Source organism: Dipodomys spectabilis, unplaced genomic scaffold (genome assembly GCF_019054845.1).
Source record: "Dipodomys spectabilis isolate Male_0828 unplaced genomic scaffold, ASM1905484v1 ptg000365l, whole genome shotgun sequence".
Lineage (NCBI taxonomy): Eukaryota > Metazoa > Chordata > Mammalia > Rodentia > Heteromyidae > Dipodomys > Dipodomys spectabilis.
Window position 1 is genome coordinate 4,050,870 of NW_024871042.1, and position 117,689 is coordinate 4,168,558.

The 117,689-nt window shown below is 41.6% G+C and overlaps 3 protein-coding genes, 1 non-coding gene and 1 pseudogene across 4 annotated transcripts; 3 read left to right on the plus strand and 2 right to left on the minus strand.

The window, feature by feature from the left end:
* Positions 1–25,189: 25,189 nt before the first annotated feature.
* On the plus strand, positions 25,190–36,369 carry Znf133 (zinc finger protein 133). The gene is made up of 6 exons (XM_042666558.1): positions 25,190–25,270; positions 26,372–26,518; positions 28,594–28,720; positions 31,318–31,413; positions 34,343–35,131; positions 35,549–36,369. Exons 3-6 carry the CDS (start codon positions 28,600–28,602, stop codon positions 36,100–36,102), a joined length of 1,560 nt encoding a protein of 519 aa, XP_042522492.1. The 5' UTR covers positions 25,190–25,270; positions 26,372–26,518; positions 28,594–28,599; the 3' UTR covers positions 36,103–36,369.
* A 6,797-nt stretch (positions 36,370–43,166) lies between these two features.
* LOC122096098 lies at positions 43,167–44,881 on the plus strand (annotated as a pseudogene).
* A 326-nt stretch (positions 44,882–45,207) lies between these two features.
* On the minus strand, positions 45,208–99,302 carry Dzank1 (double zinc ribbon and ankyrin repeat domains 1). Its single transcript, XM_042666530.1, has 20 exons — positions 99,249–99,302; positions 97,571–97,687; positions 95,475–95,628; positions 93,829–93,943; positions 92,070–92,166; positions 88,729–88,853; positions 82,870–82,955; positions 77,633–77,750; positions 74,396–74,509; positions 73,778–73,870; positions 66,179–66,343; positions 63,649–63,850; positions 57,198–57,301; positions 56,274–56,348; positions 55,140–55,236; positions 54,573–54,673; positions 50,279–50,359; positions 49,744–49,871; positions 46,549–46,617; positions 45,208–46,107 (listed from the first exon to the last, which is right to left on the minus strand). The coding sequence occupies exons 2-20, from the start codon at positions 97,677–97,679 to the stop codon at positions 45,936–45,938; spliced, it is 2,205 nt and encodes a 734-aa protein (XP_042522464.1). The 5' UTR covers positions 97,680–97,687; positions 99,249–99,302; the 3' UTR covers positions 45,208–45,935.
* A 355-nt stretch (positions 99,303–99,657) lies between these two features.
* Positions 99,658–113,848, plus strand: Polr3f (RNA polymerase III subunit F). The gene is made up of 9 exons (XM_042666531.1): positions 99,658–99,784; positions 100,523–100,640; positions 102,256–102,323; positions 103,254–103,321; positions 108,097–108,209; positions 110,246–110,389; positions 111,029–111,136; positions 112,289–112,480; positions 113,766–113,848. Exons 1-9 carry the CDS (start codon positions 99,723–99,725, stop codon positions 113,841–113,843), a joined length of 951 nt encoding a protein of 316 aa, XP_042522465.1. The 5' UTR covers positions 99,658–99,722; the 3' UTR covers positions 113,844–113,848.
* Positions 110,031–110,155, minus strand: LOC122096161. Its single transcript, XR_006145256.1, has one exon. It is a non-coding gene; the product is annotated as a small nucleolar RNA SNORA67 (small nucleolar RNA).
* Positions 113,849–117,689: the final 3,841 nt, after the last annotated feature.

Genomic DNA, 117,689 nt, shown 5'->3' on the forward strand with positions numbered 1-117,689 from the left:
TTTTTGCCAGTCTTGAACTCTGGGCCTGAACACTGTCCCTGAGCTTTTTGTTTAAGACAAGTGCTCTACCACTTGAGACACAGCACCACTTGGCTTTTTTTTTCCTGCCCAGGATGCTTTGAACTGCAATCCTTAGGTCTTAGCCTCCTGAGTAGGATTCCAGGTGTGAGCCACCATTGCCCAGCTTGTTGTCTACTTCTTATTTGCTTGTTTGTTTTACCAGTCATGGGGCCTGAACTCTGGGCCTGGGCGCTGTCCCTCAGCTCTTCAGCTCAAGGCTAGTACTCTACCACTTGAGCCACAGTGCCACTTCTGGTTTTTTTTTCCCTGCTTATTTGGTGCTAAGGAATCGAACCCAGGGCCTGGTGCATGTGAGGCAAGTACTCTACCACTGAGCCACCTTCCCAGCCCTGTTGTCTACTTCTTAAAGATCTTTGTTGGCAAAAAGAAGTATTAGCCCCATGAAATAAAATTGAGGAAGCAACATTTTCCAAGCCTGGAAACCAGCATGTAACTTGTATGTAAATGAACAGATCTGTTCTTTAGAAGGGCACCTCAAGGAGGTGTCACCATAACTTCCTGGGGCTAAAGGAACTTGGACTACTGTTAACTCTTTTTTTTTTTTTTCTTGGTGTCAATACTGGCGCTTGAATTTGGGGCTTTGAGTTCGTAATCAACTTTTTTGCTAACAGCCTGCCATACCTGTACTTCTGGCTTTTTGCTGGTTAATTGGAGATGAGTTTCTCAAGTTTGTCTCCCCTGGCTGGCTTCAAACCTTTATTCTTAGATCTCACCCTCCTGAATGGCTAGGATTGCAGACGAGCCATTGACACTTGGCTAAGGTGGGTATTTCTGATGATGGTGTATATTTTCTTATATCACATCAGTGCTTATTGTTAGTCCTCTAACAAAACAAACCCATTTGGGGGTTTATCTTACAATCAACCTGAGGTCAGACCTGGATTGTCTACAGTTTGGGCACTTATATAGAGTTATCAATTATCTCTTTTAGTCCCTTCACAGAAACCACATCTGAAGTACTCTGGAGTGCCCTACTTAGTAGGTTTTCTGTTTTGGACAAGGTCAAAGGTAGACTTGACCTTATCTTTTCACAAGAAGCATGGGAAAAGCTGGTTTTTTTTTTTCCCAAGCCAGCCCTGCTTTTACATTAGGGTAGGCTTGTTTGGCAGTTCCAATGCCTTTCCCCAAGATAGCATTATTTAAAAAATAATTTTTAATGTAAATAGTAAATTTAAGCCGAGCACCGGTAGTTCACACCTGTAATCCTAGCTACTCAGGAGGCTGAGATCTGAGGATCATGGTTCAAAGCCAGTGCAGGTAGAAAAGTCCCTGTGAGACTCATCACCAATTAACCACTCAAAAATCAGAAGTGGCCCTGTGGCTCAAGTGGTAAAGCTCCAGCCTTGAGCACAAAGAGGCTCAGGGACAGCTCCCAACCCCTGAGTTCAAGCCCTGAAACTGACAAAAAAAAGAAAAAAGGCACAAAAAGTAAGTTTATTTGGAAATGAGAGTAGTGAAGCTCTCCATTGCTCTCCATCTGGAGATGGGACTCAAAGAGGAGTACAATGGAGTCTTCTCGGAGGGTGGTTTTATAGTGTAAGGCTCTTCCCCTGGGCTTTGCACAGATTACTCAATGGCTCCTTTCATTAGTTCATCAGGAACCCAGATCATTATGAAAAGTGTTTGAGCAGGAACACACAGCATTATGAGAGGTAGCATTGGAGCAGGAGCCCCAGGCAGTATGGGAACAAGAAACTCCATGATGGGTTACATGTTATCTGCCATAAGTTACGTCTACCACTTTTTATTCCTATCTACCACTAGCATCCTGTTCTTTCGTTTCTTATCAGGGATGGAAACCCTAACTGCTGTTAGGGAACAGGGGCAATGAATGCCCCAGGCTACTTCAAGCTAAGAGGAGGCAGTAGGGAATGTTAGTCTGGATTCTCCAAGAAGGATCTTTTAGGCAGATGGAACATGGTTTGTGTGTTGTTACAATAGATCACGGTAAAACTCTAAAAGGATAGTTTATATGAGGCTCTTTTTGATGGCTATTTGTATCTTTGTGGACTCCAGTCTAGAAGAAACAAACAATAAGCAGGTTGAGAAAGCAGTGACTAAATGTTACTAGAATTACTATACCAGATAGATGTCTCAGGAAAGGTAGCAGTTGAGACAATCAGGACCAGATGTCTCCTTATGAGAGCCATCCTTGGGTTGCTTGCTGTCTATTGAGAGGCCTTGTGGCTAAATGTGTGGCTGTTAGTTTGAACTTGCTCTGATCTGTTCATTTAAAAACACAGTTTTGCTAGATGTAGCTCAGCAGCAAAGCACTTGCCTATTGCCTAGCAAGTGCAATATCTGGGTTCAATCCCCAGTACCAAAAAATGAAGTACAGTTAAAAACAAAATCTATCATGACACAGCTCCCCTTGCTTCCCCGCCTGAGCATATCTAAACTTTTATTTTGTAAAACCACAGCTGCTAGGGGGTCCCTGTAGATTTCTATGGATCTGGGCTATGTGCCTAAGTTGTTGGCTATACGCAGCAACAAATCTTCACAGACAAAAGCAGGAATAATATTTCCTATTCCTGACTGCTTGATGTGATTTCAGGATTACCAGCAGGAGTATAAGTTAGGTAGCCCCTAGTTCTGGAAAGCTGTTTATGCCCATATGTGGGAAGGGGCATCTGCTTTTTTCTGGCACTATAGAAATACATAACAGAAAAACAAGAGTGCGGTTGGGAATGCATTAAGCCCTGGGTTTGATTCCTCAGTACCACGTAAACAGAAAAAGCCAGAAGTGGTGCTGTGGCTCAAGTGGTAGAGTGCTAGCCTTCAGCAAAAGAAGCTCAGAGACAGTGCCCAGGCCCTGAGTTCAAGCCCCAGGACTGACAAAAACAAACAACAACAAAAAAGGGTACAAGTTCCTATCTAATAGGGAAGGTAGACAGGCATGAGCATCAAGTAGCTATGCTTATGAACTGTACCTTTTTGAGATTGTTTCATGTGTAGGTAGCTTCAGGTGCTTGAATTCACTAAGTAGCTCAAGCTGGACTTAGTCTTTGGAGTCCAGTGGACTCCACTGGACTCAGTGATTGCAGGAAGATACCACCATATCCAAAAAAAAATTTTTTTGAGACAGGTTTGTGAAGGCTAACCTTGAACTCAAGTGATCCTCCTATCTCAGCCTCCCAAGTTCTAGGTTTATAGGCATGTGCTACCATGTTCAGTTCCTTTTTTTTCCCTTTCATTTAGTGTGTGTGTGTGTGTGTGTGTGTGTGGTGTGTGTGTGTGTGTGTGTGATAGGGATTGAACTTTGGGTCTGGGTGCTACCCCTGAGCTCTTCAGCTCAAGGCTGGTGCTCTACTGCTTGAGCGTGTGTGTGTGTGTGTGTGTGTGTGTGTGTGTGTGTGTGTGTGTGTGTGTGTGTGTGTGTGTGTGTGTGTGTGTGATAGGGATTGAACTTTGGGTCTGGGTGCTACCCCTGAGCTCTTCAGCTCAAGGCTGGTGCTCTACTGCTTGAGCCACAGCACCACTTCCAGTTTTGGTGGTGAATTGGAGATAAGAGTTTAACAGACATTCTTGCCCAGGCTGGCTTTGAACCATGGTCCTCAGATCTCAGCCTCCTGAGTAGCTAGGATTACAGGCGTGAGCCACCTGCACCCAGCCCATGTTCAGTTTCTAATAAAGCTTTAACTAGTCCTCTAAAATGATTCTCCACAATGTAAGAGGTAGAGATTTGGAAGAACATTCTCAAATTACCATGCTTTTGTATATTTGAAATGTTAATTTATTTTGAAATTTCAAATAAGGGGGCAGGATATATTTTGGTTATTTTTTCTGTGCTTGGCATTACTCCCTTTTGCAGCTTAGGCTGGCTTATGGGAAGGGACTCTCAGTCTTCATGTATTTTCTTCTTTGCTTTGCTTGTTGGTGCTCAGCACTGGCTGGCTTCATATAGCTTTTCTGCCCTGATAGGAAAGGCAGGCAGAACTGCAGGCTTAGACATTTGTGGACTGAGTCCACACCCACCTCTCACTTCTTCACCCTGCCTGCAAAGAAAGCAAACTGTTGAGCCAAAATGGTTGCAAGTTCCAGTTATGTGATGTTTCTTGAATCATATATGTTTTTCTTGGCTGGCTGCCTAGGATGAATTATCCAGAGAAAACTGGCTTTGTGTGCTCTGTCACCTTGTTCACTCTCCTCATGATCTAACAGTCAAGCAGATCAAAGGACGCAGTAGCAATGGCCTCCAAATGGAAAATGTGCTGTTGAAATGCATTCGCTGGGACAGTAGGCTTGGTGGTTCTCCAGAGGTGGTGACATTTTTTTTTTCTACCAGTCCTGGGGCTTGAACTTAGGGCCTGGGCACTGTCCCTGAGCTGCTTTTGCTCAAGGCTAGCACTCTACCACTTGATCCACAGTGCCACTTCCTGCTTTTTCTGTTTATGTGGTACTGAGGAATGGAACCCAGAGCTTCATGCATGCTAAGCAAGCATTCTACCACTAAGCCACATTCCTAGCCCTGTGGTGGTGACATTTTGACTCTTGTACTAATCTTCCCTGATATCTTCTAGCCTTTCCCATGGTAGGTTCTGCAGTTATGATTGGAATTAAGAGCTGCTCTGAGCCTAATAATCTAGGTGAGCAGAGAAGTGCTCCAACTATTTCTACCCTACCCTAAAAGAAGAAAAGAAGATGGGCGCTGGTGGCTCATGCCTGTAATCCTAGCTACTTGGGAGGCTGAGATCTGAGGATCACAGTTCAAAGCCAGCCCCAGCAGGAAAGTCAGTGAGACTCTTTTTTTGTAATTCGTAGCACCTGAACTCTGGGCCTGGGTGCTGTCCCTCAGCTCTTCAGCTCAAGGCTAGAGCTTTTCCACTTGAGCCACAGCACCACTTCCAGCTTTTTCTGCTTATATGGTACTGAGGAATTGAACCCAGGGCCTCATGCATGCAAGGCAAGCACCCTACCTCTGAGCCACCTTCCCAGCCTCAGTGAGACTTATTTCCAATAAACCACCAAAAAAACAGAAGTGGCGCTGTAGCTCAAGTAGTAGAGCCTCGCCTTAAGCTGAAGAGCTCAGGGAAAGCATCCAGGCCAGCATCCAGGCCCAGAGTGAAAGCCCCACAACCAAAAGAAGAAGAAAAGAAATCCGAACTTATTTTCATGGACTGTACTTCTTAGGCTAAGAAAGGAAAACATTAGCCTGGATCAGGTGTTCTCAGGGAAGTTATTGTCCTTTGTCAGTCTCTGATGGTTTTTCAATACTAGATCTCAACTGTTTTCTGGACTTAAGCAATATTGGTCACATAGCAGTCATCTATTGGACAAATATTTCTGAGCATCTATTATATGTCATGCACTTTTCCAGATTTTGTTTTTCTTTTGTCAGTCATGGGGCTTAAACTCTGGGGCTTGGGTGCTGTCCCTCAGCTCTTCAGCTCAAGGCTAGCGCTCTACCACTCGAGCCATGGCGCCACTTCCAGCTTTTTCTGCTTATGTGGTGCTGAGGAATCAAATCCAGGGCCTCATGCATATGAGGCAAGCACTCTACCATGAGCCACCTTCCCAGTCCTCCAGGTGTTTCTTAACTGAACAAAGAAGTAAAATAAAACCAAGTAAGCTAATTAGACTTTCTAGATGTTGATAATATAGATGTCTGCTACATTATTTTAGTTCTGTCAGGTATATATTAATAATTATACTTTTGTTAATTTATTAGACAATGATTTCATTTGGCCTGCTATTCTGAGGGTGTTATTCAGATTTGGATATGAAGCATTCCCCCAAAAGGCTCATGTGTTGAAGGCTTGGTCCCACCAGTGGTGTGATTTAAAGATGAATGCTAACTATTAATTAGTCTTACTGAATAGGGCTGTTAGGAGATGGGGTGTGATTGGAGGAAGTAAGGCTCTGGGGTGTATCTTGGAAGGATATATCTTACTGTGGCCCATTCCTGTCTTCTTTATCTATTTCCTGGTTACCTTGGAAAGGTCCATAATGATCTGTGTATATGAAGCTTGTGTTTATCTAAGGAATCTGTTTATCACAGATTCAGTGTATTCAAAAAAGAGAAAACCTGACCAGGAATAATAACAAAAAACAAATGTCAAGATGAATGAGACTTTTGTTCCTGATTCTTCTTGCTAACTGTATTACCAGGTTATTTTAGCTTTTAGTTTGTACAGGGGAATATTTAAGGCTTACTATTACAAATAATTACACTTCTTCACATGAGGTTAAGGACAAAGATCCAATTTCAGTTATAAGGGTAAATTTTTTATTATTAATTTACTTTATTGTTATTATAGAGGTGATGTACAGAGGGATTACAATTACATGAATCAGGTAATGAGTACATTTCCTTTCATACAGTGAAGGGTAAATTTTTATGTTATGTCAATAATAATATATATATTTTATTTATTTTTTTGTTGGTCGTGGGGTCTGAACTCTGGGCCTGGGTGCTGTCCCTCAGCTCTTCAGCTCAAGGCTAGCGCTCTGCCACTTGAGCCATAGCACCACTTTCAGCTTTTTTTGCTTATGTGGTGCTGAGGAATCGAACCCAGGGCCTCATGCATGCAAGGCAAGCGCTCTACCACTGAGCCACCTTCCCAGCCCCAAGAATATATTTTTTTAAAGGACAAGCTGGACACTGATGGCTTACACCTGTAATTGTAGCTCCTAAGGAGGCTGAAATCTGAGGATTGCAATTTGAAGCCAGCCTTGGCAGAAAAGTCTTTGAGACTCTTACCTCCAATTAACCACCAAAAAGCTGGAAGTGGAGTTATGCCTTAAGTATTAGAGTGATAACCTTGAGCATAAAAGCTTAGGGGTAGTGCCCTGTCCTGAGTTCAAACCTCAGGACCCTCTTCCCCCACCCCCCCCAAAAAATCATCAGACCATGCATGGGAAGGTTTATCTCTGGGCTCTCTATTCCTTTGCTCTATGTATCTTTTTTTTTCTTTCTTTATTCCAGTACCACATTATAGTAAGATAGCTTTGAAATAAGTCCTTTAGTTTGGTTTAGCTAGTAAATGTCTTTTGAGATTTCCATATAAAGCTAAGGATAGATTTTTTCCCCCTATTTGCTAAAAAAAAAAAAAAAAATCATTAGAACTGTATTGAGTCTGCACGTCTCTTTGGTAGTACTGATATCTTTGTCTTAAGTCAGCTGTGTCACTTGGCTTCATAGTACTATAACACAATGCCTGAGATTAACAACTAAGAGGAAAGGTTTATTTCAACTCAAAATTTTGGTGTTTTCAGTCCCTGGGTAATTGTCTCCCTTGCTTTGGAACTGTGGCAAGGCAGCTAGTTTTTTTGCAGGGAACACATTGTAAAGCAAACCTCATGGCTGGGGGGGGACCACAATTTCCTTGGAGAACATACTTCCCCAGGGATTTAAGACCTCCTGTCAGGCCCCACCACATGCTTCCACTGCCTCCCAGTATTGCCACAGGCTAGGGACTGACTGAGTCTTCATCACACGGACTTTTGGAGGATATTCCAGATATAAACTGTTCCAACATCTCAACAATATTAAATGTTGGATTCCATGAATTAAGGTTGTCTTTTATTTATTTAATTAATTTTTTCAGCAATGTGTTGTAGTTTTCATTGTACAAATCTTTCACCTTCTTAAGGTAGTTCCTAATTTACTATCTTTGAGGCTACTATAAATGTATTTTTTCTAAGTTTCAAATGTTCATTATTAGCATATAGAAACAACTGGTTTTTGGGGCTGGGAAGTTGGCTCAGTGGTAAAGCGCTTGCCTTGCAAGCCTGAGGCCCTGGGTTCGATTCTCAGCACCACATAAGCAAAAAAAAGCCGGAAGTGGCGCTGTGGCTCAAGTGGTAGAGCGCTAGCCTTGAGCTGAAGAGCTGAGGGACAGTGCCCAAGCCCAGAGTTCAGGCCCCACGACCGGACCCAAAAAAAAAAAAAAAAGAAACAACTGGTTTTTACATGTAGGGTTTGAATCCTGCTCTATGAAAATGTGTGAATTTGGATTTTTCTGTGCAATCAATATTTAAGCATACCTCATCATTTCCTGGATACCATTCCATGGTGTGAAGTTTCTGTTACAGCCCATGAACTAAATCCATCCATGTCTCTTTTCATTCTCTGTTGAACATGTTGTTTAACTTTGGAAGTTGTAGTATTTTGAGTAGCACCTAATACCCATTTACCTTTTGGCCCATAAAACTTAAAATATATACTACCAGTCCAGTTAAGATAAAATTTGCCAGTCCCCATTCTAGAACACACTATGCCAGTCTCTTATTGAAAAGCCACCTGAATTGTTTCACATCAAGCTGTTTTCAAACATTGAGAATACTTCAGCAATGTACATCTTTTTGGCAGTAGGGTCGGAACTCAGGACCTTAGCTTGCTAGGTAGGTGCTCTATCACTTGAGCCATCATCCCACCAGCCCTAACATCCTTTTTTTTTTTAGTCCTGGGGCTTGAACTTGTCTTGGGTGCTCTCCCTGCGCTTTTCAGCTCAAGGCAAGCACTCTACCACTTGAGCTGTAGCAACACTTCTGGTATTCTAGTGGTTTATTGGAAATAAGAGTCTCACAGACTTTCCTGCCAGGGCTGATTTTGAACTGTGGTCCTCAGATCACAGCATCTTGAGTAGCTAGGATTATAGGCATGAGCTACTGGTGGCTGGCAACATTCATTAATTTTAATGAATATTAGTAAATTTACATAATATAAGTTAATTGTTCAACTGAGTCTCATTGACTATTCATCCAGTTTTGCCTCAGGTATACCGGTAGGAGAAAAGAATGTCAGCTACATGCTGACAGCTTGGGATATAGATCTTTGTCTGCTTTTATCTTTTTTGCTATTAGAATTTCTATTTCTTTCATTATAGGCTTAGTTGAGCAACTTCTTTTTTGGGAGGAGTCTGTCGTGGGGCTTGAACTCTGGGCCTGGGACCTGTCCTGCAGTTCTTCAGCTCAAAGCTATCGCTCTACCACTTGAGCCACAGTGCCACTTCCGGTTTTGTGAGTGGTTTATTGGAGATAAGTGTCTCATGGACTTTTCTGCCTGTGCTGGCTTTGAACTGCAATCCTCAGATCTCAGCCTTCCTGAGTAGCTAGGTGGCATGAGCCACCAGCACCTGGCTCTTGAGCAACTTTTTATGTGTAAAATTCTTATTCCTGCCTTTTGCTCATTTTTCTTTTATATAATTAGATTATTAATATTTACTAGCTCTTATTTTTATAGTGCCTTATATATTAATGCAAATTGGATCTTGGTCACAAGAATGAATAATCTTTCTTTTCCAATTATAAAAAGTTGGGCTGGGAATGTGGCTTAGTGGTAGAGTGCTTGCCTCGCATGTATGAAGCCCCAGGTTTGATTCCTCAGTGCCACATAAACAGAAAAGGCCAGAAGTGACATTGTGGCTCAAGTGGTAAAGCACTGACCTTGAGCAAAGAAGCTCAGGGACAAAGCCTAGGCCCTGAATTCAAGCCTCAGGACTGACAAAAGAAAAACAAACAAACAAATAAAAAAAAACTTTAAAAGTAAGTATGTCACCTAAGTCAACTTCATATATTCAAGAATGTAGCTGGTTTTTTTTTTCCTTTATAGCTTCTGGGTTTTATGTCTTACATAAAAAGATCTCTATTTGGAGATGATTTTTTAAACTCTTGTTTTCTTCTGGTTCCTTTTATGTTTCTTAAAGTGCTTTACCATCTGGAAATGACTTTGGTCTAAGGAGTAAGGGATGGTTTCCAGCTGGTAGTCAGCTGTCCTAAAGCCACTTATTGAATAATCCATCCTTTTTTTTCATTACTTTGAAATGCCACTTTTCCATATGTATATTTGGATGTAATGTGCCATTGATCTAGCTGTGTATTCACATACGATTCCAAGCTTCCATAATTATATATCATTTATACCATTTATTATTTGTATATCTTCTGTAGAATTTTCTTGGCTCTTTTTGTGTCTTTTACTTTCTATTCAAACTTTAGAATGAGTTGTCTAATAAAAAGTTGAAATTTGAGATTCGAGCAAATATTTAGATAAATTCAGGGAGAAAACTATTACTTCTTTCTATTTAGAAGCCAGTCTTGCTTTCATTCCTTTTTTGAAAAAAAAATTTTTTTTTTGCTGTCTAGAACTCAGTTTTGTTTCCTTGAGATTTAAGGACTGCTTCAAAGCCTTCACCCAGAAGCGGGGTCTCTAATCAGGAATGAGATACAGATTCTGACTGGCTTTTCGGGAAACTTAGAGTTAACTCAAGAATTGGAAATCATCTTGACCCCAGCTTAGTGCAAGCAGAACCATACCACTCTTGACACCTATGTTACTCATCCTAGATGCTGGGATACCCACAGACTGCTCTCTCTGCCTCATGGCTGCCCCCACTGCTCTGCCACCTACCAACAGAAGGACTTTGTTCTGTTTTTTAACCAGACTGTTCCCTACCTCCTTGACTATAAATGCAAATGGGAATGTAATAGTACCCACTTCAAAGTATAGTTGTGAGCATTAAAGTTTTATTGGGAAGCTGATATGGGGTCAAGAACAAGTGATTTGGGACTCTCTACCTGCCCTCTCGTCATGATGAGATGCCTCCTATACCATAGTCCTAATTTCTTCAGTTTTTTTCCCAATTCAAAGATACACCAGCTGGCTGACAGTGGCTCATACTTGTAATCCAAACTATTCAGGGGGCTGAAATCTGAGGATCGTAGTTAAAGCCAGCCTGGGCAGAAAAGTCCGTGAGACTCTTTATTAACCACCAGAAAACCAGAAGTGGCACTGTGGTAGAGTGCTCACCTTGAGCTGAAGAGCCCAGGGACAGCGCCCAGGCCCAGAGTTCAAGCCCAGGTCTGTTGTATTCATTCCATTTTTTTATATCATATATTTTATCATTACAAAACTCTTAAAAAATCTTTATTAAATAGGGCCCTTTTTTTTTGGCCAGTCCTGAGGCTTGAACTCAGGGCCTGGGCACTGTCCCTGAACTTCTTTTGCTCAAGGCTAGCACTCTACCACTTGAGCCACAGCGCCACTTTTGGATTTTTCTGTTTGTCTGATACTGAGGAATCGAACCCAGGGCTTTATGCATGCTAGGCAAGCACTTTACCACTAAGCCACATTCCCAGCCCAAGACCTTTTACAGTTACATAAGCACATAGAAAAGTAACAATTGTAAGTGAGCAACACAATTGAATTTTTAATTTTTTGTTTGTTGGGTAGGTTGTTTGGCTTTTTTGAGACAGGCTCTCACTATGTCATCCAGACTGGTCTTGAACTGATTGTCCTGTTCAGACTCCTGAATACTGGGATTAGAAATGTAGTCACCATTAAATTTTTAGAGCAGTTTTATATTCACAGCAAACTAAGAATGGAGTATGAAGAGTTCCTGTATCCTTCTTACCCCAAAACATGCACAGTTTTCCCATTATCAACTTCTTGTACCAGAATGGTACATTTTACAATTAGTGAATCTACATTGACATACTATGATGGTCTCAAGTCCATAAGTATAGGCTGGGTATAGTGGCTCATGCATGTAATTCTAACTACTGAGGAGGTTGAAATCTGAACATCATAATTTGAAGTTAACGTGAGCAGGAAAGTCTGTGAGACTCTTATGTCCAATTAACTAGCAAAAAACAGCTGGTCAACGGCGGTTCATGCCTGTAATCCTAGCTACTCAGGAGGCTGAGATCTGAGAATCATGGTTCAAAGCCAGCCCAAGCAGAAAAATCCCTGGGACTCATCTCCAATAAACCTTTCCAAAACTGGAAGTGGCACTGTGGCTAAAGTGGTAGAGTGCTAGCCTTGAACAAAAGAAGTTCAGGGATAGTGCTGAGGCCCTGAGTTCAACTCCTAGGATTGGCAAAATAAACACTTAAAAGATTTTCAAGGTGACAAATGGGACTACCTTAAAATAAAAAGTTTCTGCACAGCTAAAGCTATAGCAACCAAGCTAGAAAGACAACCATCTAACTGGGAAAAAATATTTACCAGCAATATATCAGATAAGGGGTTAATATCCAGTATATACAGGGAACTCAAACTAACTCCTCCCAAACTTAACAAACCAATTACTAAATGAGCAAGGGAACTAAAGAGACACTTCTCAGAAGAAGAGATAAAAATGGCAAAGAAACACATGAAATGTTCACCATCCCTGGTTAGAAAGAAATGCAAATAAAGACAACCCTGAGATACCACTTTACCCCAGTCAGAATGGCCCGCATCCTAAAAGTCAGCCAACAACAAATGCTGGAGGGGATGCGGAGAAAGGGGAACCCTATTACACTGCTAGTGGGAATGTATACTTATACAACCACTTTGGAAAGCAGTCTGGAGGGTCCTCAGAAAGCTAAATATTGACCTCCCTTATGACTCAATCATACCACTTCTAGGCATCTATCCTGAACAACAGGAACCAGTATATAAGGACATGTACCTCCATGTTTATTGCAGCTAGGATATGGAAACAATCCAGATGTCCCACCACAGATGAATGGATCCAAAAATTGTGATATCTGTACACAATGGAATATTATACAGCCATTAGAAAGGACACAATAATGGCATTTGCAGGGAAATGGATGGAGCTAGAAGAAACCATGTTGAGCAAGGTGAGCCAAGTGCAAAGAGACAAATGGCACATGGTCTCCCTGATAAGTGGATGTTAAATCCAAAACATAAGGTGATACAACAAAATTAACAAGACTTAAGAAACAGGACTTCCACTCATCTGGTGGAATTACTACTAAATAACCTCTTGCTGCTGATCACATGTATGGTATATATGTGCACACCGGAGGGAAACCAGGAGGATGACAGAACTAGAGGGAATCAGGGAAAAACATACAACAGCGGGACCCATCAGCTGCACTGGACATTGACCAAAGTGAACTAAGCAACTCAATGGCAGCGATGGGAGGAAGGGAAAAAGTGGAAAAGAGGAAACAGCTGATGCTATACAAAACAAGAAATGTGGAAGAAATAACTATTGAAAAGCTCATAGAACTCAAATGTTATAGACCATGATAGACAATTTGCCCCATGAAAGTTAGAATGTGTTTGTGACTTTAAGCATCACTATCCCACAATACTGTGAAATTTGGGAAATTATGTAATCACAATAAAGAAGTTGAGAGCTGGGAAGTTGGCTCAGTGGTAGAGCTCTTGCCTTGCATGCATGAGGCCCTGGGTTCGATTCCACAGCACCACATAAGCAAAAAGAAAAAAGCTGGAAGTGGTGCTGTGGCTCAAGTGGTAGAGCGCTAGCCTTGAGCTGAAGAGCTGAGGGATAGCTCCCAGGCCCAGAGTTCAGGCCCCAGGACCAGACCCCCCAAAAAACAAAAGCAAAAACAAAAAAGAATTTGAAAAAAAAAGTTAATACCCACAAAGTGGGCCATTCTGGATCAAGAAAATATTATATATATATGAATATGAACATATATATATATATACATATATATGCATATATATACATATATATGTATATATATATATATATATATATGAATTCTAGGGCTGGGAAGGTGGCTCAGTAGTAGAGCGCTAGCCATGAGCTGAAGAGCTCAGGGACAGCTCCCAGGCCCAGAGTTCAGGCCCCAGGTCTGGACCCCCCCCCCCCCCAAAAAAAAAAAAAAAGAATTCTATGCTTCCATCAGAAAGAATGACACCAGCCATTTCTATGGAAATTGAAAGACTTGTAAAAAATCATATTAAGTGAAGTAAGCCAGACCCAAAGAAACATAGGTCCTATGGTTTCCCTCATTTGTAATAATTTAGTATATGTCTAGGACAATCCTAGCAGATGAGCAGAATAGCTCAATAGCTATATACATATAACCATATAAGCTGATGCTAAGCAAAATGAATTCCAAGACATGGACACGAAAGGTTTTTCTTTGTTGTTGTTTTTAATGTACTACATGATTTCTTTTTTCTTTTGTGTTTTTTCCCCTATGGTTTATCCCCTGCTGTCACTGTATTTGATTTTAGTACCTTGGGTATTGTATATATGTTTATTTGAATTAGGGAAGGGAAGGGGAGCAACAAAATGGTGAGACAAAGGACAAAGGGGGAACCAATGCGCCAGCGATACTCACAAGACAGTATGTTGGAAATGATCTGTACAACTGGAGGGGGAGGAGGTTAGGGGGAAGGAAAGTGGGAGAAAAATGGGGGAAGGGATCACAAGTTCAACAAGCAATGTAATCACTACCTTATGTAACTGTAACCCCTCTGTACATCACCTTGACAATAAATTTTTTTTAAAAAGTTAATACCCACAAAGTGGGCCCAGAAAAAAAGTTTCAAGGATTTTCCTGCCCAGGTTTAATTTTGAACCCTGATCCTCAGATCTCAGCTTCCTGAGTAGCGAGGATTACATGTGGGAGTCACTGGCACCTGGCTTGACCCCAAAATGCTAATATATGCACAAGGTTTAGAAGGGGGCTTGGCTTATATAGCAAGATCTCAATGCAGGTGTTCAATTAACTCAGCTATGCAGCTGCAAAATGATCAGACTGTGTCACAAAGAGCTGGAAGTTGTCTGTAATAATGTCTTATTGGCTAAACCCTTAATCGATCCTGACTACATCTAATCAATTTAGTTGGAAACTTGGAATTTCAAATATAGCCAAATAGATATTTAACCATTCCATGATTTTATATTTCAACCCCAGGGTACCACTGGTGTAAAGCTCCATTTTCCAACCCAGAGCAGAAATGGGCACATAGCTTCAAGGTGGAAGAAGGGACACACATTTCAATTATGTTATCTTTATAAGATTGGTAAACCAGGTGCAGGTGGCTCATACTTGTAATCCTAGCTACTCAGGAGGCTAAGATCTGAGGATCACGGTTCAAAGCCAGCTCAGGCAAGAAAGTTCAAGAGACTCATCTCCAATAAACCACTAGAGAGGCTGGGAAGGTGGCTCAGTGGTAGAGTGCTTGCCTTGCATGCCTGAGGCCCTGGGTTCGATTCCTCAGCACCACATAAGAAGAAAGAAAAAAGCAGGAGGTGGCGCTGTGGCTCAAGTGGTAGAGCATTAGCCTTGAGCTGAAGAGCTGAGGGACAGCGCCCAGGCCCAGAGTTCAGGCCCCACGATCGAACCAAAAAAAAATTAAAAAAAAAAAAAATAAACCACTAGAAAACTGGAAGTGCAGGGACAGCTTTCAGGCCCAGAGTTCAAGCCCCATGACCAACCAAAATAAATAAATAAATAAACCACTCAGAAAACTGAAAGTGGCACTGTGGCTCAAGTGGTAGAGCACTAGCCTTGAGCTGAAGAACTAAGGGACAGTGCCCAGGCCCAGAGTTCAAGCACCATGACTCACAAAAAACAAGCAAACAAACAAAAATCAAGATTAGTAAGTTGGGGGGAGGGGTCCTTAGGATGGTGGTTCCAGGGAATCTTCCCACGTTCCCTACTTGGCCCTTGACACATGTGCACTTCTCACAGTGGAAAATGGGATTCAGACAAGGAAGTTGCCACGCCCGTATTTCCAGATACTTAAGGTTCCAGGTCTGTCCTCTACATCTTGGTGCTCAGCCGAGGTTCCTGGGTCCTAGTTGCACACCATGGGAGAATGCTGCTCCCAGAGGGCATTGGCCAGTTGTACCCTAAAAAGCTTTCCACATATTCACTTAATGCAGTAACAATGGTTATGCACTGACAACGTCTTTACTTTTATTCTTTTTTTTTTTTTTTGTCAGTCGTGGGGCCTGAACTCTGGGCCTGGGCGCTGTCCCTCAGCTCTTTAGCTGAAGGCTAGCACTCTTATCACTTGAGAGTCAGCCCCACTTCTGGCTTTTTCTGCTTATGTGGTGCTGAGGAATCAAACCCAGGGCCTCATTCATGCAAGGCAAGCACTGTACACTGAGCCACCCTCCCAGCCCCTGACAACTTCTTTAGTATCTTGACTCTGGCCTCTCTGGAAAGCCTTATCAAGCAGCTGGCTGTTACTCAAAAGCAGTTTCAGGTAAAAAGACCATGCCAGAAATGTAGGTGAAGTCTACCCCACGTAGGCTGCTCTTCATTCAGAAAGGCCTGTGGCAGCCACTCCTGGAATGGAAGACTCAAGATGTCTCTTCTGATCATGCCTAAATTCTTGGCTGATTTATTAAGGCTTATTAGGAAAGACTCCTTTTTTTTTTTTTTTGTCGGTCCTGGGGCCTGAACTCTGGGCCTGGGCACTGTCCCTCAGCTCTTTAGCTCAAGGCTAGCGCTCTACCACTTGAGCCACGTGCACCACTTTTGGCTTTTTTCTGCTTATGTGGTGTTGAGGAATTTGAACCCAGGGCTTCATTCATGCAAGACAAGCACTCTACCACTGAGCCACCTTCCCAGCCCTGGAAAGGCTCCTTTTTATTATTTTCTTGACACATACTTTTTGACAGGTGTTCAGAGATGATTACAAGGAGTATATGGAAAAGTTAGATGTGGTCCTTAGAACTTATTCTGGCAGTTTTTAAAAGGTCTTGGGGTTTGGTGAGAAGTGTGTAGGGCCGGTCTAGGGTGCTTTATTGGCCAAAAGATGTAGACACAGACAAGATGTAATGCAGTGATGAACACTGGTTAGGAGTCACAAATTTGTGTCCCCCTTAGTCAGGCAACAGGGGGTGATGGGAATCCGTGGTGAACAGGAGGAGACTTGTCCCTACTAGATAACAGGCTCTACCTCATGGAAACAAAGGACCATCTTTTCAGATCTTAAGGAGAAGTCAGGAATTTGCAACTGTAAAATGTCTGGATTTCTTCATGTCAGTAACTAATTTAAAAACATTGTGTAAGCCGGGTGCCAGTGGTTCACACCTGTAATCCTAGTTACTCAGGAGGCTGAGATCTGAGAATCTCAGTTCAAAGTCAATCTCAGGCAGGAAAGTCTGTGAGGCTTTTTTTTTTTTTTGGGGGGGGTGGGGGGACAGTCCGGTCGTGGGGCCTGAACTTTGGGCCTGGGCGCTGTCCCTCAGCTCTTCAGCTCAAGGCTAGCGCTCTACCACTTGAGCCACAGTGCCACTTCCGGCTTTTTTTTCTGCTTATGTGCTGCTGAGGAATTGAGCCCAGGGTCTCATGCATGCAAGACAGGCACTATACCACTGAGCCACCTTCCCAGCCCTTCTGTGAGGCTTTTATGTCCAATTAACCACCACAAAACTGGAAGTAGCACTGTGGCTCAAGTGGTGGGTGGAGTGCTTGCCATGGGCTGAAAAGCTGAAGGACAGTGCCCAGGCCCAGAATTCAAGCCCTATGACCGACAAAAACAAAAAACAAAAAACATTGTGTAATCACAGGAAGAGATGTTCATCATCAATAATCTGGGAAATACAAATGAAAACTATAAAGAAATATCCTTTCATACCCACTAAGATGGCAATTATCAAAACCAGAAAATGACAAGTGTTGGTAACTATGTAGAGAAATTTGAATCCTGTGCACTGTTGGAAGGAAAGGGAAACATACCAATTTCCTTGAAAAACAGTAATATGATCACTATTAATCTGATACCTCTCATTGAACATCATTACCTTTAATATTTATGTGCCTTTGTATTTAATTCATTTCTTGTAGAAAGCATATAGTTGTATCTTTTTTTTTTTTTTTTTTGCCAATACTGGGGCTTGAACTCTGGGCTCATGTGCCATCCATCCCTCAGCTGTTCAGCTCATGGCTAGTGCTCTACCACTTGAGCCAGAGCGCCACTTCTGGCTTTTTCTATGTATGTGGTACTGAGGAATCCATCCCAGGGCTTCATACATCCTAGGCAAGCACTCTACCACTAAGCTACATTCCTAGCCCTGGATCATTTTTTAAATTTACTTTGTTATTATTTTTTTTTTGGGGGGGTCTGGTCGTGAGGCCTGAACTCTGGGTCTGGGCGCTGTCCCTCAGCTCTCAAGGCTAGTGCTCTACCACTTGAGCCACAGTGCCACTTTCCGGCTTTTTTCTTTTTGCTTATGTGGTACTGAGGAATCGAACCCAGGGCCTCAGGCATGCAAGGCAAGCACTCTACCACTGAGCCGCCTTCCCAGCCCCACTTTGTTATTCTTTTTAAAAATTCTCTCAATGTCATCATTCATACTTAAAATGACTATTGACATAGATTAATATATGCCATACTTAAAAGCATTTTCTATTCATTTCCCTTATTCTTCTTTTGTTTTTTTATCTTTTCTGGCTTTAATCAAGCATTTTATATTATTCCATTTTCTTTCATTTCTTCTCATGTTAATTACACTAATTTTATAAAAACATTGATTTCTGTCCTTGAGTACATTAAAATACTAAATCCACTTTCATGTTATAATATCAGCTGGATGTGGTGGTATATGCTTGTGATCTTAATAAAAATGGAAAGCCTAAAGCAAGTGGATAGTAACTTAGGACCATATTCTAAAAAATAACCTGTGAAGAATGGGGTTGGAGGTATGGTTCAGCAATGTTATGCTACTCTAGCAAGTGCAAGACCATGAATTCAAATGTCAGTATTTTTTTTTAAATTCCCTTTTTATTTCTAGTATAGATTTTTTTTTTTTTTTGGTCGTGGGGCTTGAACACTGGGCCTGGGCGCTGTCCCTGTGCTCTTCAGCTCAAGGTGAATGCTCTACTGCTTGAGCCAAGGCGCCACTTTAGGTTTTCTAGTGGTTTTATTGGAGATGAGTCTCATGGACTTTCCTGCCTAGGCTGGCTTTGAACTGTGATCCTCAGATCTCAGCCTTCTGAGTAGCTAGGATTACAGGCTTGAGCCACTGGTGCCCAGCTAGTATAGGTACCTTATAATACCTTTATACTACTCAGTGTTACTAGTTCCTAGTGTTTTGTCCTATGGATATACTTCTTTCCTCTACCATAAAAAGTATATGTATTCCTTTTTTTCACTTAATACATGGCATACAGAGAGTAATTTCCAATATGAAAATTCCTTTGACAGGTATTTATTTATTTGTTTATTTATTGGTCATGGGTCTTGAACTCTGGGCCTAGGCGCTGTCCCTCAGCTCTTTAGCACAAGGCAAGCACTCTACTACTTGAGCCACAGCGCCACTTCCAGTTTTCTGGTGGTTAATTGGGAGATGAGTCTCACAGACTTGCCTGGGCTGGCTTTGAACCTCGATCCTCAGATTTCAGCCTCCCAAGTAGCTAGGATTACAGGAATGAGCCACCGGTGCCAAGCTACTTCTCATTTTTTTTTTTTCCTGCTAAATTTGAACAGAATAAACAGATGACTAATGTGCAGGTACCAAAAAGCTTAAAATCTCAACTTGTTTGGCTTGTAGCCTGCTGTTAATTAAGAGTTAAATGATCTCATTGTGTTATGTTAGTATTCTTGAGTACCTATAAAAAGGCTTAATTAGAAACATTAAGGTAATTATATTACCTATCCCCTAGTTTCCCTTTCAATATCAGGACTATTAGGGCAGAACATCTCTTTGAGGGCATGATGAGCTATCAAAGTTAGATAACAATGCAAGATATATACCCAAATAAAGCTTACTATGCTCAGAAAGACAAATACTGCATGATTTCATGCATACATGGAATGTAAAAAAGTCAAACTCACAGAAGCAAAGAGTAGAATAGTGTTGCCAGACAAGGGGCAGGATGGGGAAGGGTGGCAGATAGTTGCCAAAGAATATGATGCTTTAGTTAGTTGGGATGAATAAATTCTGGAAATCTCTTGTACAGCATAGTGACTATAATTATTAATAACCTATTTAAGACCTTGAAAATTGCGATATACATCTTCAGTGTTCTCATCACACACAAGTAAGTATGTGAGTTGTTGGATATGCTTATTAGCTTGATTTAATCATTTCACAGTATAGAAATATGTCAAAACAGCCAGGCGCCGGTGGCTCACGCCTGTAATCCTAGCTACTTAGGAAGCTGAGATCTGAGGATCGCGGTTCAAAGCCAGCCCGGGCAGGAAAGTTCGTGAGACTCTTATCTCCAATAAACTGCTAGAAAACTGGAAGTGGTGCTGTGGCTCAAGCGGTAGAGCACTCGCCTTGAGCTGAAGAGCACAAGAACAGCGCCCAAACCCAGAGTTCAAGCCCCACGACCAACAAAAAAAAAAAAAAAGAAATATGTCAAAACAACATGTTTTACCTACCATATATAATTATTTATTGATTATATCTTGATAAAGTTGAAGGCATATTAAAATTAAACACCCAAATTATTAAATTTTAAGTTTCAAATTTAAGTTTTCATTCTTACCTTAAATTTCAGTTGGGGACCCAACACAATGCAGTTTAAAATGTAAGCCTTGTACATAAAGATTTTGAATCTGGGGCTGGGAAGGTGGCTCAGTGGTAGAGCGCTTGCCTTGCATGCATGAGGCCCTGGGTTCGATTCCTCAGCACCACATAAGCAGGGAAAAAAAAGCCAGAAGTGGTGCTGTGGCTTAAGTGGTAGAGTGCTAACCTTGAGCTGAAGAGCTGAGGGACAGGGCCCAGGCCCAGAGTTCAGGCCCCACAACCGGACCCCTCACCCCCAAAAAAAGACTTTGAATATGGGGCTGGGAAGGTGGCTCAGTGGTAAGAATACTTGCCTTGCATGGATGAGGCCCTGGGTTCGATTCCTCAGCACCACATAAGCAGAAAAAGCCAGAAGTGGCACTGTGTCTCAAGTGGTAGAATGTTAACCTTGAGCTGAAGAGCTTAGGGAGGGCGCCCAGACCGAGTTCAGGCCCAATGACTGACAAAAAAAAAAGACTTTGAATCTACTCTCAGTCCCAGTTACCAACTAGATCCCCTCTCCATACACGTTCCTTAACTGTGCAAAGGCTTCTTCTGCTATGGGTGGATTTCCTATGTTCATGATTGAAGTTTTGTGGGGTTTTTGTTTTTGTTTTTGCTGGTGAAGGTGGAAGAAAGAGCCCTAATTTGGAGTTTGGAATGTGTTTCCAGGACTTCCTGCTGAGCAGAGTCACAGCAGGCTCTACAGAACGCTTTGCCCCAGGGCACCAATATGGAAGATACAGCTTCCTGTAGACAGCATCAGTTTTTGTTAGGGAAGTGTGTGACATTATGATATAACAACTACTTATTTGATTGCATCCCAGTCATGACAAAAAGTTCCTAAATCTTTTGTACACATGGATATGGGAGAATCTTTTGTTCTAACCTGTGGCTGGGTTCCTGACACCCAGCTCCTGAAACCTTTGTAATTCCCTGAGTAATAACAACTGGCCCAGAGCTCCTAAATACCTTGGAATTTCCTGGGTGATAGGTGCAGCTTTTGTTCTAGAGAGCTGATTCTAGGTGGGCTCCTGGATAACCTCATGACAGGGGCACGTTGCCAGGGCAGCCAACCATGTGATAAGAGGGTGAAGACTTTCAGCCACCCCTTACCCCATCCCTGGGGAATGGCAAGAGCTAAAGGGTGAATTAACCACCATAGGCCAGTGATTTAACCAATCATGCCTAAGTTAAGAAGCTTCTGCAAAAACACAATGGACGGGGCTCTGGGAGCATCTCAGCAGCTGAACTTCACTTGTTCAGGTGCCTGAAGTGTAGTGCCCCTGGAGAAGGTGTGGGAAATTTACACTCCTTCCCATATGCCCTGTTCCACGTACCTGCCTGTTCTTCTATATCCTTTGTCAAATCCTTTATTAATAAATGAGTAAACTTAAGTGTTTACTTGAACCATGGGAACAGCTGTAGCAGACCCAGAGTGAATGGTGGAAACCACAAATCCCAACCTGAGCTGGTGGATGAGAACTGTAGATGACAACCTGTTTTCAACTGGTATCCAAAGTGAGGACAGTCTTTGGGCCTGAGCCCTCACTTATGGGATCCAACACAATCTCCAGGTAGAAGTTGAATTGAGGACCCCCAGCCGGTGCCTGCTTGTAAGGGCATTGGTGTGTGGGAACCCCTGCTCCACGTCTGAAGTGTTGTTTTGAATGGTGTGAGAAAGGAGGAGGAAATATTTTGTGTTTTTCCCCCTCACATTTCTATGAGAGTATTCTTGTATTTATTCCATTTACTTTCTTCTCCATTTCCTCAGTAAAACAAAAGAACAAAGTTCACCCATCATGGTGGCTGTGGTTAGTATCTGGTACACAGTAGGTGATTAGTGGTGTTCTTAATGGTTAAAGTTCTAACATGTACATTTTTCAGGGACACAGGGATCAGTGGGGTTGATTAAAGATGCTTGCTGAGGCACACATGCCCTTAACACATCTTTGGTCAAGACCCTCTCACGATGGGTTTCTCAAAAAAACAGGTCAAAGGCCGGGCACTGGCGGCTCACGCTTGTAATTCTACTCAAGAGACTGAAATCTGAGGATTGCAGTTCAAAGCCAGCCTGGGCAGGAAAGTCTGTGAGACTCTTCTCTCCAATAAACCACTAGAAAACTGAAAGTGGCACTGTGGCTCAAGTGGTAGAGCATTAGCCTTGAGCTGAAGAGCTTAGGGACAGCGCCCAGGCCCAGAGTTCAAGCCCCACAATTGACAAAAAAAAAAAGAAAGAAAGAAAAGCCAGGCCATAGGCAGAGGTATGTGTGTTACCAAGGGTCCTAGAACCTCAATCTATCTTCCAGACTTATTCATTGTAAATAGGTCTGTCTCACTTCTACATATATATGTGTAAACATTTGCTCTTTTGTTTTCTAATGATACCATGCTTGATAGATCTGTATATTGAAGTGTATTATTATGTATTCTTTCTTTGTAAATTACTTCTTTATACTATAGTCTGGAGTATACATATATGTGAGATAATTTTTCTATATAATGTATGTGTATGTATACGTAAGTAGACAATGTTATCAGCTAATTTTCATTTCTGGCATGCGTGAATCATCTTAGGGCTGTTGGGCATTCTAGAATGGAGTGCTCCTGACAAGAGGGTTCCACTGTAAATGAATCCACGTTAACAATAGCGCCTTTTTTCTGTCATCAGTGATAGCCTTGGCTAAAATATGATAAAACTTTGATTTCACAAATATATGAAAAGATAGAGGCCTCCTTGGGGGACCTAGCTGCTCAGACTGTCCAGGGAAGATGCTGGCTTGTGGACAGTCGAACCCTGAATATTGAACAGTCAGCCTGTTGGGGTTCTTTACAAATTAAGAAAAAGCAATAAGGAGAGGAAGGAATCACTGTGTGTAGGGTGCCCCCTGCTGTTGAGAGGGCAGATGCCACATACCCGTACTTAAATTCCTGTTCTTGACTGTACAAACAAAACACTCAGACCTTCACTGGGGGAATATGAAAAAAAAAAAAAAAAGTCTTTGTTTTCAAGTCTAAGCCTACTGTAAAGTGTAGGCATAACTCCCTTGTACAACCTTTTGAGGTACAAAAAAAATAAAACTAAAAGAAAATTTAGATAGCTTACTTGGTAGCTGTACCTTTTCACCATGAGAGGTTTAAGCTGCCTCAATGGATCTTATTTTAAGTGGTAAGAGAAGCCACCACAATGCAGTAAGATCATATTACAGTACTGTGGCTCGCCAACAACACATCTGGTTTGTTGTTGTTGTTTGATTTTCTTTCTTTTTTGCCAGTCCTGGGGCTTGGACCTGGGTGCTGTTCCTAAGCTTCTTTTGCTCAAATCTAGTGCTCTACCACTTGAGCCACAGTGCCACTTCCAGCTTTTTGAGTTTATTGGAGATGAGTCTCATTAACTTTTCTGCTGTGGCTGGCTTCTAACCATGATCCTCAGATCTCAGCCTCCTGAGTAGCTATGATGACAGACCTGAGCCACCTGCTCCCACCACATCACATCTCTTTACTGGTCCTTTTGAGCAGGTTCCTTCATCTTCACCTTTCCTAGATAAAATTCACAGCCACATTCCTGCAATGAAAATCTATTATGCCAAACACAGCTCTGTTCATTCTGCTGCCACCACGGTTCAAAATGTAGGAGCAAGAGGGTTGCTCTGGGAAAGATAAAATATCTAGATTTTTTAAAAATTGTAAATGTAGTGTGTAGATTACAAGATCATTAGTCCATGTCTCCATCTACTGTCTAGATTCTATTCAGGCCATGATGACATAAGAGGCTCCTGGGATTGGGGATTTAGCTGGGTGGAAGAGCACTACCTGGCAAATGCAAGGCCCTGAGTTGTATCCTCAGCTCTGGGAGAAAAAAAAAAAAAAAGTACTTCTTGTTAGCATTAAGCCCACCTTTGGTCCTCATCTACACACAGACCTGAGTTCCTCCCAACGCTTAACAGCTGGCCACTCCCTCTCTCTGCCCAGACCCACCTGAGCACACCTACCTCACTTCCTGCCCCAGACCCTCCTGCTATCTGGGTAGAGATGGATGCCACGTGCTCCCTCTCCTGGGAAAATATGGCCCCTCAAACCTTATAATCTTTCTCCTGTGTCTGCTTGCCTCCGGGTCCCCTAGGATGGACGTGAAGGATCTTTTCACTTGTTACCTGACTTATGAAATGGCAACCCCTCTGTATATCATCTTCATAATAAAACTGAAAAACCACTTTTAAATGTGAGGCTCTTGCCCCAGAAAACGAGTTTGCTCGCAGCTATGTAGAGTCCAGTACGAGGGAACAGTGTAAAGGCTCGGGCAGGGTGGTGCCTGGACCGGGGCCGGGGACACAGAATCCAGGTTAACTTTGTCCTGGGTGTGAGGCCTTGGAGAGACCGGTGGGCCTCTCCATGGCCTACACCTAAGACTGAAAAGGTATGTGTGCCCGAAGGGATCGCGGCCACCCTGGCGCCCTTGGGACACAGGGGCAAGTTTCCAACTCCCACGCAGGACCCGAGAAAACGTAGAGTCTAAGTAAGACGTTCACATGGCCCGCCATAAGCCTGGACTGACACCAGACTGAAAGAAGCGCCTAGGAGACGTCATTTCCGCTTGGCGGGGGTGGGGCGAACGTCCATGCAGGAAGCGGAAGTTCTCGCAAGTGTCACTGGGAAGTGTAGTCCTTGAGGGAGTGGCGCTGAACTAGAGGGTCACGGCCGGCTGAGGAGCTTCACCCGGGAGCCTCTACATGGTGTATGACGAGGGGCGGGGGAGCTCAGGTGCCGCGGTGGCCGTTCTCCAGCTGGCCAGAGGCATGTTATCCAGAAACGAGCCCGTCGGAGGCCAATGGGAGCCGCGGGCCGTCGGCGCGAGGCCAATGGCAGCGAGCCGAGGCGCGCCGAGCATCCTGGGAGGTGTGGTTTCTGCGTCCCGCGCGGAACTTTGGGTGGTGTAGTCCCGGCGCCCAGCTGGAGCTGGGGGCCGGAGCGACCCCCCTTGTCCTTCGGTGGCTCTGGTGAGTGATGCTCCCCTGGGGGCCCTTGTGGCAGCCAGACCCCCTCCTGCCCGGGAAGGAAGGCTGCTCTGTGGCCTAAGTCTGTGGACCCTGAGGGCAGCGCTGGAGTGACTGGGCGCGTCCTCTCCCCGAGGTCTGGTTTTGGGGGTGTGGGCGTCCCTCTCCCAGGGAGTGGGGTGAACCTCAGCGGTGAAACCGGGTTGGTAGGTGGCTGTAGCACACCCAGGCCTTCTCTCCTAGGGTTCTTGTGGGTGGGGACAAGTTCAGCCTCTCTGAAATCGCTTTCTTGAGAGACGAAGTCTCTAGTCGCTAGGTTTGTGATGGCTTGAGTAAGGAGCATTGTTGGACTCTTCTATTTACTATGTAGTTGGGGTGAGACTGCACCAGGGGCCCTGGATCACCGGAGTTTTGGTTGCTTGGCAGCCGGTGGTCTTTGGGTCCAACTACATCTTGGCCTTATTGGAGTGGGGAAGGGAGGCAGCAGACTTAGTCAAATGAGTCCAGGTTTCTCAAGAGTGTAGGGTGGTTACATTGACGCAATCTTAGTGCCTGTTTTGTCGGCCATAGGTTAGGGCCTTGAAGAGGAGGTCAAACTGGGTAAGTTTTTCAAAGTAATATTACCACAAAAATCACAGAATTAAAAATTCCATTTGCATGTTTTATTATGGAAAACTTCCAGACAGCCTGAAACAGAACTCTGAAGACTTGTTGCCCAGATTCAACACTTTACCTTATAACTAATTTTGATTCATCTCAAAGTGGACACAGTGGCCATCTTTATAGTCCTTATCTCCACAGTCACAAGTTGGCACTTCATAGTCTTGTCATCTTGGTAAGAGGCTGCTATCAATCTGCCTCACTACTCATCTGTTAAATGATTGTAGCACCTGCTTCATTGAGATGCACAAATAGAAGGAGGTAAAATAGTCTCTGGTATATTCCAAGATTACCTTTCATTACAGCATAGGATCACTTGGTGCTCAGTGACCACAGCATGTCTGTCTGGGTAACCTGAATTGTGGGACTACTCCAGCTCTATAACTAGGAAGCCACCCCAAATTCTTGTTTTTTGTTTGTTTGTTTTCCTCCTTCTTCTGTTAGGTCCATTCCCAGTACTTTTGAGCCACAAGAGGTGTCATGTGATTGGAGCTTGCTGATTTCCAGTGACTTGAAAACCTTATTTGTTCTGTCTCCCATGATCCCTGGATGAGGAAAGGAGGACTCTTTGGGACCTGACCCCAGTTTCAGGTGAGTACCACTTAATTTTGCATTCATGATTGGGTTTCCTTTGCTTTGTTTTAATGTCTTATGTTCTGTAATGTCCCTTTGGGAATCAGTGCCCCAGCTGGTTCCTTCAGGAAAACAGGCTTGTTTCACAAGAAATATTCCAACCAAGTCCCCTTATTCATTACACTTTCATCCTTGCCCCTGCATTTTTTGTTTGGTTGTTTGGTTTTGAGGGGTCTTGAACTCAGGGCCTGGGCACTGTCCTTGAGATTTTTCGCTCAAGGTTATTGTCTACCACTTTGAGCGACAGTGCTACTTCCACCCCTGCATTTCTTTTCTCAGCATTTGTTCAGGTCTTGTCAAGTGCTGTGAAGTTATCATTCAGTTCTGTGTGCACTCACTTAACTTTTCCATGCTAAAGTAGTTTGCCGCAAATCTCAGTTATTTCATCTGCAAATACCTCAGTAGGCATGTCTATATATATATAAATTTTATTTTAATATAGGTCCAAATCCTACCTGTATGACTTTATTGTTAGACCCAATATTAATAATGTTACTATTATTGAATACCTAATCTATATTTAATTTTCTTTAGTTGTTTAAAAAGTAAAATTTTCATTGGGCGCTGGTGGTTCACACCTGTAATCCGAGCTATTCAGGAGGCTGAGATCTAAGGATCACAGTTTGAAGCCAGCCCAAGCAGGAAAATTCGTAAGACTCTTATATCCAATGAACCACCAGAAAACCGTAAGTAACACTGTGGCTCAAAGTGGTAGAGTGCTAGCCTTGAGTGAAGAAGCTCAGGGACAGTGCTCAGGCCCTGAATTCAAGCCCCATAACCAAACACAAAAAGTAAAAATTTCTTCCCAGACAGAATAGCATGGCCAGAAGCAGGAAAGAAGTATCTAAATTCAAAATGATGGTTTTCCCTGCCTCTGGCTTCCTGCTCCTGTTTCTCCTGATCTTACTGATCTGTGACCTGCTATAGCTTCTACTGCATGATACAAGAGCTATCTACTCTTAAGGTTTTAGATATCTGAGGTTCAGCCAAGATCTCTGCCTTTGGCTCTACTCCTTTGTCTCTGCTGTCGACTTCACATTTCTACTTGGATATCTTGCATGTATATCAAGCCTAGTATGTCCAACAGCAAATTCCATTCACCTCTTCCAAACAGACTTCATCCTAGTGAAGTACATATTGTTCTTTGAAAAGGAGGGATTGGAGGTGTGGCTTAGGTGGTAGAACATACACTAGCCAAGTGTTCTTTCCTAATTAGCCTATTTCAAAATCTCAAACTCCACCCTGTTTCTGTTACTACTTTTCTTCTTCCAAGCTTTCTTTTTCTTTTCTTATTTTTTTTGGGGGAGGGGTCATGGGGCCTGAACTCTGGGCCTGGGTGCTGTCCCTCAGCTCTTCAGCTCAAGGCTAGTGCTCTACCACTTGAACTACAGCACCACTTCCAGCTTTTTTTTTTCTTTTTGCTTATGTGGTACTGAGGAATCGAACTCAGGGCCTCAGGCATGCAAGGCAAGCGCTCTACCACTGAGCCACCTTCCCAGCCCAAGTCTGTTATTCTTTATTGTTGCTTAATTTATATATTTTATTTGAACTTCTGCCGGGATTTAAGGTTCTTAAAACTTTGAGACTCTTTTTTTTTTTTTTTTGTATACCAGTTTGAATATATAGGTTCACAAATGCTGCCAACTAATTATAGACTGGTTTAAAGGTCGTGAAACACATGGTATCAGGATGTTGATATTTACTGCCTCCCCCTGGGAAGCATTATAAGCCATGTATAAGGTTGGCTCCTGGGCAAACAGGGATGGTTGGTTTTTGGTTTTTGGTTTTTTGTTTTGGTCAGTCGTGGAGCTTGAACTCTGGGCCTGGGTGCTGTCCCTGAGCTCTTCAGCTCAAGACAAGTGCTCTACCTCTTGGGCCATAGCACCACTTCCGGTTTTCTGGTGGTTAATTGGAGATAAGAGTCTCTAGGCTGGCTTTGAACAGTGATCCTCCTATCTTAGCCTCTTGAGTAACTAGGATTACAAGTGTGAGATCCCAGTGCCTGGCTAACAGGGCTGTTTTTTATATTACAGGCACCTATGGCATTCAGGGATGTAGCTGTGGATTTCTCTGAGGAAGAGTGGAGCCTGCTAAGCCCTGCTCAGAGGACCCTTTACAGAGAAGTGATGCTGGAGAATTATAGCAACTTGGTCTCTCTGGGTAAGATATGGATATAGATATATAAGATATAGATGTACATCTTAGGACTTGCATTTGCACTACAAGAACTTTAGTTTTTGCTGTGCTTGAGACAGCCATCTTGCTTTCTGACTTGGCCTTTGGGAGGACCCCTTTTATTTTGTGTAGGATGATGCCACCTACATAACCCTGTTGTTAATTCTTTTTGGAAATACCCTCACAGACACACCAAAAGGTGTGCTTTACTGATCTCCTTCTCAACTCAGTCAAGGTGGCAAGCTTAACTGTCACAAATCTACGCTTTATCAACTTGACACCAACACAGCTCTTTTAACCTTTAACATTACAACCCCAAAAGGATCATGTACGTCTCATGAATGCATAAATGTTCAGTCCATTTTGAAGAGTCCTTATAGCCTTTATAATTCCAACATTGTTTAAAAGTCCATATCCAAAGCCTTCTGAAATCCAAGACAAACACTTAACTGTGAGCCCTGTAAGATTTTTTTTTTTGTCGTGGGGCTTGAACTATGGGTCTGGGCACTGTCCTTCAGCTCTTCAGCTCAAGGTGAGCACTCTACCACCTGAGCCATAGTGCCACTTCTGGCTTTTTCTGCTTATGTGGTGCTGAGGAATCGAACCCAGGGCCTCATGCATGCAAGGCAAGCACTCTAACACTGAGTCATCTTCCCAGCCCCACCCTGTAAGATTTTTAAAGCAGGTTTATTACTCCTAGAACACAGTGGCAAAGAATAAACGTTTTTGATTCCTAAAGAGGAATGGAGGTACAGAAGGGGTAGGAACAAAGCAAGAACAAATCCCAGAAAGGAAAACATTAAATCCTATAGAACCATCTCCTACATTTATTGCATATGGTGTCATGATGTGTGAGTGCCAACAGGCTTGGGCAGCCACACACCTATGGTCTTGTCATTTACAACCCGCATGACCTCTCTCTTGGGCTGACAGTGCTGTCTGTCTGAAGTTTTCTTGAGCAGATGTTCCATATTCTTAGCATCTCAAACTTCCTGCAGGTTTCCACTGTGACTTCAGCTTTACCCTCTCCGCTTTACATATTGCCCTTACCAGGGGCTACCTGCCATACACTGACCTAGCCTCTCGGGCCTTTGAAATCTGGGTGGAAGCCTCCATGACTCCAGAACTCTTTCATTCTGTGTGCCTGCACAATCATCGCCACATGCCAAAGCCAGAGTCTGCTGCCAAAACAGTAACTTGATCCACTTGGCCTATGAGCTGAAGTACCTCTGACTTTCTGGACTGTTGAATCTGAGGAAACACTTCCCTAGGCAACTCTGCAACTAGGGCACCCAGCAGCACTTTTCTCCAGAGAAAGTGTTTGCAGTTAGTGAACACTTTCACACCCTTGATCTTGTGATGGGTGGGGTCTCATTGATTTTTGAGATGTTGTGGCATCTTCCCTGTTAACCCAATGCAAAGTACTTGGCTTTTTAGTGACTCTAATCTCTTTAATACCCCAACTTTCCTTGTCCACAACTTTAAACATGCTTCTTTTCTTTGCCTAAGCTATTTTTTTTTCTCTCTACTATTTGCTCCTAGTTCTCACTATAAGCCTGGCTAAAAGCAGACAGCAGTAGACATTCCACAGCCTGAATGCTGGGTTGCCTTGTCGTTTCGTCATTCAATTTAATTAGTCCACCACCTTTAAACACAGCCTCTACCGTTTCAGGGAATGGACAAAATGTAGAAAAGTTCTTTGTCAGAATATGACACAAATTGCCTGTAGTCCAATTCCCAGTATAGTTCTTGTTCCCTCTGAAACCTAATGAGTCCGGTCTTTTGGTCTTCATTTATATTGGCATTCTGAAATCCTGCCAGAATTGCCCATTAAGGTCTGCTTTTAGCATTCTAGGTCTTCTTCTCTAAGCTGTCTTCAAATTTCCACATTCCTCTTGGAAACCAGTCCCTCTATGTCTTTAGAACTACATCATCAGGTAGCTACAGCAGTGACACCATTTCTCTGGTATAAATGCTCTGTGTTAGACTTTATTGCTGTGATGAATAAGCAAAACAGCTTAGAGGAAGGAAGCATTTATTTTGGCTCATGGTTTCCGAAGTTCCACTCCATTGTGGCTGGAAGAGAATGCAGAGCATCATGTCGTGACCAGGGAACAGGGTGCCGATGAGCAGGCCTGCACGTGCTACTGGCTTTCTCCTTTATTCCCTTTTATTCTATTCAGGCCTTTAACTTCTGGGATGGCGCTATCCATATTCAAGGCAGGTTTTTCAACACCCCATTTAGTTAACTCTCTGGAAACACCCTCACAAACATACACTGAACTATGCTTCACAAATCTCTTAGGTACTCCTTCACCCAATCAAGTTGATAGAGCTATGCTTCACAAATCTCTTAGGTACTCCTTCACCCAATCAAGTTGATAAATCACAACCATCAGAGAAGCGTACATCCACCCATCATGGAGTAGAAACCATGTGTTCCCATCCAAATTTACCTTCTGTACTATTTCAGGTCATTGTACTATCCTTTGAAGTTTCTCAACCAGTTTGGGTTCTGAAATCTTCAGTTGGCACCAGACCTGATAATCTACCACCATCTTACTTTCTTTTCCTACGAGCAGGAATTCCATTTTCAAAACCAAAACTCATCACTCAGCTGGAGCAAGGCAAAGAGACGTGGAAAGAGGAGAGAAAATGTCTACCAGCTCCCTGTCCAAGTGAGTGGGCAAATGTGGCATATAGATGTCAGCAGCCTAGAGGGTTGGGAGAGAGGATACATTGACCAGGGGCTGGGGAGGGAACCTGTCCACTTGATCTTACTTTACCTTAATAAAATGATCAGATACTAAATGGATGTATGAAGTGAAAAATGTGAAAACAGTGTATGCTTTTTGTATTCAGTAGTCCTCCTTGTTTAGTATAAATAAAGCCTGCTACTTTTTGGATAGCCACAAAATTAGTGTACATATTAGAGACCTGGATTCACCTAAGGATGGGTAAGGGTATTTCTTATATCAAAGTCAGCTTGCCAGCTTTTCAGGACACAGAAGTTCTTTCTGCTGGCAAAGGACCTACTTGCCCTGTATCTGTTACCTCCTATGGAGGAGAATATAGAAGGAGATAGTAGTAATTGTTTTCTTTATCCTTTTGAATAGGAAAAACAGCTAACAGAATTTAGCGTTACCTACTGTAGTCTCAGGGTGATTACTGGCCAGAAATAAATACAAAATCAGCTTCAAACAACCTATATTTTACAAAATGAACTTAGTGAGAACTCTGTGAAACAGGATTCAGTCTGGAGTGACTGGGTGGGAGAGATGGGTATCAGGCAAGACCAGTGGCTCCTGAGACTCGTGCTAGCTTAACGCAAAGACCGCTAAAGCTGCTGAAAGGAAGGAGTCGGGCTTAGATATTTGATAGGCATTGAAACAGGGAGGGGTAACTTTTTTTTTTTTAGTAGTTTACTGGCAGAAAGGAGGCAGGAATATATGTTTTTGATGATACTAGGGTTTGAACTTAGGGCCTCAGAATTGCTAGGCAGGTGCTCTACTGCTGAACCACACCTCCAGCCTCACCCACCCCTCAACTGATTTTTTTAAGATAAGATCTTGCTTTTTGCCCAGACCTGCAAGTGGACCACTGTCCTCCTATTTTAGGCTTTTCACAGCTTCTTTCTTCCCTTGAAATGGAGTCTCATAAACTCCTGGCCTGGAACTTTGTGATCTTCCTGATCTTGTTTCCTGAGAAACTACAGTTATATATGTGAGCCATGGTGCCTGGATTAAAAAGCAGGAATTTTTAAGTATTATGAAAGAGTGATTATACTAACTATAATTATTAGCTAATTATTACTGTGCTAACTAGGTAATTCAGTTATAATTGAAAAGCTTTATATATATGATGAAATAGTTCTGGCATGTAAATATGTCTACGGTTCTGATGCCTGATTATTCATTGGCAAGAAAAGTTTAGGCAGATATGGTAACATCTATACTAGTTTCTCAAAATGCCTGGTCTTTGATTCCTGTGAGCTGACTAGAACCAGTGGTGATGAAACAATATATTCAATGATAACATTTCTTTCTTTCTTTTTTTTTTTTTGGTCCAGTCGTGGGACCTGAACTCTGGGCCTGGGCGCTGTCCCTCAGCTCTTCAGCTCAAGGCTAGCACTCTACCACTTGAGCCACAGCGCCACTTCCGGCTTTTTTCTTTTTACTTGTGTGGTGCTGAGGAATCAAACCCAGGGCCTCATGCGTGCAAGGCAAGCGCTCTACCACTGAGCCACCTTCCCAGCCCAATGATAACATTTCTTATACTAGCAGTATAAGGTGGAATTTTTTTCTTTTCTTTTTTCTGTTTTCCTTTCAGGTTCTAGGGATCAAACCTAGGGCTTTATGAATGATAGGGAAGTGTTTTACTACTGAGCAATATCCTAAGCCTGAAAATTATCTTTTCTTTCTTTGTTTTTGGCCAGCTCTGGGCCTTGACCTCAGGGCCTGGGCACTGTCCCTGAGCCTCTTCTGCTCAAGGCTAGTACTCTACCACTTGAGCCACAGTGTCATTTCTGGCTTTTTCTGCTTATGTGGTACTAAGGAATTGAACCCAGGGCTTCATGCATGCCAGGCAAGTACTCTGCCATTAAGCCACATTCCCAGCCTGAAATTTTTCTTTTACACTGATTTCTGGGGGGAATTTTCATCTATACTAAATATGGCAGTTAACAAGGGCTTAGAGATAGCAAGGGGTACAAGGTGGGAGCACCTTTCACTCTTATGCAGCTTCTCACACTGGGCTGCTCCATCCAGTTCAAATGATTGTTCTCTCAATCTACCCCTTTGTCCTCATAAGGAAATTAGACCCCATGGTTAGCTAGCTCTTGGTCAAAGTAAAAACCAAACCAAATTAAAAAAAAATACTTGTAGACATAGTTCCTATCAGTGTGTGGTTCTTAGGCAATTTTAGTATAGTTGGCTTTAAATTTTTTGTTTTTTGTTTTTTTTTTTTTGGTCCGGTCGTGGGGCCTGAACTCTGGGCCTGGGCGCTGTTCCTCAGCTCTTCAGCTCAAGGCTAGTGCTCTACCACTTGAACCCAGCGCCACTTCCGGCTTTTTTCTTTTTGCTTATGTGGTGCTGAGGAATCAAACCCAGGGCCTCAGGCATGCAAGGCAAGTGCTCTACCACTGAGCCACCTTCCCAGCCCCGGCTTTAAATTTTTTGTAACCTTACTTAAGTTACCTGGATTGTAATAGGAGATGTAAGATAAAGTGATGGAAAGCAGGTCATGTAAAGAAGTGTTGGAAGCCATATGTTGGTGGCTCATGCCTCTACTCCTAGCTACTCAGGAGGCTGAGATCTGAGAATCCAGCACAGGCAGGAAAGCCCATGAGACTCTTAACTCCAATTAACCACCTGAAAACTGGAAGTCAGGCTATGGCTGAAAGTGGTACAGTGCTAGCCTTGAGCAAAAAAGCTCAGGACAGTGCCCAGGCCCTGAATTCATGTCTCAAAACTGACCCCCAAAAATTAAAAAATTAAAAAGATGAAGAAGCACCAGGTAGCCCTCTCAAATCCCACCATCAGATCAGGCACAGTTGTGGAGCTGCCCTACCAAGGCCTCCTGTGTTGACTCAGACCTTTCTCTCTGCAGCAGAACCAAAACCAGAAGTCTACCCCGATTCTTTCTGCCCTCCCGATTTTCCCAAGTGTAAGTTCCCCTTGCAACATATGCTACGTAATCATCCCCCCTGGATCTTCACATGCCTGTGCACAGAAAGTCAAGTTGAGCCAGGAGATCCACGCTCAAGGGTCTGGGAGAAGCAGCAGCAATCCTCTGATAGAATCTCCTGGAGAGATAAAGGTTTATCTCCTGGAGAGATAAAGCCCGAGAAAGGAGGCACCAAGCCTTCATTTGGCCAAACAGAGAAAAGCACTTTGGGAGCCTTCTCCAGACTGCCCCAGAGACAGGCAGTCAGCTCTCGGAATGGCATCCGAGTGGTGGAGAAGGAAGCCAGCCCAGCTCACACACAGAACCCCGAGGAAACAGACAGATTGCTGAAGAGGATAGAAGTCTTAGGATTTGGAACAGTCAACTGTGGAGAGTGCGGCCTGGGCTTCAGCAAGATGGCAAACCTGCTGAGCCATCAGAGGATCCACTCCGGAGAGAAGCCTTATGTGTGTGGGGTGTGTGAGAAAGGCTTCAGTCTGAAGAAAAGCCTGGCCAGACACCAGAAGGCACACACCGAGGAGAAGCCTATGGTGTGCAGGGAGTGTGGTCGAGGTTTTAACCGCAAGTCAACCCTCATTATTCACCAGAGGACACACTCGGGGGAGAAGCCTTACTCGTGCACTGAGTGCGGGCGAGGCTTCAGTCAGAAGTCCAACCTCATCATACACCAGAGGACACACTCTGGGGAGAAGCCGTATGTGTGCCGGGAGTGTGGGAAATGCTTTAGCCAGAAGTCAGCTGTGGTTAGACACCAAAGGACACACTTAGAGGAGAAGACCATTGTGTGCAGTGACTGTGGTCTCGGCTTCAGTGACAGGTCAAACCTTATCTCCCACCAGAGGACACACTCCGGAGAGAAGCCTTACGCCTGCAAGGAGTGTGGGCGGTGCTTCCGGCAGAGGACCACCCTCGTCAACCACCAGAGGACCCACTCAAAGGAGAAGCCTTACGTGTGTGGCATCTGTGGGCACAGCTTTAGCCAGAATTCAACCCTCATCTCTCACAGGAGGACCCACACCGGAGAGAAGCCATATGTGTGTGGGGTCTGCGGGAGAGGGTTTAGTCTCAAGTCACACCTCAACAGACACCAGAACATTCACTCCGGGGAGAAGCCAATTGTGTGCAAAGATTGTGGTCGTGGCTTCAGCCAACAATCAAATCTCATCAGACACCAGAGGACACACTCTGGGGAAAAGCCCATGGTGTGTGAGGTGTGCGGGCGAGGCTTCAGCCAGAAGTCAAACCTTATTGCACATCAGAGGACACACTCAGGGGAAAAGCCATATGTGTGCCGGGAGTGTGGGCGAGGCTTCAGCCACCAGGCAGGGCTGATCAGGCACAAGAGGAAACACTTACGGGAGAAGCCGTACGTGTGCACACAGTGTGGCCTGGGCTTCAGCAACAAGTCAGCTTTAATCACACACAAGCGGGGATGCTCAGAAGAGAAGCCTTGCACATGCAGAGACAGTGGCCCAGGCTTTTTCCACAAGTCCCACCTCACCTTCCCGCAGAGGGCACACAACGGGGAGAAGCCCTACATGTGCAAGGCCTGTGGGCAGAGCTTTCAGTGGAAGTCTCACTTCAGCAGACACAGGAAGATGAAGGGTATCCACCACAAGCAACTGCAGCCTGACTTGGAGGCCTACTTGGAGCAATCGTCTGACCCCTTGTATTCTCTTTAAAAAAAAAAAAAAGATGAGAGGACTGTCAAAAGTTTTTACACTTCCATAAAATAGAAAAATACATTCCATAAGGGATGATATAAGATACTTAGTTTGTTCCCTACTAAATCTTTTCCATGTTTCATGGCTTTTTGTTCTAATAAACTTTGCTTCTGTACAAATATGAGTTTGTTCTTTGGTTTGAGGCTAGAGTTTTTATTTTCTACGATCTGTTTTTGTTCCTTGTATTATGTTCTTTGAAAATATTGAACTTAGCCAGGTGCTGGTGGCTCACACCTGTAATCCTAGCTACTCAGGAGGCTGTCTGAAGATTGCGGTTTGAAGCCAGCCTGAGCAAGAAAGTCCATGAGACTTTTTGTTGTTGGTGGTGGTGGTGGTCATGCGGCTTGACTCTGGATCTGGGCGCTGTCCCTCAGATCTCCAGTTCAAGGCTCGTGCTCTACCACTTAAGCCACAGTGCCACTTCTGGTTTTCTGGTGGTTAATTGGAGAGAAGAGTCTAATGGCTTTTCCTGCCCTGGCTGTCTTTGAACCGTGGTCCCCAGATCTCAGCTTCTTGAGTAGCTAAGATTACAGGCAGGAGCCACGAGCATCTGGCTCATGAGACTCTTATCTCCAGATAACTACTAAGTAGAGCTGTGGCTCAAAGTGGCAGAGCACTAGCCTTAAGCAGAACAGTTCAAGGACTGTGCTCAAGCACTGTTCAAGTCCCATGACCCTCTCCCCCCCAAAAAATATCTGAACTCTTAGTTTATAGGACAGAATAGTAATTACCCAAGATTGTCTCCAGTTCTGAGTGTCTTACTGTTTTGTTTTATAACTTTCATTTTTAAGAAAATAGCATTCTTCCCATTGCTGTAAATAGCATAAAACTCAACCATTTAGGAGCTGGAAATCATTATATTAAATGAACTAAACTAGTTCCACAAAGACAAATGTTACACATTTTCTTTAATATGTGGAATCTGGAGGGAAACAAAATAACTAAGGCCATGAAAGTAGAGTGTACCAGGGAAGGAGAAAAGAAAAGGGGAGTAAGGAGGGGAGAAAGAAAAAAAAGTAATAGATGATGTGAATATTATCAGAGTAGTAATATATATATATATGTGTGTGTGTGTGTATATATATATATATGTATATATATATATATACATATATATATATATATGCATGGAAAATTTGTAGTTGGTCAGGGAACAGCAGAAACTTGACTGAGCCATTTGGGGTGGAGGTGGGGGACAGGAGTGAGTTGCTAGGACTGCAAGAATGCGGGGGGGAGCCAGGCCAGATGCTGGTGGCTCACACCTGTAATCCTACCTACTCAGAAGGCTGAGATCTAAGGATTGTTGTTCAAAGCCAGCCCAGGCTGGAAAGTCTATAAGATACTTATCTCCAGTTAACCACCAGGAAACCAGAAGTGGTGCTGTGGCTTAAAGTTAGCCTTGAGCAAAAGAGCTCTGGGACAATGCCCAGGTCCCAAGTGGACAAAAACAAAAACAGAAAGAAAGAAAGGAAAAATAATGTGGGCTACAGTCAGCTAGGCATGCTTACCTGGGTTGGAAACATGGCTCAGAGGTAAAGGAACTACCTAGGAAGCAGAAGATCCTTCATTTAAAGCCCAGGACCACCAAAAAATAAAAATAAAAAACAAAAAGGCAAAGACTTGCTTTTGAAGGTACCATGCTGAGATTCCTGATGCTGGGGCGCTAGTCACTAGTTAGGGACCCCTCTGTGCCCAGATTATAGCTAGAGGATATTCTACTGCCCCCAAGAGAATTGTGTTTCATACTACAATGTTTATGGTACGTATCCCAGTTTTATGGAACTTGAAATGCAGGATCCTCTAGGTCTTCCCACAGAAAGCAGGCTTCTATGACAGTAATGTATGGCTGTTCTAGAAACCCAACCACTGAGATTGCTGTTTTAAGCAAGAATCGATTGCTATTGTTTCACGTGGCTTAACGGATCTGTTTACACAAAGTGTATTTTAAAAATACTTTCTAAGCTGGGTGCCAGTGGCTTACTCCTGTCATTATAGCTACTCAGGAAACAGATCTGAGAATTATGGTTTGAAGCCAGCCCAGACAGGAAAATCTGTGAGACTCTTATCTCCAATAAGTTATCAAAAAAGCAAGCTGGAAGTAGCACTGTGGCTCAAAGTGATAGAGTGCTAGCCTTGAGTGAAAAAGCCCAGGGACAGAGCCCAGGACCCCTGAATTCAAGCCCCATAACCAAAAAAAAAAAAAAGTTTTCTACCCAATATCCCCATGCCATTTTCTTGTCATTTCACTAGAACAGCTTTGAGAGAAGAAACACCATATCAGAATGATGGTCTAACTTACTCCAGGCACTTTTTTTTTTTTTTTTTTTGAGGGGGGCGGTCATTATAAGATAGGATTCCTCTTTCCCTGGGTGGGGATATAACTCAGAGGTAGTGTTTGCTGAGCATGATTGAGGTTCTGGGTTCTATCCCAGCACCACTGAAAAATGATTGCCTTTCTCCATTTATTATTCCTCATATCATCCGTAAGTCCTCGAGAAAACTATTTAAAGCTTAATATGGCACACTACATTATTTACAAATGATAAAAGCAAGGAAATACACAACAGCGCTAGTGGCTGTCTTCCCAGAACTAAAACTGTGCCAACCACTATGAACTCCAATACTCGTTTCACACACAAGAAATCAGATGACCAAAAGAACTATTTTGGGAACATCTAATTAATACTTCATGGGTTTTTTTAAATTTTATATTTATAGCAAATCTGATACATATCTTGCTCCATTTAATTTATTTTTATTTTTTTTGCTGGTCGTGGGGCCTGAACTCTGGGCCTAGGCGCTGTCCCTCAGCTCTTCAGCTCAAGGCTAGCACTCTACCACTGGAGCCACAGCTCTACTTCCGGCTTTTTCTGCTTATGTGGTGCTGAGGAATTGAACCCAGGGCCTCATGCATGCAAGGCAAGCTCTCAACCACTGAGCCACCTTCCCAGCCCCATCTTGCTCCATTTAAATGGCTACCAGCTAAACCAACCTCAGATTTATCCTCCCAAATCAGACACTGGTGACTTCTGGAAACCAGGGAATAAATACGAGTTTGATGAGTTAAGGAATGATGACTTTGATTCCTCCTAGACCCGCTTTATTTTCCTTCTTTCTAGCTTGTGACCAGGTCTGTGTGATCAGAGCTAGGCAAAACTGTATGTTGTACACAACTAGAGGTTCTGAGTAGAGGGAGCTACAAGTCCTATGTTGGGCTGAGTGTAGTAGGGGAGTCCTGAAGCTCAGGAAAGACAAAGAACCTGGGTGAAGCACCTGCAGGCCTGCTGAGGAACTTGTTTCCCCCCCCCCCCCAACAAATGGAAGGAAAAGGATATTAAAAAGGTCATGTTCATGATCATGTTTTATAGACCCAAAGGCCTGGAGATGCGAAGAACAGGAATGGGAGGGTCCTGAGGGGTGGTGATTTGTTAAACCTGCAAGTCCCTATCCTTGGCTAAGCCAGTGGCTTCAGAAAGAAAAAGAGGAGACAATTTAGGAGATGAAACTTGCAGGGCTTTGTGGCTGGATGTAAATGGGAGCAAGAAGGAAGTATTATACTGCATCTTGAGGAGAAGTCTTGGGCATGTTGCTACTGAGACAGAAAACAAGGGACTCAATGTGAGGACTCACTCTGGTGACACAGCAGAGCAGGGTGTGTTGCTCAGCTTTTTGTTGTTGTGGAAAAAATACCTGGCTGGGGTGGGGGGAGCAGGGAGGGGTGAACCCAACAACTTAGAGGAAAGATTATTTTTTCCCTCATAGCTTCAAAGGCTTCAGTCCAAGGTTGGCGAGCTTCGTGAGTTGAAGCAGGTATCATGGCATCAGCAGTACATGGTATTGAAGGCTGCTCACCACAATAGGGACCAAGAAGCAGAGAGGGAGAATGGAAGAGGGCAAGACATGCCTCTCAAGGACAACCCCACTCAGTGACCTACTTCTTCTAGCTAGCCCCTACTTTCTAAAGTTTCTGCCATCTCCCAATAGTGCTACCATCTGGGAACCAAACTTTCAAAGCATGAGCTTTTGGGGGCCATTTCAAATCTCTAACAGGCTGAGCCTCCCTGTGGGGATTCTTCTCCCCCAAAGTGGTCAAAGGCTCTCTCTAGTTTCAAACTCACTATCTCAGTCTGTTCTGTTACTATAACAAAATATCTGAAACTGGGTAATTTATAAAGTAGACATTTACTTTGCTCATGTTTCTGGAAGCTGAGATGTTCAAGAGCATGGCACTGGCATCTGGTGAGGGCTTCCTGTCCCAATGTCCCCAATGTCTCCAATGTCACAGCAAATCCTCATGCCCAGAGGTCATTTCTTCCTCCTCCTCTTCCTCCTCCCCTCCCCTTCCTCCTCCTACCCCCCCTCCCCCGTCCTCCTCCTCCTCCTCCTCCTTCTTCTTTTTGTCAGGCATGGAGTTGTTTCTCTTTCTTTACTCCCAAAAGAATAAGCATACACTGGGGCTGGGAAGGTGGCTCAGTGGTAGAGCGCTTGCCTTCCGTGCATGAGGCCCTGGGTTCAATTCCTCAGCACCACATAAAGAAAAAAGTTGGAAGTGGCACTGTGGCTCAAGTGGTAGAGCGCTAGCCTTGAGCTGAAGAGCTGAGGGACAGCACCCAGGCCCAGAGTTTAGGCCCCATAACCGGACCCCCCCCCCCAAAAAAAAAAGAATAAGCATACACTGAATGCTTTCAGATAGAGTTCTTCTACTTCCTAGTAAAGCTAGTATTTGATTTAAAGGAATTCAAGGAAAAAAGAACACAGAAGAAGCAGATGAAGCTGGATGCCGCAGTATAAGCTGACAATCCCAGCCATTGGGAAGCTGGGGCTGGAGGATCACAAGCTCAAGGACAGCATGGGCCATGTAAGTGAGCTGGTGACAAGCTTGAACTTGAAAGAACTTGTCTCAATAAATCCCCCCTCACCCTTGAAAAAAAGAAGCAGGTAAGATGATTCCTTCTCTGACAGCACGATATATTTATTAATTATATATATAATTTTTATTCTTACAAGGAATGTGTATTTTAATATATTATTCAACAAAAATAACTGCACAGAGCCTATGAGAAAACTATCGGTGGATGGGATATTTCATTAGCTTTTCTTTATTTGAAGTTTCTGTATTGTTTTAATTTCTTACAATAAACATGAAATGTTTTATGAAAACAATTATTTGACAGGATAAATTGTACATGGCTTAGTCTGTCAAAGTTTGATGAGCCTAAGTGTCTATCTTGACTACAGTGGGTCCAAGAGGTACATCCTAGTAACAATTTTACTTATGTCACAACACATAAACCCACATAAGTGAGACATTATTTTAACTTTCAATATTTACTTAGGAGAGCTAACACCCAAATATTTTCTAGTTTACTAGTTTTCTAGTTTACTAGCAGATACGTTTTAGTCTAACAACTGTAGTTAAAAATGCTTTTCAAACTTGACAGCCAGGACATATCTGCTGCAAAACCTTCCTTTTGGTGCAAATATCATTTGTGTATTAAAAAAAATACCACACAGTGAATTTTTCTCAGCAAGATTCCTGAAAACTTACTGTGTGCTAGAACCTAAAATTAAGCATAGGGTATGATCTTGACTATGGGTGTATTAGGTTTCCATCACCAAAACAAAATACCAGAGACAATCAACTTACAAAAAGTTTCATTTTAGCCAGATGCCTGGTGGCTCACGCCTGTAATCCTAGCTACTCAGGAGGCTGAGATCTGAGGATCACGGTTCAAAGCCAGCTCTGGCAGGAAAGTCCATGAGACTCTTCTCTCCAATTAACCACCAGAAAACCAGAAGTGGTGTTGTGGCTTAAGTGATAGAGCACTAGCCTTCAGCTGAAGAGCTAGGGTCAGACCGACACACACAAAAAGTTTCATTTTGGCTCACAATTTTGGGGGTTTTAGTCAGTGATCAGTTGGCTATATTGCTTTTGACCTTTGATGAGAAAGCACATTGCGGCAAAAACAAACCACTCACTTCATCATTAGAAGGCAAAAGAATGTGTGCTTAGTGTGCTTGGGTGGAGGTAGGGCAGAGAGGCAGAATATCACTAGCTCCTTCAAAGGCATGCCTCAACTCTTCTCACTAGGCTCCACCTCTTAAAGTTTCTACCACCCTCAGCAGTGCCACCTTGGGGGGACTATCTTCTAATATCTTTTATTTTTATTTTATTTATTTATTTTTTTTTTGGTCCGGTTGTGGGGCCTGAACTCTGGGCCTGGGCGCTGTCCCTCAGCTCTTCAGCTCAAGGCTACCGCTCTACCACTTGGGCCACAGCGCCACTTCCGGCTTTTTTTCTTTTTGCTTATGTGGTGCTGAGGAATCGAACCCAGGGCCTCAGGCATGCAAGGCAAGCACTCTACCACTGAGCCATCTTCCCAGCCCTTCTAATATCTTTTAATACATGGGACTTTGAAGGATCTGAACTGTAGCAAACATGGGCTGCTGACTGCTGCTGTAAGTTAGATTAGAAGCTATTCTGGACATATAAAGGGAAGTGCCTGATTTGTTCTGTGGGGCAGGGTGATGGAGGAAGACGAGGCAGAGTAGCCACATGAGCAAAGATCAGGGCCAATGGTGTGTAGGCAGGTAACCTTCCAGCAACAGTCATAATAGCAAACAGTAAGAGAAGAGGTATTCCTCTATTTTTATCTGTCCTCATGAGTGAACTTTAGGATGTTCAAGTCACAGAGATCAAACCATTTCTAAATAATAAGAAACTTCCAGGACTTCTTCAGGAACATGACACAGAAACCCGTGGTATGGTCCCTGTTACTAAAGGGAAATAGACCAGTTATTCTTTTTTTCTTTTTCTTTTTTTGACAGTCTTGGGGCTTGAACTCAGAGCCTGGGCACTGTCCCTGAGCTTTTTTAGCTCAAGGCTAGCACTCTACCACTTGAGCCACAGAGCCACTTCTGGCTTTTTCTGTTTATGTGATATTGAAGAATTGAACCCAGGGCTTCATGCATGTTAGGCAAGCACTCTACCACCATGCCACATTTCCAGCCCAGCCCAGTTATTCTGACATAAGACATTGCATGCAGTCATAAATTCTGCTTCAATATGTTAAGTGAGGAAATGCAAGAGATCACTCAGCTCTTTGCTGTCTCCTGTAGATGTCCCAGGTCAGTAAGAAGGTGTAGCTTTGTTCCCGATAGGGTACTCTATCCCTGATGGATGAGTTAGCTGAAATGCTACTTCCTCACTTATATCTGAAAAGCATCATTGTGATTGGAGCTGGAGCTGAAGCCAACAATCTAAAACTTGTGAAAGGCCTGTGTTCATTGACATTAACCTGTGCCTGGGTTGTCTGAGCAACTTTCAAACCCTCAGGCTTGACAACCAATGATGTGGATATTATTTTGGCTCATTACTTTGGTAAACCTAAATCTGATTCAAATCTTGAGACTGTGTATTTCCCAAGATATCAACCAAGAAAACCTACAGTTCTTCCTGGGTGCCTATAATGCACACAGAAACCAGGAGAGTAAAAGATACATACTGAGCCACAATGAAAAAAAAAAAAAAACATCAAAGATTCTACTTTACTGGTGGTAGGGGACAGAATGCAGTTTTCACTTCAACCCTATAAATCCAACTTTGCTAAAGACTGAAGACTATGAAGTACTGACTGAACCCTTTGAGTTTCTTTTTGCAGGGCATATCCTATGCCAGATTTGTTTCCCCATTGTGAAACACTCAACCTGGATAAAATCAGCTCTGGAGAAAGTCACTTCAGTCAGTCTGTCATCAGCAGTCAGTCAGAACTCAAAGATCCTGTGAGCTCCCGGAAGTCCTAGACAGATTACAGAGGTGCCCTGCTGTACAGATGTCCATCTCCTGGGTTATGCAAGTCCATCCTTCACATGAACACTCTATAATAGAATATTTCATCTGTCAGTTGGCTTCCACTATCTTTCACTGATTGGATAGCCACTGAACATTTTTAGTAGCCCAAGTTTATCATTCTCTTCTTACACACCCTTCTTTTTATTTTCAAGAACCACATCCTTGCCATTATTATGCCATTCCCATGTCTTTAGCGGATCCAGTTTCCATAGCTTCTCTTGCGAGCTTTCCCTTCACTCCCCAACTATGTACCTAAGATTGATTCCCAACTCCATGTGAATGCAAGTGTATCTGTGTTTGTGTGTGCAAAGTTATGTAATTTTAGACATACTTTCTTGTAGTGCTTCAGCAAAAAACAGAAATGTGACTTTTTAGATTCTCAATAGTGTGTGTTTTTTAAGGGAATTTTGGAGAACAGATATTTAGGCAGTGTAGACCACTAGATTCTCTTTGGGCTCCAAATTGGTCAATACAATTTAAAGGGAGACAGCAGTTATGAGGAATGTAGAAAATCACACTACAGTTTGGATTATTGATAGATTCCGATTGACAGTAGAAGGGTTGCCTGTCACATAGACAAATAAACAGGTGGCAGCCACCTCCTTTGTGTCCAAATGGATTCATATTTGCTATTCTATAAACAAAAAGCAAGGCTATATCTCATTAGAAGCATATGAAGGATGAGAATCTCATCCAACATTAATTTTCTCCAAATAAATAATTCGACTACTAGACTCTTAGCAGACAAAAACTCAGACTAAAATGCCAGCTTCTACTTTGCAGACAAAAATTTCTGTCACTGTTGTATCTGCTAGCACTTGCCAGTCATCCACACATCTGTAGGACAACCCTCCCAGGTCTGTGATGGAGGGTGGTTCTCTATCCTTCAATCCAAAAATGAGAAAGGAAGAAAAAAATACAAAAAGGGGAGAGGTATGGCCTAAAAATGACACTGATGGCAAGTATGTGAGCCAGGAGAGGGGGAAAGGAGCAACCATTAACAAGATGTCACATGAAGTGAGTGTATGTACCCATGGCTCCAGAAGATTTCACTGAAGCTAAATTAAAGTAACATGGAACCCATTTCTAAGAAAAGGTCTTAATGCTATAATTCCCTTTTTGTAAGAGGGAATGGGCTGATCTGTAAGGCAGCTTTGCCCTGGTAGAATCTGTTTCAACCCCTCATGCATTGTAGGTGGGGAGGAGGCTGTCTCATCAGTCAGAAAGGCCACTGGACGAATGTGAAAGTATCAGAGGCCACGCATCAAGGGCATAAGTAGATGGTAAGAGCAGGAGATGTAACTTGGGGTTACCCAATTTCCAGTTTTAGAAAGACACTTCGCAGACATATTGTTTGCTCTTTGTTAAGATAAGGAAAGTATAACTGCCAGAATACAACTTTCAAAAAAAAAACCAAGTTATTAGAGCTACGTAAGTCTCATTGTTACTTGAAGATAAACAGGGGTAAAATATATGTGTGTGTGCTATGTATTTTTGTATAGCCCACGTGTACATGCACATATACATATATACATGCTATCTAATGCTATACCACCCCTGGAAAGATGGGGCCAGCCCTGGTGTCACTGGCACCGCTGAGAAAGGGAGTGGTGGCTGTCAAAGACAGGAAGAGACTGTTACCTAACACTGTATACCTTTCAGCTTTGAACCATGGGCAATTACTATTCATTGAAAAATAAAGTTAAAACGAAAGGCTACGTTAAAAAAATAGGAATTAACTATGAAAAAGCATACATGACATTAATCACAATCCAAGGTACGTTGGGAGCCATGCATATGGCATTAGAGATGTAACACTAACTAAAAAATAATCTAATGAATTCCTCTCAACCTCAACTCCTAATCTAAGTACACATTTCACAAATGAACAAAGAGCCAGAACAGGGTGATTTCCTCTTGGCAAAGCTCCATGGCTACCTCAGATCTTACAGTCACTCAAGCTGAGGTTCTTGGGTTGGGTGGGTTGGTCCTCAAGCCCTTGGCTGAACTTAGTGGCAAAGAGCTTGATGATGAGGTCATCCGCAATTTCCAGAGCCACATCGTATGCTGTCTGGCCTCTTGCATTCTTCTTTTGGATGCTTGCATTGCATCTGGAAGGAAATGGAGAAAAAGGAGCCCTGAAGTGCTCAGGCCCATGACCCCCAAGGCCCAACTCTTCCCTGACACAAAGGCCAGACTGTTACCTATTGGTCCTACCTCCTCAGACCTGTCCCTAAGAGGCCACCATGGCTCTAAGCTGTCAGTGGTGACTCTACTTGAGACCTTTTAAGATATTGTATGATTTCAAAATACTCAATTGTCAGTATAGCCATTGGTTCCAATTTACATCAAAGCTCTTCAACCAATGTTTAATGAGGGCAACATTTTTATTGTGCTTCAAAATCCCTGACTGGCAGAGGTCACAAGGCAGCATGGTGGCCCCTATTCACAAAGGTAGCAGTTTAGGAGCTGGGCTCCTCTAAAACGACCACGGGTAGGTAGAGAGATCACTCTGGCCCTCAGTAGTGCCCACCAGAGGCCAGGGAACTTACCCTAGTAACATGGCGACACTCTCCTCCAGGCCAAGCAGGGTTGCTTCATGAAGTGCTGTATTTCTGAACCTGTTTGTTGGGCAGGGGCAGGGGCAGGGTGTAAATCCTTAGTATCCTCAGGAATTGGACCAAAGGTTGGTGGTTTCACTCATTAACCTACTCACCTGGGAAATATCTGTCAATCTCTCTCTCTCTCTCTCTCTGACACACACACACACACACACACACACACACACACACACACACACACACATAGCTTTGTACTTGGTAACCAAGTACTCTACCACTTAAGTACACCTCCAGCCTGAACTTAGGAAAATCTCAAGTATCCCTCTGTGCCCCTTCCCTTGGAGGAATACTGTATACTGTGATGGAGAAGCTTTGATATCCCTTTGATATCCCTCCCTCCCTCCCTCCCTTCTTTCCTTCCTTCCTTTCCTCCTCCTCCTTCTTCTACTTTATGTTACTGAGTATTGAACCTGGAGCACATTGTACCTGCTGGGCAAGCACTCTGCCACTGAGCTACACCACAGCCCATCATCCTTTCTTTCCCCCTTTTTTTTCTTACCTACCCTTCCTCCCTCCCTCCCTGTGGAGAGCTGCGGGAGCCGACCAAAGATGGCGCGGCCGCATGGCATGGCCAAGCCAAAGATGGCGCTGGCCTCCGCCTTCCGCCTTCCCGATGGCGAGTGCTCTCTGTGAAAAACAACTCCTTATATGGCTATGGCTTGGCTACTGGCTTGCTTCCGTGTTTGCGACCCTATTGGTATATGCCACGTGGCACCTCGGGATTGGCCATCCAGGAGGCTTATAACCGGAGTGCGGGTGCGGGGCGAGAGAGAAGCTAACAATCAAGGTTCCTGAATAAACTGCTTTGAGAAGAATCCCAGGTCGTGTCTTCCTTGCTGGTCGAGGTGGATGCGACACCTCCCTTCCTCCCTTCCTTCCTTTCTTCCTTCCTTTTTTCTTTCTTTTCTTTTCTTTCTTCTCTCTTTCTCTCCTTATTTCTTCCCCATCTCTATTTTTTTGTGTGCTGGGCTTGAACTCAGAGCCTAGGCTTTGTCTTGAGCTTTTTTGCTCAAAGCTGGAGCTCTACCATTTTAGCCATAGCTCCACTTCTGGCTTTTTGTTGGTTAATTGGAGATAAGAATCTCGGGGGGGGGGAGGTTTGGGTGGGAGGGGAAGAGCGGAGGTGGGTAGGATGGGAAGGGATGGGAAGGGGAAACAAAGCAGCAGGCTACAATGCTTGATAAGAAATGTACTCATTATCTTGCCCATGTAATTGTAACCCCTCTGTACAGTATTTCCACAATAATAAAAAAAGAATCTCTGGGACTTTCCTGCCTAGACTGGCTTCAAATCTAAAACCTTTATCCTTACATCTTAGCCTCCTGTGTGGTTAAGATTGCAGGCATGAGCCACCAGTGCCTGGTCCAATCTTTTTTTTTTTTTTTTTGTCAGTTATGGGGCTTGAACTCTGGGCCTGGGTGCTGTCCCTGAGCTCTTCAGATCTCAGCCTCCTGGGTAGCTAGGATTACAGGCATGAGGCATTTGAAATCAGTTTTTTTGGTTGGTCATGGGGCTTGTACTCTGGGCTTGGGCACTGTCTCTCAGCTCTTCAGCTCAAGACTACCACTCTACCTCTTGAGCCACAGTGCCACTTCTGGTTTTCTGGTGGTTAATTGGAGATAAGAGTTTCAAGAACTTTCCTTGCCTGGGCTGGCTTTGAACTGTGATCCTCAGATTTCAGCCTCCTGAGCAGCTAAGATTAGAGGCTTGAGCCACCAGCATCTACCTTTCTTTTTCTTTTCTTTCTTTCTTTTTTTTTTTTTAATAATATGAGAACCCTGTAAGAATCTATTTTGGACTTCATTTAACAAATGCTAATTAACACTATTTTAGCAAATTTCCTGAAAAAGGTTTGAAATAAATTGGACATAGTGTCAACTTTGTAAAAGGTGAAAGATTTATGCAATCTGAAGACAAACCAAAGAGTACAATGTCAACTTTGGATTAGGTCTCTTGGATATTGTCTATATGGATCATTCTTCAGGCATGAAGCTCTTAATTTTCGATGCCAGTCCTGGGGCTTGAACTCAGAGCCTGTGTGTTATCCCTGAGCTTCTTTTTCCCCACAAAGCTAGTACCCTACCACTTTGAGCTACAACTCTACTTCCAGCTTTGGGGTGATTATCTGGAGATTAGTCTCATGAATTTTCCTACCTGGGTTAACTTTGAATCCAGATCATCATTTCATGTCCTTACCCAGGCTTTATTTTTCTCTGTAGCATGTAGTTTCTGAAATTACTTATTCATTTCTTTACATCTTTACTGTCTCCTCCACTAAACTGGAGCTCACCACTGTGAGTCTAGCAAGTAGAATGGACTAGCGGACTAGCATATACTAGGAACTCAGTACCCACTTGTAAAATGAGAATGTCAATGGAGTGAATGAACAAACTGAAGGAAAGGTGTTGCCTCCAGGACTGAAAGCCACATACATCTCAGGTAAATGTCCGTGAACCTCTCCACTCAGTTGTAGAAGACTAATCCTCTTAATTAAAGCAACCAGAATTGTCCAGTTAATGAGATAGCTTTACATTTCCCAAAAGTTAACAAGAAAGAATCTTTTCACTGTGCAAAACTCTCAGCATCAAATCCTACCTAATGGTTTTAGGCTTTATGGTGCACATAATTTAGCTACTTAAGTAGTAAGTAAACACAGTACTGGAGAAAGACCAAGCAAAACCCATAATCTGTTCCATGTCAAGGATTCATGTAGTGAACTCAGGGTGGCCGAGTCCCTCCAGCTGGTGTCAGCATCCAGAGACAGCTGTGTAATGTTGTCTTTCTGCACTAACATCATGAGTGTGTTTCCATGGGAATATACTGGAGCCTCTCTTCCCTTAGGATTGATCTGCACAGTTCAGATGAAAAAGACTGCTGGATACTCCATATCTTAGTGATTTGTTGGCCTTATATCACCATTTATAAAAGATGAAATTAGGCAACTCAACAGACCATTCTTAAAATTCTGTTTTACCCTCCTCTTACTTAGGTTCAAATAGATTTAAGTGGCTTTAAGTGGTTCTTATTGAACAGGGTGTGGGTGCTGATTGATTCTGTTGCAACAGACCCTTGAGCTGTATCTGCTTATGACAGGATAGCTAGTGGACCTGTCAGCGGTTCACTTACGGTCCCCACTGCTGGTCGATGTCTGCTCCTCTCTGAGCGAGAACTGGAATGGCTTCATGGTGCTTATTCACAACAGCCACAGTAATAGCGGGCCGGCCTTCATTATCACTGCAGTTGGGGTCTGCTCCCTGTAGGACATGGAAAGGGAGAAACACACTACAAAATCCTGAACTCAGCGTTTTCTCACTGCCATCCTACTAAGTATAACAAGTGTTCTGTTAAAGAAATAGTGGAACTAAAGTTGACCTCAAGACCCAATCTGGACATAGCTGGGAAGACTTCCATCTGGCTTGGTTTGGAAAACAGGCTGAAGGTCAAATGGGGTCATGGACCAGGAGTTCTGTCCGGTCTCATGCATGTTACTTGGGCTCATATGCATGTTACTTGGGCTCATATGCATTTGCCTATTATCATTGTTGTAAACACTAGCAATAGTGAGTCTAAAGCTTTTGAATGGCCAATTATTCTCAAGCAGGTTAATCCACAGGCACCAGGTAGAATGACAGGCTGAACTAGGTAGAGCAGTCACACTCACTTCATCTAGCAGCTGTTCAAGCACAGAGACTCTTCCTTCTCCTGTAGGGCCGACTTCCTCCAGCAGGAGTCTGTTTTCAGGCTGCAGAATTACACAATGTGGTCATTCCCACTCCCTCTGTGTATCTGTACTATTTGCGTCCCAGGCCTCACACTCAAGCAATGCTCCCTTTTCGAGCTTAGCAGTAACATTCCCAGTTGAGTTCAAGCCACATGGATGGGGGATTCTGAGTGTGAGTGTATGTGTGTGTGTAAGAGAGAGAGACTGTGTGTGTGTGTGTGCACACATACATAATATTAAACAACCAGCCGCATAAACATTTGTATCTAATATTAAGGACACTGCACTGACATTAATTTATATTATTAAGGGCAGAAGTGCAATGAGAAACCTCACAAAAGCAAAGAAACTCCACACTACTTTTATTAGAAGAAAAGCAGCCAAATGAATTTACTTTATTTTTTCTGTGTGTGTGTGTGTGTGTGTGTGTGTGTGTGTGTGTAGTAGGCAATTGAGCCCAGAGTCACACACACACACACACACACACACACACACACACACACACACGACAGGTGCTCTATCACCGAATTACACTGCAGCTTTTCTTTAAAATAATTTTTTGAGACAGAGTCTTGCTAGGTTGCCCAGGCTCACCTTGTGGTCCTGCCTCAGCCTCCCAAGTGATATGGGGATGCACCACAGCTTCCAGCTACTCTGCATGGTTTATAAACGCTTCAACTTTATATAAAACCATCTGGGAAATGGGTGAATTAATTGTTTAGAAAAAAACACAGCTTTCATGTATCATCAGAAATCAGAAGAATCTTTTATATTTTCAAAATGCTATAAAATGCATTTTATATATGAAGAAGACTGAAGGAAATAAGCCAATACATATTTCTGTCTAGGTCTCATGGATGATTGTGGGTGGTCACCTTGTATATGAAGTGGAAATAAAACCCACATCTTGTCTGGTAGTAGTAGTAGCTCATGCCTATAGTTCTAGCTATTTGGCAAGCTGAGATATGGAGGATCAGGGTTCAAAGCCACCCTGGAGAGTTTGTGAGACTCCATCTCCAAAATGACCAGCAAAAAAAAAAAAAAAAAGCTGAGCTGGAGATATGTCTCCTGTGGTAGAGTGCCATCTGAGCAAGCAAATTAAGGTACAGGCAAACAAAACAAAGAACAAAAACAAACACTTTTCCCTGGGACTCTAAGCCTTTCAGAAGATGCTGGGCCCAGGCTGTCACCTTCACCTCTCCACCCCCATCTCTCTGCTGAGTACTTTCGAGCAGGGTTCTCTAATCAATAAACCCTCAGGGGGTATCTGGAGAGATATTTATGTTTATACTAAATTCTAGTCCTTACGGAAAAATGCACTAGAATATTAGCATTAAGAGGCATGAGAGACTTGGTCATTTTTCACTTTTTTTTCAAACACTTAGAAACATGTTTGGGATATGTGTGCCCAAAAGTTAACATTATATTAATGAATGGGTGTTACTGTGTTTCTCATACTTAGCCCTTAAAAGCAGATGAGAGAGTAGAGGTATACAGCAGTGGGACATCAGGTCACTTACAGGGGAGGGTAGAATCCCTGAAGTTGTAGACTGTTAAGTTTGAATAACTCTAATACTTCTCTAACACCCATTTCAATATTTCAAATGGGGAGGTGGAGAGTACAAGGAATCATAAGCAACTGGATTTTAAAGAATTCTGAAGGGCTGGGAAGGTGGCTCAGTGGTAGAGCGCTTGCTTGCATGTCTGAGGCCCTGGGTTCGATTCCTCAGCACCACATAAGCAAAAAGAAAAAAGCTGGAAGTGGCGCTGTGGCTCAAGTGGTAGAGCACTAGCCTTGAGCTGAAGAGCTGAGGGACAGCACCCAGGCCCAGAGTTCAGGCCCCACGACCAGACCCCCCCCCCCAAAAAAAAGAATCCTGAAGTCTTTGTCCAAATGACCGGGGTTGACTACATGCAAAGCACATATTGGGAAAACCAAAACAAAGTCCTGTCTTTGAAGAAATTTCAGTGTAAGCGAATCGGCCAATGAGTGCATTGCTGAGGAAGTTCAAGAGTCTGGGGGAAGCAAGGATGGAGAGATGGCACCACATGTGCCCATCTCCATGTGGGACTAGGCTCAGGCTTTGGGGCTTATTGCTAATCACAGCTGGATTCTGTGTTGCAGCCAAAAAGAGCCAAACAAAAGGCAAAGTGGAACCAGTGGTTCACATCTGTAATCCTAGCTACTCAGGAGGCTGAGATCTGAGGATCACAGTTCAAAGCAAGTCTGGGTAGAGAAGTCCATGAGATGCTTATCTCCAATAAACTACTCAGAAAAAGCCAGAAGTGGTGCTGTGGCTCAAGTGGTAGAGTGCTAGCATTGAGTAAAAGAAGCCCAGGGACAGAGCCCAGGTCTAGAGTTCAAGCCCCAGGACAGTCAATAAAAGAAAAAAGAAAAAAGCAAAGTTGAGGACACTGTAGTCGATCCAGTCTTTTCCTCCAGAGTTCCCTTGAGAATTAAACAAATTTTAAAAAATTGGGCGAAAACAAACTCTATAACTTTGGTGCGGGGGGGGGGGTGTTTGCAGGGAGGATTGGGTGGGAGGATGGGGGGAGGATGGGAATGGATGGGAAGGGGAAACAAAGGAGGAGGCTACAATGCTTGATAAGAAATGTACTCATTATCTTGCCCATGTAATTGTAACCCCTCTGTACAGTATTTTCACAATTAAAAAAAATTGGGGAGGGGGAGATGGGAGGGTAGGGATGGTAAGGGGAAACAAAGGAGGCAACAGTGCTGGATAAGAAATGTATTCCTGGGGCTGGGAAGGTGGCTCAGTGGTAGAGTGCTTGGCTTGCATGCATGAGGCCCTGGGTTCAATTCCTCAGCACCACATAAGCAGAAAAAGCTGGAAGTGGTGCTGTGGCTCAAGTGGTAGAGCACTAGCCTTGAGCTGAAGAGCTGAGGGACAGTGCCCAGGCCCAGAGTTCAGGCACCATGACTGGCAAAAAAAAGAAAAAGAAATGTATTCCTGGGTTGGGAAGGTAGCTCAGCGGTAGAGCACTTGCCTTGTATGCATGAGGCCCTGGGTTCGATTCCTCAGCACCACATAAGCAGAAAAAAAAAGCCAGAAGTGGTGCTGTGGCTCAAGTGGTAGAGTGCTAGCCTTGAGCTGAAGAGCTGAGGGACAGCGCCCAGGCCTAGAGTTCAGGCCCCACGATGAGACCAAAAAAAAAAAAAAAAAAATGTATTCCTTATCTTGCTCATGTAATTGTAACCCCTCTGTATGGTATTTTCACAATAAAAAACTTATTAATAAAAAAATTCTAGCCATAAGAAACCCTGACAGAGTTCCTATCATTTTGAGGAATTCCAGTAAGATGATAGCAGACAAAACCTGACAGGAAAAGCAAAGCAATTCCATCTGTACAAAGAGGTCTATGTGGTTTCAAGTGGAGCCCTGCAGAAGCTGAAAGTTAATTAGTAAGGAAAGCAGATGTTGGCTGCAGACTGAGCCCAGGTGTATGTTATTGTTAGGAGCTGAGATAGCTGTTTCCTCTCCCCTTCTATCTCATATGAAAATGGCAGAAGATTGCACTCTTAAACTGGGACAACTGCTTTCTTGAATGCACCTGATTTGTCCAATAAATACTTCTATTAGGAGAAGGGCACAGCTCAGATCTCCACAACAGAAAAAGGGGTGGGTGTGGAGGGCAAGGGAGGAAAGACAGTGGAGGGCAAGGGAGGAAAGATGGTCCCACTAAGGACTGAAATACACAAAAGCACATCACATTCCCAACATCTTCCCAATTAGAGAAAGGACCTTCTTCACTGACCTTAAAGGAGACCCTAACACTTTCTCCCATCCCCTTCCAATAGCTCCAGGGAAACTAGTCTCACAAAATAGCCTACACATGGACTTCAACCCACATACTCACGTTGGATTCCCATGCCATGCACTGGTTTTATTCTTTTTTTTTTTTTTTGGTGCCAATCCTGGGGCTTGAACTCAGGGCCTTGGCACTGTCTCTGAGCTCTTCTTCCTCAAGGCTACCACTCTACCACTTGAACCATGGCAACACTCCCCCTTTTCTATGTATGTGGTACTGAGGAATCAAGCCCAGGGCTTCAGGTATGGTAGGCAAGCACTCTACTATTAGAACACATTCCCAGCCCTATGCTGTTATTTTTAAAAGAGCAGGAAATAAGGAAGTGTTAAGGAAGTATTCTGTTCAAAAGTGTCAAAATAAACATTAAAATAACAGAACTATAGAGACTAAGAAATACACATACTACAAGCTGTTCTTTCCTTTTGTGAAATTTCTTGGTCTTGGGATTCCTCATCCTCTTGACCCTTTCCGAGGTGTCTGATGTACACTGGCTGTAGTCACTCACTGAAATGACAAAGAGTTGTAGACCAAAATGACCACTCCCTCTCCACTCCCTTCATGTAAGATGCCACTTCTACTGTCATGCCCCTCAAAAGTCAGAAAGATAAAATGGATTGTATACAAATTTCCATCTTAATAAAACTGGCAAGAGTGACCCCTGAAGCCACCCTACTTCCCTGTCTAGGAAACAGAGGATGAGTAGAAGGAAGGGAAATAGAAGAGACTTCAGTTTGGGAGCTGAAAATAATATATACACCTCACCCTACCTCCAAAAAATGAATCTCCAAACCCTATGAAGGACTTCAAAAGTCTCACCGTGATTTCAGAAAAGGAAGATAAATAAAATGGCTGAAACATAACAGTAATCTTTGTGATGGGGCTGGAAATTTTTATGTGAGTCCCTGCCATACTTGCCAAAACACTGTGCTCCTGGTCATTGTTGTAACGTCCCCAGGAAAGAACGACTCACCCAGGCTGGACCTGCTGCCGTACAGCCCATTACCGCCCTCAGCAACACTGCTCAGAAAGTGGTCGCTGAGATCCACAGCTTTGTTCAGATACAGGTTCTGGCCAATGCAAAAATTCAGGTACCAGGAATGAGGAGGCTGCTGTGTCCTGACACAGCATGATCTACCTTGCTAACCTGCTTCTATTTGTTAGTGCTTGCTCCCTTTACCCAGAGAGTTGAGCCTGTGTAAAGCCAAGACATCCTTCTATACCCTTCCTCACTTTCCCTCCCAGGCTGAGTCATCCATTTTTGCCTCTTCATCAACCCCTCAGTGGGACCTACCTGTTCTCCATCACTATCTCCTCTCATTGGGCCCTTGTTCTCACACAGGGACTATTTCAATACATCCCAACAGCCCTTTACCAGTCAGGGTTAAAAGTAAATGTGTCCTTCCCCCATAGAAGTGCCTTAAGCATCTTGGGGACTGTGGAAGTACAATGGGAGGCTTAAGGCTGCTGGTTGATTCCTGATTCTGTCACTTACTAGTTTAGTGTCCTTGGAAGAAGCAAGTTACTTCTCTGAACGTATTTCCTCACTTAGAAAATTGAAATACTATGTGTACTTCAAAGGGACATATTAAATGTTAGTTCTCTCCTTTTCTTTGCCTTCCTTTCCTGTCTTTTCAGTCCAGTAATTATCCTTTTGCCTATTCTGACTTGTCCAAGGCTACTGATATGGGTCAGTTAATATCTATTAATGCACTTATAGGCTCTGGGGTAATGCCCTAGTCCTTATATAAAAGGAGTCTTGGTTACAAAGCTTAGTTTAAAAAGCAAATGAGCAAACGTGTATATATGTCATTCTTGCTCCAAGTCAGTTATATCAAGATATGTCACAAGACTTAAATGAGTATGAATAAGCCAGACGACATGACTTCGCACGGGTGATAATTCCTGCTCTTAACTATATCTTTCTATATCCAAAAGCTGACTTCTCTGAGATTAAACTCAAGTATTTATGTGATTTTATGAAATTGTTGCCTACCATCAATATTTAGAACTTCTTTTCTATAGATTACACAGAAGCATTCCTATAAATTATAAGCTACGATATACTAATTCAAAAGGTTAATATTAATTCTAAAGGTTTACTTACCTTGTTAGAGACTTGAATATAATTCAGCCTGATGCTAACTTCACAGCCATCCTCATGGACAGTAGCAGAGATGAGCTTTTAAAGGAATTTCAAAAGGAAATCTTAACTGTGGGTGTGGGACTCTAGGCTTACTGCCTTGAGCAATGATCTAGAAATTTCAAGGTGTCAAATTTAAGTTCAATCAGATATGTTTTAACACAAAATAATTTAATGAAAGAAAAACTGAAGTACAAAAATGAGATATGAGTAGAAAACAGAGAGTAAAATGGTAGATCCAAATCCTGCTATATCAATAATTGCATTAATTATAAATAAATACTTTAAAGGGCACAGATTTTTAGACTATACCCTTTGATTAAAGGAAAGAAAGCAAGATCCAAATTTATACTTGCTTCAAGAGGCACACTTTAGTTAAACCATATGACTGGATGTGATGGGAAAGGTACTGTGGCGGTTGGGGGATGCAGTACAGAGCCCTGGTAATTAAAATAATTAAAATAATTCACAGTTGAGAAGATTTCTCTGTAAGTAGCAGAAAAAATTAGATTAAAACAGGGGGCAGGAAATGTTTTTGTGAAATGTTACAATAATTTTAGGTCCTAAGGGCCATAAATTCTGTATTACGAATACTTAACATTGGCATTGTATCACAAAGTAGCCATAGATAACATGTAAAGGAATGCACGTAAGTGTGATCCAATAAAGCTTTATTTTAAAATTGAGTAGCAAGCCATATTTGTTCCACATGTCATAGTTTGCAGACCTGTAGATTAGCTTATTAATATTTTTTAAATCCCAATATCGTTTATTAAAGGAAATTGTGAGAAGTTCTTGAAAATGAGGCACTGTGACAGTTTAAGGCAAAACCTTGAAGGAAGCCTGATTACCAAGAACATTCTAAAGGAGAAATTTCATCTTACTCACCTTTCCCATCCTGGGTTCAGCGATCAAGGCCCGGAATTCAGGGTTGTTCTGAGCGTAAGATCTGAGGTGAGCAGAGATGTGATCCAACTGTTTCCTCCAGTATCCTAAAAAAAAAAAAAAATTAGAGAAATCCAGCTATATGGATATTTCTTCTGAGACTAAGGAAGAAACATGTGGAATATACATTCTCAGTGAATTTTTTTTTTTTTTTTGGTTGGTCATGGGGCCTGAACTCTGGGCTTGGCCACTGTCCTTAGCTCTTCAGCTCAAAGGCTAGTGCTCTACCACTTGAGCCATAGCACCACTTCCGGTTTTTTTCTGCTTATGTGGTGCTGAGGAATCGAACCCAGGGCCTCATGCATGCAAGGCAAGCTCTCTACCACTGAGTACCTTCTCAGCCCAAGTTATTTTCATCATGATCATTTTCCCTATGAACATCAGTGGTACACGAATAAATTTCATTCCCCTGCTGGCTTCAGAAAACAGATGATTGATCATGGAATATTACAAAATTTCAAAAGAATATCTTTTGATTGTCACACGTGAAGACAAAGTCATATAAAATAGGTTTCTTTTCAGTTTCTTTTATGAACCTCTCTGCTGATTTTCATGGTGTTTCCACTAGTTTGCATCCTCATGAAAGGTGAATGAGAGTTCCTTTCTCCCTGCATCTTCACCAGCATTTATTTATTTATTTGAACTCAGAAACTGAGCAATGTCGTAGAGTTTCTTTTGCTCAAGGCAAGTTGCTCTACCACTTTAGCCACTTCCAGTTTTCTGGTGGTTTATTGGAGATAAGAGTTTTACAGGGCTGGGAAAGTGGCTCAGTGGTACAGTGCTTGCCTTGCATACATGAGGCCCTGAGTTTGACTCATCAGTACCACATAAGCAGAAAAAGCTGGAAGTGGCACCATGGCTCAAGTGGTAGAGCGCTAGCCTTGAGCTGAAGACCTGAGGGACAGCACCCAGGACCCACGACCAATGACAAAAAAAAAAAAAAAAAGAAAAGAGTTTCACAGACTTTCCTGCCTGGGCTGGCTTTGAACTGTGATCCTCAGTTCTCAGCTTCCTGAGTAGCTAGGATTACAGGTGTGAGCCACTGGCGCCCGGCCTCCCTCTCTCTTTTTCTTTTCTTTTCTCTCTCTCTCTATCTTTCTTTCTGTTGGTTGTGGGGCTTGAACTTAGGCACTCCACCACTTGGAGTCACAGATCCACTTCTAGTTTTTGAGTAGTTAACTGGAGACAAGCATCTCACAGGGACTTTTCTGCCCAGGCTGGCTTTGAACTGCGATCCTCAGATCTCAGCCTTCACTGGCACCTAACAGTTGTTTCTTTTGATGTGCAAAACCTTTTTGATTTGATGTAGTCCTGTTAGTCAATTCTTGCTCTTATTTGCTGGGCAACTGAGTCTTATTCAGAACATAATGACCTGGGCCTATATCTTCCAGAGTTTCCCCTAGAGTTTCATATCTTTTATTTAAATATTTGATTTAGAGTTGATTCTATGCAGGATGATAGGGATCTCACTTCAGTTTCCTATATGTAGATAATCTATTTTTTCCAGTACTATTTTTGAAGAGGCTGTCTTTTCCCCAATGTATGATTTTGTGGTTCATTAAAAAAATTAGTTGTAGCTGTACAATTTGATTCCTAGGTAGTCTCTGTAGTATAATTTGAAGCACTGTATTGCAATGCCTCCAGCCTTGCTATTTTAGTTCAGGATTATTTTTGTTATTCAGGATCTTTTATGCTCCCACTTGGATTTTTTTATTTTTATATTTTTTGTGAAGAATGACATTGGGATCTTGACTGATACTAAACAGAGTCCATAGATAGCTGCTGGTAGTAGGGCAATTTTCATTATATTAATTCTGCCAATCTGTAAGCATGGAAAGTCTATCTTTAGGATGTCTTCTTTAGTGTCTTTCTCCAAGTTTTTAATGGTTTTCATTGTAGAAGTTTTCTACCTCCGGTTAAGGTTATACCTAGTTATTTTATTTATTTATACGTATATGAATGCACGTGTATATATGTGTGTGTGTATTGTGAATGGGATTGTTTTCTTCATATATATATATATATGTAATATATATATTATTGTGAAAATACTGTACAGAGGGGTTACAATTACCTGGGCAAGATAATGAGTACATTTTTTTTTTTTTTTTTTTGGGTCCTGTCGTGGGGCCTGAACTCTGGGCCTGGGTGCTGTCCCTCAGCTCTTCAGCTCAAGGCTAGCACTCTACCACTTGAGCCACAGTGCCACTTCCGGCTTTTTTCTTTTTGCTTATGTGGTGCTGAGGAATCGAACCCAGGGCCTCTGGCATGCAAGGCAAACGCTCTACCTCTAAGCCACCTTCCCAGCCCCAATGAGTACATTTCTTATCAAGCATTGTAGCCTCCTCCTTTGTTTCCCCTTCCCATCCCATCTTCTGCCCCTACCCCCCCACTTATTTGTTTTTTGTTGTTGTTGTTTTGGTCATGGGGCTTGAACTCTGAACTCTGAGCCTAGGTGGTGTCCCTGAGCTCTTCAGCTCAAGGCTAGCACTCTACCATTTGAGCTACAGTGCCATTTCCCTTTTTCTGAGTTTCACGGACTTTCTGTCTGGGCTGGTTTGGAACCTCAACCCTCAGATGTCAACCTCCTGAGTAGCTAGCAGTCACCAGCACCTGGCTACTTATTTGTTATTGTTATTATTATTATTATCTTTAAGTAGTTATAAACAAAGCATGTTTTCCTCACTTTTTCTCAGTTTATTCTGGGCTGGTCCTGGCACTTTAACTATGGGCCTAGGTGCTGACCCTGAGCTTATTTTGTTCAAGGTTAGCACTCTACCACCTGAGCTATAGCTCTACTTCCTGCTTTTTCTGAGTAGTTTTACTGGAGATAAAAGTCTTAAAGACTTTCCTGCCCAGGATGGATTTGAACCACAATCCTCAGATTTCAGCCTCCTAAGTAGCTGGGATTGTAGGCATGAGCCACAGGTGTCCAGCTCAGTCTGTTCATTCTTAATGTGCAGAAAAGTTATGATTTTTGTATGATGATTTATATAACCATCAAGTCTAGTAGGTTTTTTATGGTGTGGAATCATTAGGGTCTTTTATTTATTTATTTATTTTTTGGTCCGGTCGTGGGGCCTGAACTCTGGGCCTGGGTGCTGTCCCTCAGCTCTTCAGCTCAAGGCTAGCGCTCTACCACTTGAGCCACAGCGCCACTTCCGGCTTTTTCTTTTTGCTTATGTGGTGCTGAGGAATCGAACCCAGGGCCTCAGGCATGCAAGGCAAGCACTCTACCACTGAGCCACCTTCCCAGCCCCTCATTAGGGTCTTTTAAGTATAGATCACATTATCTGCAAATAGGGACCATTTGACTTTTTTCTCTATTTAAAAGCTTTTCTTTCCTTTTTTTTTTTTTTTTGCCTTATTGCTCTGGCTAGGTTTTCTAGTGCTAGGTTGAATAAGAGTAGGATGAATACCCTTGTCTTGTTCCTGACTTTAGACAAAATAATTTCAGTATTTTCATTTATGTTCAGGTACATACCTTCTCTTCAAAGTTTCTTCATAGATTTTATCATATAAGGATATGCTGAATTTTGTCAAAGGCCTTTTCTACATCAATTGAGATCTTCATGTTATGTTTTTGATTCTGTTTATGTGCTTTATTATATTTACTAATTTACATATATGGAACCACTCTGGCATCCCTGGAATTAAACCAACTTAATCACTTTATTGTGTTGTTGAATTCTGTTTGGAAGTATTTTTTTTTTTTAGAAACAGCTGAATTCTTTTGTGACTTGTTTTTCTCTTTTTTTTTCTTCTTTTTGTCTGTCATGGGGCTTGAACTCTGGGCCAGGGCACTGTCCCTCAGCTCTTCAGCTCAAGGTGAGTGCTCTACCACTTGAGCCACAGCACCATTTCCGGTTTTCTGGTGGTTTACTGGAGATAAGAGTCTTACAGACTTTTCTGCCTGGGCTGGCTTTGAACCGAGATCCTCAGATCTCAGCCTCCTGAGTAGCTAGGATTACAGGCATGAGCCACCGATGCCTGGCTGACTTGTTTTTCTTAATATACAATTTACAGGGCTGGGAAGGTGGCTCAGTGGTAGAGCGCTTGCCTTGCATGCATGAGACCCTGGGTTCAATTCCTCCACATAAGCAGAAAAAAAAAAAAGCTGGAAGTGGCGCTGTGGCTCAAGTGGTAGAGTGCTAGCCTTGAGCTGAAGAGCTGAGGGACAGCACCCAGGCCCAGAGTTCAGGCCCCACGACTGGACCCCCCCCAAAAAAAATTTACAAATAAGTTAAAAATTGTACAGAGATAAATTCATATAAAATACACTCCCATTTTACTCATGTAAAGTTAAACAGCAGTAAAAATGAGATACCCAATGCATATGAAAATGTCCTTATTGTGTTTGAAGTATTTTTAATTTTTTTATTTTTATCTTATTTTTTGTCAGTCCACTGAAGTCAGGCCCTAAGCACTGTCCCTGAGCTTATTTGCTCAAGGCTAGCACTCTATCACTTGAGCCACAGCACTCCTTCTGACTTTTTCTTTTTTTTTTTTTTTTGGGGGGGGGGGGCGGGTCTGGTCGTGGGGCCTGAACTCTGGGCCTGGGCACTGTCCCTCAGCTCTTCAGCTCAAGGCTAGCGCTCTACCACTTGAGCCACAGCGCCACTTCTGGCTTTTTTCTTTTTGCTTATGTGGTGCTGAGGAATCGAACCCAGGGCCTCATGCATGCAAGGCAAGTGCTCTAACCACTGAGCCACCTTCCCAGCCCCTCCTTCTGACTTTTTCTGTTTATGTAGTTCTGAGAAATTGAACCCAGGGCTTGCATGCTAGGCAAGCACTCTACCACTAAACCACATTCCCAGCCTGCTTGGAAGTATCCTAATTGAGAATGTTTATACTTACGGTCATCAAAGAGATTGACCCATAATTCAAAAATATTGTTGTTAATGTTTTGTCCAGTTTTGGAATGAATACAAAACTGGCTTCATAGTTGAGTTCAAAATATCTGAATGAATTCATTGGTGAATCCATTGGTTCCTTTGCTTTTCTTTTTGGAAGATTTTTTAATTAATACTTCAATTTCATTGCTCATTATGAACCTATCGAAGTGGCTTTTTTTTAATCATCCTGGTTCAATTTTGGTAGGTCAAATTATCTAGAAATTTGTCCCGTTCTTCTATACTTTTCCATTTGAAATAGACTATGACAAGATTCTAAGAGGCCAGCCACAAGAACTACAGAGTATTAAATAGCTAGAATCAGCAAATCCATGGACAGACAGTACATTAGTGGTTGCTGGGCACTCAGAGAGGGAATGTAGACAGTAGCTACCTGACGAGCATGGGGTTTACATTTGGGATATCAATTGTACATTTTAAAATAGTAAATTGGTAATTTTATGTTATCTAAGTTTTACCCCAATAAAAATGTGATAATGGTGGATGTGGTATCACACCTCTGTAATCCCAGTTACTGAGGAGCCAAAGATCAGGAGGGATGTGATTCAGGGACAGCCCACATAAAAATTTAGACACAAGCTGGGTGCTGGTGGCACATGCCTATAATCCTAGTTCTCAGGAAGATGAGATCTGAGGATCACGGTTTGAAGCCAGCCTGGGAAGGAACGTCTGTGTGACTCTTATCCCCTTAACTACCAAAAAGAAGCCAGAAGTAGAGCTGTGGCTCAAGTGGTAGAGTGCTTAAGCAAAAAGAAATTCAGGGATAATGCCTAGTCCTTGAGTTCAAGCCCCAAGATCAGTGCACACAGAAAATTTAGGGATAATGCCGGGTGTCAGTGGCTCATGCCTATAATCCTAGCTACACGGGAGGCTGAGATATGAGGATCATGGTTCAAAGCCAGCCTGGGCAGGAAAGCCCGTGAGACTCTTATCTCCAATAAAACCACTAGAAAACCAGAAGTGGCGCTGTGGCTCAGGCAGTAGTGAGCTTGCCTTGAGCTGAAGAGCTTAGGGGCAGTGCCCAAGCCCAGAGTTCAAGCCCCACGACCGACCAAAAAAATAAATAAATAAATAAAAGAAAAAAAAAGAAAATTTAGGGATACCCCATCTCAACAAACAAGTTAGGTATGGTAAAACGTGTGTCAATTCATCTGTAAAATAATTAGAGCAAAAGGGGGACAGTGTGGCTCAAATTGTAGAGCATCTACTTCTGAGTGAAAGGCTTAGTTAACAATAAAGTAATAATGTCAGATGATAATAGTGATGAAGACTTACAGTGTGTTTACACAATTGAAGGAATCTATGTATGCACGGATTATTAATCAGAATAACCCCTTCTAATTTGATTGATGAGCTAAATAGCAGGGCACTGAGTCCAAATCACTACTAATCATACAGGGAAACTACTTCAAAAAATCAAGGAACTTCAAGAGAAAAGATGAGATGCTCTTCCAGAAAAAGGATGTTTTCTGTCCCCTCACCTCTTCCTGGGCTGATGGCTGTGATGAAGGGTTTGTGGTCATTCATCTTCTCCAGCCTCTGCTTGTGAGAAGCCATTTCCAGTTCCTTCTGTGCAAGCAGCTTGCCAGATGGGTAGAACAGGCCAGCAGTTTGTGTGCCCGTGTTCTTCCTGGTCCCATCATGAGATATGGGGACACTTAGAGATTGCCAGGCAGGTCGAGGCTATCAACAAGGCAGAAAACATTTTAAAATGAGAATATGAAGGAATTAATCTTCCAGTTCCCTCTTACTCATTGAAAACAATTTTAGCTGGGCACTGGTGGCTCACACCTGTAATCATAGCTGCTCAGGAGGCTGAAACCTGAGCATTGTGGTTCAAAGCCAGGCTGGATAGGAAAGTCCACGAGACTCTTATATCCAATTAACTACCAGAAAACCAGAAATGGTGGTGTGGCTTAAAATGGTGACACATTAACCTTGAGCAGAAGAGCTCAGGGACAGCAAGCACCCAGGCCCCAAGTTCAAGCCTTATGACTGAGAAAAAAAATTAATCAGGGAAATGTATCTGTTAGACCAATGAGCTTCATTCCCATAGCTTAACATGCTTCTTCTCCTTCCTATAGCTTAGCATGCTCCTTTCCTAGGCAACACTTAGGACCATTTAGTAAAGGCATATCTCTGATACATTCTCCACATCTAAACACAGAAACCAAAAAAGTCAACATATAAGATTGTGTAAGCTACATACTGCACAATGTCATTTCACTTAAGGAGCATTATTTACACAGTAAGCAATTATATCTGTATACTTATTTGGCTATAAAAGAAAATGTCAAAGAAGTTTCATACATTACAATCAATTTCCAACAGGTGGCAGTCAAGTATTTTGAGAAAAGAACACCTTTGTCTCATTGACACAGCCTTACATAAAGGCTGGTGGCAGTCCCACAAGTATTCTCATCTTGGTTAAGAAAGCCATGGACTCTACAACTGTATGCCAAGTGCTGAGTACTTGCACTTTCTCGAGTAATTACCACTCTTCAATATCTTGTAATAGTGGGATAAGAAGAAACCTCTGACTTAGGTAAACTCACAAAGCTAACAGGAAACTGGTTGTTTAACTATAAATGCTGGTGAAAATGACCACATGAGATTTCTCTCACACACAGCTCAGATTTTTTTTTTTCCTGTCCATCATGGGGCTTGAACTCTGGGCCTGGGCGCTGTCCCTCAGCTCTTCAGCTCAAGGCTAGCGCTCTGCCACTTAAGCCACAGCGCCACTTCCGGTTTTCTAGTGGTTTATTGAAGATAAGTCTCATGGACTTTGCTGCCCGGGCTGGCTTTGAACTGTGATCCTCAGATCTCAGCCTCCTGAGTAGCGAGGATTACAGGCGCGAGCCACCGGCACCTGGCACAGCTCAGATATTGTCAATGGCAAAAACAACCTGACATACGTAGTACAAATTGTCTAAATAGAACAGAGTAGGGAATAAAGTTCCCAGAAAGCTACAGGAAAAAAAAATAAAGAGAAGACCATTTTACCTACATATTAGAAGTTTATTTCTCCCTAGTGGCACTATGTCCATTATCTTGCCAATGCTTGCTATACCTTAGGCTACATTGGACAGGAGCCTATTTTAAGGTGTTGGATTATTCTGAAGAAATCATCCAAGTGTTTAAAACCTAAATTGATTGTGTTTACTTACCTGGTTGAAAGTCCATGTGAAAGGTAGAAGTCTATTGGCTCTGTTCCCTGGATGGGCCCTCAGGGTAGTGAGCATAGATTCTTATTATATCCTATTCCCAGAAACCAATTCTTTCCTTTTTCAATTTAAGGATTTAATACCATTGTGCAAACAAGATTTTAAAAAGGCCAGTGGAAAGGGATCATGAACAACTGTATTTTCACAATTCCAGCTCCTTCCTACAACTATCTTCAGTTAGGCTGGCTACATCAGTGTGCTGAGACTTTCTTCAGGATTTGGATGACCTTGACCTCATTGAATTCCAAACAAAGAAATTCATATTCCTGTCCACCTTTCCCAAATTCCAGCTTTATTATGGCAACAGGGGTATGTATTTGTGCTGAGTGCCTCGTCTGAGACTTGCCATCAACTTTCCAGCCCAGGCCTCTAAGTCCATTGTCCCAACAGCTCTGGTTCTTAAGGTTCTCTTGGATTTTCATCTTGTGGCTCTTCCAAAACTTAGAAATGACGGCAGCTTTGTCAGATGTGATCCCACCCTGCTTTTTGGTTTGAGCAGTAAAAACAATGCCTCAAGCTGGTTGAAATCCTTGTCTGCAGATGCAATAGACTTAAGAATCCCTCACCTTGGCCAGAAAGGGGTGGAACTCCTCAGGTGGCACATCTGGGTAGAACTGGCTCTGCAGTAGCTCCTCAGTGATGCTCAGGTGCCCGTGGAGGGCGTCCTGAGCCAGGCTGCTCAGAAGCCCACTCAGCGGCTTGATGCTCTTCAAGCTCGCCCACTATGATTGGTGGAGGCCCCGCCCTCCAACCCAGAAACCAATTCTTATCACAGTGCAGGGCTCACCTCAGGAAAAGGGCAAGGTTCTCCAGCAACTAATGCCAGGCTGTTGTCCAAGCTGAGTCTTATCCTAGACTTCACATAAATGCCACAGGAGCCACAGAACCGGGCAGACAGGTGATTGCTGGCCCCACATTTAGGGCAAACAGAGTGGCTAGCAGGAAGGCTAAGCTAGAGGACAGAAAAATGTTTTAGAATACTATTAAGAGTTCTAATTTATCCACCTAAAATCATAGCCAACAAAATAACATGCTCCTACTTCTGACCCAGCAACCCATCTTTTAGAATTTTTCTGATGGAGGGACAAGTTCTTACAGAGTATATACTATTGACATTTCTTGCAGTACTGTGGTTTTAGAGGAAATAACTGGAAACAACCTAAGTGTTCAGCAATAGGGGATAGTCTAAATATACCATAGTATGAACATACAGACAATGGAATGTTATGAAGGGACTGGGAAGAATGAAAGCTTTACTAATGAGGTAGGTTGCTAGGTGGAGGAACTGGAACAGGGTTCATCCTAAGCACCAGTTCATGCATAACGGCACTGAACACCTGAGAAAAACATCTCAGAAACTGGGAGTGACTGAGATAGGGAGAGGAACTGTGAGGACTGAGATGCGAAGGGAGATAACACTTCACTCTAAGCCTTTTTAGTATTTGCACTGCAATAGTAACTCAGACAAATTATTAACCAATAAATCTGAGCCTTCTGCTTAAAAGGTCAGCAAAGTAGTCATTAAAAAAAATGCCAGCGGCCAGTAAGTAAGCAAATAGGTTTAATATTGAAGGAATGGCAATCAAAATGTCACAGAGAGACATTCCCAATTATTTAAATTCTTAGATACAGAATCTTACAGGGCTATGGAAGAAGAGCCTGTGTCTTCCCTAGGCTGATGGTGATGTAGTAGTACAGAGGGTTTTTTGTTTGTTTGTTTTGTGGTTGGTTTGTTTTTGCCAGTCCTGAGGCTTGAACTCTGAGCCTACACACTGTTCCTGAGTTTCTTTTGCTCAAAGCTACTGCTCTACCACTTGAGTCACGGTGCCACTTCCAGCTATTGTTTGTTTGGTCGTCGAGCTTGAATTCTGGACCTGAGAGCTGTCTTTGACCTCTTCAGCTCAAGGCAAGCACACTACCACTTAAGCCACAGCACCACAGTTTTCTGGTGGTTTATTGGAGATAAGAGTCTCAAGGACTTTTGCTGCCCAGTCTGGCTTCAAACTGCAAGCCTCAGATCTCAGCCTCCTGAGTAGCTAGGATGACAGGTGTGAGCCACTGGCACCTGGCTAGAGGTTTGGTTTTTAAGTATCATTAGAGCTCCACACCGGTGCCAGAAAGGATTCATCCCAGAGGTTCCAGCAACCTTACTGAGAACAGGAAATGATCTCCCCTTTCTAAGAAGGCGTGAGAAGGGCTTTATCTCCACTGTACATTGACAAGGGGGGACAGATGGCATTTATAGGCAGGATCAATATCTGATTCTCTAGCCCCATCCAAACAAAAAGAGGATTAAATCCATGAAACAATGTAAGGACTAAAACTATGATGCATTTAGCTAATTTATAAAGCAATTCAAACAAAACCTATTCCTGTAATCCTAGCTACACAGAAGGCTGAGATCTGAGGGTCATGGTTCAAAGCCAGCCCGGGCAGGAAAGTCTGTGAGACTCTTATCTCCAACTAACCACCAGAAAACTGGAAGTGGCACTGTGGCTCAAGTGGTAGAGTACTAGCCTAGAGCTGAAGAGCTGAGGGACAGCGCCCAGGCCCAGAGTTCAAGCTCTAGACCAAAAAAAAAAAAAAAAAAAAAAATCTTTGCCTTCATGGAGATCACAGAAAGCCAATAAAACTGATGCCTTGAACCAGTTTTCAATAGTCCTCAGTATCCATAATATCAGCAAATGTACTGTAGATTTACTAGGACAATATTAATGAGTACCTCTTAGATACCTAAGGTGACATGATAGGTTTAACCTCTATCCTTTGGGATTCTGGTTTCCACAGGGAAATGTGGGTTTACTTTCTATTCTTGTGTTTTTTGTTTTTGTTTTTGTTTTTGTCGGTCGTGGGGCTTGAATTCTGGGACTGGGCACTGTCCCTGCGCTCTTCAGCTCAAGGCAAGCGCTCTACCCATTGAGCCACAGCGCCACTTCCTGTTTTCTAGTGATTTATTAGAGATAAGAGTCTCACGGACTTTCCTGCCCAGGCTGGCTTTGAAATGTGATCCTCAGATCCACAGCTCCTGAGTAGCTAGGATTACAGGTGTGAGCCACCAGCGCCCAGCTACTTTCTATTCTTGACACATGAAGAGTTATTTTATTTTGGAGAAAAAGGTGGACTCTACTGGGTTAATATATAAGAAAGACTGGAATCTTTGCTGCTGCTTCTTATTCACTGTTGCCTGGCACAATTCCTAAATGGTGATGCAGTGATAGCTGCCTGGTAGTCTGCCCATTTTACAGGAGAGGTCCCAGGATTTGAAAAGCCATCCAACTCGATAGCCTGCTTTTCTCCAGGACTCAATTTAGATCCATTAATATGAAAGCATCCTCACAAGCACGTAGGAATGAATGCTTGGCATTGGCTCAAGTTCTACTTGTCAGCTTCCTTCCCTTCCCATCTTTCTCTCCAGTAGATTTTTGATTCTTCTAAAAGAAAGGATTGTGACTTCACATTCTCTTCTCAAATATAATACCAGGTTCCTTGACACATAGGTGTCAGTCATTAAGATAGGATTGAATCAATGGCTGATTCAATTGATATTTGAATGTGTGTATTGCTGTATATTCTTGTGTCCTATTAAGAATGTGTTCTGGGCTGGGAATGTGGCTTAGTGGTAGAGTGCTTGCCTAGCAAGTATGAAGCCCTGAGTTTGATTCCTCAGTACCACATAAACAGAAAAAAGTGGAAGAGGCATTGTGGCTCAAGTGGTAGAGTGCTAGCCTTGAGCAAAAGAACCTCAGGGATAATGCCCAGGCCCTGGCAAAAAAAGAACATATTCTAAGGACAATTTTCCCTCAGAGGTGCCCATTTTAGTTACTGAATTTGCCCTACTCTATCCTGTTTTGCTTCAGGGACTTGCAATTCTAAAACAAACTTTTCTAGACAGAAGTTACTAACCCCTAGAGACTGAGGAAGAGACATTTACACCACTTCTGTGTAATTAAGAGACTATTTGGGGCAATTCAAAAGAGAAAATCTTTGCAAACTTTTCCTTCTCACTTTGCATTTCAATTATCCTCATGTTAAAGTTTTGATAGAAATTCTGCCAAGCTACATCCCTAAACACAAAGCCTTCATGTCTTTCCTAGAAATGTATCTTACTGTTCAAGTGGATTTTTTAAAATATGACATTGTTTAAAGAAAGAAAATTTATCTTACCCCATCATATTAATGCTGCTAAACAAAGAAAAGACATAAAACTATCAGATCGAATATCCATTTTTACTTCTATAGTGCTGTGGTAAATACTGTCATGCTAACATCTAAATTCTGATAAATTCAGATACAAGTACAACTTTTAAAACAAGTTCAATTTTGGTATAGTTCATTGAAAGATGAAACCCAGAAACAATTGTATTATTGACAGTTATTAAAATTAAGTCAATTCAAACGATTTTACTGTTTGTATAAGAAGTTCAGAAAGCCTGAAGAGGGCTGGGGTTGTAGCTCTGTGGAAGAACTTTTGTCCACCATGTGTGAGATTTGGGTTCAAGCCTCAACAATGCAAAGAAAAAAAAATTTCCAGAAGGCCCGAGGAAGGGATGAGAAAAGAGATTGGGCGGGGATTGGGGGGTGGGAGGGTAGCGGAGGCCTGAAACAGAGTTTTGCTCTTCTAGCTCAGGCTGTCTTCAAACTCATAGTCTGCCTGCCTCAAGCTCCCAAGAGCTAGGATTATAGGCATGTGCCACCACATCTAACTTAAAAAATAAGCTTTTTGCTTAGCAATTTACTTAAATATATCAACAAAATCATTTCAAGTGCCACTGTCTTCTATTTTATGCTTTCCTACTCCCACTAGTATTCATTCTGGTGCTTTGGAAAGTTGTATGGTATAATTTCATGATGGAAGAATGAAAGTAAAGTCTGAAACCACATTACCAGACAGACAAACCACCATAAACAAAAGATTACCTAACATTATATAAAATTTGATTTGGGAATATATATGAGTAAATTCACTAGCTAATTAGTATGTTTTCATTCTCAGCTCTCAAAACAAATGTTGTGTTACAGAAATAATCCTTTAGAAAACAACACAAATTTTCTTTCTGGTAATGATGGAGTAAGACTGTAATAAAATCTTCTCATAATATAAAGAAGTTTTGGAGAATTGATGGAAGCAGGTCAATCTAGTACATATGCCTGGGAAGGAGGGAACTTCTAGACATGGGGTGAATCTTATGCGCTTCAGATGGTGCATAAGACATTGGGAACAAAAAGTACTGAAGCTGTCCTTAAGTGCTGTAATTTTCCCCTCACCTCCCATACACTTGTTTAAAGCAGGAATTAAAATGTTCTCATGGGGAGGGTTTATAGCTGGTACATAGGGATAGGTTATGCATACCTACAACATAAAAGATGATGGGGAGAGACATTAACTTACCTGGCATAGAAATCTCACAACTATAATTCAGTGTCTAATGAAATATATCATACAAAAATTGGACCAGATTCGCAGTTGAAGGTATTTCACCCATGGTATCATTTTCCAACTTTTAAGTTTTCATTGGCAAGTACAATGTCTAATATATAGATATATATGTATATATTTGGGCACATGAGCTAATGCATTGATACATTATGGAATTCTCCAATCAAGCCACTAAACATAAATGTTAACTTACATACTTGGTTTTTTTTAAATTAAGAATGCTTAAATTTGATCTAGCAAGTTTCAGATGTGCAATATATTGTCATTAACTATAGTCATCATGCTGTATAATAGATCTCTTGTTATTCCTTCTGATTGAAATTAGTCCTTTCACCAACATGTGACCAACCACACTATCTCCCAGACTCTGATTATCATTTTACTTGCTATGGGTTTGATGTTTTTACACTCTGCATATAAGTGATATCATTCAATATAAGACTCTTCGTGCCAGACTTACTTCTACCAACATAATGTGCTCCAGGTTCATCTGTTGTCACAAAATTTTCTTCTTACAGGCTTACTAGCATTCAATTCTGTATACATATCATATTTTATCAGTTTATCTAGTGATAGATATAAATTGGATTCCATGTCTTGGCTACTGTGAATAATGCTGCAATGAATGTACAAGTGTACTTATCTTTTCATCATACTGATTTCAATTCCTTTTTTTTTTTGGTCTGGTCGTGGGGCCTGAACTCTGGGCCTGGGCGCTGTCCCTCAGCTCTTCAGCTCAAGGCTAGCGCTCTACCACTTGAGCCACAGCGCCACTTCCGGTTTTTTTCTTTTTTGCTTATGTGGTGCTGAGGAATCAAACCCAGGGCCTCATGCATGCAAGGCAAGCGCTCCACCACTGAGCCACCTTCCCAGCCCTGATTTCAATTCCTTTTATATATATCTAGTAGTGGGATTACTGATCATATAGTAATCTAATTTTAATTCTTCCATACTTTTTTTTTTTTTTGGTCCATCTTGGGGCTTGAACTCTGGGCCTGGGCGCTGTCCCTGCGCTCTTCAGCTCAAGGCGAGTGCTCTACCGCTTGAGCTACAGCGCCACTTCCAGTTTTCTAGTGGTTTATTGGAGATAAGAGTCTCACGGACTTTCCTGCATGGGCTGGCTTTGAACTACGATCCTCAGATCTCAGCCTCCTGAGTAGCTAGGATTACAGGCGTGAGCCACCGGCTCCCGGCCCATACTGTTTTTCATTGTTTGTACTAACAATATGAGTTTCCCTTTCTCTACATCCTAGAAAGCATTTGTTATTTTTTGTCTTTATAATAGTCATTATGACTAGAACAAGGTAAGACCTCACTGTGCTTACATTTCCCTGCTAATTAGTTTTATGACTGTGCCTATTGGCCATTTGTATTTATTCTCTTGAGAAGTGGCCTGCTAGATCTTTGACCATTTTTTTCCCTTATGACTGAGTTATTTTACTTTGTTGCATGTTTTAGATATTAACTCAAAGAGATGGTTTACTAATATTTCCTCTCATTCTTTTTTTTTTTTTTCCTGGTCATGGGGCCTGAACTCTGGGCCTAAGCGCTGTCCCTAAGTTCAGCTCTTCAGCTCAAGGCTAGCGCTCTACCATTTGAGCCATAGCGCCACTTGTGGCTTTTTCTGTTTATGTGGTGCTAAGGAATCGAACCCAGGGCCTCATGCATGTGAGGCAAGCATTCTACTACTGAGCCACCTCCCCAGCCCTATTTCCTCTCATTCTATATGCTATCTTTTCACTCAGATTCTTTTTAAAAATTTTATTATTTTATTGTTATTATAAAGGTGGCATACAGAGGGGTTACAGTTATATGTCAGGTAATGAGTACTTTTTTGGACAATGTCACCCTGATGATTGATTCTTTTGTGTGAAGAAGCTTATTAGTTTTATGTAATCCTACTTGTCTATTTTCAGTTTTGTTGTTTCTATTTGGGGTCATATCAAAAAAAACAAACAAACCAAAATCATTGCCCAAACCAATATCCTGGAGTTTATTTTTAGTCAGTTTTCAGTTTCAAGTCTTATGTTTAAGTCTTTAATCCACTTTGAGCTGATGGTTGTATATGGTATAAGGTAAGTGTCTAATTCCATTCTTCTGCATGTGAATATTCACTTTCCCTAATACTATTTGAAGAGACTATTCATGGATTAGAAAAATTAATGTTGGCAAAATGTCTATATTACCCAAAGCAATCCACAAACTCCTATCAAAATTCAAATGGTATTTTTCAGAGATAGAAAAACAATCCTGAAATTCATGTGAAACTACAAAAGACTGAACAGCCAAAGCAATCTTCAGCAAAAAAGAACAAAGCCGAAGCATCACACACTGAGACAGCCAACAGGCCATAATAATCAAAACAGTCTAATACTAGCATATAGACAGCCATTTAGACCAGTGTGGCACTATGGGAGTACCAGAAGTAAACAACAAGCTTAGCATTAATTGTTTTATAGTAGAAAGACAAAATGGACCAAGGATACTCTCTGTCTGCACTTGAACATCCCCACTGATTACCGCCAGCTTCTCATGCAAAGGTCTTAACAAACTGTAAGGAATCAATGATTCTACTAAACCTTCTTGAAGCTAAGACTCTCAGGATAAATTGGTGTTGATGAATCTGTAACTGATCTCCACCTATTGAAACATTGTTTCAATTTGCTTTTTTTCAAATTCTTTATTGTGATTAAGTGAGTATATAATTTCCCAAATTTCACAGTATTGTGAGATAGTGATGCTTAGTTAAAGTCACAAACACATTCTAACTTTCATGGGGCAAATTGTCTATCATGGTCTATAACATTTATGAGTTGTATGAGCTTTCAATTTGCTTTTTATTTTTGTTTTGCCCCTCCTTTTACAACGCAGATTATGCTTCTCTATTAACATTAACACTGAATATTTAGTAGCCACTAAATACAAGTCTGCCTCATGCAGTCAACCTACCTCTTGTGATGAAGGCAGGGCCCCCTCACAGGTGACACAGTATCGCAAGTGAGCAGGATTCCCTGTACCACAGCCACGGCAAATCACCTTCTCCTTGTCAATAGGGAACAAAATAATGACAGAACTAACAGACACAGTACACAGAAACTACTACGTGGTCTTCCAGTCAATCAGCCAATTACAGACCTCAGTGTAACACCAAGGCCCTGAATGCTGACTCAGTTTTGGAATAACCACACATAAATAGTGTCATATGAACATAGTTCACATGAACTATGGTATCATAAGAACATAGTTTTAAAAGAGGGGCTAATTGTATTTCATGAAGTTATTTTAAAGACAAGATTATAACTCAATGTGAATTGGAATGTTGAAATTTAAATACATAGGTAAAAAATTATGTCGTAATTTGTTCCCATTTATGCCTAAATATCTTTCCTAATATTATAGGTCCTATAGGCAAGTTATATACGTGGGCCAATATACCTTTCCAAAAATCTGGATAGATTTAATTCATATATTAGCCAATCAGTTACTAGCACATTCTACCAGCTGACTTTTTCAAATGTTATTTTTTATATAATTTATTCACATTTCTATAGAATCAGATTTTATTACCTTCAGGTGGAGACTAGCCTGTGGCCGCAGCTGCGGGGCAAGAGGGGCCTCACACACCACACAGATGGGGATGTTCATGGGTACCATGCTCCCGCATTCTACACACAAGCCCAGCTGCAAAAGGAAAAGTTCAGGTTTCTCTTGGGCTGCAAGTATTGAGAATATCTTCAAATTAATCTCTATTTTCTTTTCTCAGAAACAAATTTAATATAATTACCTTTACTATCATTTTATTCCTATTAGGAGTAAATAGATGCTTATTATTTTTTAAGTGTTAAAAATAATCACAGAAATTAACTTACCACACAATGGAGTTAGGAAATCAATAAATCTCTTCCTCAAAATGTAATTATAAAGTTGGATAAAGCTATCAAAAAAGTCAACCATGGGGCTGGGAAGGTGGCTTAGTGGTAGAATGCTTGCCTCTCATGCATGAGGCTCTGAGTTCAATTCCTCAGCACCACATAAGCAGAAAAAGCCGGAAGTGGCATTGTAGCTCAAATGGTAGAGCGCTAGCCTTGAGCTGAACAGCTGAGGGACAACGCCCAGGCCCAGATTTCAAGCCCCATGACCAGAAAAAAAGAAAAGAAAAGAAAAGAAAAGTCAACCACTGCTGTTCAGAAAGCTGATGTCTGAAGATTGCTGTTCAAAGCCAGCCTGGGCAGAAAAGTCTGTGAGACTCTTATCTTCAATAAACTACTCAGAAAAAAAGCCAGAAGTGGCCCTGTGGATCAAATATTAGAGTGTTGGGGCTGGGAAGGTGGCTCAGTGGTAGAGCACATGCCTTGCATGCCAGAGGCCCTGAGTTTGATTCCTCAGCACCACATAAGCAAAAAGAAAAAAGCCAAAAGTGGCGCTGTGGCTCAAGTGGTAGAGCGCTAGCCTTGAGCTGAAGAGCTGAGGGACAGCACCCAGGCCCAGAGTTCAGGCCCCATGACTGGACCCAAAAAAACAAAACAAAACAAAACAATCAAATAATAGAGTGTTAGCCTTTAGTACAAAGAAACTTAAGAGGCAGTGCCCAGGCCCAGCGTTCAAGCCCCAGGACCAAGAATAAAAAACGTCAACCACGAGCACTCTGTCAGTGGACCAAAGGTAAATACAAACAGCTGGAATATTCCTGAAAAGGACTGAACTCCAGATAAGAACACTACAGTTACTTGTGGTTCTTGCATGAGGCTGCACTCCTCTCCTCTGAGTCTAGGCAGTGGTACCCTGAGGACAGGGCAGGCTATGAAAAACCTGCCTACAGGGCTGGGAAGGTGGCTCAGTGGTAGAGTGTTTGTCTTGCATACATGAGGCCCTGGGTTCGATTCCTCAGTACCACATAAGCAGAAAAAGCCGAAAGTGGCACTGTGGCTAAGAAGCTCAGGGATAGTACCCTGAGTTCAAGCCCCAGGACTGGCAAAAAAAAAACCTGCCTGCTACCAGACAAGAATGACTTAGTTTGGAGCACCTTAAGGTGACAATCTCAGTGGCAAGTAGGGAGAATCAGTGGGAGTTCCTACAATCTGAGATTATGGTCTTTTATTTTTGGGGGTGGGGGGAGGGGGTCCGGTCATGGGGCCTGAACTCTGGGCCTGGGCGCTGTCCCTCAGCTCTTCAGCTCAAGGCTAGTACTCTACCACTTGAGCCACAGTGCCACTTCCGGCTTTTTTTTTTCTGCTTAAGTGGTGCTGAGGAATTGAACTCAGGGCCTCATGCATGCAAGGCAAGCACTCTACCACTGAGTCCTTCCCAGCCCGAGATTATGGTTTTGTTCTTGGTAATCAACAGACTAGTAATGGGACCAAGGAGGTAAGCCAATTATAGAGACTTGATAAATTTTTCATTTACCCTTAGGTGACTTGAGTCTATGAAGATATTCTTCATGAAGGAAAGGGGGTTCGGGATACCCATGTATTCTTAGCTGATGGGAATTTTGTGAAGATGCAAGGGAGTCCAGCATAGGTAGAAGTTTGGGAAAACTCTGAAGTTTAATGTGCTTCCCAGCCCACACATAGATCAGATCCATCTTCAGACAGTGGAAGTCTTAGCGACTCCAGTGTTTGAGTACAATGTTTGGCCAATCTCCAATTGAACATGAAAGCTATAGAGACCCAAGGGCAGCTCCAGGTTAAAAGAAAGAATTAAGCATGTGTGGGAGGAGGGGAAAGTAACCTAAGCTGAGTGGGTACATGTTCAAGAGACAAGACGTTACAGATTTAATTTAAATTTTATTTATTTATTTATTTAGTCAGCCATGGGGCTTGAACTTGAACTCTGGGCTTGGGCGCTGTCCTCAGCTCTTCAGCTCAAGGCTAGCACTCTACCATTTGAGCTACAACACCACTTCCAGTTTTCTGAGTGGTTAACTGGAGATAAGAGTCTCACAGACTTTCCTACCTGGGCTGGCTTTGAACCATGATCCTCAGATCTCAGCCTCCTGAGTAGGTAGGATTACAGGCCTGAGCCACTAGGGCCCCACTAATTTAAAAAATTTTAAGTGAAAGGGGCAAAAGTCAGAATCTAGATTTATTATTAAAATGTCCATTATTTAAGAAAAAAATTGAGACATGGCAAACATAAGAATGCATCCAGGTTCTGAACAGTAACGTCTAATTGGTAGGAAGTATTTACTTATCCATGCATAAAACAAGAAGGTTTCAATCTTTCAGTCTGTGTTTCTGCAAGGCTACATAAAAGAAATGGTATTGTAAACAAAATTTTTCATTTCTAAATTGGAATCTGGATAGTAAGAGATTAATCTGCTCTTTTTTTTTTGTTGTTGTTGGTCATAGGGCTTGAACTCTGGGCATTGGTTCTGTCCCTGAGCTCTTCAGCTCAAGGTAAGCACTCTACCACTTGAACCATAGCGTCACTTCCTCTGCTTATTATTCTTTCTACAATTGTCTATGTTTTTGATATGTGTGCCAGGCACTGTGTGACTGCTGCAGATAAAGAGCTCATATACCAACGTAAGACTTGTGTGTGTGTACGCCAGTTCTGGGGCTTGACTCAGAGCCTGAACACTGTTCCCAAGCTTTTTTGCTTAAGGCTAGCACTCTACCACTTGATCCACAGCTCCACTTCTGACTTTTTGGTGGTTAACTATAGATAAGAGACTCATGGACTTTCTTGCCCAGATTGGCTTTGAACTGCAGTCCTCAGACCTCAGCCTCCTGAGCAGTTAGGATTACAGGTGTGAATCATTGGTGCTCAGCAGTGTAAGATGTTTTTAAGAATTCTGCAGCTCACCTGAGCTCCTTCTGGGGGTGGAAGCCGACAGCCAAAGATGGGTGGGACAGGAGCTCCACATTCTTGACAGAAGCGAGCATAGGGATCTGTTGGGTAGGGGGCCAAGCAGTGGGCACACCTACAACAAAACAGGTTCCCAGTGGGCCAAGTGGTTCTACATTAAGAAGGCTGGTGAAAGTCTAAACACACATACTCACACTCACCTTAGCAGCTATAGAATAGGATCAAGGCCTGAGATTTGTTCTTTTAAATGGTTATAAAAAGGATTTCTTCATTACAGCATTCTGGGAATATATATTCCATCCTATATCAATTCACAAGTGCAACCAAACCATTCAACCAGCAGATCCATATAGAATTCCTTATGTGGTACATGATTCTTGTCTAGGTCATTTCACCACAAAATAGCTGCATAGCTGAAACTTATGGTGCTTATTCCTTGTAGGTTAGACCTATGCCACTTCCTGGCTGTGGCAGGAAATTTATCAGCAGCCCTAATTCCAATGTTTAATTGACTGTGGCTTGTCCTATTACATTGAATTTGGCTTACGTGATGGTAAACCTGGGGAATTCCAATCATGTTTACAGTGCATTTTTCTCACTTTCTCACAAAATCTAGTCTGAGTATCAGATTTTCATGATGGCATTCTGGAACGTAAGAGTCAAGCTCTGCCTTTCCTTTTCATTCACCTGGCTAGATTTCCAAGGCCCTGACCCCATTTCCTGAGCATGTAGATCTCATGGGCTAGCCCCCATAATGTTTCTGTGTATATGTCTATACAACTAAAAGGATTCTTGGGATTAGACTACCCTGTGAACACACTGCTGTTTCCATGCCCTTCCTTGAAGGTTGGTTCCCTTCTTATTCCCTTATAGTTTCTTCTTAACAACTATAAAAAGAATTCATGGATACTGGACACTGGATTGTATGGTTGTCTGCGCTCAACTCCACCATGGCCTCCTAATGATTACTAGCCATTATAGTTGAGTTAACTCTCATAATCTTTATTCAATTCCATCCTTTCTAGCAAGGCAATGGTCACCAAGGTTTAACCATGTCTCCTGACTGGGTTCGCCACCAGATCAACAGGTTCCCTCCTACTTATGCCAAAGCTCATGACTTGACTATGTCATTGTTTCTTCATTGAATTGAGAGCATAAAGCTGGGAATCTGACAAGAGTCAGACTCTTTTCTTTGTCAGTCATGGGGCTTGAACTCTGGGCCTGGGTGCTGTCCCTCAGCTCTTCACTCAAGGGTAGTCCTCTACCACTTGAGCCACAGCACCACTTCTAGTTTTCTGAGTGGTTTATTGGAGATAAGAGTCTCATGGACTTTTCCTGCCCCAGCTGGCTTTGAACCATGATCCTCAGATCTCAGCCTCCTGAGTAGCTAGGATTATAGGTGTGAGACACTGGCGCCTAGAGCAACTACATTTTTTTAAAGCAAAGAATACCAAAGAAGAGCTGCACAGAGAGCTTCAGAACTTGTCAGAAGGTCACTCTGAAGTCTTCAAAAGGGTACTACTGCCCTGACATAAGAAACTACGTAAAGCCAGGAAAGAAACCCTAAAGAGGGTTTCAAGAAACAATCCTTAGGGCTCAGGTATTGTTGGGAAATTCATGCTTATTGCTGCCAACATGAAAAAAAATTCATATGTAATGAGGCACCAGTTAGAATGGTTTGCATACTCTCTAGAATGCAGACTGCCAAATGTAATTTTTTTTTTTTTTTTTTGTCGGTCGTGGGGCTTGAACTCTGGGCCTGGGCGCTGTCCCTCAGCTCTTCAGCTCAAGGCGAGCGCTCTACCACTTGAGCTACAGCGCCACTTCCGGTTTTCTGGTGGTTTATTGGAGATAGGAGTCTCAAGGTCTCTCCTGCCCGGGCTGGCTTTGAACCGAGATCCTCAGATCTCAGCCTCCTGAGTAGCTAGGATTACAGGCGTGAGCCACCAGCGCCCGGCTTCCAAATGTAATTTTTTTTAACCCAAGACCAACTAACCTTAAGTAATGGGACAAAAGTATGTTAAGAGGGATAGAATGTGTGTGTGTGTGTGTGTGTGTGTGTGTGTGTGTGTGTGTGTGTGTGTGCGCGCGCGCGCGCCATACAGACATTAGTCTAAAAGAAGATTTCTGAGTAAAAGGTATTACCAAAATTAAATTATTTTATAATGACATAGGAGTCAACTCTGCAACAAGATGTACAAATTCATAGGGTTGATGTACTTAATATTAGAACCTCAAAGTACATGAAGAAAACATTTATAGAAATAGATACATAATTATAGCCACAGATTTCAACATCACTATCTCAATATATGACTATTCTACAAAAAGTAGAATATCCCTAAAAATAGAAAAGGCTTAAACAATTTTACTAGTTCTTTTTTTTTTCTTTGTCATTCGTAGAGCTTGAACTCTGGGTCTGGGCGCTGTCCCTCATCTCTTCGGCTCAAGGCTAGTGCTCTACCACTTGAGCCACAGCGCCATCTCCAGGCTTAAAACAATTTTATTAACTTAACCTAATTGATATTTATAATACACTTATACCAGCAGAACACACATTAGTTTAAAATGCACACAGAATATTTAACAGTAAATTATATATGTCATCTAACCAAATGAAGTTTAACTTGAAATAGAAACCAGAAATGTATAAGGAAAATCCTTCAATATTTGGAAATTTAACAAAAGACTTCTAATTAACCCATCTGTCAAAAATAAAAAGGTCAGGCCGGGTGCTGGTGGCTCATGCCTGTAATCCTAGCTACTTAGGAGGCTGAGATCTAAGGATCATAGTTCAAAGCCAGCCTGGGCAGGAAAGACAGTGAGACTCTTATCTCCAATAAACCACTTAGAAAACTGGTAGTGGTACTGTGGCTCAAGTTGTAGAGTGCTAGTCTTGAGCTGAAAAGCTGAGGAACAGTGCCCAGGCCCAGAGTTCAAGTCCCATGACTGACAAAAAAATAATAATAATAAATTAAAAAATAAAAAGGTCAGGGGGCTGGGAAGGTAGCTCAGTGGTAGAGTGCTTGCCTTGCATGCATGAGGCCCTGGGTTCAATTCCTCAGCACCACATAAGCAAAAAGAAAAAAGCCGGAAGTGGCGCTGTGGCTCGAGTGGTAGAGCGCTAGCCTTGAGCTGAAGAACTGAGGGACAGCACCAGGCCCAGAGTTCAGGCCCCATGACCAGACCAAAAATAAATAAATAAATAAAAAGGTCAGAAACTGACCTGAATGAAAATTAAAACACAACACATAAGAATGTGAGGGACATGAGTAAAGCAGTACACAAGGAAATGTAAGGTCAATGATGTAACTGACAGTAATTCAATATTAGGAAAGAAGAAAAGACTTCAAGCCAGTGACTTCATCTTTAGTAAGCAAGAAACTAAAAAATAAAAAGGCAAGTAAAGTCCAAAATTCACTCAGAAAAGGAGATAAACATGAATGAACCTATTATTAAATTGTATATATAGAAAAAGGCTTCTTGAAAGAAAAACTCCAAACTCTAGTGATATCACTGGCAAATTCTACCACACATTCATGGAATAAGTAACACTAATTTATACAAACTCAGAATATTAAAGGAGAGAGAAACTTTTTCCTAGGTCATTTTTTTTTTTGGGTGGGGGGGGTCAGTCGTGGGGCTTACACTCTGGGCCTGAGTGCTGTCTCTCAGTTCTTCAGCTCAAGGCTAGCGCTCTACCACTTGAGCTCCAGTGCTACTTCCAGTTTTCTGGTAGTTTATTGGAGATAGAATTTCACAGACTTTCCTGCCCGGGCTGGCTTTGAATGGAGATCCTCAGATCTCAGCCTCCTGACTAGTTAGGATTATAGGCGTGAACCACCAGCGCCCAGCCCCTGGTCATTCTATAAAGCCAAAATTATCCTGACACCAAAACAAAACAAAGACAACAGCAAGTAAAGAAATTCCTTAGAGCTGGGAGGCATGACCCAAGCCAGAGACACACATGCTTAGAGAAGCGTACAATACAATCATAATAAGCTTCTACTACAATCCCACTAGTTACCAAAAATCAAAATCAAAGTGTTGATGAGGATGTACAGAAATTGTAATTCTTCAATATTGTTTATGAGAATGCAAAAATGGCACAACTACTTTGGAAAACACATAGTTTCTTAAAAAGTATAACATAGGACTGGGAATGTGGCTTAGAGTGCTTGCCTAGCATGCATGAAGCCCCTGAGTTTGATTCCTCAGTACCACATAAACACAAAAAGGTGGAAGTGGCATTGTGGCTCAAGTGGTAGAGTGCTAGCCTTAAGCCAAAGAAGCTCAGAGACAGTGCTCAAGCCTTGAGTTCAAGCCCCAGGACTGGCCAAAAAAAAGTAACATATACCTATCATATTACCCATGTTTTCTTTTCAAAGTATTTACTCCAAGGGGAATGAAAACCATGTCTTAAATGTTCCTATGAACTTTACCTGTAACAGTCAAAACCTGGAACACACACATGTCCTCTCAAGATAAGCAAACTGTTGTCTTTCCACATAACAGAAACCCAGCAGTACAGAGAACTAGGAACAACACATGTGAATCCTACAATAATTATACTGAGCCAAAAAGCCTGCCTCTTTCCTCCAAAAAGAATACATACTCGCCGGGCGCTGGTGGCTCACGCCTGTAATCCTAGCTACTCAGGAGGCTGAGATCTGAGGATCACAGTTCAAAGCCAGCCCAGGCAGGAGAGACTGTGAGACTCCTATCTCCAATAAACCACCAGAAAACCAGAAGTGGCACTGTAGCTCAAGTGGTAGAGTGCTCACCTTGAGCTGAAGAGCTGAGGGACAGCGCCCAGGCCCAGAGTTCAAGCCCCACTACCGACAAAAACAAAAAAAAGAATACATACTCCATTTGTATACAGAGTCAGATGCAAACTAAACTAATGACAACAGGTGGATTAATAATAGGATAGAAGTAGGGAAAGGGTATAATAAGGTAGACAATTTTAAGAGGAGATGAATTTACTCATTTTCTAACTGTGGTGATAGTACATATAGATATATATATATGTATATGTATATATGTATATGTATGTACATACATATAAAACTTCAAGTATATGCAACTTGTAGGTCAATTATACCTTTTACAAGCTCTAAACTTTTTATTTTGAAAGCAAGGAGTGGGAGAAATTATTATTGTTTTTCCATTTTTAAACTCTCTGACAATGATGCATCTTTGCAGAATTTAGAACAAAGTAAAGAGATACATACTTGAGAAAGTCTGTCTCCCTTTGAATCCTCATGACCTCCGTGCTTGTCAGACTCTTACGGCCATTTATGTGGGCAAATCCAGGGGGCTAAAATTAAGAGAACAAAGAGTTAATTTTACTTGGTAAATGCTATAAGACAGCAAACTTCTATTCAAATTTAACTTTAATGTTCAGTTCATAATACCTAGGTATCTTTTAATACCTATGATGGTGGCTCAAGTGGTAGAGCGCTAGCCTTGAGCTGAAGAGCTGAGGGACAGCACCCAGGCCCAGAGTTCAAGCCTCACAACTGACTAAATAAATAAATAAAACCTATGATGGAGATAGTCATAAGCAATTATGACTAAGCATTTATACTCTAGTATCTAACATTAAAATTACATCGTGTTGTTCATAACTGATATGTAAATTCATTGAAGAGGAAAGTTTTTTTGTTTTTTGGTTTTTTTTTTTTGGGTCCGGTCATGGGGCCTGAACTCTGGGCCTGGGCGCTGTCCCTCAGCTCTTCAGCTCAAGGCTAGCACTCTACCACTTGAGCCACAGCGCCACTTCCGGCTTTTTTCTTTTTGCTTATGTGGTGCTGAGGAATCGAACCCAGGGCCTCAGGCATGCAAGGCAAGCGCTCTACCACTGAGCCACCTTCCCAGCCCCAAGAGGAAAGTTTACAATAGAAGATATCTGACTTTGCCATCTGAATTTACCAGATTTTTTTCCATCGTGGGGCTTGAACTCTGGGCTTAGGTGCTCTCCCTGAGCTTTTCGGCTCAAGGCAAGCGCTCTACCAGTTGAACCACAGCACCATTTCTGGTTTTCTGGTGGTTAATTGGAGATGGTCTCTTAGATTTTCCTGCCTGGGCTGGCTTTGAACCATAATCTTCAGATATCAGCCTCCTCAGTAGCTAGGATTACAGGTGTGAGCCACTGGTGCCTCTCTGAATTTACCAGATTTAATAAACTGAAAAATCTAAGTTTTGCTCAAGGATTATGATACTTGAAGAAAATGCTAAAAGACTCACCCATCTGAATATACACTGGTTTTTCTGTTTTTGTTAGTCATGGGGCTTGAACTCTGGGCCTGGGTGCTATCCCTCAGCTCTTCAGCTCAAGGCTAGCACTCTACCGCTTGAGCCATAGTGCCACTTCTGGCTTTTTCTGTTTATGTGGTACTAAGAAATCAAACCCAGGGCTTCATGAATGTTAGGCAAGCACGCTTCCAATAAGCCACATTCCTAGCCCAATATCTACTTTAATATAATTTCAAATTTGCAGAAAAGAGTTATAAGGAGATCATAAATAATACCTCCTGTCTACCTAGCTTGATCAATTGTTTACATTACTACTGTTTTACATATTCCTTAATTCTCAATTTCTGAATTTATATGAGAATAAGCTTAAGTCATGGTGTGCCTTTGTCCCTAAGTAACTGAATGTGTTACTTGGTAAAGTACTTGTATTCTTGGTAAAGAACAAGACTGTCCTCTTACACAACCATGTAACAAAGTTAGAAAACTTAACAGGGATACAATACTATAATCTAACCCACAGATTTATACTTAGACCTCATGAGTTGTGCCAATGATGTCTTCAGCTAAATATTTTCCTGGTCTAGGATCTACTCTAGAGCCACATTTTGTATTTGGCATGTTCCTTTAACCATCCCTAATTTAGAATAGTTCTTCAGTCTGTTTGATCTTCCATGATTTTCACTTTTTTTTTTGGTCGGTCATGGGACGTGAACTCTGGGCTTGGGTGCTGCCCCTGAACTCTTCAGCTCAAGACAAGTGCTCTACTGCTTGAGCCATAGCACCACTTCCAGTTTTCTAGTAGTTTATTGGAGATAAGTGTCTCACGGACTTTCCTGCCGAGGCTGGCTTTGAACCATGATCCTCAGATCTCAGCCTCTGAGTAGCTAGGATTACAGGCATGAGCCACTGGCACCAAGCTGATTTTGACATTTTTTTAAAGAGTAACAAGCTAGATGTCCTTCAATTTAGTTTTGTTTGACATTTCTTTGTGATTGGATTCAATCATGTATTTTGTCACAAATTCCAAAGATAGGGTATTGAGGCCATCTCAGCACACCATATGAAGAGACACATATGTAAAACTCATGTTTGAGGGGAGGAGGTTGAGGCTCAGAAAAATGAAGTTACTTCCTTGAATTCATGTTAAGACTATGGGTACTACTCTCAGTCCTACCTGTCTCTTTAAATAACTCTTCTTAAATGCTTGTGTGGTAAGTTCAGGACTTCCACTTAATTTGCAAGCAATAAGAAGGCTTTTTATTGCATTTTTGTTAAATCTAACATGACTCATATCAGAAATCACAAACTGGCAGTCATTGGGCAAATATGATATATGGCCCAAATATTAGGTATACTGGTTCCTATGCCAATTCAGAGTTTGAATTATTAAGTTCAAATTGCACTTAATGACATAAGTTTCTCGCTTCTCATGCAATTTCATCATCAGATGTGGTAACATTGAACCTATAGTTCTTCCTTTCAGTGGTTGTTTTGTGTTAAGTGAACCATTTAGCTGGCTGAGGTCTTTCACAAGAACTCAGGGTCTGGGCACTGACCCTGAGCTTTTTTGCTCAAGGCTAGCATTCTTCCACTTTGAGTCACAGAGCCACTTCCAGTTTTCTAGGGGTTGACTGGAAATAAAGAGTCTCATGGACTTTCCTGCCTGAGCTGGCTTTGAACCGTGATCCTAAGATCTCAGCCTAGTGGCTAGGATTATAGGGATGAGCCACTGGCACTGGCCTCCTACTTTTATGATCTCACTAAAGTCAGGTATCAGTTGTCATTTATCCATGTTCGGCCCCAAAGGCACACCAAGCCAGATGCTTAGCTCAGAGATGTCTCATCTCCCTGGAAGTTACCAACATGTTGCAATAGAATAATGACATTAATTCTTTGATATTATATTATTAATGATATTAAAATACGATTATCAATGATATCAAGCATAATATGATTATTAGTATCATTAATTCTAATAGTTTCTGAAGCTCATTCAGATGGATAGAGCTGAAATACTAGAAAAATCTCTTACCAATATGAAGAACAAGAGTAGGAGAGAGCTTTTTTATATATATTTTCTGGCTTTCCTAGCTTTCTAAATGCTAGTCAAATTCCCAAAACTCTGTCCTTGACTCTATATTACAAGCACTTTGGGATTAAAAAACTTAAAGCCAGGCTAGGGGTGTGGTTCAAGTGGTAGAAGAGTTGCCTAGCAAGTGTGAGGTCCTGAGTTCAAGCCTCAGGACCAACTTTAAAAAAAAAAAAAAAAACTTAAAGCCTTGTATGTTATTTTACTCAGTTTTTCTCTTGGGAACAACTCTAAACTAAGTAGACAAGATAAATAAAATATTAATGCACAAAGAAAATAATACTTCTAGCCGGGTTCTGGTGGCTCACTTCTGTAATCCTAGCTACTCAAGAGGCTGAGATTTGAGGATTGAGATTCAAAGCCAGCCCAGGCAGGAAAGTCCCTGAAACTCTTATCTCCAATAAACCACCAGAAAACTGGAAGTGGCGCTGTAGCTCAAGTGGTAGAGCACTAGCCTTGAGCTGAAGAGCTCAGGGACAGTGATCAGGCCCTGAGTTCAAGCCCCATGACCAACAGAAAAAAAAAAAGAAAGAAAAGAAAAAAGAAAACAATACTTCTAGACACATTTCAAGAAGCAACCACATGAGATTGTTGTGCTGAAAACAATTATTGTGTTTTGTTCTTCAACCATTCATTTATCAAAACATGACATTTTACCTTAAAAGCTGTGTTTTTATTTGGGTCACACTACAGTGTACTGTCCCCAGGAGCTGAATGTAGTCATTGGTTCATCTGGTAACTAGGTAGACATTTTTCCCAGAATATTTGGAAAGGCAATTTTCAATTATAGAGATGTTATCCCTTTGTTTAGTGGAGTTTGCAAGCAGACTTTCCCAGATTTGTGATTCCCTGGTTTGGACTTTGTGGTCCTCAAAAAATATAGTACATAGGCACATGAAAGAACCCAGGAGATTGTGCTGAGTTCTACCTTGACATTAGAGACTGCTTATGAAGGCAATTATTTGGCCTTAGGATGAGGAGAGTCTTCTTGGCCAGTGATTCTCAGACTGGGCTGACCATAAAAGTCATCTGTGAATTTCATTTTAGGCTTATAGCTCAGCATATTGTAGAAGAAGCTAGCTAGAAATCTACGCATACATTTAAGGTTCCTTCTGGGTGATTCTAATAAGACAATCAGGTTTGGGAACCATGCCTTTTGCCTTCTTTATAGTTGATAGTAGATGCAAACAATTTAGAACAACGGGCACATAAGGAGCAACTGTTAGGAAATAAAATTCCAAGTATATGCTACTTGAGGTTCAACGGGAAGAGAGCAAGGCTACAACCTTGACCCAGTTACAATCATCTCTGTATCTACAATCAACCTGGAGGAAACACCTACCTTTAAAATGATTCTAAAATGATACTCACTTCTTACCCTGTAGCCAAAGAGAAAACTTTTGAATGGAAGTAGTATTACCAATTTACTACAAGTCTGGTTATAGTTTAGTATAAAACCCAAATAGAAGCTGGGCATTAGTGGCTCACACCTGTAATCCTAGCTACTCAGGAAGCTGAGATCTGAGGATCATGGTTCAAAGCCAGACTAGGCAGGAAAGTCCATGAGATTCTTATCTCCAACAAATCACTTAGAAAACAGGAAGTGGTGCTGTGGCTCAAATGGTAGAGTGCTAGCCTTGAGCTGAAGAGCTAAGGGACAACGCCCAGGCCCAGAGTTCAAGCCCCATGATGGAAAAAAAAAATCCAAATAGATTGCTTTACAAAATGAATAAAACCTAAACTTCTTACAATGAAACTAGCTTCCTAAGCCCCTGTAATTCTCAATCATGACTATGAGTAAAAACAAACAATGCCGCCACTACACCTCAGTCTAAGTGAATTTGAATTTCTCATATTAGGTTCCTGGGATTGGTTAGAAGCTCCTCAGGTGATTTTTAATCTGAGAACCTAGATGTTCTGGACCTAGATCACTATATCTCATAATTTGTTCATCATGTTTCAACCACAGCAGCTTCCTGTCCTCTCCCTTTGCTGTCCTTGTTATGACTATTGCTGAGTGTTTTCCCCAAGACATTTGCAGGAATGGTAAAGCCCTTTCATGGTTCAATTTGGATATTAACCTCTTCAGGGACTCTCTCTCTCTCTCTCTCCCTCCTCTCTCTCTCTCTCTCTCTCAGGAACTCTCAGACTTCAGTATCATCAGAAGGAGAGATAAGTAAACTACTAATTACTGGGCTCACTTGGTAATTATCTGTTTTCTCAAAACATCAACATGTCTACTCTATGAATATAAATTTTTCTTGTCCAACATAGCATTTCCAGTGATGAACCACAGTCAAAATCCTGGGAATCACTATTGTAAAATATTTTCACATGAATGGAAAAGGTGACATTGATCAAGATGTATTGTACTCATAAACTAATATACTGAATTGAAACCCATTTGTACAACTATTTAAACATTATTTTTAAGAAGTATTTCACCTGAAGCATTAAGATATGGGAAATATGGGGCTGGAAAAGAGGCTCAGTGGTAGAGCGCTTGCCTTGCATGCCTGAGGCCCTGGGTTCAATTCCTCAGCACCACATAAGCAAAAAGAAAAAAGCCAGAAGTGGCGCTGTGGCTCAAGTGGTAGAGTGCTAGCCTTGAGCTGAAGAGCTGAGGGACAATGCCCAGGCCCAGAGTTCAGGCCCCACAACCGGACCCAAAAAAATAAATAAAATAAAATAAAAATAAAGATATGGGAAATATCTTATAACCTTAAAGTTTTTTCATAGAGGTTACCTGTGACTGGTGGGTGGATGATCTAGAGATTGATTCTTCACGGTAGGCTGGGATTTCCAGGGGACTCTCTGAGAAGCGAAGATCTTTCAGAGTTTTAGGGACCATTCTTTCACCTGCCATGGGGTCTACAATTGTATTAAAAGAACACTGTTATGTGAGCATGTGTAATCATATAAAGCCATGAAAGTAGTTCTTCATATAAAAAACCTTCTTAATAAAGGGAACATTGTAATCATTCTTTCCCTAGAAATAAGAATTATATAAAGGACACCCTTCTCAACTCAGTAATTTAGAACTCATAAAGAAATACTATGCCTAAAATGAGAAAACAGGAAGTGGTGCTGTGGCTCAAGTGGTAGAGCACTCGCCTTGAGCTGAAGAGTGCAGGGACAGCACCCAAGCCCAGATTTCAAGCCCCACGACTGAGCTGACCACCCCCCCAAAAAAATCCCTGATATTCTGTAACATTCCACATCAGGATAGGAAAATAGACAAATCACTTCAGTGGAAATGTTAGCAGGTTAATATTATTTATTTATATATTATATTATAGTATTTATAATATTATTTATTCTAAAACACATTTCACCTGAAAAATTCATAATATTTTTCTCTTTTTTGCAAAAGGAAGTACTGGGGTTTGATAGAAAGATATTCTACCACTTAAGCCACATCTCCAGCCCCTTTTGCTTTGGTTATTTTTCAGATATCTGTCAGATTATCTGACATGATGCCCAGATTAGCCTCAAAAGACTACAATATGTTTATTTGTCCCTCCCATCTAGCATTACAGATGAATATACATTTGTTTTATATATATATGTGTGTGTATAGATATATGTATATTATATATACATAATATATTATACTAATATACTATATTAGTATATTTATTATATTATAATATATTATATGTTATGTTATATATTGTATAATATATAATATAAAATAATAAAATAAATAATAATATGTAATATATTATAATATATGACATATAATATTATATATTATAATATAACGTAACATATATAATGTATAATATGTAATATTGTATATATAATATATTGTATGTTATATGTAGGTATATGTTATATATAACACATATGTATATATACCTACATATAGTATATAATTTATATATTATATAACACATATATACTAATACATATACATATATAAATACATATATACATGGGGGGTTGGTGCTGGTCTCTTGATCTTAGGGCCTGAGCTTTTGTGCTCAAGGCTAGCATTGTACCACTTGAGCCACAGTTCCACTTTCAGCTTTTCACTGGTTAATTGGAGATAAGAGTCTCACAAATCTGGCTGCTGGTGTTACTGGCCACTAGTTACTGAGGAAACTGAGATCTGAGGATCATGGTTTAAAGCCAGCTGAGGTAGGAAAGTTTGTGAGAATCTTATCTCCACTAAACTACAAAAAAGCCAGAAGCAGAGCTGTGGTTCAGGTGGCAGAGCCTTGAGCAAAAGAAGGTCAGGAACAGTACCCATGCTCTGAGTTCAAGCTCCAAAACCAATATACACGTACAAAAGAGTCTCATGAACCTTCTTGAGTAGCTAGGATTATAGGCAGGAGCCACTGGTGCCCAGTACATATTTGTATATAGTCTGAGGTGGGAAACTAATTTTTGCTGAGGCTGGCCTTGAACTGTGTTCCTCTCAATCTCTGCCTCCTTCCCAAGTAGCTCAGATTATACATATGAGCCACTGTACCTAACCAATACTTTTTTTTTTTTTTTGGGGGGGGGTCCGGTTGTGGGGCCTGAACTCTGGGCCTGGGAGCTGTCCCTCAGCTCTTCAACTCAAGGCTAGTGCTCTACCACTTGAGTCACAGCGCCACTTCCGGCTTTTTACTTTTTGCTTATGTGGTGCTGAGGAATCGAACCCAGGGCCTCATGCATGCAAGGCAAGCGCTCTACCACTGAGCCACCTTCCCAGCCCACCAATACTTTTTTTTGAGTGACTATTGCTTACAACTAAGAAATTCTATTCTCTAACCTCATAGATTATCAGAAACTGCTTTTAAAAATCCTATTAGTGGAAGTGGTGCTGTGGCTCAAGTGATAGAGTGCTTGCCTTGAGCTGAAGAGCTGAGGGACAGTGCTCAGGCCCACAGTTCAAGCCCCATGACCGACTAAAAAAAAAAAAAAAAAAGAACACAAAGAATTAGGGGCTGGGAAGTAGGCTCAGTGGTAGAGCGCTTGCCTTGCATGCCTGAGGCCCTGGGTTCGATTCCTCAGCACCACATAAGCAAAAAGAAAAAAAAAACCCGGAAGTGCCGCTGTGGCTCAAGTGGTAGAGCACTAGCCTTGGCTGAAGAGCTGAGGGACAGCGCTCAGGCCCAGAGTTCAGACCCCACGACCAGACCAAAAAAAAAAAAAATCCTATTAGTTGCCAGGTGCTAGTGGCTCACGTCTGTAATCTTAGCTACTCAGGAAGCTGAGATCTGAGGATGGAGGTTCAAAGCCAGCCCGGGCAGGAAAGTCCCTGAAACTCTTATCTCCAATAAACCACCAAAAAAACCAGAAGTGGCATTGTAGCTCAAGTGGTAGAACTCTAGCCTTGAGCTGAAGAGCAAAGGGACAGCACCCAGGCCCAGAGTTCAAGCCCCACAACTAGAAAAAAAAATCCTATTAGTTGCTGGGCGCTGGTGGCTCATGCCTGTAATACTAGCTCCTCAGGAGGCTGAGGTCTGAGGATCACAGTTCAAAGCCAGCCTGGGCAGGAAAGTCCAAAATTTTTTTTTGCCAGTCCTGGGACTTGAATTCAGGGCCTGGGCACTTTCCCTGAGCTTCTTTTGCTCAAGGCTATCACTCTATCATTTGGGCCACGGCACAACGTCTGGCTTTTTTTGTTTATGTCATACCGAGGAATCGAACTCAGGACCTCATGCATGATAGGAAAGCACTCTACCACTAAGCCACATTCCCAGCACTTCATGTGTATTTTATAGTTACTGTGTAAATGAACCTCAGTCCATATCTGATATAACCCTTTCATACATACCCTAACTTTGCTTTGAGATAATCAAAACTCTACTTTCATTTAAATTTCACCAAACTTCACCCTTCTCTCAAACACTTTTTATTTTGATTTCCTGAAATATGGTCTCACTCAATACAATTAATCAATAAGACCCAACTTTGTTGTACATCATGGTCTTAAGCTGTTAGCAAGAACAGCACAAAATCTCATATCACAGCCTACTTTGCAGTGCTTTCTTAGTCCAACTTCTGCAGATAAGAAAATATGCAGTGAACGTACATGAGCCTGTTGAGTGAGTTTAGAACATGAAATCTTACCTTCATTCTATCAGATCATACCTGGAAACTTTCTAAGGTTAACATTCCAACTAGATTTATTCTCAGAATTCTTGTATTTCTTCCTTAGTTTTGATCCATCAAATCCATTTTTCAATTCCTAGGAAAGAATACACTGAGTATCAGTTGACTTGTACCCATTTAGAATGTAAAAATTCCAAGTCACAGGATAGAGACAATGTCATGGTGTATATTTCTTTTCCTTTTCTTTTTCTTTTTTCCCTGGTCATGGGGCTTGAACTCTGGGCCTGTGCGCTGTCCCTCAGCTCTTCAGCTCAACGTCAGTAATGCTCTACCATTTGAGCCACAGCACCACTTCTGGTTTTCTGAGTGGTTTATAAGAGTCTCACGGCCTTTCCTCCCAGGGCTGCCTTTGAACCTCAGTCCTCAGATCTTAGCCTCTTGAGTAGCTAGGATTACAGGCATGAGCCACCACACCCAACCATGGTGTACATTTCTTACTTGAAAGAGTTTACAGAAATTTTTACAGTGACCTGTATTTCATTTTCTCATAGAAATATAGAGCAACACATAACTTGGCTTTATGTTACTTGATTAGCAGCATATCTGGGCACATATCAAGTGGTAAAGGCAGGAGGCAGATTGTAGCACATATAGGAGGATATCATAATCATTGGAGGCAGTAATATCACGGAGTCACCAGATCTATAGATAGTGTGGAGTCAGACCAAAATAGGACTCATATACGCTACTTGCCCACACACAGTTCTGAAACATTATTCTTTCTGGACTTTCTTCCCTATGGACTTTATCCTTTATATCTGATTCCAACCTGAGCACCAGTAGATGTACATCTCTGCTGGCTGTCTTCACAATCACACTAAAGCCGGATCTCATGTCTATGCCCAATGACTTAGTTTTATACCCTCATCTCTGATTTTTCTGGCTACCAGTGGGTTTCAGAGACATTCCCACAAAACTTCTTCAGGGATCACTCCCAAGATCCTCATGTCTCACCCTCTTGATTGGATGCCTTCCAATAGGCTAGCCTATCTTCTCATCCTGCTTTTTGGATCTATCTCACTGATGCTGAGAACCCAGGGATTGTTTCAAATATCATTAGGTCAGATTGACTCTGCAAAGGGGAAGTTTTGTATATATTTGGGGATTACTTTTAAACATAATAGGAGTCTATGACCACTGGGGACCTCTATGAGTCTTACGATTCTATTCTCCAAACATATACTTAACCACCTTTCCCACTTTCCCCTGTGCAAAATTGTGAGTATTATTACAGCATGCCCTCTGCTCTAGGCCTTACAATTGATGGGGAAAGCTGATACGAAACCAAATGCTCAAAGCATTTTTGTAAAGGAGAAGCCCCAGTGCAGCAAGAGAGCAGAGTACTCAGTTTAGCTGGAGCTTATGTATATGTGTGGAGTCACAGACTCAACTGACCAAGGACAAAAACTGATCACCTAGCTAAAAAGCTAAACGTTTCTGCTTTCTTCAGTAGATAAAAGTCACTAAAGATGCTGGTATATGGGTAGTGATGCTGGGTTAGAATTGTAATCTTCAGGATGGAGGAAAACTTGACCAAAAAACAGCAAATCAGTGAAGATACTTTGCAAGGTTTGAAACGGACTTCAACTATACGGACCTGATTTATTGTGAGCAGAGGTAATGTAATGAAAGCAAACATAGGTCACTCAGAATGAAGGAAACAAGTACACAGTGAAACTATATATATATATATATATATATATATATATATATATATATATATAGTTTCATTACTTGCCTGCTTTGAAGAATCTTTGAGAACATTTTCAATGTCATCTTCAGAAGAAACTATCTTTGGTGGTTCATAACCCACTTGAAACACTTTTGTTACAATTCCACTCTGTCTGCAATCTCTGGATTATCATGAGAGATAAAGAGAAAGAGAGAGAACAGACAGACAGAAAGGCTGTTAAAAAAAGATTCAAAGAAATAGTGATTATCAATTTAAAAGACCCTAAAGTTCCTTAACATAACTACTTAATTCATTATGTTTTAACTATTTCTATTCTATAATTTGTGTGTGTGTGCTGGTCCTGGGGCTTGAACTCAGGGCCTGGGTGCTGTTCCTGAGCCTTTGTTGCTCAAGTCTAGTACTCTACCATGTAAACCATAGCTCCACTTGCAGATTTTTGGTGGTTAACTGGAGATAGTCTCATGGACTTCCTGCCAGGGCTTTGAACCATCATCTTGAGATCTCAGTTTCCTGAGTAGCTAGGATTATAGGCATGAGCCACTGACATCTGGCTAGCTTCTTAATTCTTAATAATTAAAATGGTTTGTTTTGCCCGGCACCGGTGGCTCACACCTGTAATCCTAGCTACTCAGCAGGCTGATATCTGAGGATTGCAGTCCAAAGCCAGCCCGGGCAGGAAAGTTCGTGAGACTTTTATCTCCAATAAACTGCTAGAAAACTGGAAGTGGTGCTATGGCTCAAGTGGTAGAGCGCTCATCTTGAGCTGAAGAGCACAAGGACAGCGCCCAAGCCCAGAGTTCAAGCCCCACGACCGACAAAAAAAAAAAAATGGTTTGATACAAGTGTCTTGGCAAGCGAGAAAATACTTTTCTATTAAATAAACTATATAGAATTTTCTGTTTAATAAAGAATATGTCATGTATAAATGGGTTGTTAGTTTAATTTGTGTAAAGATGTCAAAGCAGTTATCAGTGTAAAAGTTGTAGATCCACCCCAAAATACATGCAATAAATAGTTCAGCTAGGAGAGAGAGCCTAGAGAATCTTTTCAAAGTACCTGGGCCAGTGAGACATTTGATTTGCAACTTAAAGATATTCCCAGAATGTGGCCAAACTCACCTTTTTCCTCTATCATTTCCTAGATATTTAAGACTTTTCAAAAATCTATAATATATGATAAATGTTTTTAAATTAAGTGATTTCTATATTTGAAAATGAGGGAAAGTCCCCAAGTAGCACAAAGAGAATAAAGGAAAAATGAAGTGGCTCATGCCCACCAAGTTGAAATGAGAGTAGTTTTAAAGGACAGTTAAATCAAACAAAATCAACAAGAAAATGATGGAGGTAGTTGTAGGTCATAAAAGAACTATCTCTAAACACAGTGATTTCCTACTTCAGAGCCACATAAAGATCCTTAGAGGTCTCCAACCCTAGAAAGGTTTTTCCATCCCAGATCACCAGTGTGAAATATAAAATAAAAATATTATCAATATACATTATATCTTTTGAACTGTGGCTTATAATTTGTGCACCTTACAGTATACTTCAGCAAAAAGCACATAAAACAGAAAAGTGAATACATACGCTAAAATTAAAGAAAAATTCATGTGCCCTTCTAATGCAGCACTGATATCATAGGATGAACTAAATAAAGTTAAAGCAAGCTATTACTAATCAGTTTGATCAACTTACTTAGAGACTGCAATAGCTTTAACCTGTATTTTCCCATCAGGCAAAGTAATGGGTTTTGTATACTTAAATGTATTATTTTCACCATAACCAATTCTCTTCAGAAACTCAGGTTTGCTGCCATCCAGGGTATAATATATATTGACATCTGGGGTATCTGAAAAATCCACAACAGGATAACTGTAATTAACACTAAAGTATCAAGTCCCTGAAATAATAGCTATAGGTCAGGTATCTGAGTCAATGATAGTTTCTATTTGATTATTACATTTATTACACTGAGGACACACACATGACCACATTCCCTGCTCTCATAGAGTTTACATTTGAAGAATACACAAACAGTAAATAAATAAGTTCCTCTTGCAAGTGATAAGTATTATGGTGTGAAAGGAGGAGATATGGTACACCTACAAAGCAGGTAAAGGATGCATAGAAACATACTTTCATTTACTTCTTTATTTATTGGCAGTTCTGGGGTTTGAACTCAGGCCTTTACAATTGTTATGCAGACACTCTAGAGTTTGAGTCACTCCTCCAGCCCTGTTTTATTCATGTAAGAGACATTTATAGTTTGTTTCCTATGAAATGTCTTTTCATATCCTTTGCCCAGTCTTCCATCAGGTTATTTTTTTAGTATTGAATCGTGGGATCTCTGTGCATCTGATATTTAGATGTTAAAGAATTTGGATCCCCTGTCCTTCAAATCATTATTTGTCAACAATCATCCAACTTTCCCTGAATTATAAACACATACATTAAAATTTTTCTTTTTAAAAATCATATTAGGAAGCTGTGCTTGGTGTCTCATGCCTGTAATCCTAACTACCCAGGAGGCTGAGACCTGAGGATCACAGTTCAAAGCCAGTCCGCAGAGAAGGCTATGAGACTCTTATCTCCAATAAATGGCCAGAAAATGGTGGTTATAACCACCGAAGGTGGTGCTGTGGCTCAAGTGGTAGAGCACTTGCCTTGAGCTGAAGAGCTGAGGGACAGCACCCAGGCCCAGAGTTCAAGCCCCACAACCGACAAAAAAAAAAATCGTATTAGGAGGACATACCATAATGATGCATATTCTGAGTTGGAATTCATGGTCTAGGAAGTGAAGGGGTTATCCTACAAATGTAGTTAAGTAGTTTATTTACATTCAATTCAGATAAAATATTGTGCTCCACCAGCACACAAACTACAATTGGAATTATTATAGAGATGATTAGCATGCAAATCCATAAAGTATTACATATATTCAAATAAAAAATAGACATTGGATATAGAATTGAAATCTCAGTCAGTATTGATCATGTGTGTTATACGTAGGTAAGTATATTTAAGATTTTGTTTTTTGGGTCCGGTCGTGAGGCTTGAACTCTGGGCCTGGGTGCTGTCCCTCAGCTCTTCAACTCAAGGCTAGCGCTCTACCACTTGAGCCACAGTGCCACTTCCGGCTTTTTTTTTTTCCTGATTATGTGGTGCTGAGGAATTGAACCCAGAGCCTCAGGCATGCAAGGCAAGCACTCTACCACTGAGCCACCTTCCCAGCCCAAGATTTTGAAGAATAGGAAGTGGCACTGTAGCTCAAGTGTTCGCCTTGAGCTGAAGAGCACAGGGACAACGCCCAACCCGAGTTCAAGCCCCACGACTGACAAAAAAAAAAAAAAGAAAAGAAAAAAAGAAAAATATTTTGCAGAATAAATATTATCAGGAAACACATCCATTGCTCTACTTTTGTATTAAGACATTAAGATTTTTTTTTTACTATGCGCTTGCCACTATGAACCTCACATATGCCCAATTTACTTAGTTTATCAACTCACATATACCAGTATATACCAGCTCATTCAATCCTCAGTGGCTCTAAGTGGTAGATATAATTAGCCCTATCTTAGCATGAGGACACGAAGACTCAGAAAGATGCTCAAGTTCACTAGAAATTAACCAAATAGTGATTCAATCTCTAACCTGTCACACTGGAAAGTCTCTATTAGTCCATCAAATTTATTATCCCAGCATCTTGGGAAAATGTGGGCTTCTGGACATCTTACCTAGGCTAAGGTAAATTAAGACTGTTTCAACTATGTTCCAATATATGTTATTCCTACCTGATTTCATTTCCAAAAGAGTATTGTTATCAATTTCATGGTTAGCTTTTCCAGGCTGAGGAACTCGCAGTGGTATGATCTGAGGGACACACACTGAACCAGCAGTCATATTCTCCCCTTTCATAGAAAAACAGATAAAAATAAATCCCTTCATGCACCTATATCCCAACACAAAAACTATAGAGCCACAGCACCTATTTAAATGCAGAAAATCTAATAAAATGTAAAAAGGATATTGTTAATACACTACCTACAACTATTCCATTTTAATTGATATAACTATTATATTTTTGCTTGTGAGGCCTTATATGGGGGTTTCCCTAGTCTCTTTCTTTCCTAAGAAAGAAAGAATAAATGAAATGGGGGAAACGGAGTTACTTTGAATGGGTAATAAAAGAAATAGGCAGACAGAGACTACCATGATTGCTCTGATCTGTTTCCTTGGATCAGTATTACCCTTCCCTGCCTCCAGCTACAGTTCTATCTTGGCAAGTCACCTCAGGTGGGAACTTATCCCCTCAGGTAAAGGCATCACACAAGAGATAATAAGGCTATGTATACAGCAGGAAATGTTCATTTGCAGCCAACTCCTTTGGGAAAGCTTTGGGTCCATACCCTGCCTTTTCCAACACAGTGAGTTTAGTGCTGAAAAATTGCAGACACTTTAGAAGAATTGGAGTCTTAATTTTCAGTGGAAAGGTAGTTGGCACAGATATAGTGTGCAACAAACAAGCTTTCGATTCTACCTACTGTATTCGTAAATAATCACCACTAGGGAGACCTTTCTGGTCTTTCATTTTGGAAAGGTATCCTAATTTTTAATGCATAGGTCTCAGGTTGGGGGAGGGGAACAACCCTAACTCCACGTTAGTACAGCAGCCATTTATATTGCTGTATTGCCTTTTCAAACGTCAACAATTATGGATACTTTAATAGTGTGGTATTGTCATTCTCATTTTACATTGAATAATTTTCTATGATTTATATAAACTTATCTATCAATTTGTGATTGGGCAACTAGGCTATTTATAGACGTTTTTATTTTAGTTCTTGCAGTTCTCGTGTTGCTCTGAGCATGTTTGTGGTTTGAGTTTGGCCAGACTGTAGTCTGGAAATTGAGAGAACTAAATCAAAGAGGTGAACTCAATACCTTGTTGGATAATTCTTGATCAAGGGCCAATAATATAAACTGCAGATACTGATAGGGCAACATTTGATCCTACAGAAGTGAGGCTGAACGTGGGGGAACTTGGCCATAATCGTATTTCCATTCAAGTGAAGGGCAATTCAAATAAAAAATAGCTGACAATTCTAAATAAATACAGTGAGAGAGAGACGAATTCTCAGCGCAGGGACTAGTGACTGCCCTTGGGATGCTGGTGTGACCTCACACAAAGGGGTTGGAGGAAAAGGCTTATCTAAACGCAAATTGCCGCGCGCAATTAGTGGAAACCCATCACCCACGACCCAACGCCCTCCTCCTGGACCACCGCCATGCTCCTGGGACCAGAGCCCGTCTAGTTCTCACCCCCGCTGGGCTGTCAGGCCTGCTTCCTTACGGCTGGAGCGAAAGAGGCCCTCCTCTCTCTCCCCCAAATGCAACAAGAAATCAACTGCGTCCCCAGCCCCTTAAACCACCCCCAGCAAGGTCACCGCAGCTCGCCACCCAGTCACCCACCTCTGACCGCTTCAGGCCTCTTCCCTTCTTCACAGCCCGGTTACCACAGACGCCGCAAGATTTGCCCCGCCTACTGGAAGCTGAGCAGATGATTGGCGGGAAAATCAGATTCCTAGCAACTAGCCCCGCCCCTGTCTCTGGGACCAGCTAGGCTAACCTTTCCCGTGGCTTTACTATAGGCATCCAAGAATATGCCTTCACAGAATTTGAAAAACACTAGAAGGTGGAGCGCCTACCTAATGAGAATGAAGAACACAAGTTTATTCGTTCATCATATGCTGAAATTTCTGAATCACAACATTTTGGAGCTGTAGTGAGTGGGATGCAGCAGGCAAGGATTGGACGCCCCACGCCGACAGACAAGGAAGGACCCTCTGCGACGCGAAGGAGAAGGACCCGCTTCCCAGCTTGTAGTTTGTGGCCTCCCGTGGTTCCGGGGTTAGTTTCTTCCTTCAGATCCGGGAACTGAGCGCTATGGCTGAGGTGAAGGTGAAGGTGCAGCCCCCTGACGCCGATCCGGTCGAAATTGAAAACAGGTGAATCATTGAGGCTCCGTTTTTGACTCCAGATGGCCTCCACCCCTGTTCCCTGCAGGCGGCCTCCTGCAGGCCCCTGCAGGCCCTACGGGACTCCTTTCCTAAGGGAGAGGCTGGAACTAGTGGGGGGAGCACGAGGGAGCCGGGTTCTGTATGCATACCCCATTTGAAAGCTTGCAACTTTTGTAATTGGCTTTGTCGTAATAAGGTTCTCCCTTTCTAAGGGAGAAACAAGTAGTATCCATAAGTAGTAGGTTACTACCTGTAATCCAGGGTTACTCTATCACTCATTAAAGGAACTCAGGACTGGACGCTGGACGGATCAGGGCTCAGTTTGTGATTACAAAGCAACTTTAAGCCAAATCATTTCACTAATTATCCTGTAGCTTCTTTAATATTATGTGTGCTGTTACTACTACACTGCTGTTTATAGATTATCACAATATTTTAAATGACCTCAACTTTGCCAAGCTATTATGACTAATACATTTGTTGATTTTTAAGAAGACTTGGATTTACTTGATAAAGGTAATTCCTTCCCCAAACAGCCCCCAGTTATAGGGAATTATCATTAAGTTTTGGCTTCCCACCGGAAATGTTTGCCCTTGTTTCCTGCTGACCGACTAGTGGCCTAACGTTGTTCTTATTCCAGCAGAGAAAATTGATGTCGCAGCTTTAACATTTAACTCTACTCTTTGTAACAAGCAAACACATTGTTATTAATATCTTTGTTTCTAGAATTATAGAATTATGCCACCAGTTCCCACATGGAATCACAGATCAAGTAATTCAGAATGAAATGCCTCATATAGAAGCCCAACAACGGGCAGTGGCCATCAATAGACTGTTGTCTATGGTAAGATGAATTCCAACTACGTCCTGTCATTTCTAATATAGTGTTACCTTGTAGTTGTGATGGCTAACTTCATTGTACCAATTTAAGTGAGAGATGGAGCCTCTAAATTTAGTTTTCTGGTCCCACCTTGCCACCTGATGGGGCCGAGGGGAGGGAAGGAAGTGTCATAGTTCATCTGGTATGTAAGTAAATACCTAAGACTAATTTTCCAATGTTAAATATAGGAATGGGGCCCCTCCCATTCACAGTTTCCCAGAATGACCTGAAGTCCAATGGTACAGGCATCCAGGTTCTCTTGATGTCCTAAGGCAATTCAGAAGTATGTCAGAACATACTTTATTTTACTTTTGGTTCATTATATAAGGGAATACTACCATAAGCGTTTATTCATTTCTTGATATTTCTGCCAAATTTCATATAGCACAATAAAATTATGCATAAAGCTAGGCACTGGTGCCTCACACCTGTAATCCTAGGCACTAAGGAGGCTGATATCTGAGGATCATGGTTCGAAGTCAGCCTGGGTGTGAAAGCCCATGAGACTCTTATTTCCAGTTAACCAGCAAAAAGCTGGAAGTGGAGCTATGGCTCAAGTAATTAAGCACCAACCTTGAAAACAAAGCCCAGTGAGAACTTGAAGACCTGAGTTCAGGCTCAGATCAACACCAAATAAATAAATACAGTTGTACATCATTAAATATTATTGTTAACCTCATAATTTTATTTAGTCATTGTGGTACGGACCACACGTTTACCCTTTATCCGAACTTTTTAATTTTACAAGTTTTACTTTTATATTTGTATTATATGATGCAGATTTAGATTTGAGTATTGATTTTTATGTATTGTTCAAAATCTGCTTTTGGAAAATTCCTTAGGTATTAGCCATATAACTAACCTAGGATACAGCATATGAGACGTTGTTTTGTGGGGTTTTTTGTTTTGTTATGTTTTTTTTTGCCAGTCCTGGGCTTGAACTCAGGGCCTGGGCATTGTCCCTAAGGTTCTTTTTACTCAAGGTTAGCACCCTACCATTTGAGCCACAGCACTACTTCTGGCTTTTTCTGTTTATGTGGTAAAGAGGAATCTAACCCAAGGCTTCTTGTATGCTAGACAAGTACTCTACCACTACACAACATTCCCAGCCCTTGGGAAATTATTAATACTAGTATTTTAAATATATTGAAATAGTTAAGTTTTTAAAAATACATGTGACAAGCTGGGCACTAATGGCTTACGCCTTTAATCCTAGCTACTCAGAAGGCTGAGATCTGAGGATCGCAGTTCAAAGCCAGGCTGGGCAGGAAAGTCAATGAGACTCATATCTCCAATTAACCACCAGAAAACTGGAAGTGGTACTGTGGCTGAAGTGGTAGAGCACTAGCCTTGAGTTGAAGAGCTCAGAAACAATGCCCAGGACCATAGTTCAAGCCTCATATCTGGCCCAAAAAAACCCACAGAAATTCATGTGACAGAAAGCTAAGTCTCAAGTGGAGAGCTGACAAATAAATTTTAGTCTGCATAGTAAAAATATTAAAGAATACAGTAACATTTGTTATTAGAATTTATGTACCTTATAATTGACATCTTATTTTCTGTTTTTAAAATTATTTAGGGTCAATTGGATCTCTTAAGGAGTAATACTGGTCTTTTATATAGAATAAAGGACTCTCAGAATGCTGGGTAAGCAACTATTTTTTTCTTTTAATAAAGCCTTAATTATCATAATTGTAATGTATGTGTTAGGAAAAAAGGTAATGCAGAATTGCACAGTGTAGCCAGGTATGGTGGTGCATTCCTCTCACTCAAGCAAAAGGGTCAAAAGGGTCAAAAGTTTGAGGGAAGTCTTGTCTATATAGTGAAACTTTGTCTCAAAAACAAAAAGCAAACAAAAAAGCCAGGTGCCAGTGGCTCATCCTTGTAATCCAAGCTACTCAGGAGGATGAGATCTGGAGATAGAGGTTCAAAACCAGCCCAAGCAGAAAAGACCATGAGACTCTTATCTCTAATTAACCAGAAAAAAGCTGGAAGTAGAACTTCGGCTCCAGTGGTAGTGCTAGCCTTGAGTAAAAAAGCTAAGGGACAGAGCCTAGGCTCTGAGTTAAAAAAAGAGAGAAAGAGAGAGAGGGAGAGGGAGGGGAGAAGGAAAAGGAAAGAAGGAAGGAAGAGAGAAAGATAGAGAAAAAGGGAAAAAGGGAGAGAGAGAGAGAGAGTATAAATTTGTCTTGTATATCATTCTTGCTTTCTGTCATATATTTCATTTCCCAGAGTAACCACTCTTTTAAAAAATGAGATATGTATCCTTTCTTGTATATTTAAACTCATAAATGATTCTATATTTATATATTGTACATTCATATATAATCTTTTTTTTAAAAACAAAAATGGGATCCTGCTGTCCATATTGTCTTATAACTTATTTTTTTCACTTACTATATCTTGGACATCTTTTCATGTTGATACACACAGCTCTGTCTCATTCTTTTTAAGGTAAGCCCTTCTTTTGGTAAATAAGTTAATATGCTGGCTTTGATAATTTCTTTAAGTAGTCATTTAGATTTTTGTACATCCTATACCCCCTTTCTTCTTAAAGTCTGCTTCATTCCTCTGCAGGAAAATGAAGGGATCAGATAACCAAGAAAAACTAGTATATCAAATCATAGAAGATGCAGGAAATAAAGGTAAGCTTGTGAAGAATGGAGCAGAAAACACATTGGTTTGGGGTCGAGATATAACAAGATCCCAGCTATCCAGAGTAAAACTTAGTGCTGTAGCATTTGTATAAAATAGGAAGGAAAGGAATAAAACATACACTTATAAAAATACATGTGCTTGGGCTGGGAAGGTGGCTCAGTGGCAGAGCGCTTGCCTTGCATGCCTGAGTCCCTGGGTTCGATTCCCCAGCACCTCATAAGCAAAAAGAAAAAAGCCGGAAGTGGCGCTGTGGCTCAAGTGGTAGAGCGCTAGCCTTGAGCTGAAGAGCTGAGGGACAGTACCCAGGCCCAGAGTTCAGGCCCCACGACCAGACCTCCCCCCCCAAAAAAAAAAAAAATACATGTGCTTGAAGGATACATAGGAGTAATGTCATTGTTTCTGTGAGGAAGATGGGGGAATTAAACGGTTCTAAGCCACATTTATTTAAAACTTAAAGTTTTTTTTTTTTTAATTCTCACTTTTTTTTTTTTTTTTTTTAGCTATACAGCTACCTTAGCCTGTTTTCTGATGCTGTAACTATCACAGACTGGGTGGTTTTATAAAAGAAAGTATTTCTTAGAATATTAGAAGAATCTTGTTAAATCCTTCTTGCTAGTAGGGATTCTTTGAAGAGTCACAAGATGGCACAGGTTATCACAGTGAGACAAAGCAAGCCAGCAGAGAAACTTTTCTTTTGGAAGTTTTTGTTTGTTGCAGTACTAGAGATTGAAGGACCTTGCATATGCAGGGCATGAACTATGTATTGTACAAAAGATCATTTTTCACTGGGCACTGGTGGCTAAAATCCTAGTCACTTAGGAGGCTTAGATTTGAGAATTAGAGTTCAGAGCCAGCCTGGGCAGGAAAGTCTCTGAGACTCTTATTTCCACTTAACCACCAAAAAAACAGAAGTAAAGGTGTGACTCAAAGTGGTAGAGCACTAACCTTGAGCAAAAAAGCTCAGAGATAGTGCCCAGGCTCTGAGTTTAAGGCCCATGATTGACAGAAAAAAAAGTTCATTTTTTTCTAACAGGCATTTATTCTACTTCTCAAAAAACATTAATATATGACTGAAGATTATATTTCCAAACCATGAAATATGGGGAAACTTTCAAACCAAAGTGATGACCTTGAACAAATTACTTAAGCTTTGTGAGCCTTAGTTTTTTCATCTTACCTGTAAATTGTGGATAATGACATCTCTGGTTTTGCAAAGACCAGAGGATGCATACTGCAGCATGACAGTGTTTTGATATATGTTCTTCAATAGTTACACTTCCCTTCCTATCCCTCTTGAAGAACCGTATCAAGCTGAATGTGATAATACATGCCTATAATCCTAATACTTGAAAGGCTGAAGCTAGAAGATCACGATATTGAGAACAGCTTGCACCATGCTAAAATAACCAAACAAGCTAGGCACTGGCTGTTACTGGCTACTCAGGATGCTAGGGTAAAGGTTCAAAGCCAGCCTGGAGCCAGTGTCTGACTCATGCCAGTAATCCTAGCTACTCAGGAGGCTGAGATCTGAGGACTGCTGTTCAAAGCCAGTCCTGGCAGGAAAGTCCATGAGACTATTATTTGCAGTTAACCACCAGAAAGCTAGTAGTTGTGTCTAATGTGTTAGAGTGCCAGCATTGAGGAAAAAAAATCTCAAGGTCAGTGCCTAGGCCCTGAGTTCCAACTGCAGGACCAACACACAAAAAAATATTAAAACAAAAACAAAAAAACAGTCTGGGCAGGAATCTCCATGAGACTCTTGCCTCCAGTTAATAACCAAAAAGCTGGAAGTAGAGTTGTGGCTCAAGTAGTAGAGCACCAGTCCTGAGTGAAAAAGTGAGTGAAATTTGTGATTGGCCCTGAGTTGAAGCTCTAGTATTGATTGGTGCACGCGCACACACACACACACACACACACACACACACACACACTCACACTGCTATCAAGATTGTAGTTAAGCCTGTGCTGGTAGCTCACACCTTTAATCCTAGCTACTCAGGAGGCTGAGATCTGAGGATCGTGTTTCAAAGCCAGCCCAGGCAGGAAAGTCCATGAGACTCTTATCTCCAATAAACCACTCAGAAAACCAAGTGGCACTGTGGCTCAAGTGGTAGAGTGCTAGCTTTGAGCTGAAGAGCTGAGGGACAATGTCCAGGCGCAGAGTTCAAGCCCCACAACCGACCAAAAAAAAAAAGATTGTAGCTAATATGCCTTAGGATCTATTTGTGTCACTGACAATGGCTTGTAAAAATATTATTTGAAATTGTATAATTAAGTGTATTTTACAGTGAATTAGTGTTCTTTTTTTTTTTTTTTTTTTACCAGTTCTAGGGCTTGAATTCTGGGCATGCACTTTGTCCCTGCATGCTGTTCCTGAGCATGCTGTTCAAGGCAAGCACTCTACCACTTGAGCCAAAGCGCCACTTCTGGCTTTTATTTTTTTTTGGTAGTTTATTGGAGATAAGAGTCTCATGGGGTTTCCTACCCAAGCTGGCTTTGAACCACAATCCTCAGATCTCAGCCTCCTGAGTAACTAGAATTATAGGTGTGAGCCACTGGTACCTGGCTAAATTAACATTCCAAAAACAGTCCTACAGCCAGGTGCCCATGGCTCACACATATAATCCTAGCTACTTAAGAGGCTGAGATATGAGAATTGTAGTTCAAAGCCAGCCTAGGCAGGAAAGTCTTTTATCTTTTGAGCCACCAGAAAACGAAGTGTTGCCGAGGCTCAAATGGTAGAGTGCATGCCTTGAGCTGAAGAGCTCAGGGACAGGGCCTAGGCCCAGAGTTCAAGCCCCATGACTGACAACAACAACAACAAAAACAGTACTACACTGGAAAAAAAAGAAAGCAAAAATTTTAGTTATTGTCATTTGTTTTCTGAGACAAGATCTTACTAACCTAGGCTAGTCTTTTTTTCTTTTGGTCAGTCATGGGACCTGAATTCTGGGCATAGGCACTGTCTCTCAGCTCTTCCACTCAAGGCTAGTGTTCTACCACTTGAGCCAAAATGCCACTTCCAGCTTTTTCTGCTTATGTGGTGCTGAGGAATTGAACTCAGGGCTTCATGCATGCAAGTCAAGCACTCTACTACTGAGCCACCTTCCCAACCTAGGCTGGTCTTGACTAGGTCTACCTGCCTCCATCTCTCAAGTGCTGATTATGTTATCTATATTCTAGATGTTTTCCAGCATGCTTAACTAAGCAGAATATTTTTATTTACCTTTTTTTCCACATGTAATATTTATTTTCTCTTTGAAAGAATAATCATGTCTTCCCACAATTAGTTTTTAGTAGCTACAAAAATGAACAATAGGCTGGGAAGGTGGCTCATTGGTAGAGTGCTTGCCTTGTATGCATGAGGCCCTGGGTTCAATTCCTCAGCACCACATAAGCAGAAAAAGCTGAAAGTGGCGTTTTGGCTCAAGTGGTAGAGTGCTAGCCTTGAGCTGAAGAGCTGAGGGACAGTGCCCAGGCCCAGAGTTCAGGTTCCACGACCCACAAAAAAAAAAAAAAAAAAGCCAGAAATATTTTTTTTTAATTTTACAATGTAATGTGATATAAATAATGGATATATATTCAAACATTCAGCTTAAAAAAATTTTTTTTTCAGAGAGGTGGCAGTTGACTTGACCCAAATTAAAATGAAAATGAGGGGCTGGGAAGGTGGCTCAGTGGTAGAGCACTCGCCTTTTATGCCTGAGGCCCTGGGTTTGATTCCTTAGCACCACATAAGCAAAAAGAAAAAAGCTGGAAGTGGTGCTGCGGCTCAAGTGGTAGAGCGCTAGCCTTGAGCTGAAGAGCTGAGGGACAGCGCCCAGGCCCAGAGTTCAGGCCCCACAACCGGACTCCAAAAAAATAAAATAAAATGAAAATGATCAGAAACTATCAATGAAGCTGGGTATCAGTGGCTTATGCCTATAATCCTACCTACTCAGGAGGCTGAGATCTGAGGATTGCAGTTCAAAGCCAGCCCAAGTAGGAAAGTCCATGAGACTCTTACCTCTAATAAACCAGAAAACCAGAAGTGATGCTGTAGCTCAAGTGGTAGAGCACTAGCCTTGAGCTGAAATGCTGAGGGACAGAGCCCAGGCCCACAGTTCAAGCCTCGCAACCAGCAAAAAAAAAAGAAAAGAAAAAGAAACTAGTGATTAGTGTAAGGAATGGATGGAAAATACGTTAAAATTCAACAGTATTCATGTTTTTTCCCCCCAGTATAAAAATGTCCTTTTCATGTTTTGTTTTGTTTTGTCAGTCATGGGGCCAATCTCTGGGCCTGAATGCTGTCACCTCAGCTCTTCAGCTCAAGGCCAGAACTCTACCACTTGAGCCACTAAGCCACTTATGATTTTCTGAGCGGTTTATTGGACATAAGAGTCTCACGGTCTTTCCTGCCTGGGCTGGCTTTGAACCGTGATCCTCAGATCTCAGCCTCCTGAGTAGCTAGAATTACAGGCGCATACCACCAGTGCCCAGCTTCTTTTCATGTTTTTAAAAAGGTGCCTGAATGAGATTCCTAGAAATTTCTAGTTCTAATATAAAGTGTATGGCTTATTTACTATCTTTGTTAACAGAACAATGAATGTTTTTTAAAAAGGTTTCTTTTTCCTCTACGTTCCTTAAATTTCCTAACATTATTACATAAATTTGTTTTTTTTTCTAAAGGGTTTGCTGTCAATTTATTTTGATTATTTAGAATGAGATATAGGTAATGAATAGAAACACACATTGTACTTCAACTTGTTTTAATTTCCCATAGGAATATGGAGCAGAGATATTCGATACAAAAGCAACTTGCCATTAACAGAAATCAACAAAATTCTAAAGAATTTGGAAAGTAAAAAGCTTATCAAAGCTGTTAAGTCTGTAGCAGTGAGTAATTTTCCTTATATATGTTGTTATAAGTGTACTTCAGGGTTTTATTCTTCAGTCTATGCTATGATTTAAAGCAACTGCTCCCAAAAAAGGACTTTTAAAAAAGCACTTTTCTGAAGTTGAGAAGTTTTTTCCAGCTGGGCCCTTGTGGTTCATGCCTATAATCCTAGCTGCTCGGGAAGTTGAGATCTGAGGATCAGGGTTCAAAGCCTGGGCAGAAAAGTCCATGAGACTCTTATCTCCAATTAACCACCAGAAAACCAGAAGTGGTGCTATGGCTCAAGTGGAAGAACACTAGCCTTGAGCTGAAGAGCCAAGGGACAGTGCCTAGGCCCAGAGTTCAAGCCCCAAAAAAACAAAAAAAAGTTTTTTCCCCATCAAGGAACCATTCTAATCCTAAAAATTAGCTCACACTGGCCAGGGACCTGAATTTCAAGCCCCAAACCAGTGTGTTAAGTGTCCGCTGCGCTGAGCACACATGTGCATACACACCTATTAACCTGAGTTGGAGATACTATTTTTTCACTGCCTAATTGATGTCTTACCCATTCCAAACTAAAACTTCTTCAGTGAACTCATTTTGAAGAACACTTTTCCTAGTTTTTATACTGTGAGATCAAGTTTACTTTATTCTAACATGTGTTAGCATATATATTCAGCATATAGCTAGTGGTGTGTTCTAGGCACATACTCTGGGTGCTTGGGATCCTTAGTGAGCAAGTCAGAGATAGATGCCTTCCCTGGATCTTTTGGTAGTGTCTGTCCTGGATACCTGTAGTGTCTCCTATACTATATTGGTGTTTCTTATCTTTCTAACCAAACTGGAATGTTTACTGGTGTAAAGAAATGAGTTGCTATCCTAAAAAGACATGGAAAATCTTTAATTCATATTGCTCAGTGAAAGAAGCCACTCTGAAAAGGCTACATACTCTACACTCCAAAAACCTATCTAACTTTGTGGAATTCTAGCAAGACTGCAGACACAGTGATAAGCTAAGTGGTTACCAAGGTATCGGCATGGGAGTAGGGAGAAGTTGAATAAGAGAAGCATGGGAGATATTTTAGGGGCAGCAAAACTGTTCTATATGATACAAGCTTGCATTAAACATGTATCAAAATTATAGAAAATAGCTGGGCACTGGTGGCTCACGCCTGTAATCCTAGCTACTCAGGAGGCTAAGATATGAGTATCATGGTTCAAAGCCAGCCCAAGCAGGAGACACTACCAATTCACCACACGAAATCCAGTTTATCACAAGAAAACCATAAGTGGTGCTGTGGCTCAAGGTGGTAGAGAGTTAGCCTTGAACAAAAGAGCTCAGGTATAGCACCCAGGCTCCAAATTCAAGACCCACTACAAAACCACCAACAATAAAACCCCCAAAACTATAGTAATTGATAGCACAAAGAGTAATTTTAATGTGCATTAAATTTTATAAAATCATTTAGGAATTAGGCAGATCCCAGGGTACAATAAAACAAGGAACTAAATGTATTACAGAATGTAAGAAAACAACCTGAGTGAAGCAGGTAGAGGAATAAGGTGCTGTCCTGTAAAAAGGAATGTACATAAGTACTTTTCTGAGTTAGGAAGTTTTTTCCCTTCAGAATCCTTGTTAACCATTCCAATCCTAACTATACAGTGTATTAGACTTAAACATTTTATGAAAGTGAAGTGGCATGCTGGCAGCAATGTAATTCTGACACAAGTTAAAGGCAGTTTTACCCCCTTTCAGGACTGCCCTCACTGTAGACACCAACACAAGTTTGGGAACTTTCTCCACATATTTGTAATAATTCTTGTGTAGGTTTTTTTTAATATGTAGGCAGCCTAAGAAAGACAAAGGAAATATGCACCTCCTGTTCCCCAAAATATTTAGGCATGCCAGATGGTCTTCCAAGTTGTGTTTCTAATAATTCTGTACATGTGAAACTTTTTAAAATAAGAATTTAAAATAAGAATTCTTACTTTAAAAAGTATGTCATTTTAAAAAATCATTAAAAATACATGAACTGTGCCCCTTTTTTCCTAGGCCTCCAAAAAGAAAGTATATATGCTGTACAACCTGCAGCCAGATCGGTCTGTGACTGGTGGTGCCTGGTACAGTGACCAGGATTTTGAATCTGAATTTGTAGAGGTGCTTAACCAACAGTGTTTCAAATTTCTACAATCCAAGGTGAGACAGAGTTAAGAAAACCTTTCTTTTATGTGATTCATAAAAGATTCTTGATCTTGTGTGTAATACTTTATGAAGATAGCAATTTTTACTAAACAGAGTATGTTTTGCTGTTGGTTTGTTTCCGTATAAATTGTATTCAGAGCCAGGCATCCGTGGCTCACGCCTGTAATCCTAGCTACTCAGGAAGCTGAGACTGAGGATCACAGTTCAAAGCCAGCCCGGGCAGGAAAGTCTGTGAGACTCTTATCTCCAATAAACCACTAGAAAACCGGAAGTGGCGCTGTGGCTTGAGCAGTAGATTGCTTGCCTTGAGCTGAAGAGCTGAGGGATAGCGTCCAAGCCCAGAGTTCCAGCCCCACAACTGACCCCCCAAAAAAAATTGTATTCAGAAAGCATTGACTAGGCTGGGAATGTGGCTTAGTGGTAGAGTGCTTGCCCTGGGTTTGATTTCTCAGTACCACATAAACAGAAAAAGCCGGAAGTGGCACTGTGGCTCAAGTGGTAGAGTACTAGCCTTGAGCAAAAGAAGCTCAGGGACAGTGCCCAGGCCCTGAGTTCAAGCCCCAGGATCTACAACAACTACAAAAGCATTGACTAACATTCTTGCTTAGATCTTTTATGTTTCATCCCTTACAGGCAGAAACAGCACGAGAAAGTAAGCAGAATCCAATGATACAAAGAAATAGCTCATTTGCTTCCTCCCATGAAGTGTGGAAATATATCTGTGAATTAGGGATCAGTAAGGTCAGAACTTTCTTTCTTACCTTCCATGTAAAACCTGTTCTTCATATAGACACAGATTACAATGAATACCCAGCATATTTGACCTAGACCTCTTTCGGGTGAGAGCTGTGAATTTTCTGCACTAGTCACTTTGGGAAAACACTGTCTTAGTCTTAGTAAAGGCAGCCATTATTCCATGACATTGGTAAATATTGTTGAGCTTGGAACATAAGAGCAACAGAGTATAGAACTGGCAGTACATTTCACCACCCAAAGTCTGTCCTAACAAGTTCTTGACTCACATATGCATAGTTAAGTATGTGTGCAAAATATCAGCCATACCATCAGTTTTTATTGGTATTGGCAGCATTCTTTTGAAGACTTACACATGAGAACATTGATGATTTTAATCATCAGAAAAGTAGCCACATTGGCAATTGGACATATCTTTTTTATTTCCTGAGCTCTAAATTTCTCATTTATAAAGGAATAGGAACTTGGACTGTTTGATGTCTAAAGTATCTTTCTGTTAAAGCATTTTAAGAATCTGTCAAGTGGCGCTGTAGCTCAAGTGGTAGAGCGCTCGCCTTGAGCTGAAGAGCTGAGGGACAGCGCCCAGGCCCAGAGTTCAAGCCCCACGACTGACAAAAAAAAAAAAAAGAATCTGTCAAATTCTTGCCAAAGAAATGTTACTTTGTGAGATCTAGATTTTTCCTAAAATTATGACATCAGAATGTGTCACATTGAGCAAAAAGTTAGCCTTCTGCTCCTCGCATTTCAGCAGACCATTGTTTACCTTGTACTTTTTTTTTTTTTTTTTGGTCATGGGGCTTGAACTCTGGGCCTGGGCACTGTCCCTGAGCTCTTCAGCTCAAGGCTAGCACTCTACACTTGAACCACAGCTCTTCTTCTGGTTTTCTGGTGGTTAATTGGAGATAAAGAGTCTCATGGACTTTCCTTCCCGGGCTAGCTTTGAATCATGGTCCTCAGATCTCAGCCTCCTGAGTTGCTAGGAATTATAGACGTGGGCCACCAGCACCCAGCTCTTTTTGTATTTTTTATTAATCTCTCTAGCACATTACTTCTCCATTTCATAGAAGAACTTTGCTGCTTATAACATTGTACAAAAGGATTTCCTTATCCTTTATGCATCTTTCCTTTGTCCTTTCTTAGGTAGAGTTGTCCATGGAGGACATTGAAACCATCCTGAATACACTCATTTATGATGGGAAAGTGGAGATGACTATCATTGCTGCAAAAGAAGGCACAGTTGGCAGTGTAGATGGACACATGAAACTGTACAGGGCCGTCAATCCAATCCTCCTACCTACGGGTTTGGTCCGGGCACCCTGTGGTCTCTGCCCGGTACGTTAAAACAGCTTCATTTCACCCTTGACTACTACCAGGCTCAAATGCCACCTAGACAGAGCAACATAGTTGATTTCCCAGATTCTTGGGATTGACCAACAGTTACTCAAACCTCCATGTTCCCTAAGGAACAAATATTACCTCAAACTCAAAATAATCAGGTTAAAGACATCGGCAGTTTCTGCTCATGGCCTTAAAATGGACACTTAGATAAGGGCTAGAGACAAAAATAAGATTTGAAAACCTACTATGGGCTAGGCATGTTTTTAATGAGTTTTATGTTGTCTCATTTGAACCTCCATATGTCCTTGGAACTAATGGTGTTATTTCCCCTAATGAACAAGGGAACTTATGTTTGAGGGGTACAGCTTAGTAGTAAAGTGCATGCTTAGCATGTACAGGCCCCAGGTTCAATTGAAATCAGTTAAAAAGGGGGATGGTGGGACTTAGGCTTGAGAAAACCTAAGAACATCAGCTTAGTTATCTCTTTATTTAAGCCCAGATAATCTTTTTCCCAGCATGCCTTAGCAGTTCCATTAAATCCTATTTAAGTGGCTGGGAAGGTAGTTCAGTGGTAGAGCACTTGCCTGTATGCATAAGGCCCTGGGTTCAATTCCTCAACACCACATAAGCAAAAAGAAAAAAGCCAGAAGTGGCGCTGTGGCTCAAGTGGTAGAGCGTTAGCCTTGAGCTGAAGAGCTGAGGGACAGCGCCCAGGCCCAGAGTTCAGGCCCCATGACTGGACCCCCCTAAAAATAAATAAATAAATAAAATCCTATTTAAGAGTGCCAACCATATGCTGAAGGCACTGAGGCTGCCAAAGAGCAAGAGATTTCAATCCTTGTGGCATTATGTTCTTGAGCTGCTAGTATGCCATATTTTGTTGTATGCCATATTCCTTATACCTGTCTTTCTTTCCTTGGTTTCAAGTCCTAGACAGAATGTTAACAGGGGAAATTCTGTTTAGTTTCCTTCTTAGGAATGAAGGTAGCTAAATATGAAACATTTCTATGTGTAAGACTATATATTCCTATGATACCTGCTGATAGCCTTTTGTTTGGTGGGCAGGCAAACATGATCAGGCCCCACCATTAACTAATTGCATAATCACAAACCAGGCATTAACACACCATGTTCTTAAATACAATCCCTAGTTATTTTTAAAGTTTTGTAAAAATACTGCTTTAAATTAAAACTATTTTTAAAGTATTTTAAATGCTACTTTTAAAGTATTTTAAAGATTTTAAAACTTCATTTTGAATATAAACTTTTGTTTTTTAAGGTTTTTGATGACTGCCATGAAGGTGGTGAGATTTCACCATCTAATTGTATTTATATGACAGAATGGCTTGAATTTTAATATTTAATACAGAACTATGAACTTTATTAAACATTTTCAAATGAAGTTACTTTGAGACCGAATAATTCATGATGGAACATCAGAGTTCTTTGAAAATATACTTCACAGTAATGGATACAGACTTGCTGCTATGAAGACTTTTTTTTATTTATGAAGATTAAATTTATATTGGAAGAGTAGCCAACAGAAAATGAAACAGAACAGTGAAATCCATTCCTCAACAAATAAAATACATTGAAGCTCTGGAAAACCACATCTTTGAAGTTTCAAGACTTGGTTCAAGGAAAAAGAAGACAACAAACCTATATTTACTACTACTATGGTAATGATTAAAGCACTCAAGTTTTCATTTTAGGGCTAGGGCATGGGCTTAAGTGATAAAGTGCAATACCTTTCATTCAATATTCAGTCCTCAGTAGAGCCAAAGTAATAATAATCAAGCTGGGCCCTGGTGGCTCACGATTATAATCCTAGCTACTAAAGAGGCTGAGATCTGAGGATCACGGTTCAAAGCCAGCCCAGGCAGGAAAGCCCATGAGACTAATCTCTCCAATAAACCACCAGGAAACTGGAAATGGCGCTGTGGCTCAAGTGGTAGAGCACTAGCCCTGAGCTGAAGAGCAGAGGGACAGTGCCAGCCCCAGAGTTCAATCATCTTCACCGATAAAAAATAAGTAGATAATTAGCCAGACTTATTTAAATTAAGGGCTTCATTGGAAACTTTTTGTTCTTTTTTTTGGTGGGGGGGCAGGGCCTGGACACTCTCCTGTGCTCCTTTTGCTCAAGGCTAGCACAACCACTTTGAGCCACAGCACCGTTTCTGGTTTTCTGCTGGGTAATTGGAGATAAGAGCCTCATGGATTTTTCTTGCCCAGGTTGGCTTTGAACCTTGATCCTCAGATACCTGCTTCCTGAATAGCTAAGATTACATGCATGAGTACTAGTGCCCAGCTTGGAAACTTTCTTTATTGGGTTTGTTACTACCATTTGGGTTTCTTAATTTCTCTCTGTTTCATTGAGAAGAAACTAAAAGTGGTAAAGGTAGAAAGAGCAGAGATGCAGGAATGTATGCAAACTTCGGGCATGACTGGATGAGTAGAACGTCTTTTCTACATACTACTCCATTTTATATCAGTATTATTCTTTCAGAGGATTATGCTGCCATATACTTAGCCCAATCCCAAATGATGACTACTGTCAAGGGATATATTTTCACTGCATAAATATTAATGATTTGGGGCAGTCTTGGGGCTTGAACTGAGGGCCTGGGCACTAACTCTGAGCTGCTATTTTGCTCAAGGCTAGAGCTCTACCACTTAAATCACAGCACCACTTCCAGCCTTTTCTGTTTATGAGGTACTGAGGAATCGAACCTAGGGCTTCATGCATGCTAGGCAAGCACTGTACCACTGAACCACATTCCCAGTCCCTTAAGACTCATTTTCATTGTAAAGGGAGTATAAATTTCCCTCTTTGACATAATTATATTTGCTAGGATATCCCTTACCACCACCACCAAATTCATATGTTGATGGTATTTAGAGGTAGAGTCCTTGAGTGGAATTAGTGCCTTATAAAATTAGGCCCAAAGAGACATGTTGTTGTTCTTCTGTGAGAGGACACAGAAGATATCCATCGTAGAACCCAAATGGGGACCCTCATCAATGAATTTCTCAGCACCTTGATCTTGAATTTCTCAACCTCCAGAATTTTGAGAAATAAATTCCTATTGTTGATAAATCATCAGTCTGTGTTATCTTGTTATATAGTAGACAGAACTGAGACTGTTTAATCATTTAATAGACTCATCTTCAATTCATACTTTGAGAGGTCAACTAGAGACCATTGTTCTCCTACATATTTAGATTTGTTGTCTTTTTTGAAAAATGTTATGGCACTTTTAGATCTGGGCATTAGGCATATGGAAATACTAGGTTACTGTTGCACAGAAAATAGCAGTACACCTATTGTAATTTCACCTTGAAACTACGCTTCAAAGTTTCTATGTCCAGGGCTAAAAGCTTGTGGTAGGGTGCTAGCAGAGCAAGCAAGCATGAGGTTTGAGGTTCAAGCTCTGACACCAGAAAAACAAAAAAAAAATGTCTGTATCCAAGCCAACATGGAATCACAGAGTACCCTACCAAGGGGCTGAATCTTAACACCAGTTTGAAATTTAAAGGAAAGTTAGGAGAGGGAACCAACTTGGGTTCCAAATATAGACTATATTTTGGGGTTTTTGTTGGTTTGTTTTTGTCATTCGTGGGGCCTGAACTCTAGGCCTGGGCACTATCCCTCAGCTCTTCAGCTCAAGGCTAGCGCTCTACCACTTGAACCACAGCGCCACTTCCAGCCTTTTCTGCTTATGTGGTGCTGAGGAATCGAACCCAGGGCCTCATGCATGTAATGCAAGTACTCTACCACTGAGCCACCTTCCCATCCCCTGTATTGTGTTTTAATAAGCAGAAATTGAGTTCCTAAATTTACAATCAGTGACTAAAAATTTTCCTTGCCTCATTAAAATAAATAGACGCTTCAAACGATTTTCCCATATCATTTTTATTATTCTGAACATTAACTGAAGGAGAAAGAAAATACAGCACCTCTGATATACAGTTAGATTAAGTATCCTACAGAAGTAAAATAAATTGTGGACTCACAACAACAGTAAAAATTCAAGTTAGTCAATCTATATATAATATTAGGTACTTAGTTCAACTGACAATATTCTCCAGAGTGTTGAGGCCCCTCTATGTCAAATGGTGATCCATGGAGAGCTAAACAATTCTTGAGTCCATGATTCTAGTTTTTAATGAATACTTATGTGGCTCTTCACATGAACCTTCTGATTTAGACTGGCAGTGAATAAATCTTATATAGACTTATGGTCAACTAAGAACATTAACCAAAAAGAACCAATTTAGGGGCTGGAGATGTAGCTCAGAGGTAGAACACTTACCTAGAATATGTGAGGCAAGGATTCCTCTCCCCCTGACAAAAAGGTAATTTCAAATGGAGTCACTTGCTTTTTTTTTTTTTTTTTTTTAATGCTAGCCCTGGAGCTAGAACTCAGGGCCTGGTCACTGTCCCTGAGCTTCTTTTGCTTAAGGCTAGTACTCTACCACTTGAGCCACAACTCCACTTCTGGCTTTTTGGTGGTTAACTGGAGATAAGAGTCTCATGTACTTTTCCTGCCTGGTTTGGCTTCAAACCATGATCCTCAGATCTTAGCCTCCTGAGTAGCTAGGATTACAGGTATAAGTCACCAGCACCTGGCTTTGCTTTCTCTTTATTTTAAATTAGGTGTGGATGCAAAGTGTGCCCTAGAGCAGTGCTTCCCAAAAGCATTTTCTATAATAATGATTAAATTTTTAATTTTTTAACTGCTTGTGGGTACTGTTCAGATTGGGCAGAATTCAACTGTTTTAATTGTTCAATCATTAACATCAGGATAGATAGGTAGGTAGATAGATAGATAGATATTGGCATTGGAAGGGGCAGGTACCCTACCTCTTGAGCCATGCCTCTAGCCCCTTTTTGCATTAGTTATTTTCAAGGTAAACGCTCAGAGTATGCCCAGGCCAACCTCAGCTATGATACTCCTCCTTCTGCCTCCCGATGTCACTGAGGGTTACTGGCATGCACCACTGTGCCCAGCCACTGTGCTTCCATTGATATGAACCTTAAGAATATATATATCAATCCCAGCACAGGTGGCTCATGTCTGTAATCCTAGCTACTCAGGAGGCTGAGATCTGAGGATCGGCAAGAAAGCACAGTAATTCCATTTTTACCTTAAGTGGCTAAGATTATAGGCTCGAGCCACTTTAGCCTGGCTAAATTATATAT

Excerpts from the sequence above, each read along its gene's own strand:
- Znf133 (XM_042666558.1), top strand. The coding sequence starts at position 28,600 with ATGGCATTCAGGGATGTAGCTGTGGATTTCTCTGAGGAAGAGTGGAGC. Across the intron at positions 28,721-31,317 it reads TAGCAACTTGGTCTCTCTGG|GAATTCCATTTTCAAAACCA; the intron begins GTAAGATATGGA and ends TCCTACGAGCAG. Across the intron at positions 35,132-35,548 it reads GCCGTATGTGTGCCGGGAGT|ATTGTGGTCGTGGCTTCAGC; the intron begins GTGGGAAATGCT and ends TTGTGTGCAAAG.
- Dzank1 (XM_042666530.1), bottom strand. The coding sequence starts at position 97,679 with ATGACTGCTGGTTCAGTGTGTGTCCCTCAGATCATACCACTGCGAGTT. Across the intron at positions 66,344-73,777 it reads CCCTGCCTTCATCACAAGAG|CTTAGCCTTCCTGCTAGCCA; the intron begins GTAGGTTGACTG and ends TCTGTCCTCTAG. Across the intron at positions 57,302-63,648 it reads AGCCATCAGCCCAGGAAGAG|GATACTGGAGGAAACAGTTG; the intron begins GTGAGGGGACAG and ends TTTTTTTTTTAG.
- Polr3f (XM_042666531.1), top strand. The coding sequence starts at position 99,723 with ATGGCTGAGGTGAAGGTGAAGGTGCAGCCCCCTGACGCCGATCCGGTC. Across the intron at positions 100,641-102,255 it reads TCAATAGACTGTTGTCTATG|GGTCAATTGGATCTCTTAAG; the intron begins GTAAGATGAATT and ends AAAATTATTTAG. Across the intron at positions 111,137-112,288 it reads GTGAATTAGGGATCAGTAAG|GTAGAGTTGTCCATGGAGGA; the intron begins GTCAGAACTTTC and ends GTCCTTTCTTAG.